This window comes from Dermacentor albipictus, chromosome 5, assembly GCF_038994185.2.
Source record: "Dermacentor albipictus isolate Rhodes 1998 colony chromosome 5, USDA_Dalb.pri_finalv2, whole genome shotgun sequence".
In the NCBI taxonomy this organism is placed as follows: Eukaryota; Metazoa; Arthropoda; class Arachnida; order Ixodida; family Ixodidae; genus Dermacentor; species Dermacentor albipictus.
The window spans coordinates 74,946,421-75,090,599 of NC_091825.1; the positions used below are offsets into that span (position 1 = coordinate 74,946,421).

At 46.4% G+C, this 144,179-nt stretch overlaps 4 protein-coding genes and 2 long non-coding RNA genes across 8 annotated transcripts; 5 read left to right on the forward strand and 1 right to left on the reverse strand.

Annotated features, from left to right (window-relative positions):
* The first annotated feature begins 5,725 nt into the window (after positions 1–5,725).
* Positions 5,726–40,544, forward strand: LOC135899740 (sodium-coupled monocarboxylate transporter 1-like). Its single transcript, XM_070539410.1, has 6 exons — positions 5,726–5,795; positions 25,610–25,964; positions 28,020–28,085; positions 30,553–30,604; positions 39,443–39,510; positions 40,533–40,544. The coding sequence occupies exons 2-6, from the start codon at positions 25,623–25,625 to the stop codon at positions 40,542–40,544; spliced, it is 540 nt and encodes a 179-aa protein (XP_070395511.1). The 5' UTR covers positions 5,726–5,795; positions 25,610–25,622.
* Positions 40,545–41,478: 934 nt separating this feature from the next.
* LOC135899761 (uncharacterized) lies at positions 41,479–56,526 on the forward strand. 2 transcript variants are annotated; one of them, XR_010563711.2, is made up of 5 exons: positions 41,479–41,614; positions 45,330–45,459; positions 48,631–48,719; positions 52,570–52,679; positions 56,456–56,526. It is a non-coding gene; the product is annotated as an uncharacterized lncRNA (long non-coding RNA). The 2 variants fall into 2 exon arrangements; XR_010563712.2 differs by having other exon boundaries at positions 56,490–56,526.
* A 1,899-nt stretch (positions 56,527–58,425) lies between these two features.
* On the forward strand, positions 58,426–66,228 carry LOC135899760 (uncharacterized). Its single transcript, XR_010563710.1, has 4 exons — positions 58,426–58,583; positions 63,302–63,405; positions 64,140–64,282; positions 66,095–66,228. It is a non-coding gene; the product is annotated as an uncharacterized lncRNA (long non-coding RNA).
* Positions 66,229–68,963: 2,735 nt separating this feature from the next.
* LOC135899759 (uncharacterized) lies at positions 68,964–73,804 on the reverse strand. Its single transcript, XM_065429091.2, has 3 exons — positions 72,682–73,804; positions 70,662–70,894; positions 68,964–69,401 (listed from the first exon to the last, which is right to left on the reverse strand). The coding sequence occupies exons 1-3, from the start codon at positions 73,657–73,659 to the stop codon at positions 68,993–68,995; spliced, it is 1,620 nt and encodes a 539-aa protein (XP_065285163.1). The 5' UTR covers positions 73,660–73,804; the 3' UTR covers positions 68,964–68,992.
* A 5,706-nt stretch (positions 73,805–79,510) lies between these two features.
* On the forward strand, positions 79,511–114,102 carry LOC135899758 (uncharacterized). 2 transcript variants are annotated; one of them, XM_065429089.2, is made up of 5 exons: positions 79,511–79,913; positions 82,523–82,930; positions 98,276–98,514; positions 105,136–105,366; positions 113,767–114,102. In XM_065429089.2, the coding sequence occupies exons 1-5, from the start codon at positions 79,587–79,589 to the stop codon at positions 113,924–113,926; spliced, it is 1,365 nt and encodes a 454-aa protein (XP_065285161.1). In that variant the 5' UTR covers positions 79,511–79,586; the 3' UTR covers positions 113,927–114,102. The 2 variants fall into 2 exon arrangements, with proteins under 2 accessions (XP_065285161.1, XP_065285162.1); XM_065429090.2 differs by having other exon boundaries at positions 98,279–98,514.
* Positions 114,103–117,947: 3,845 nt separating this feature from the next.
* LOC135899756 (NADH-cytochrome b5 reductase 2-like) lies at positions 117,948–133,646 on the forward strand. The gene is made up of 4 exons (XM_065429088.2): positions 117,948–118,239; positions 122,706–122,921; positions 132,125–132,390; positions 133,344–133,646. Exons 1-4 carry the CDS (start codon positions 118,009–118,011, stop codon positions 133,555–133,557), a joined length of 927 nt encoding a protein of 308 aa, XP_065285160.1. The 5' UTR covers positions 117,948–118,008; the 3' UTR covers positions 133,558–133,646.
* The last annotated feature ends 10,533 nt before the right edge of the window (positions 133,647–144,179 follow it).

Below are 144,179 nucleotides of genomic sequence, written 5' to 3' on the forward strand. Positions count from 1 at the left end.
GGAGCTGAATTCGCAAGGCTTTGCACCACGAACAAAGAAGTCGTCCTAGAAGTATTTGGATGATATATCACGTCTACAGACAACTCTGTCAAGAATGAGAAGAGCCTCGATCGTCATTCCACAAGCATGGATAGTGGCCGAGTCACCCAGGTACCTCAACAACAAAAATGCTGTGTCTTTGTGTACCTGCGACCTCTGAATAAGCACAGATGAAGCTGGCCAAAACAGTTCCGTCAGCTTGCCCTTCCTTAATTAGCTTCCTCGCCTTGTCAAATACAATTTGTGCCAAGTATAAATTATTTTCAACGAATGCAAGCTTTTCCATTCTACATTCTTGTTAGACATCATTCCTCTTCTTCATACAAACATTAAAGGTCAACCGATTCTTTGCTCATGCCTAATACCAGTCACTGTCTAGTAGCATAACATATCTGTAGCAGTATTTTCTTGTGTACGTTTCCATGTGCAATTTTTCCCCTGAAATAGCTGATGCGGCATTGGTGTTTGTTTTGCATTAACATTTGCACCGTGTGCTATGTAGCATTAAAATTTTCTTAATGTTTTGGCTTTCAGTGCTTGCAAGGTAGAGTGGCTACTTTCTTGAATGCAAGCTTTCTCATTTCCATATTTAATTCTTAGTCTTGTTCAAGATTGCTGTTCGTGCTCGACAGCCTGTGTTTTTGCGCAAGCTACATTGAAGTGATTCATTGCGTAAACTTGTATCGCTGCTGCCTACTTGGTACTCGTTACCGTGTTACGTCTCTCGTATGTGAGAGCATGGTCAGTTTCATCGGGAAACAGTCTCTCGAGGCAAGCACTTCTTCCTGCAGTACGCACAGCGACATAGACTCCCTGTTTACATGCACCGTGATTGATGCTCCCCATTCCGTCCTTTCCTGCTGCAACCGTGTGCAAATTTTGCTTGTGGCCTTCCTCGGCCATGATTTGGCGTCTATGGAGACCAGCATGCATGATTACATTATCCGAAGTGAATGAAGCTGATATCCACATGGGTGGAAATCCCTGCAAAAGTCCCTGCAAAATAGTGATTCCCACAAAACAGACCATGTCCATATCGAGAGCAGGTGGTTCACCAAGTGTGAGTTACACATTAGAGGCCACGGAAAGAATAAAAAGAAACGTGCAGGTTGCAAAGGAGGTAACGCTAATATGCCATGTATTTCATGTCACTGTGTTGGCTATGGCAGTAGATGCGCGCATCACCCAATTGATTCCCCTTGCAACTTACAGCGACAGTCGATGCAAACAGGTGGGCCACTGTCGAAGCTGCTTGCGCCGCTGGTTTTCACTCGTTACAAGAACGCCATGTGCGACGAAGGCAAGCACTGTGCCTGAAGTCAGAGAGCTGAATATTCTGTAAGCGACCCATAGTGCGTGAATGCTCACTGTTGTCATGTGGATCTTAGCCAATGTGCAGTGTATTGTCTGAACCTTATGCGGTGATTGTATGCCGAGTCTCATTTGATGATAGTCACCGTGTTGTTTCTCGGATGTGGTGACTTCGTCAGCTGCATTGGGCAACAGTCTCACCAAGTAACCATCTGCTCCTGCAGTCCATACAGCGACAATGGCTCCCAATTTACACACACCGTGATTGGTGCTCCCCATTCGATCTTTCCTGCTGCAGCAGAGGGCAAATTATGCTTGTGGGCCTTCATCGGCCGTGATGTGGCGTGAACGGAGAACAGCATACGTGATTACATGATCCGAAGTGTATGAAGTTGATATCCACATAGGTGGAAAGGCATGCAAAAGTGGCTGCAAGATGGCGATGCCCGCAAAACTGACCATGCCCATATTGAGAATGTGGGGCACAAGTGCGAGTTACACATTAGCGGCACGCGAAAGAACAAAAAGAAACGTGCAGGTTGAAAAGGAGGTAACGCTAAAAGGCCGGGTAGTCCATGTCGCTTTGTTGGCTGCGGCAGCAGATGCCTGCGTAACCTGATTGCTTCGCAATGCAAGTTACGGCGACTGTCGATGCAAACAGTTGGCGCACTCTCCAATTTGCTTGCGCTGCTGATTGTCGCTCGTTACCAGACCAACATGTGCGACGACATAAACGAGCTTCTCAGCGCATCTTGAAATGCAAATTTTATTTCTGCTCTTGTACTAGAAGGTACACTGCTTTTCTGCCAATAGAGTCGCACGTCCTGTTCACTCACTTCTGGCTTGTTCGTATGGGCGTCAGTAGAAGCTCTTTGGTCTCCTGGCAATTAGAACGCACCAGCTACGCGGCAGCCTAGGCAATTAGGCATGCCGCATAGGCAGCAGGGCGAAAACGGCGCCTACCAGCGAAAGCCACTCGGCGAAAAACGGCCATATAGGATATAGCTCTAAAAATATACTTCCGCTTCCTGGTTGAGCAACGCCATCTGGCGTCCACCGCACTAATTTACAAGTGCTGCCACTGCTTATTTTCGTACCACTCCGGAAGTTACAGTTTCCCTTCTCTAAAGTTGGTTCTTTATTCTATGGGCGAGCGTCATCTGGAGGTATTGCAAAGAGCTGAGCGTGCCGCTCCGTGGCCTCCAAGGTACTCGCGCACGGGCGGGCGCAAATGGCGGACGCCGTGGCTGGTCTATGAATGCTAGAAACGCTGGAAAAGGGCTTTCTCTGAGTTTTCACGCAACGGAATTATGTTTTCGTGTATAGTCTAATTGCAATCCGACGCTATCAAGTCTGTAGATTGTGCGTAAGCCACGCTTCACACTTTTTCTACATATTTTAGCTTGAGAAATTCAATTAGTTAAGTAACTTCCTTGCGCCATATAGAGGGCCTGGGTAATTAGTTCAAATATCTTTTTACCGAAGGACGTGTGACGCGGGACGCCGACACGGGGCCCTTAAAGCTGTCGCGTTAAAACAAGCGCTGTTTAACTAAACGTGGACCCTAGGTACGCATTTCCTACCATGAAGGTTATTTTCACTGCTGCACTAGTAACTCGGCTTCAATATATGAAAACCATAAACAACATTTCTCTATGTTCTATATCAAGACCGCTTTAGAATGAAGGTTCTTCCGCGAACTTCCGGGATGCACCCGCACCTTTTAAAGTGTACGTCTAGGTTCCCTCCTTTCTTCTTCATCGAAAACGTGTACTCTTTTACCCTATAATTAAAACATATTCCAGTCGGTCCTATATATACTTTTGAGTTCATATGGTCAAATAAGTACGCACATGCCGGAAACTAAGTTGTTTTGTTAATTTTAGACGTCCAGCCGGGAATACGGTAATAATTATCAACAACGCTTTCAAACAGTACTGCGTACTGGTCGTGTCTGTATATTCTGGCAACTGTTTCGTCCTTCTTTCTTAACAACCAACTCACCTAACAAAATTCTTTGCTGCTACTACAGCGCAACGATATTTCACACGTTTTCTTTTACATCAGGGCATATAGCAACTTCGAACTATGCCAGAATCACATCTCTCAGAAAAGCAAGTACTCTTTTCTTAAACAATCTATACTGCTCCGTTATGCGCTTTGAATTACCCATCGGGCCACCAAGAATTGGAGCAGTATTATGTTAACATGTGTAATATGCAGTCTTGATATGTGAAACGCCACAGGAGATTGGAATTAGGAGATTGGAATCCAAGCGTCAGGAGATTGGAATCCAAACAGATTGGAATTGTTTTGCAGTACAGGGCCCCTGCTTTCATATGAAAGCAGCAGCGTAAACGGAGGGAATGAAGGTGATGTGTGTAAAGCGAACAGGTAAGCGGAAAAACAAAACATGTTTTTCCGGTCCTTTCACTATGCTCCGGTGTCAGAGGAAAAATTCGACAATTGCATTTCAAAATTTTTATGCTGTTATCTTGCGAGTTCGTTTTTTTGTTTCATAATAACAACAGGTGTCATAAAGCAGAGTTTGTGATGCTCATTTATTTTGTAGTGAATATGCAAGCGGTGTAACCCATGTGCCCCTGCCACCACCCCGTGACTACAATAAACGCTGTATGAACGGTCGTTCATGTGTTTGTCATTCAGTAAGTGGCTGCTCATTCCCCAATTTCTCAAATTCTGAATTTTTCACGGTAATGAATTCCATTGGCTTCAATTTTTCTCATCTAAACGGTGAATATTATGATCGTGGTTTTCTAAATTATTTGGTTAAATATCTTCAGTTTCTAATGGGGAGCGTTGCCCTTTGAAGCTGCAATATGCAGCTTTTACCCCATAAATACACTGTAAAAATTTGTATACCTTTAAGGTTTTTTTTTTTCTCTCACTGGTAACAGCGTTAATGTTAGGGCCTCACAAATGTTTATAGAGGGCGACAACGGAGCTTTAACTAGACGTGCGATAACAAAAGATGTAGTTGAAAGCTATTTTATCATTCTGGCATCCTTGGGCCACAGAAATATCCGACACGAGTGTTTTATATCTCTACCTGTGAAATTCTTATAGAACAGTTATATATGTCACTTTAGAATAGCCAAGATCTTATTCAATTTCCGCAGAGATCGGACAAAAAGGACCGACAGTTTATATTGCTATAGTCCACTAACGACCTCCATCCAGCTGAACAAACTATAATTTGTGAGGAAATATCTAACATCTGGAAGTAGCAGTAAAATTGATCTCACAAATGCGAGTGTCCCCAATGCTAAATACACAAATTGTTGACGTTGTGCAACAGATAAGTGCGGTGCTCCCTGTACTTCACAAAGGTATATTTGTGAAGCACATAGCTAAAGAGGCATATTTTACGAGCCTGCTGCCTATTGCTTATCACCGCATTCGGGGGAGGGGTGGAGGGAGGGGGGGGGACACAAAAGTGATCTGCAAATAATGCGTGATAATATGTTACACCATTGTGGTATTAAATTTAAGATTCTGAGGAACCACATGCCTCTACCAAACTTTACTTGTCTGCAATTGTTGCTGCACTTTCAGTCAAAATTGGCCTGCTATACAACTGCTTGGAACATCATTAACACAACGCTTACCGTAGAACCAAACTACAGCCGAGTACCGTCAGAAAAATATATTGGAAAGGTGAAAAACATTCTCCAGATTTTACGCCATGTTGCAGCTGTCAGGAGAGGTGTAAGCCAAGAACTCCCTTTCAACGCGTTTAAGATTTCGTTTCCTAAAATACCAAATGTAGTGGCATAACGTACATCAAAAGTGTATATCTGAATAAATCGGTTCACAAAACGAATTATTAGGAGAGCACTTAAAGGAAAATAAATAAGACGCAAGAAACAATCATTACGAAGAGCATCCGACTAGCTATTGCATACCATCAGTATTGCACAGCAAAATTAGAAGAAAGCCTAAAAGCTTAATACAATATTTTAGGATTTCTTGTAATTTTTTTTTATTTTATAAGGACAATCACTTGAAAAACGTTTTGCTTTCCTTTTTCTAGCAATGCTGGAATAACTTCGTAATAATTAGGAACGTAAAACACATGGCCGTACCTAGGCAACCAGTTTAAACTGCTTGCTTCAACCTTTATAAAGAAAGCTCCCTGACACCGGAAACAAAAGTGAGTCAAGTGCGTTTGCGCACACCGACCAATCTCCCTTTCCCCCGCTTTCCTGCGCGTCGGCACATGCGTGTGATCATTTGAGACGCGTCGTAGCAGCCATTTGCCTGCATTTGCCTGCAGATGAATCCCAGGAGCGGCTGGTGTCGACACTGTTGTCATAGTCTCGACACTAATTTCAAAGCATGTTAATATCTATTTTGCCCGCAGCACATTCTCAAGGCACTTCCCAACCTGCGGCTCCTTTTGCTGTGAACCTGCACATCTCACGGTACGGTCTCCCGTTTCTCCTTCTAACGACCTATCATTTTGTAGCTAGAAAACATCAAACATTTCACTGACAAATACCATCACGTCACCGTGCACTATCTCGAGCGGGACATGGTGCTGCATGTTCGCATTGATGCCGGCGTGGTTGATATGGTATCATCCTCACCTACCTGGATAGATTAACCACATCTGCCTGTACTAGTGTGGCACTAGCATACAGTTTGGCCAATGCAACGTATTGCCCCGACGCACTCCGTGGTTACCGATACAATCAACCTCGCAAAACAGCAGATCTGAGCTTGAGCGGATTCATCGCTAATTAAGGCAGCATGGCAAGACGAGGACAAAAAAAGGAGTGAACTGAAGGAAAATGGCCTCTCAGTGTTTTGTGCAGATTCTCTTAATGTGTAATCCCTTTCTACGTAAAATTAACTACAGCAAAGGTGCCTCGGTGGCTAACCAACTCCGTACGTTATTTTTTCGAACTCCTTTATTAAAAGGACTTCAAAGTACCGGCAGAACTCACCGAACGACAAATGCCAACGTTATAACGTGGTTAGCATTGATGCAATGTAGCGACACAATGTGTTGCCAAATTATTCACTTCTGTGTAGCTCAATCCGAACTCTGGTCCTTTTGTGTTCACTCTACCTTTTCCTCCCCACTCGGCTGCTTTTGATGCCGACTTTATCTGCTCTCTGCAGCTGACTCCTTCGATTTCTTGCTGCCGACTTCTTCGCTTGTCTATTATGGAACTTGCATATCCGAGCACCCACCCAGTGGCAGGTGCCCATTCCAGAAGATTGGCCAAAATGTCGACACATCTAGTGCCACGTGCCTAGTTGCGCAAACACAATGGTCCAAGTTGCCAATTCAGTCACATGCCCAGCAACCCACATTTGCAGAAAACAGGTTAGAAAACCTATGGACGTGCCGAACTGTGCGTGATGCTCTCAATGGAGGAATCAACTTCTTGAACTAGGTTAGCGAAATAGTAGGACATTACTTCCACAATGTAACACAAGGCATAATACACTAATAAACAAACTAGACAACATGTATTTTCAACTATTACATTAGGACGCATTCGAACTTATGAACTGCAGCTAATAAGTTCTCTATGCTAGTCCATTTCAATCGAATTTTGCAACTAGCGCCAGTTTTTTTTCCCCAAAACGCTGTAAAACTTACGAAAAAGCATGTGCTGTAATTTTAGTTACTCTTAAAGCACGACCTTTTGTGAACTGAAACAACAAATAACTGAAGAGCCAGTGTATTTTATCACTCATTTAAGAAACACAAGTATCGAAACTAGTATCATCCTCAGGATTTGGTCAAAGTGGGTATCGTTTGCAAGCACACTGGCTAAAAATCCTAAATTCTAATATGTGCCATAATATCTTTAGTACAAAATATATTTAGCTTAACTTTTGTAATCAGTGGGCCACGCATTTCAATTTTCCGTGCAAATAATGCCCACAAGATAACTAAGTGGGTGAGTTGACTTCGTACTTATTGTAAGACGTGATTTTAGTAGTGCGAAAATTCAAAAAAGAAAAAAAACAGTGATAGAGCGGGCAGGAAGACTGACGCTAGAGTCACAACTGTTTACTCTGATGCAAGCCGTGTCACATATATACAGTGCTAACGCACTGTATATATGTATATGTATATATGTATATATGTATGTATATGCATATATGTATATACAAGGGGCGACGAAGTGCAGAAGACGCCGTCAACGGCAAGACCTTAGCGATTGAACTTTCTCTAATGCGGGGAGCGCCCAGAGCGTAAGCTGCAAGTGATTTTTGAGCAGGCAGGAACATCCTCCACTTCACCTCAACTCCCTCTGAAGAAAGGCCATAACAAACGTCACTCCCCCCCCCCCCCTTGTATTACGCTAGCATTACAATGCACGGCCGCCTATGGCGGTCTTTCTCGTTACAAATGATCGTCTTCGCCCTGCTGAGAACCGCCTGCACCATCGCCTGCCCATATACCGTACCTCACGACGCGGAACCGATAGGCACTGAACAACTTCCCATGCAACTCTGCTGGCGTTTCCTTCTTGGCGCGCTAAAGCCTGAATATGCCACGATCTTCGCATTTTCTGTTTCTCCCAGAGCATCCAGATCCCGTATTGCGTCACGCCAGGAAATCGGCTCCTGCGGCTCATTCATATATTAATGCAAGCGCACTCTGCTTTAGGTAGCTTTCGTATACGCGCGCGCGCAAGCGTGCATCTTAGGCGTGCGTATCTTGCTTGTACAACTAGCACAACCTTTCGGGTCTCTCTAAAACGGGCAGAAATTTTATCAGACCAACATTTTGTCAGTGTTGTTGCGGTTCAGGGAAGGTGACTACCTGATCTCAGTCACTGGCTGAAGAAGAAAAAGAAGAAGTATTTTAATGACTGGAAAATGTAGAGAGGTCGGCCGCATAATTGAGCATCTGGCCTGCTACTCTTCGTAAGGGAAGGGGAAGAGGGTAAGAAAAAGGCTCACAGTGGGGGATGATAATGGGAGGAACGAGGTGAAGGACACATTACACAACTGGTATCACAGGCGTGAGTCCGGGCCCGTGTCACCTAGGAAACGTGAAAGAGCACGCATTGTCTCTGCCGTCTGCCAACTCTGTGGCCATGCGCCTAGCAAGAGGTCCTCCGACAGTGGTGCATTGTGTAAATGTCTCAAGGTTTCTGCCATTGTCAGTCTTTCGCGCGCATACTCAGGGCACACCACGAGCATATGTTCCATAGTCTCTACAGCGCCACACACTGAACAGTCCGGGAAGTCTGTCCGTCCAATAATGTGCAAATATTTGCGCGTGAAGACCACGCCTGATCGCAGTCTGTGTATCAGGCATGTATGAGGGCGAGGTATTCCACGCAGAATAGGAAATTTTATATCAGGATCCAGCCTTTTAAGGCGGACGTGACGAGCGTCTGGCTGGGCCCAGTATCTTCTCGTTGCACTAATCATTAATTCCGACAGGAGGTATGTGATGTCCGGTCTGGAGAAGCGCGCTACAGCTCGCAGGCCATTGCTGAGGGCGCGCCTTGCTGCAGCATCGGCCATCTCATTACCGTTGAGCCCACAGTGTCCCGGGATCTATTGGAACACTATGCGGTGGTGTTTTATGCGAAGCATATTACTAGAGCTCAACCCAGCTCCTCAGGCGCGGCGGTGTCGCCTTCAATGACCTTTGACCCCATGCCATACCACGTGACACCGTGACAGAGGAGAAACGGGGCTCCAACTCGCGCCGTCGCCTTCAAGGCTGACCACGTGACATCGTGACGTCACGACAGAGGAGAAACGGGTCTCCAACTCGCGCCGTCGCTCGCGGCGTCGCTGTGGTATATGAGCAGCTGCGCTTGTTTCTAGGTGGCTTTGGCTCAACTCTTGCAAGATGGACTGGGTGGGAATCGAACCAGGGTCTCCGGAGTGTGACACGGAGACGCTACCACTGAGCCACGAGTACGATGCTTCAAAGCGGTACAAAAGCGCCTCTAGTGAATGCGGTGTTGCCTTAGAAACGAGCTGTTTCTAAAGGCTCAGGCATGCGTCGCTTGCTCAGGTGCACATTTCGTTGCCGCGCCGAGCGCTGCGTTGCTCGACGCTCACCGCGTCCAATGCGGGGCACGTAGTCGCTGCGCCGTAGCCCATTGTCTTACACCCCTTGGCGGGTCGACGGGAACGCTGTCGCGTTCCACTCTTGAAGGTGAAGCAGAGTAACGCATGAGTTGTTTCTTCGTCTAGCCAAACCAAATATAGCCAAGCAACAGCAGTTCACCAGGCTAAACAGTGGTTAAACAACTAAAATAAAGGCTAGTATACTTCGCATCCTAGGCTTAACCAAAGCTAAGCAACAGCCATTTTTTTCTTGAGCGCATGAAAGTAGCTCGGTGATCTGCAGTGCCAGAACCTTATATGCCTTGTGGCGCAGGAAGCATCGCAAAATTTGCAGCGCGGGTTTTGAGTCCGTGAAAATGCACCACTCTTGAGATCTTTCCCCGCAGATGTGGCGAATCGCTTCCCGAATAGCCACAAGCTCTGCAGCGGTTGATGTAGAATTAGGGTCTACTATGAAACCTCGAGTCATCTGTTGGGCTGGTATCACCACAGCTGCTGTTGATGCCTTTGGTGACGCGGTGCCGTCTGTGTACACATGAAGATATGTCTGGTATTCTGACCAGATGTACGCGAGAGCAAGTTGTTGTAGTCCACTGACGGGAACCAATGATTTGTTTAGTATGCCGGGGACATGTACGCATACGGAAGGTTGAACCATCACCCACGGTGGTTTGACGGGTTGATATGGAAGGGCCTAGCCTGATGTTATGTGGGGCAGATGGCAGCGGAGTGCACTTGTGGAACTGCTGCCCGGCCGCTCATGTAGAACCGACGTCAATGGATGGCAATGGTGTCGTGTCAGTAAGCGTAAATGCACACGAAGTGGTTCGTGGGACAGGTATATCGACAACGGGCACACGCGGGCTTCCTCAATTTTACCATTGTGGGAGGTACGCCGTGGCAACCCGAGGCATATGTTGTGTGCCTGCGCTTGAACGCTTTCTAATGTCCGTAAGCAGGAAATGCTCAAGTTTAAGAGTATCGGAAGGCTGTATCGAATCTAGCCTACGAAAAGAGACTGATAAAGTCTTAGCAATGAGCCTTCCGTGGGGCCCCATTTCATGCCTGCTGCGAAGCGAAGAACACGGCAAAACAGATTAATGTTTTGCTTCAACATATTAACATGCCTCCACCATGACAAACCGTGGTCGGTGATAATGCCCGAGAATCTGTGGTGCGAGACGTGAGGTATCATGACACCGTTAATGAAGATCGGGTAGCGGCAGACGGATTTGCTCGTGAATGCAACCACAGCCCATTTTTCGGCAGCTAAGAGCAAACCCTGACGCCGTATGTGTCGTGAAGTAGATTACACAGCCCGTTGTAATTTCGCGCGTAGTTGTGGGTGTGTTGTACCGGAAGCCCAGATGCAGATGTCATCTGCATATGTACTGATGTGGATGTGAGGTGGAAGTTCGTTCACCAGGCCAATCAGTGCCACATTAAATAATGTTGGGCTGAGAACTCCTCCCTGAGGAACTCCACGGCATACCTGATGACGGTTAGTCTCTCCGTCAGGCGTGGACATGTAAACGAAACAGCCGCTGAGGTAGCTCACAATCCACAGGTAAAGCCGGCCGCCAACACCCATGTCATCTAGGGCATCGAGAATGGCTTCATGAAGGATGTTGTCGTAGGCCCCTTTGATATCTAAGAAAACAGCGGCGACGAGTCGGCGTTGACGTTTATCATGTTCCACTGTCGTAACGAGGTCAATGACGTTGTCAATTGAAGAACGACCCCGCCGAAAGCCGGTCATCATGTTCCGATAAAGATCATTTCTCTCGAGAAACCATTCCAGCCTCGCCAGGAACCCATTCGTTCCATAACTTTTCCAACACAGCTGGCTAATGCAACTGGCCGGTATGCAGTAAGCTCATAAGGAGTCTTTCCAGGCTTCAAGAGAGCAACCAGGCGGCTGATCTTCCACTGCTGTGGAGCAATACCGGAGACCCATGTGTCGTTGTAATAATTGAGCAGCGCAGTGCGACCAGCCCTGCCAAGCTGAGAGAGACGAGTACGAGATCCCGTCAGGGCCAGGAGCAGATGAATGCCGACACGACGCAAGAGCAGCCTCTAATTCGGGCATCGTAAAGAGCAAGTCGAAGTGGTCACTTGAGGAAGGTGGCACAAAAAGTTCGAATTGGATTGAGGCTGGTTGAGTTGTGCCCACAATCATATTGCAGAAGTCGTCCGCTACCTCTACATCATTGCGACGTTGGTAAAGGGCCAGAGCACTGAAAGGGTACCTTTCTTGTGGGGGAAACGTAGGCTCCTGACTACATGCCAAATACGTGACAGCGGCTTGCGAGGATCCAGTGATGAGCAGAACTTTCTCCAGTGCTTCCTTCCTAATTTCTCGATATGGCGCTTTATTTGTCGTTGAGCTCGGCGACAAAGGGCGAGATCGTACGTGGATTTCGTCCTTCTAGATTTCCTTTCAGCGCGCCGTCGGACAGCGCGCAACCTCTCGAATTCCACGTCGATAGGAGACCCCGGTGAAGGTGCACATATGGTCCGCGTGGCCTCACCGAGGGCGGACGTGATCAAGTCTTTTATTTGTGTTGGTGACTCGAGATTCGCAGAGGAATTCTCCACGAATGTCTTAAAAGTGGGCGAGTCTGTGCACCGCACATGAGACGAAGTGGTAGGTGCGAACAATTTTACGCAGATATACGTTGGTATGCGATCACTGCCATGTGTTTCCACATCACTGAACCAGCTAGTAGAAGACTTTAGTCGTTAGGAAACAAACGTCAGGTTCAAGCAGCTACTATAGGACGTGCCACGCAGAAACGTAGGAGAGTCATCGTTAATATTGACGAAATCTTGTGAGTGCATAAAGTCGGACAAGGCTTTGCCTCGGTTATTCATTACTGTACTTCCCCATTGGGGGTGATGAGCATTGAAGTCGCCCACAATAATACGAGCAGCTGTGCAACTCTGGATTGCTGAGGATAGGTACGAGAAATCAATGTGATCTCTGGGTGGAATGTAGCCGCCGAGTATCGAGAAGACCCGTCCTTTAAGCGTTAACGTCAAGCAAATGTAGTGGTTCGCGTTATGGGGCTGGAGGACATGGTGGTAGTGTGGCATATCTCGGCGTATGCGCAATAATACCTTGCTGGTTTCATCAGCTTCTCGAGATTACAACAATACATATCCAGAAAGGCGGAAAGCAGAAGGCATGTTGGGCTCACATATCACAATCACGGGGAAGCGGTATTTCTGGACGTGCTGTCGGAAGTCACTTAGGCGACCACGCAGGCCTCGGGCATTCCACTGCATCACTACACTGCGACGTATGTGCATCGACACAGAGGAGGGGTTGTGTGGTAGCGCCATTATTAATTAATGCAGTGCCGCCAAGAGCGGCTCAATTGCGTCAAAAAACTGAACAACAACCCTTGCTGTTGGCGTATTGAGGGCTGAAAGCAGCGTGCGCATGCAATGTAAAAGTTGTTTCAGAAGAACGTTCACCTGCTGGCCTTCCGGCTTGTCCTTATTGTCCGCTGGAACGGCACGGAATGATGGACGCGTTGGTTCGACGACTCTGGATGACAGAGCAGGCCTTTCTACATCAGAGGAGGTGGATAATATACCCGCATCTTTCTGAACCACCGTGGTAACATGGGGTGCTGCAGCAGGCGGCGCCTTATCATTCTGCGGCTCAAGACGTTGAGGCAATGGAGCTGAGAGTTGCCGTGACGGCGGCTGAGACAGACTAGTGACGTGTGACTCTGGGCGTCGGCGTCGGGAACGACGTTCACGGCGATGAATAAACGCGGCCGCTTCTTGGTGACTTGAGTTGTCTTTTACCATCTTCTACAGGATGAGCCTCTCGTTCTTCATCCTGGGAATCTTTAGCCGTCGCCTCATGAGCGCCGAAGCAGTTCGTGCACTTGACTGTCTCCGTCTTGGAAGTGTCATGCTGGTGTGAGCCACCGCATCGACGGCAGGATATTTCATTTCTGCAAGCAGCACTTACATGGCCGATCTTGTTGCATTTGTGGCATTGAACAGGCTTGGGAACATGCAGACGGACAGGATACCGTGCATAGCCCACCTTGACGTGGGATAGGATAGAGTCGGCTTCAAAAACTACTTTAACACACTGTGATCGGCCAAAACGATGAATGTCGACAATCCTGGCCTTAGAATTGATGAGTGTCCGCAGGTCGCTGCACGTTATTTCAGGCTATACATCTGTAATAACTCCAGCGGAAGTCCGTTTTCCGTGAAAGAGATAGGGGCGGACAGGCATACCGCCTAACACTCCAATTTCTTTCAGTTTGTCCACGAATGCCCGAGATTTCACATCTACCGTAAGGACATTCTTCCAAGCGTTAATTCTGACCTCTTGGACTTGTCCCGGAATCAGCTGGTCGAAAAACTGGGACAGCCGCTGTCTGTTGATAGTATTCAAATTAGCCGTCTCCGTTGCGGCTACGAAAGCCACAGAGAACCCGTCAGGTGCGTCAACAATCTCTGTAGGCAACTCCCTCGCTGCTGATGTCCGGCATACCGCGCCAAGTTTGTCAGCAGTCTTTGTAGTCGACTCACCAGCTGTTGATTTCCGGCGCAACTTCCTTTTCAGGCGGCGCGATTCAACAGGCGTGAAGCTGCTACTGTAGGAATCCATCTCAGTCACCGCGGAGTCATCTGCCGAATCTGGAAGCTCCACGTCGGTGGCGGCCGTAGCACATAAGGCATCAACCGGCCGAGCAGCAGTTGCGTCAACTGCGTCGACGGGACGCTGCACGGGACGTGTGCCCGCCATCCCGAAGGATGACGCGATCACTGTGTACACACAATATTAAAAAGCTACAGAAAAGTGGAACAGCCGAAAACACCGACGTTCTCTATCCTCACTTCTTCTTCTGGCTGAAGATTACGACAAAGGCATACATATGTCAGAGGCGCACTAGAAAAATTGCCGGAAAAGGGTAAATTAGATGTAAAATAGCTGCCTGTGCTGCCTTTTTCATTTGTAGATGATTATATTGACACGTGTAGTTGTATATATTTTTCAGCTGACCGCTTTTCACCGTCTACAAAATGTTATCACTCAGCGTGGGACGCACCCGCATGTATCGGAAATTTGACGAATGTTATCGATTGTTCTTTCTGCTGTCTGTTGTCACCCAAGCTTGTGTAACCTGATTGCATGCGCGACGCAAATTGTGTAGAACTTTCTGGAAGACACCCGGGCACCAGCGATTGCTCTGAAACCTTCGATGGCTCAGGTATAAAAGCTGACGCGCTTGACCCGCTGATCATATTTTTGACGATCGCCGACAGTGTTCGCTGCTGTCGCCGTTATTTGGGTGTAGCCTGTTTTGGGGGGGGCACAAGTTCGCCCAATAAAACACTAGTTTCGTCATTCTAACTTTTGCTGCTTTCTGCGCCGTCACTACAACGTGACAAGGTAAACATTGTCTTTTCTGACGTCCTTGTCTCGTTCCTTACTAATCGTAACAGACATTGAGGACATCCCTCGCAGTATCCGTTGTCACTGTTTTTCGGTACTTATGCAATCGTTCAGCGGGGAACACTATTACGGCACAGATCTCTATGCAAACGGCTATGAGGGCATTGTAGCATGCAAACCTTTGCTCACTGCTGTGAATCACCCGCAGAAATTAAAACAAGAAGATAATTCACCAGAACACCTGTTATGCGCCCTAGCGCAAAGTGCACCTCTATCTGCCCTGCACCTGCTTTCTGAACACGAACAAAATCAAAGTCATCCATGCACGGGGAGTTCCTGCACGTTTCTTAATTCAACTTATTTTGGAAGCATCGGTAGCCTAACTTCCGAATGAAGAGACGTGCTCTAATTTACCATTTGTTCTTCTTGACTCATTTTGTGCTCGGTGTTAGTAAGCACAAACTTCCAACCCACTACCTCATCGCATAACGGCGGGCTTCAAAATTATTTTGCCCTGTTACATAAACGGTGTTTTTACAGCACACTGGCTCGGCCATGACGTCAGTCAGTAAAACTTTGGAAGCAAACCTGTGCCAAGCGACGCTCTTAGAGGGAGCTCAACCTCAGAGGCCGGTAATTTAGACCTCAAGTGAAAATGTTGCTGCCTAAAGTCCGTAGAATTTCACTTCCTGTTTCAAAGGCAACAAGTTTCTCTCAAGTTGGTCCAGTGGCTGGAATGTGTCAACATTTTTACGTTTCACATGTACAATCGGCTCCCGTTATTTCTATGTCTGTTAATTCGTACTTTCGTTCAATTCGAGCATACTGAAAACTCCGAGCGAAAAACCATCGATAGATTGCTAAAAAGCAAAGCCAGTTTATTCACAACTCGCAAGTATGCCCCTTGGCTTAAGTCGATCCCCTCCGACCCACACCGACAAGCCCTCAGGTGCGCAGTAGTTAGAACAACCTTGAAAACATGAGAAATTGAGCAGACAATGCTACTGATTACGCAGGCGAGATGCTGTCCTACATATTTCTTTTTTTATATCTTCTATTACGACAACAACTAAATGGAGACTTTGGGCGCATTTCTGCCGTCGGCGTCACCATGAGGTTCTGCTTAGAGTCCAAGGGCGATAAAATTGTCGCCACGCACCGTATGCTGTATGTACGTGTGAAAGCGTGAGAATCATGAGTGAAAGCGTGCGTGAAGCCGGCGACTACACCTCACTTCGGCGTCTCTTACAACCCGCGCACCGCTCCGGTGCACTAAAGCACATGAACCAGTGGTGTTACGGCTATTGTATGTGGACAGCCATCCATCAAAAGAAAATGGCGCTCTCCAAATTTACATTTTTCGCTATATCAATGTTGTCACGTAGGCGTTTACACAGGGAGAGAGAGATGGCAATTCAGGTAAGCGAGCACAAATATTTTGTTTTTCCGGGTATGTCACTGTGAGCAATGCTAAGCTTCTAGCTAGCTACATACAAATAGTAAGTAACTACATACTTCCAAATTGAGCTTTTCCATAGCCGCAGTTGCATTCTTGGAATTTCGCCATCAATAGGCTGTTTCACGTTGCGCGATTTTTAGTCAGCGACAAAGCGAATTCCGTCGCTCGTCGACCGCCGCGACGTCGTGGGCTCTCCGCGGCAGGATTCCAACGTGTTGGTCGCGCCGTCGCTCAATCGCGGTGATTGGCGCGATGTGAGAGGGGCAATGTTAGTGACGAAACGAAGCGCAGTCAAATAGGCGCTTTCCTGTTTTACCGCGCGTTCGTAGCAATGTCACGGGCCAGTTCTAGCTATGTTTAGGGGGTACCCACCAGCGTTTACGGCTTAGGAGCTTCATAAACAGCTTATAGCTCGTGTCGCAAAAGAGCCGGTGTCGTCGGTTTGGACGCCATTAGCCATGAGTGAAAAATCCCGGAAGGCAATTCATATAATACAACTTGCAAGATGGGCTGGGTGGGAATCGAACAAGGGTCTCCGGAGTGCGAGACGGAGACGCTACCAGTCAGCCATGAGTTCCATGATCGCGTCCGCCTTCATGGCGCGTCGCGGCCCGGCTGTCCGTGCCGATCACGACGTTTGGCTCGCGTAGATCGTTTCTCCCTCCGAGACACGGAGTCCTTTGGTTCGCTCCGCTTGCTCAGGCGCACGTTTCCTCATTGTGTGACTCAAGAGCATGCCGAGCGAGTGAGTGGGCGGTGTGAAAGGGGTGCGATAACGCTATCACGTTCCACTCTTGAAGGCGAAGCTTAAGCGTCCTCTAGTTTTTTCTTCCGCTTACAAAATTTGTTTGAAAGGAGAAGCTACACGCTATCCAGGTCGGGAGAAGGACGCCGATTCAACATAAGGCACGTACCCACTCGAACACCATCGTCGTGAACCTCTTCATCGCTACAAATTGCGCCAGCTGCTTATACATGCACACTGAATAGTAGTTTGTTCTTCAAAGGCAAATACTCATCCAGGAAAGAAAGTTGTGTCTTCCATAGTAACAACGAAACCAGAGTGTACTAAACGGAGCCACTCCACCGACGCCGCACAAGCCACACGCTCATACTTGCGGTATTGTGCGGCCCCTCACTCACCGTATCTGCAAGCTGTCGTAAAGTCTCAATGCTTTTAAACGTTAAAAATGGTTATTCGAATATCGAATAAAATAGGAAAATTCGAGTATTTCACTAGTTTACATGTTGTTTTTATTTAATGATGTAGGCATGGATGCTTCATGAGCAGGAGGCAACCTTGCGCATCGCTGCGATGGGTATCGCTTCTGCAAACGCGTGTGAAAGCTGTCTGCGAAGATCGCTCCGCGACGTGCGCGGCAGAACGATTTTTTTTCGCCCCAGTCGCACGCCATGCATGTGAAATAGCCTAATGTTGTAAATTATTGTTGTCTGCTTCACACGCGCACAGCTAAACTGGATATGCTTAAATGACAATGGGTTCGGTGGAGGAGTGACGTAACATAAGGCTGGGCCTGGCATCCAGGACGTTTTAAACACCCGTTTATATTTACATTTCGTGCACGAACGAGGACAAATACTGAAGGGAAGATGATCATGTTCAAGTTCCAGTTTCCGATTCAAGAGGGGAGAACTTTGGGCGAGTTGGTACGACATATTTAAAGAGGAAATGAACCGCAATTTCCGACGGGAAGTAAAACGAAGGAGTGGCCTGGACGAATGGTCCTATCCACTCCCTCGTCTTACGTCCTGTATGAATTTGCGGTGCATTTCCTCTTTAAACTGCTTCTGATCTTTCACCAAGCGTGCGCCTCCTCTGTCAAACCCTTCATTGTCCTGGTCCCATCACCTTCCCCAGTCCGGTGACACAAGATGGATGGCATCCTCGCCTGCCAATACGGAGGTTGGTAACTGCTTTTCTCCGAGGATGGCTCGGCCCAAATCACGCCCACATTACTGCGCATGAACAGAGAAAGAGGGAGACGCGAACGTGGCCATTTGGGCTGATGTCAGTTGACGTGAAGCAATTACCCTTCGCAAACTGCCCAGACCTTCCTGTAGGAGCAGAATGGTTTGCCATGAATCACCTCAGTTGAAGATAGCTCTGACAAGGTTGTCGGCTCGTTCGCCGTTGTTGCGTCCTCCGTGAGTAACTGGTTTCGCGAGGCGAATGGCCGATCACAAAAGTGCGCACAGATGCCTTTAGCGGAAGTAGTGCCACTGCTGTCGGTAGCACTCACTCCCGTAAGCAGTGCGATGACCCGTGCAAACAGTATAACGTCGGACCACAGAGGAGGAACGACTGGCTGGAACTCCACCATACCAAGATATCGCGTAAGTTCTCACTATTTAATGCTGGTGGCATTATTATGTTAGCATTTGTCGTTCAGTAGACAGGAATCAAAGGGTGTACCATTAATTTGCTAAATTATCAGGCTAAAATTTAGTACACTGCCGGCACTGCTTGCAGCATCTATGTTGGTATGAGCGCATACAAGAAAAATTTTGTGTGTCCCTGAATTAAAGGCGCGGTCAACCTGAATCATAAAGTTCTGTAAAAATAACATAGTTTTTGTTCTCGTCCTCATCATCGTCGTTCTTGTTGTCCTCGTAGTAGTTGCTTTAGATGCAGAAGCACAAGAAGGTAAGCTACATCAGAGCCGGCTATCTAAAGATCCCAAATTTATTGCCGACGTAACAATAAAATAGGGGAAAGAAAAACAAAATTTCAAGAACGAGATGCATACACGCATACATGCGCACAAGGAATGCCTATGAGAGCACCTGCGCCGAGAGCACAGTTCCGTATGAAATGGTTACCCAGTACGAAGGAGTGAAAGGGTCAACACACGTGCAAGCATAAGGGCAGCGCACGACCGGTAAATAGGCTCGTTCAAGAAGCAGCACAATGTACAAGAGACAAAACGGCAATTTTCCCCTAAATACCGGGTGTCGAGCCGATCCCGAATCGAAAACCACACAGGAACCTTAACTCTAGCCGGAACTGATCCCGAAACAGAAGCTATATTCTGAACCAGAAGCGAAAACAATAATGGCTACCGGTTCAGCACGGAACGATTCAAGCATATAATATCCAAAAGGGTGCGAAATGCAACAGCTTTAAAGGCCCCTCGTCGCACAAAATCTTATGTCAGCGTTCGGCGTCGACCATCGTTTCGGAAATATTCATTCCGCACCACGCAATCACGCAGACCCTCCGTGTAGCACAAAGAAGTTACTGAATAACTGATTTTGTGAAAGTAAAATGCGTCAGAAAAACCTTAAAGTACAAATTACACACAACCTGCATACATTATAGCGTCGGATTGTAATTTGAATATACAATAAAACATAATTCTGTTGCGCGAAAACTCAACTACAAGCCACATTGGAGTTGGAGTGTCACACGTGGTATCAAGTTTATAAACAGAGAAATAAATGCCTGAGAAAGGCTGGTCAACGTTTGTATAGTAGGACCTGTCTTCGTAATAGATGGCCTCTTTATATACGGCAAGCTAGTTCTGTTGGGAGCTCGCTTTAGCGGAGGCAAGGAATACACGTTTCGACAGCTTGAGCATGGAGAGTCGGCTGGCTTTACTCAAAAGTAAAAGCAGGCTTGTCGAGTGGCAGTGGCGGCGCCCCGATCGGGCAGTCGCTTCGGTTCAAGCAGGAGGCAATGGCTCCGACGGCGAGGCAAACGGGATTTCCGGAGCGAGGGCAATGAACCCAATGGCGGGGACAACGAGGTGGCCAGCGGTCGCTAGGTTTTAACGGGTTAGTGGAGTGACGTCCCGTGCGGTCGTTGTCGGTAGCGACTGGCTGTAATGGCAAAAACTAAAAAGAAAATGAGCGCTGTCGTTTGACGCTTCTAGTCGTAGTTTTTAGAACGAGGGGACAAGAGCAGGAGTGTGCGAAGGCTGCAGAAAAAAAGAAAGGAAAGAAATAAAACGAAAAAGGAGTAGGACACAGGATGGTAGGATGTTGGAGGAGTGAGAGGCTAGGAAGCCTTCAGAGGTGTCGAGGGTGGCGTGCGTTTGTAGTTTTAAAGGAGGTATGCCCTGAGGTATTTACCCTCGCATTAAAAGAAAGCGAGTCACCTGGTCAATAAGCGAGTAACAAAAAGACACCAGCTGAAAGAATCACTGGAGTAGCCTAGCAGCAATGCGTTGGGTAATTTTGAACGTGTTAAGGTGGCGACACGGAGTAGGAGGCAATGGATAGGGTATTTGGAAGGCAACAGCTTTGTCCTTCAAGGGACGTTGACCTCAGTCCTTTTGCGTAGGCGTAGTCATGGCGGCATACAGAAGTGGCGCGGCCCTGTGTGACTGAGATGCCGAAGAAGGTATCCTGGCGTATGCGACTTTGGAATGTGTCCCCGGTGAGGGTTCTTGAAAGAAGAAGTATAAAATTATCAGAAGGAAGGAAAAAAATCGGGAGACCAAATAGCAGAGCTACAGCAGAGCTAGGCAGCTGTACCTAAGGAAATGACTCGTACAGCTGATATATGCATAAAAGCGTGGAAGAGAATTGTAAATTGTGCCTTGAGGGAGTGGCAGGGTAGAACTGGAAATGGAGGAATAGGTGAGATTGATAATCGCGCTTAGCTTGTGCGACAACGTGTTTTGTGCATTTTATCATAATATGATATTTTCAGGTTCTAGTCACAACTTTTAGCGATTCTCAGTTGCCACGTGCCAAGCTTGTCCCCATCGGGTGTAGGTATTTAAACTCGTGTATGAAGTTGCATATTTCCTCTCACGAGGTGAACAGAATTCTTTTTGTGGTAATAGAGCCTTGCTTTATCGAATATATGACCATATTCACTGAAGTGACATGCTGCTGTTTTAATTGTGTTTCGAATCTCCGCGATGGCCGTTGAATATTGAATGAATTTGTTGTCCAGTCTCATCTATCTGTTGTTTGTTACCAAGGGCACATTCTAGACAGTAGACTACCTTGCTTGACGCACAGGTGAAACTCGAAGTTCTCTTGTGAAGGTAAACCGGTGCTGTACTTTTTGCTGTAGTAGTAGATTGAATATATTTGCATGTGGAGGACCTGGGGCGGCCACAAAGACCAGGTGATGGCTTCGTCTTTGTCCTTATTTTACATGTACAAGATTGTCCTTGAAATTATTGTTGCGCCTGTAGCTAGTCTGAGCGGATCGGGAAAAAGCTTACTAAATTTCTGGTTGCTGGGGAGAATTGGATATTATTCCCTGAGGATGTTATTTACGTACGGAAGTGCGTTTGAGAATTTAGTAGTAAGAGCAGGCATTGTTGTTCTTGCGATCTTACGCGTGGTTTGAAGACCTCGGCTTGATCAAGTCATCGGTGTAGGCTTTTTGAAGGGTAGTGTTCTGGCGGTTCCTGTTTTATATGGTTGCGTTAAAGTGATCAAGTCTATGTATTCATGTTTAATAGTGAGACGCACACGTCTTGACACACACGGAGCAATAGGGATGGTGACCTAGAGAACGTAATATGGCAAAGGCCACTTTGCTATATTACTCATTACCACGTATCATCGACTCTGGCTCTTAAAACAACACTGTGGCCGCTAATGGATGAAGTCACCTTCTCGGCGCATGGTGACAATGGCTTTAAATGGCAAATTTGTTCCTGTGTGTGCGTGCGTGTGCGTGTGTGTGTGTGTGTGTGTGTGTGTGTGTGTGTGTGTGTGTGTGTGTGTGTGTGTGTGTGTGTGTGTGTGTGTGTGTGTGTGTGTGTGTGTGTGTGTGTGTGTGTGTGTGTGTGTGTGTCCAAGCAGAGTACAGCGGCTCTTTGATTCTTAAAATCAATCCCGTGACGCGATGTGAGCGATCTGGAGATTTCTTCGCGCGTTTAGTCAGCGCAAATCTTTGCGCCACGTGCAATTACGCAAAGGCCTCCGCGGTGCTTAGCACCTGCTACTAACGTTCATCATTTCAAAGCGTCAATGTCCTCACCTGCTTTCAATTGCCAATGACTATAAACTGAACAAAATGTCACTAACTGGTTTTCATCTTTGTTATACGTATGGAGTTGCATTTTCTGTGCAGCAATGTGAATCCGCCCTGAGTCACTTCTCACAGTTCACTCGTCGCCGGTCCAGTAGCAATTACTTTAAACAAAAGAAAACTTCACCTAATATGCTGCTGTCAAAGAGCGGAAGCTAAGTCCGCCCAATGAAGACAAAAGCATTCTTACGAAGCAAGCCTCTCTTTTATATGTATGTACATGAACATTTCTCAATATATGTGCACTCTATTCGTAAACTGCACGTTGTAGTTGTAGAGAAAAACGTTGTTACGCATTCTTATCAAGGTGCCTCGGCTGTTGTCTGATAGCTCATTATCAAAAATGCCATTGCAAAAATTGTAGTAATTGCGGGAGTGCGAAAAGTTGATTCAAGCGGCGCGCGTCGCGCTTCGAACGAGTGTACTAAGAAGAAAATAAAAAGGTCCCAACACGAATTCCTGCGGCCATTGTCCGCGTTGTGCCCATCTAGGCACCCGAATCTACGCTGCGTCATGGTATCCTTGATTCAAATATATTTCTATTCCAACACCCCTATAGATATCTACAGTTTCCTCGTACACAATATAGATGACAATGAAAAGAAACGCGGAAAAGAGCGACGAAGTGTCCAGGAACCGCAGCGCGTACCACACTAGCTTGCGAGGACAATGCCTAAGATGACCGTCCTTATGTGTATGGTTCCTGTAGCTGTACAACATTAGGGTTTATTGATGATCCGTAATAAACATCGATTTCTCTCTAGCATGTGTAGGGAGCTCATTCCTTCCACCTGCTGACAAAGTCCGCGCGCGCACCATGCATGCAATTGGACAGCAGCGAGTCCACCGTAAGCAGAATGAAGTTCACTGTGCCGAACCACTTCGCGAAATGGTTCAGCGTTGTGAACTAGTTCCCGAACAGTTACTAACTTTTATTTCTTCATGCCGTAAATAAACTAGAACACAATCGAAGTGCACTAGCTGAACCCAAACCGAGCCTCTATATTTCTTCGGTTCGACACTCAGCCAGTAGCGATTATATAAGATTATCCTCCCCAGAAAATCGCGAAGGATACTCACGACGCACATCTGCTTATGGGAGCATGACTATGGTTTCAGCATTTTGCATACTATGTGAGGATGCCTGGCGAGGATGTTCAGATGGTCATGCAGGCGATCCCGCTGTGGTCTTATTGAAGACATTCGATGACAATACGCTCGATCCACTGAAGCTTTCGAGTTATCAAACTAGCTATAACCTGGGAACTAATTGAAAACAGTGCTACCTGAAGACAAGTATAGCCACTTAAAGCAGACCCAATTGCCAGTTTCGACAAAAAACGCCAGACTCTCCATCGTGCCTTGAATAGACTGGACGATAGGCCATCTATACAAGCAAATGTCTTGGAAGCCTGGCCTCACAGCTCTTCCGCAATACGTGAAAGTGACAGGCTTGAGTGCCCGGCTACAGACATGCTGCACCTCGCTAAGTGCATGTGAAAGGGCGATCAAGACTCGTGTGTTTGCCCCCTCTTTCTTTCACCGCCCCTTCCCCCTTCCTTTGTGTAGGGCAGCAAACTGGACAGTCTGGATATCCTCCCGGCTTTCCTTTCTCCCTTCTCTCTCTCTCGTTACCAGTAAGGAAAGCGAGGACCGACGTTCTCATATTTTTTTATATCACGGAATCATCTGCATGAAAAAAAGATTTCTTTATTCTTGGACTCTTTGGAGTTTAAATATGCCATTTGGTGCCAACTGCGGTTCCTTTCCACAAAAAATCTTGCGGCTTGTGCCGTTGTTGTTGTTATAAATGTGTGTGTAGAAAAGGCTGGTACCATGACTGATGCCCTCTAGTCGTTTGTTTTTAGGCAAAGAACACATAACAAAGATATGCCGGCTCAAACAAACGTGCAAAAAAAGGCAAATACTGTGTAGCAAACATGTGGCGGCTCGAACAACCACGCAAACAGTATATATTAATATAGTAAAATGCAAATAAATGTCCCCATATGCTAAAGTATAGCTCACACAAAGTTCAAAGCATCCCATTTTGCGTCACAAAACGCAGGATTTTTGCAGCAAGCGATGCCAACAAAGATTACAAAGCACTCACTTGCAGTTCACTTGTATGTCAAAGAACGGTTACAAGATCAAGGAATATATTTCAGAAACGTTAACCTGCAGCACAATCATGTCTTCGCCCAACATGAACCAAGCAAAACGCGTTATGTCACTATAGTTATTATCCGCAACACTGGATGCTTCCAAAAAAATTTTTAGGCACTATATAAGTACAAGCTTTTGCAGTTCATCTGCCGGATATGGACACATACTTTTTTCCGACTGAAAGTGGCCTTTCGTCCTAAGCACACAATTTTTCTTTTAGTTTTTCTACGTGTGGAGCATAAATACTCTCGTAAAACAAGGGAAGCTCAATATCTTCTGATGTCGAGCATGAGTGCGCCGCGATTTCGGCTCTACCTATCTTATGCTAAAAAAAAAGAAAAAAACGCACATTTTTCTCTACGCAGTGCCTAGTTGTAAGCTGTTTATTGCTGTTTCCACAGAACATCTAACCATTGCTGGAAGATTTCAGTGCATTGGTGGATCAATTCGCTCAATACCACCGTTTTCGCGCAAACTATATCTTGGCTTTCGGATTGACATTTACCCATCATAGTGGCTTAGCGACTACGGTGTTGCGCTGCTAAGCACGATGTGGCATGGTCGAATCCCAGCCATGGCGGCCGCATTTCGATAAAGGCAAAATGCAAAAAAAAAGCCAGCGTCCCTTGCGTTAGTGGCATGTTAAGGAACCCCAGGGGGTCAAAATTGATTCATACTCCTTCACCATGGCTTGCCTCATAATGAGATCGTCATTTTGGCACGTGAAACTGTAATTTAATTAATTTATTTAATTCACATTTGATGCAAACTGTGTCGTGTAGCACTTTGTGAGAGTGACATTAGATAGGACTCATTTTAAGTGTGTGCCGTTCATGCTACCCTCAGTGACTGTGTTGTTGTTGTTGCTCTTTTTGTTGAAGATTGTGAGTCATCATGAATATGTTTACAGCTCAAGGCGAAACGTGGATAGAGACACGAGAGAAGGCGAAAATCACTTCCAGGTCAGTGATGTCATGCTGTTTGCATCTCTGTAAGTGTTCAAGATTGCGCTGTAAGCACACTCATGAACGTGTGGGAGTCAATTGTCGCCAGTGAGAGCGCACCAGAGAGCCGCCCCCCCCCCCCCCTCTTCGCATTGCAGCATCACGCCCAAAATGGCACAGGTACTCGAGTGGGCATTGTTCGGCACGCTCGTCGCGGCCAACCTCGCACTCGGCTTGTACTTCTCCCTGCGGAATGCTCCTTCTCGAGCCAACACCGGTGCGACGAAGGTGGAAGTGTTCCTCGGAAGCCGTGCACTGCGGTACCTACCGCTGGCTGCTTCGTCGGTCGCCTCTCTCTTCTCGTCGACGGGACTCATCGCCTTTCCGGCCCACTTCTACGCGTACGGCTGGCACGTGCTGTGGCTGAGCTTCACGCCCCTCCTGCTGTTTCCGGTAGCAACGCGCCTTTTCGTGCCCCTGCTCTACAAGCTTGGTGTCACGTCCATATTTGAGGTGAGTGGGCTCAATTAACCTAACTCGCCTCGTATAAGTAGCACGGTAGTCACCGACGACTCTGGAGGCTTTCGTTTGATAAACGTTGGGTCCGCCCTACCTGAGATCTATTTGTAGTTCAGATACTCGTGGTGACATAAATGTTAAAGTCCTAACCGCGTCATCCCTTCAAATGCGCAAAACCTTAGTACAACGCTTACGTCAAGCACCTATCTAACAGAAAGAAAGACCTTTGCGCCATGGCTGGATCATTTGCGAGTAGAACTCTCTAAGAACTATCTTTCGCCTGTTGAACAAAAAAAATGAAAACAGCAGAAACAACATAGAGAACGTTTAATTCTCTCAAGATTCCTAGATAACCAAAAATTCGTTCACCATATTTCATTTTTTTTACTATTGACGATCTTGAACGTCTCTAATACAGCGCTCTTTGCGTAAAATATACAAAAATGTTCAAATGGCAAAATTTCTGCGTGGAATAAAAAGAAAACTTTTAAGGAATACTGTCTTCCAGTATAGCCCCTTCTGCACGATATATTGTCATTTCTAGGACCCCAGAACTTGGAGTCCAGTCACTTGAATAGGAAACAGCAGAAACGTGGTCATATTCCCTGTATCATCACAATGGCAGCAATAAAACGCAGGAACGGCATTCACCATACCTATTTTACAGTGATCTATATGCTCGTTTAAACAGCAGAGCATAATACCACGCCGGTTTCACTGGATGGAAATATGGTGAGACTGAGTAAATATAGATCATTTCCCCACAGCCCTGGACACACTGCACCAGAATCATTCGGAACAATTGTTGCTTACATAAGTCTTGCTCCCTGTATACACCAATTATTGATGTTATCCTACATACTCTGACAGAGATGACCACTTTAAATAGTGAATTATCAACTCGAGTACAAATCACGCAGGAAATATTATTCTATTCAAATTCAAAGCTTCTAATACTCGCCCACCCCGAGTTAAATACTGAGGAACGTAAAGCGTCATAGGCAGGTTCCCCAGAAGTGTGAAGCATTGACGTCTTGAATTGAAAATTGAAGAACCACCGGGCATGGCTCTTCTGCTTTCTGTTCCTCTCTCTATATATATCTGCCCCTTCGTCCAGCTTAATCTGCCATTCCCACACTGTCACTAGCAGACAAGGAGCTTGCGCGCAGAACTGGTGCTTGATCCCCATTTGCTTCTAAGGTTCTCACGGGAGAGGTCGTCTTTTCTTTGACCTTTGTTGTAAAGAACTATTTCATGCAGACGACCTGGTGTGTCTCAATGTGTCTACTTCTTCACAAAAATTATAATTGGGTGTAGGAACACGTGAAGTTCACAAAGTGCTGCTGCAAGGTTTTTTTTAATTTCATTTTTGAAGGCCTTTCATGAAATCACTTAGTATATTCGTTCCGAGTGTGTCGCATTGGTGGCGAGATCTTGGGACTAAAACAGTGGTGATACTATGCTCGCAGAAAGTGGTCTACAATCCGGACGGACGCCATTGTGGCAGCATTAATATTTTCATTAAAGAAGGTTAAACAATGATTTCCCCTTGTGACCAGCGAATATCGAGTCCACAAAAGCGCTGCGAAGCGTCTTTCATATCGACTCAAGCTGACTTCTCCAAATAACGCTTGCCGGTTCCTACGCCCTGCCAGTTTTATTATGGCACACGCACGTGCGACACAAATCAATAGTCAAACGGGGAACACACGTGCTTGCTTTGCAAGTGCCTTTGCAGCACTCTAGTCTAGAGCGTGATCAGTGCGGGACATGCTGACAAGAAGGAAAGGCGTGGAACTCGAAGAAAACAGTGTACAGTGTACTTTGGAGGTGCAAGCAACACTCTCACTTAGCTGTTTTTATGTCGGTGACAAGTTCACCCAACATAAACTAATTAAGTACCGTACGTTCCTTGAGCTGTGCGCTACAACATATAAGTATCGAGGTGAAACAACAGCAGTCGTCTTTTCGTTGCAACCTAATTTAATGTCACTTACGTTTAAGGGATGCTTCAATAGCTGAAATATTCTTTTTCTTCTTTTTTCGCAGTACCTGCGCCTTCGTTTCAACGCCGGCATTTCTTTGACAGCATGTGCGATCTACATTATTCTCACGGTAAGTCATTGAAAGGCAGGAACGCTGATTTTATTTTCTGGGAAGGAGTCCGAGTGTAGCGACGCTAACTGCACGAGTATAGGTACACAGATCGAGTATGCACAGGGGCAGAGGCATAGAAAGTTGGGGGAGGGGGCTTATGGGGTGTCAGCCCTCCTCATCCTCCCCCCCCCCCTAAATTATTTCGTGCCGTCCATGCGCTTCGACACAAACAACCCCCGGCGCCTGAAATCATTCTGGATTTTGTGTGTAAATCCTTTTCACGCTCGAAAAGACATTTCAGCACCGCCATTGGGAAATCGGGCTGGATTTCGCGGCAACGCCCATGCACTGGGAGTCACATAACGTAAGGAGCCCCATCCGAGAACGAAGTTTCAAATGTGTTTTGACGACGAGCGGGCTCGTCGCGGCATCTCACGGAGCCCGCGGCATCTACGTTGGGCATGGATTTCAATTCTGAAACTTTATGGGCATAAACTTCTTATAAACATTTGATGCCAAAGGTGTATTGACTTTTTTAAAGTCGTACATACAACGAGACAAGCCAAATCAACACACTATTATACAATATGATATGATCAACACACTATGATAAAATTGCATAAACAGGCCGGGAGTGCGGCCTGATCCCGGTGACCAGAGCCGGTGACGCACTCCCTCACCAGAGCAGGATTGGCCACCCTGGTGCAGTACTTGGCCACAACCTCCCATACGAATACAAGAATCAAACCTCAGCGCTCAGTCCCCAGCAGCCGTGAAGCAACTGACCACGGTGGCAGTCAGACCTGTGACGCAGCAGAGGGCGCTAAGAATCACTGCATCCGGACAGGCCGCCATTGGAATCAGAACCTAGCAACGTTTAACGCTAGAACGTTATCCAGTGAGGCGAGTCTAGCAGTGCTATCGTAGGAATTCTAAGGCACTAAATGGGATATAATAGGGCTCGGAAGTTAAGAAAGCCTTGGAAGCTATGCAAAGTCAGAAGGCAGCTGGGGAGGATAAGGTAACAGCAGATTTGTTGAAGGATAGTGGGAACATTGTTCTAGAAAGAGGGCCCACCCTACATACACAATGCCTCATGACATCGAGCGTGCCGATGTCATGTTCCATATAATCTTGGAAGAACGCTAACATAATCCTAATCCATAAGAAAGGGGACGCCAAAGATTTGAAAAATTATAGACCGATCAGCTTACCTACAAAATATTTACTAAAGTAATCGCAAATAGAATCAGAAACACCTTAGACTTCTGTCAACCAAAAGACCAGGCTGGATTCCGTAAAGGCTACTCAACAATAGACCATATTCACACTATCAATCAGGTGATACAGAATTGTGCGGACTATAACCAACCCTTATATATAGCTTTCATTGATTACGAGAACGCGTTTGATTCTGTCGAAACCTCAGCAGTCATGAAGGCATTACGGGATCAGGGTGTAGACGAGCCGTTTGTAAAAATACTGAAAGATATCTAAAGCGGCTCCACAGCCACTATAGTCCCCCATAAAGAAAGCAACAAAATCCCAATAAAGAAAGGCGTCAGGCAGGGAGATAATACTCTCCGATGCTATTCACAGCATGTTTACGGAAGGTATTCAGAGACCTGGATTGGGAAGAATTGGGGATAAGAGTTAATGGAGAACACCTTAGTAACTTGCGATTCGCTGATGATATTGCCTTGCTTAGTAACTCAGGGGACCAATTGTAATGCATGCTCACTGACCTGGACAGGCAAAGCAGAAGCGTGGGTGTAAAAATTTTTCTCCAGGAAACTAAAGTAATCTTTAACAGTCTCGGAAGAGAACAGCAGTTTGCGATAGGTAGCGAGGCACAGTAAGTGGTAAGGGAATACATCTACTTAGGGCAGGTAGTGACTGCGGATCCGGATCATGAGACTGAAATAATCAGAAGAATAAGAATGGGCTGGGGCGCGTTTGGCAGGCATTCTCATATCATGAACAGCAGGTTGCCATTATCCCTCAAGAGAAAAGTGTATAACAGCTGTGTCTTACCAGTACTCACGTATGGGGCAGAAACCTGGAGGCTTACGAATAGAATTCTACTTAAGAGGACGACGACGCAACGAGCTATGGAAAGAAGAATGATAGGTGTAACGTTAAGGGATAAGAAAAGAGCAGATTGGGTGAGGGAACGAGCTCGAGTTAATGACATCTTAGTTGAAATCAAGAAAAAGAAATGGGCATGGGCAGGACATGTAATGCGGAGGGAAGATAACCGACGGTCATTAAGGGTTACGGACTGGATTCGAAGGGACAGTAAGCGTAGCAGGGGGCGACAGAAGGTTAGGTGGGTGGATGAGATTAAGAAGTTTGCAGGGACGACATGGCCACAATTAGTACTAGACCGGTGTAGTTGGAGAAGTATAGGAGATGCCTTTGCCCTGCAATATGCGTAACCAGGCTGCTGCTTATGCTGATGATGCCTATTCCTTGTCTTTTCCAGCAAAGCATAGGGGCCATCTCTATTTTTGCTGCATCACTGACTCTTGTGACAGGTACAGTTGGATATTTTGCAGTTGCTTCTTCTAACCTAATTCTTTTTATTGCGAACTATTGCGAAGTCACACGCATGGCGCTGCATACTTCAGCTTTATTTTATTTATTTTTACCATCTTTATAGCACTCATGGTTTTCATATTACAGAGACAAAAGGTATGTAAATACATGGTAGCAAATACAACGTCTCCAGTAACTTGCGTTATCGCAATGCAATAAATAGGTGTACAGACAATACAGACGAAACACAGCACGGTGATCCGTATTAATGTTTTGCCTGTTGTTTGTTTGTTGAAATAGAAGCAGTTGAGAGTCAAACCTCTGTATGTTCACTTCGTTCTTGTCATTTATCGTTTTGTGGCGCTGTAATTGATAACGGACGAATATTAGGGTAGCGAGGAATGGAATGTATCCTACCTATCTTTAGGCGTTTAAATATGATGACCTTTCGCTGTAGCTGCGGAAACGGGACCGACGAATCTCTGGGGTTTTTTTTCTTTTTTTTTTTTGCTGCTGTCAGCAACTAGCGGATGCTCTGTATTGAGGTCACCGCTAATAGCGCTTGACAAATACTACGTCGAGGTTACTGGAAAATGTTTTCGATTGTTTAGATTCCTAACAATTGTGCATGGATGTCAACTCATACTCTAGCGTTTAAAGTTGCTTGTCATTGCCCGGCGAGGAAGTAGCTTACACTCCAAACAGTTTGAGCCAAGCTCTTTAACAAAGTCAAACTCTCGAATGTCCACGTATACGAAACAGGTCACTTCCGATAGCTTATTCGCCCGACAGCCTCACTCTTCTTAGGAAACGCTACTTGTTTTGCTCATGTATTATCACGCGCCCTGTTTACCAATGCACGGGGTGCCATACTCGACCTTGTCAAACCTAAAAGATTACCTTTTAAGTGTACCCACTAAGTATCATTGACGATACTGCGGGTTTCCGCAGAACTGCTACGCCAAACAATCTAAGTATCATTGATGCATGCTCAAATAAAATAATTGATTGATTCGTTAATAGTAGTGATGGATCAACATTGGAGAAATTTCCGCGCAGTGTCGGCAGCGTTCCAGCAACAATGTGTAAAAAGCAGAACCTTGCCCGCACAAAGAACAATTATAGACATCACTGCATCAAACGTTAGGAAATCTGCCTAAAACCAAAGCGTATGTTTCCACCAATGTCCTATGAAGTCACTATAAAACCTTGCAAACATGAGCCAAACAAATATGAACGACAGACCTGCTAGCGAAAAGCACCATGAAAGTAACTTTATTCCGACAGGATACTCTGCACCTGCGAAGACCATACTGCGCGCCTGCGAGCAGCTGTGCTCTACCTCTCTATATGTTTTTTTTTCTTCCACGAGTTCCTGCCACGGTAGCTGAATGCCTATCGCTTTCTTCTGCTAAGCACAGGGTTGCCGGTTATTCTTTTTTTTCCGCTGTGAAGCCCGTAATTCGATGGAAGCGAAATGCAAAAAAAAAAGTTCGTTTGTACAATTTAGGTGCACGTTAAAAAACCACAGGAGGTCTGAACTGATCTGGGGCCCTTCGCTATGGGGTCTCTCTTGTGTCTTATAGGCGCACGATTGCTTTGGGTATTTCATTTTCGCGAATCACTAATCATTTCTTTCCCGCGAGTGAAGAACGTTTGAAACAGGCTTCGCAGTGAAGATACGTGCACGCGTATATTGATTTCAAAGTTTCAGTTTCTACCACAACCAACAGATGTTAACCTTATTCGAATGGTGTGGACGCGATACTTGAAGTAAGGCCCCACAGGCTAACACTGCACAAAGCCTCCACGATCAAATCGAGCGTTATGCTTGCCCTAAATGAGAGGTTGAGTGGAGACGCAGTGGACATACAGTGGCGTCTAGCCCTGTATTATATGTTCACAATGATCACCTTAAATTTCTCGAGTTGCTTGGCATGCGCTACATTTCCCCGATTTCTTCAAACCTTATTAACTTAAAAGCGGATGCTTATTACCGGAGCTCGACTGTTGTGACTTGAAACTGCTGTGACGTCAAGGCAATTTCTGGGGGCTGACATCGCAGAGAGTGAAAATCTTTTTCAAATCACGTGCTTTTCGGCCAAACGGGCTATGCTCATCAATGGAAACTGAGGAAAAGTATGTACTGTTCAAAATTATGTCAGAAGTCAAATGCTGTTCGTCCAAATAAGTACTGGGAGTACCAATTAAGCGGCAAACGTCGTGTCATGCCTCGCCTCTGACTGAGTGGGTCCGCGTGTACGAACCAGAAGCTCAGTAACTAAGCCTGACGCCGAGTTCGCAAGAATTTTCATGCGTAAGAGCAGTTCGCAATTTTTCAGCAGTTTTCACTAATAGCTTTCGCAACATGATTTCCCACCACTTCTCGTTGAAATCTGCGTTTATGTGTGAACTGTCATGTTATTGGTAGCCCTTTAGATGACATTGATAAAGCAGAGCATTGTCTAGAAAGGTAATCGCTGAATTTTCGCCTTGGCGAACTCATTAGTAGGGATGGATGCTGCCAAGTAGCAAACTGGTATTGAGGTGAAGTGCAACCTGACCTTATTACCTAAAGAAGGCCTTGTGAGTTCGCCTCCTGAATCAGTGTTCGGAAGTATTTGGTTAACTGAAAAATTCGAACTTAACATTCAGTGCGCACGCTTGCCACTGTGCCACAGCGCACAGCATGCACAGCCCATGCTTTCACACTAGCGCTCGTCCCCAGCCACAGATTGGACCCCTCATTGCTAACCAATTACGTAGTGCTAATTACCTCGAACCAAAGTTTTCCTTGCGCCAATGTGCCCGTGAATGCGAGCGGCATCGACCTGTACCAGCTGACCCCAGAGGTGCGTTTTTCTTTGCTTAATTTTGTGACTTCATCTAACGCCGTCATGCGAAGGATTGCTCGGCCTAGGTGTGTTCCGCGGACGCTAGGCCCAACACCGTCGCACCGGCTGCCGCCTGCCGTACTCCTCAGCGGTGGCCGCTCGTCAGCTCCGAGATGGAGGCGTACGCTCGGACAACAATGATCGTGGACAACAAAATGTGCGTTCAAGTTCAAGGAAAAGGGATGTCACCCGAGGAATACCACAACGGTGCCGGATGGACGCTCGCGGGGGAACGCATCTCGAGGCTGCGCCAGCGGACCCACGCCAGCGGCAAGCCTGGCGGACCCAGCGGGAGTCAAACAAGCCCGAAATCGCAATTCAACAAGAACGTCAGAGCCTCGATCATCAAGGCAGCACGCATTTCTTCCAGCCATGCCACTGGAAGAAAGCAAGATAGTCGTCAGGCCTAGAGGGAGGCTCGACATCGTCAATACCGGCACCACCACCATCGCTGCGGTCATAATCGCCGCGGCCAAAATCACGAGCGAGGACACCGCCATGGACACCATCTGCCCTAACACGCAACAGAGCATCATGGTCGTCAGTGCACCGAATGAAAACAATGCAGCAAGGTGTGCTAAAATCCAGGAAATTTCTATGCAAGGCGTCAGCGCCTATGAGGTCAGCGCATATCGCACGGCACCTCACGACACCGTAAAGGGCGCCATCAGAGGCATCCAAATGGATGCGAGCGCCGACGAGCTAGATAGGAACACCGTCAACGAGAGGAACCCGCTAGCAGTGTGCGCAAAGAGGATTGGCAGCACGGCCACCGCGATCGTGGTGTTCCAGGAACCCAAGGTATCCAACTTTGTCGAGTCACCCTGATGCCATGCCGCCTCTATAGGAAACAGATCAAAGTTTGCCAGCAGTGCGGCCGAGTGGGACACCGCAAAGACAGATCAACGTTTGCCAGAAGTGCGGCCGAGTGGGACACCGCAAAGACGTGTGCCCGACCCCCACAATCAATACGTGCCTAGGCTGCGGGCTCGCTAACCCTGAAGACCATCGCTGTACCCCAAAATGTAAGTTGCGCGGGGACGAGCACCCGGCAGAAGACCGAACGTTCAAGGCGAAATACAAGATCTCCTGAGTAGTGCGCAGGTGACAATTGGAGCGCCGACAGGCCGAACGCCAACTGCTGCCAGAGTGCGATTCCCGCCACTCGACAAACCACCAGCTGCGCGAAATTCAAGGACCCCATCGGAGAACCACGCGCCTAATTCTAGAGGCCGCAGCTGCTGCAAGAGAAGCCTCAGCAGGAAAAGGTCACCATCACGTGAGCGAGTGAGCTGGGTCGACGCAGCGAAAGGGAACAGTATAAGGAACGCGCAGAAAATCACCGAAGCCACGAAGAAAGACGATATTAACAAGGTACGAGAAGCAAATGAGACGCTAAGACGAGAGAACGTGGCGTTGCGAACGACCATGAACAACCTCGCGAGAGAGATCACCGAGATCCGTCAGTTGCTGCTATGCAACAACGAGCCTCTACAGAGGCCCAGGACAAGCACAAGCAAGGCTGAGGAAACAACCACGAGCATCCAGGAAACAGCCGTCGAGGAACCGGCACCGAAGAAGCGAGCCGTCGAGGCCACGTGCAAGCAAACTGAAAACGATCGCAACGACAACTTTGAAGCCAAATTCAAAGCGATATTCACCAAACCCAAACAACTAATCACGGCGAACATCGCAGCAGTGACAGCAATGAAACAAACAATGAAGACCTACCAAGCCGCGAATGCGAACAGATTCGTCTACATCGAAAGGACCCTACAGCCGATGGTGTGCTACGCGACGTTTGCGCCCCTCTTCTCGCGACATCCACCGAACCAGGAAACCCCGTACAGGCCAACGCAATCACGGCCGCCACCGCAACACCAGCAGCAGCAGGTGTAACAGCGTGGCAGTGGAACTGTCGCGGCCTCGGAAGAAGAAAGGCAGTCATCCAACAGCACTTCGCACATGCCGCACGCAAGCCGGATGTTATACTATTACATGAAAACACTAACCGACGCACCGTCCCTCCCCGGGTACAGAGTGCTCAAGGGCCCGACCGAAGGGAGAGGTCTGTGCACCCTGGTCAGAAAGGGACTCACGTTCGTCGAACACGAGCTGCAAAGCAACATCAAGATCGAGCACAGACTCACCGAAATCATCCCGGGAAAGAAAAGAAAAGGAAGCGTATTTCTGCTCAATGTGTACAGCAACCCATCGCAAAGAAAACAAAGATTCAAGACATTGCTGCACACAGCCAGCACCGCAGCAGGCCGCAGCACGCTGATGGACTGCGGCGACTTCAACGCGATGAACCCTGCCAGGGGCTACAACAAGTGCACACAAAAGGACCACGACCTGTACCAAGACACCACAAAACTCGACTTCACCCTGATCACGGACCCGACTCATCCGATGAGAATCGATAACTCCGTGTCCTGACACACCACTCCGGACCTCACGTTTGTCAAGACCGACGTCCGGGGCGCTATCATCTGGAGAAACACGTGGAGCGATCTCTGCAGCGACCACACCATCACAGAAATCAGCATACCGGAACACAACGACACCAGCATCAAAACACGCAGATGGACAGTCTGGGATGCCTTCCGAGACGCCAGAAGACAGAAAAGAGACGCTGACGACGAGATCGAAGACAGCGATTCCTGGACGGCCGAAATCACCTAGAGCGTACGCGACGTGACCAAAGAAGTTGAAATGGACATGGAGATAGACAAAGTAGACAGCCGGGTAGCGCACCTCATCGAAGCCAAATACTCGATGCTCAATCGCTAGTAGAAACAATGCCTCAACCGCAGACTTAGAAAGAAGGTGGCAGAGCTACACCGAGCGATTGAGGAGCACTGCCGCGCGTTCTGCACGCTACAGTGGAACGAGATCTGCAACGCAGCAGACGGGCAGATAGATGCACAGCGGGAAGACGTGGAACCTGCTGCGGCACCTGCTCGACGAAACCACGACCAAGTCGCACCAAATGAACAAACTCGCCAAACTCATACATCGGGTGGTCTCGGTACACGGCGCTGACGGAGTCACCAGGCGCATTAACGACAAATACCTGCTGATTACACCCACCGAACAACACGCGCCGTATGGCGGCCTACCTAACGCAAAGCTCGATCGTCACATCGACGTCGAGGAAGTATGCGCGGCCCTGCACGACCTCAACAGCCGGTCGGCAGCCGGCCCGGACCTCGTCACGAACAAGGCGCTCAAGAACCTCGATGACGGCTCGACTTAGAACCTCGCAGAATACCTTAACAAGTGCTGGAGAGCGGGCACGCTGCCAAAGCTCTGGAAAACAGCCAAGACCATCCTGATCCCCAAGCCGGGGAAGCCGCCGGACACGGATAACCTCCGGCCCATCTCGCTCACGTCCTGCGTGGGCAAGGTGCTGGTGCACGTCCTGCTCAACACGTGGCAGGACTACCTGGAACGAGAAGGGCTATATCCGGCCACGGTGATCGGCTTCAGACAGCACCTAAGCACGCAGGACGCGATGCTGCTGCTCAAATACCAAATTATCGACGATGGCGGCCGCGCCCACAACAAATCAATCCTATGGCTCGACCTGCAGAGCGCCTTCGATAAGGTGAAACACTCGGCGATTCTGTCTCAAGTCTCCAAGGTCAACATGGGCGAAAGATCCTACAGCTACATCAAAGACTTCCTCATGGACAGGACCACCAAGCTACGAGCAGGCGACCTACAGACGCAAGAGAAGAAGCTCGGGAGCAACGGCACACCGCAGGGATTGGTCATTTCGCCGATGCTGTTGAACCGGCTAATCAACGGAGTGCCCGAGAAGCTCGCGCACATCTAAGACATCACGCACACTATCTACGCGGTCTATATCACGCTATGGGTGACCGGCGGCAGTGAGGCCCACATCGAGGACGTGCTGCAAGCCACCGTCGACGCTATAGAAGACCAGCTGGAAGGCACCGGACTGAGATGCTCGCCGAGCAAATAGGAACTTCTCATACTCCAACCTACCAAAAAAAGCAGTTGCACGACCAGAGAACGCGAATACGAATAAATCATAATCGTAAGCAATTCCTGCAACGTGATCCCCGAGGTCGGCAAAATCAGGATCCTAGGCATGGTCATCGAAAAGTATGGAAGAAGCGGCGATACCATCGCCCGTCTCACAGCGAAAGCGCCAAAGGCGTTTCGACTCCTCAAACGAGTCACTTCCTGGAAGGCTGGCCCAATTAGGCTCGTCCAATTCTTCATCATCAGCCACGTCGCGTATGTTGCAGCCTACCACAGATGGCCGCAACACAAAGGCAACAAAATCAACGTAGTCATCAGAAGAGCGTACAAGACGGCGCTGGGCCTGTTCGAGTGCGCGAGCACGACCCGCATTCTTACAACTCGGGATGCACAACACGCTCTAAGAAATAGTCGAAGCGCAATAAACCTCTCAACTGGAGCGGCTGTCCACGACCAAAGCCAGGAGAAAGATTCTGGACGACCTGGGAATAGGACGCTCGAACGAGGTGGAGATGAAGCTCCCCGTCCTCGAAGAGGTCCGACGCCAGACCAGAATCGACCCCACACCCAAGAACATGAATCCCGAGTTCAACAAGGGAAGAAGAGCGGCGAGGATCAAGGCTCTCATCTACCTGCACGCCAACAACGAGCACGCGTGGTACGTGGACGCGGCCGAATACCAACGGAACGCCTTCGCAGCGGCCGTCATAGAGGCGTCAACCGGCACCACTAGGACGGCAGCGAGCGTGAGAACCGCCGAAGGGGAACAAGCGGAAGAAGTAGCCATCGCCCTGGCCATCACCGACGCAGACTGCCGCACGGTGCTGAGCGACTCCAGACAGGCGGTGCAAAACTTCGCCAAAGGCCAAATCTGCAGGAAGGCCTAGTGCGTACTGCGAGCGGCCAAACTACAACACCGAAAAGTGAGACTCAAGTGGTTCCCGGCGCACGCGGGCGACGCGTCGGAACGCAATGAGAACCACAATGAGGCGGCACACGCATCGGCGCGAGCGCTAACCAACCGCGCCCAGGCGACAGACCGTCCGACTTGGTTCGGAGTCAAGGACATGACGGACTACAACAACATCACGAAGGCCTACCGCCTGGCTCGCAGGACTCTCCCACCCCCCATCCGAGGCTGAGTCGAGCGGAGGTGGTAATGCTGAGACAACTCCTGAGCGGATTGCTACCGAGCCCGGGACTGATGCATTGCATGTACCCCGAGACATACCCGACCGATAAGTGCAGGGTCTGCCGGGGGAAACGGCAGATTACACGCACATCTTGTGGGACTGCATCAAAAATCCAGACGAAGCAAGATCAAGAACGATCCCACAGTGGCTTGAGGCAGCCGCGAAGAGCTACGACCAAGACCAACCGCTCTGGGCCGTCTAGCAGTACCTCGGGGCGCTCGAAAGGCAGGGACCCAGCGAGCCGGAAATGGCGTGCGGAGACCCGCGCCGAGTAACGGCAACCTTGTAGGTGACGTAGGCCCTTGTCGGGGCGCGTGGGCGCCCAACTGCAGGCGCAAATAAAGTTTCTTCTAATCCAATGAAATCAGTGGCCGCTCCCCTGTAACGAGAAGTCTCTCACTTGAGAAGAGATTGATTTTGCATGTGGCCAATGATAAACCAGGAAGGCCACACACTTCGCTTGAATGACTTATCATCAACCGCGAAGTGATTTGGGCGTATTTTTGGCATTTTGTTACAGTGGGTGGGAAGTTAAAGCACTGCCAATGAAAAATTGGAGTTCTCTGCGAAATGTATTAGTTCCTATCAATGGGAAATGCGAATTATGTATTAATGTAGTAACATTGATCGGGTAATTTGTTCCTTGGGAATTTTCTTTGTGCGCAGTATATAACGGTGCGCATTTTAAGTGCATGTTATTACTTGTTTTATATAATGCGATTTTGACACCTTGCAGCCTTGCACGTACCCCTTCTTTGGTGCACAATTGGCATCGGATTTTCTGCAACCTTCTACACGGCAATGGTAAGGAAACGTCCCTGAATAAGTGCCCGCCTTTAATATCTGGGCATATCTTGCGGAAACTCCAAATACGTCGCTCCATTTGGCCACCAATTACGCGTGCACCAATGACAAACAGAATCATAGTGCTCCTGAAGGCGGAAACGTGCAAAAAAATTGTACAACCGGAATTCAACATTTTCATGGTGGCTGATAAAAATTAAGACGAGTATTTTGCTGTCCCCTCATGACAGGCAGCTTCAAAACCATCTGTTGACCGGACAGTTATCACATAAACACAAGTCAGGCCATGGCGTCTGCAGACTAATTTCATTGTGGGTGATATTTTGCAGAAATGAGCGCTAACTCATTGAGTGCAGTTAATTCTAAAAAAATCAAGAGCACGGTAGAAAGAAACAATCTATCGCAGTTTCGCATAATTTATTGAGCTCATAATGGACAACTATAGCGTTGGCAGTAGAACGCTTCACAACTTTCCAAATGTGCTTAAATATAAACACTCTGACTTTCCGCAGAGTGTCGCATTCTCGCCTTCTTCTCAGAGAAGCGCCAAATTCGTTGTTGAAGAACGCTCACCCTTTCTACTGAGTTACACTAGAAGCTTCGAGGATGAAGGCACCAAACTTTGTCAACTGCACTGTTTCTTTTTCTGCCCAGGGAGGACTCCGAGGTGTGGTCTGGACTGACTGCATGCAGTTCTTGTTCATAATTGTGGCGCAGGCTACGATTATCGCAAATATCGTAGTTGGTTCATTATCACAAGGTTCCATGGTCCAGCCACTACGTGACATGAATTTATGGACCTACATTGGCGAGTGAGTTCGTGTGTAGTTTCCTTCCCATTCGTGTATTGAATGCACATGAGTGGACACGCTACCACCCAGATTGTGAAATGTGATCGCATGGACTGCTTCTGAGTGTCAATTTACTGTTACGCTTTCAGTTTATGATGTTTATTTGCAAGCTTACACATCGCGTATATATTTGATAAGACTGATGTGTGACCTCGTTCCAATGTGTTGCAGCGATCGTACTAAACAACTTGACCATGCTTTCGGTGTTTGTACTCTTCGTGATAGTGCTGCATGCTTATTCTTGCTTTCGCTAGCATGTAATGTTCGTGTTCACTATAATGTTGGCTTTTTTCTCTTTGCAGAGCATTTCATTTGGAATAATGGCGTAGTTCAATTTAAGGAGGCCTATATATCTCTTGCGTATTTATTTTCACAAATTCGACATTATAATTTTTAATTAACAATATAACAATAATACTAAATTTGGTATCATATTATTATTATTATTATTATTATTATTATTATTATTATTATTATTATTATTATTATTATTATTATAAACAATCATCGTAATATCTTATAAAATAGTAAACGCATGATTTTATTTTGCATGCACCATTGCTCAAACACAATGGAGCAATGTATCATGCAAAAAATATTATGTTACGTGCGTGTAAAATTGTTTGCGCTAATGCATTATGACGACGTCTAAAGTAGTTTCTCGGCTGATTGTGCACCAGTAAAACCGGCATAGTGGCAAACAATGACCACTCCTCTGTAACGATTCATTCTGCTTGAGTATTTCATCTTACTGAAGATGTGTAAACAAAGCGTAATGCATCTCCACAATGGCCCGTCTACCTGAATGACAGTACTTGTCGTGGATGACACCAGGAAGCACGTGTAGTGGGCATCTGAAGCACTGGTGTCATTGATGAGAACGAACATGAAGGAAGAAAACGTCGCGTTGCTGAAATTACTGAGAAGTGCAATAGGAATTGTATTCTTCGACGCCTTGTTTCCTGCAGCTAATTTATTTAACAACTTTGGTAATGCCGGTATATGAAAAAAAGTAAGGGCAAAATCCTGCCGCATTCAATGTTAATCTTCTGAGCATGCTACACCCTCCTGACCATTGTTTTTTTTGTTTTTTTACAACTTTGTCTTGACAGCTTCAGTTTTGATTTAACCAATGACGAAAACGTGTGGTCTTATTTTGTGGGCGCCTCAGCAGTAACAATCTACAGATTATGCCTCGATCAGGTTGTGACTCAACGGCTGCTAGCATCGCGAACACTGAATGAAGCAAAAAGGTAAGGGCTAATATTTTGCTTATTTGACCTTCTGAAAGAAATCCGGCTCTTGTCCAGAGAATAATCCCCACGCACAAATAACACCTTTTACGTTTTTTCGTGATTCTTTTTTCTAATTTCAGCATTTCACTAAAGCAACATCAGCAAGACCTAGAGCTTTTGGTCCGCCTATTCAGAAATTATTAATTATTGGTGCGGGTACACACTGGTCAACAACAATAATAATGGCTTCATCTTCTCACGCTATCTCAAACAAAAGTGTACGCAACTTCCTGTGCAAACAAGAGCGTGAAAGCTCTACAGAAAAAAATTATGCGGATCCCACGCACTGTGAGAATAGTTGTAAGCGAAGCTTTCTGTGCTGTTTGCTTTGAGTAACGATAATTAGCAGTGATGTTGACCGTACATGTTTAATTTCTTCAACGTTTAGTAAAACCGGAGAGTAGTGAGTTGGTGTTAAATGTTACCTTGCGTGTACAACTGCTGTTTGTCTGAGTAGTACAGAGAACACACAGGGAAATGTGGTTGCTTGAGGTGTTTTTATGCGCCATACTTCATAACCTCTGAAAGGGTTGAGCATATTCATTGCCTCACATGGCACATCGCATCGTGACAGAAGTCTTAAACCTTAACTCCCACCGACGCGGTGTGCGAGACAGCAGCAGCAGCAGTGGGAAAGTCGGTTGGAAAGGCAAAAAAGGCTTCGCTCGAAAAAGCATTCAGTTGCTCAGTGGCTACGGCGTTAGACTGCTGAGCACGAGGTCGCGGGATTGAATCCCGGCCACGGCGGCCGCATTTCGATGGAGGCGAAAACACCCGTATACTTAGATTTAGGTGCACGTCAAAGAACCCCAGGTGGTCGAAATTTCCGGAGTCCTCCACTACGGTGTGCCTCATTATCAGAAAGTGGTTTTGGCACGTAAAACCCCATAATTAAAAAAAACATTCAACATGACGGTAAAAGACGGTCGCTGAAATTTAGACTTCTGAAGATAGGCTGGTGTACCATGCAGGACCATGAGGTATTCGGTGGAGCTCGCCGTAGAGCGTCGACGTTGTCGCTAATTGATTCTTCCGATACCCGGTAAACCTCTGGAGTGACGCCGCTAGGCTAACTTTTAAGGCTTTTTATAATACACGCTGTGTATTACCTCAGTTAGCCTTTCGTTCCTCGGTGGTACAGCAGAATTTTTAGGGAGTCTGATTTTGCGTGAGCCTCTTTTATGTTTATGTTTTCTGTTTATGTTGTCTGATTCTTTCCGTACCACTTTAGGGCTCCCCTTTGCACGAAATGTCGCCCCAACTAGCTCCCTTATTTACAATGCTGAAGTGTACCGAACTCCTGTTTCACTGCGTGCGTGTGTTTTCAATAACTGCAGTTGCCACTATTTCACAAGTCGCCAGTGTGGCAGCTCCGTGCTTAGGTGCTGAGGACATTAGCGTGAATTCGTATTTCCTGCCGCATAGGCCACGACTGTTACGACTGCCTCTAACTTTTCAATACAAACATACACACTTACTACATTCAACAAAAAGTTCATTATTGAATTTTAGTTGATTGGGCTGCTGACAGGGATAATTATCATCTCACTTTGTGTCCCCTGGCCACGTAACTTATTTGCACAGGTGCTCTTCGCGTGCTTCCCAGGGCCTAATTTTTAAAAAACCATACAGCTTAGTTTTGAACACCCGGTATAGAGTGACTTTTGCTTAGATACGAAGATTTACTGGAGACTTATACGTACATTTAATAACCTGTTGCAAGGCTTCATGTATACATGCAGTGAACTTTTTTCCAGTGACACCATTTTGTCCTTTATCAAGCTGTATCTTCGCGTTTGTATATTCCATTGTTTATTCGAATTTCTAAAGTATATTTTGCATAACTTCTGCTTTATATATGTGCTCGCTGTTGCGACTATAATTTCGGTGCAATTACAATACACGACCAGTGACAGCTGCTCCTGCGCAATACATTGGAATTAAGGACAGCGTCATTGAGATTTTTCTCTGGCCTTTGCATATGTACCAAATATAAACAAGGTTCTTGAATGACAAAACCTCATTGAAATATTCGGCCTCAACTCGTTCCCTTCACGGCCTTTACGTTTTTCATATCAGCAGCATGCACTGCTTTGCTGGTTTGAACCGATATAGTTCTAAAGCTCATGTGGTATTTTCTTCACTTTTTAAATAGACGAAAAACATGGAAGCATTGATATCACTTATTTCTGGCACAATGTTTGGGGCATACGAATATATTTCTTTGTGAAAAATACTTATTTTACTTGTATTGACAGTGCGTAGCGTTCAAGAGTTCGTTTGCAGCACATTTGGCAATGGCAGTACAGTTATTATTCATGTATTTGATCCCTCAACAAATTCTACGAGGATGATGCCCAGCTGCAGCGTAACCCCCCCATCCCCCGCCCGAACTAAATTTCCGGCTACGTCACTGGTACTACGTGCTGTGTTTAGCGCATGAAAATTGATCGAAAACGAGTATTGTGTGATTATCTGCCAAGAAAATAATGAAGTCATGAAATTTTAAACTTTTTCATTACATTACCTTTAACAAAAATGTGAATTCCGTACAAAGTTCTTCAACTCTGAAAATATGTGTATAACTGCTGTATAGCGATTTAACAGCTATGTTCAAAAAGTTATTTTTGCCCTTTCCTTCTTTTGCAAAGCCAATTGCTAGCTGACAAGCTTTGCAAGCATATTACCCACAACATTATTCATATTTTCTCTAAACGTATTATTTTTTACACTCAGCTCACTTAAAACACCGCGTAAACATTCAACGAATTTCTTAAAACGCGTTTATACTGCTTTCGAGCGCTTGTATAAGTTATGTTCTGCAGCGGCTCTGATAAACTACACAGGTTAATTTAACCGCGCACCTTCCATGCTATTGCTCCATCTGTGTGAAAATTGAACCTCAGTGTCACGGTTAGTTCTCCGAGCACCGTATGGAAAAATAGAGTACACGCTCTGTACAAGACCACTAAAATGAAATGCAAGGGCTCTTTAATGAATGTTTCCCAAGCTGGTAAATTCGCTTACACACTTTAAGCTTTCAGTGCCTGTCACGCCTAACAAGGCCCCTGTCGTCAAAAATATTGTCGCAGCCAGATTTGGTTCTCCCAAAAAATGCTAACGTTTTATGCGTTCCAGGCATGCCTCTAATAAGGCAGAAAACAAGTTTTAGCAAGTGTTATATAGCTGTCACTTAACTCAAACATCCAACCTTTGCCCGCACATCAACCTTTATGTGCTTCCCTTGACCCTCAAATTGAAACTCGACGCAATATTGAAGAGCTTTTGAAATACTGGACCTTCGAGGATTTGCACACGCAGGAGCGCTAACGTCATTGTGAATACTTTGTACACTTATGTAATCTCTTCGCGTTCTTTTGAACGCGGGGCGGATTGCGTGCCCTATCTTCGGCTCTTTCATTCGTAATAATCAGTTTATTTCTCTAGGACACCAGGAGAACAAGCATGCGTACAAAGTAGTCGAACGCCTCTAGTATCTCAAACAGCTTCATTGTAAAATACAAAGAAATGTGCTTGCTAAATAACTAAACTTCAATGCGATTTCACTCGCTCACTACAGACTAATTTCCGAATCGGCCGCATCTCGAAAGTAAATCTTTTCTTTCAATCGGCACATACGTTTTCGGTCAAACTATCTTGACTTTCTGCGCAGAACTGCGGTCACAGGTATGCTTCTCTTGGTGCTCACGTACTTCCTGTGCTTGACAATGGGCGTTTCGCTGACCGTATGGTTTCGTGGCTGCGACCCTGGGCTGCTCGGCGTCATCAAAAGCATTGACCAAGTGGGTACAGAGTTTCTAATCGCACTTTTCGACCGACTTGTACTTCGGGTTATCAGGTTTCTCATTGTTATGAAAGTCGAGAACATGTACCACCCGTTGAGATGATATTATTACACGGTGTTGGGGGCAATGATATCGTATATTTCTACAGGGGTGACGGAGACTTGGTTTCATTCTTCGTTCGCCAACGCTTCGCGTGATTGTGTGTGCAATTTTATCGTTTATCGTTTTTATAGCTGATGTTTTAATTATCTGACTGTTCTTGTGATCATTTTAAAATAAGCACCGTTTTCCTAAACATTCAATTTCGCTCCAGCTAAAGTCTGTCTCTTTTCTGTTTTGCAGCTTGTTTCTTGTGCAATCTCTGTCACCTGACATTGCAGGCAGAAACAGACAGACAGTACACAGCGCAAATAATTAAGCGTTCTTTGCTACAAGCAGCGTTCCTATTTTTATCAATTTCGTCGCTAGATTTAGCAACTTTCTTGTCCGTTTAGCAAACAACCTTTCTGTGCAGTGACCGGTAGCTTTCTTTAGTGACGTTGCGCAGCAATCGGCAACCTTCTGGCGTCATCAAATTTATGGAATTTTATTCGAGAACAGCCTCGTAGAACGTACTTTATTATTTAAAGACGACACGTGAACGGCCAAAACTGGATGTATGGCGTGTAGTCTTTGTAAACATGATGAAAGAATGGTTGCCGTCAAAGCATTCAGTGTGCTCACAAAGTGCGCTTTTTTTTTCACGAAACCAAGTTGAAAGGGCCTTAGGGCTCGGGATTATGCATTGTCACTAAATACATTCGATTTGGTGGACATTTATGAATTTTAGTGTGAGATTTTGCACGAAGTGCGTGGGTGGTACATCAACCTTATAAAGGCGTGTATGTAGGAGTGGCTGGGCTGATACATGAGAGCCTGAACAAACTACTTCCTCATCGCATGGATTTTGGACAAATCAGTAGTTCAGAGAGTGGCATGGAAGCGTAGTAGTCGACTTGTATAAAGGTCACGTAAATGCCATCACCCTGTCAATAAGTGGCCTTGTGAATGTTGCAGAACATTGCTATATTTAGGAGAGCCGAACATTTTCACCAGAACATTTTCAAGAATAATGTGGAGCCCCAATTGCCTCTTTATGCTAGTAAAATCAGATAGCTTGTGTCCTATGGAATCGTGCTGCACTTGGAACCTCCCAATCTGAGGGCAAACAACAAATTTGTGCGCTCAACATCCGTTGTTGTGTTAATTGAATATGAAAGTAAAGGTCCCTATAAACTGTTCGCGAATTCACTGTTTGTCCCGCACTCACAGGGATCCTAGGCAAACGCCATAGGTAGGAGTAAATGATGTTCGCCATACTAGCTTACATATGATGTTCCAAAATGCCTACGTAAGACGAAATTTACTCAAGTTCTAGCGACCATTTTACCTATTTTGCAGCAAAATTTAGCAGACATTTAGCGACTTTTTCATCTCATTTTATCTACACCCTTAAAGAAATTATGGCGACGCTGACTATACGCCACACTTCTTCATCAAGTGATCTGCCGTACTCACCGTGAAGGACCGTTTATTGAACAAAAAAATATTGCAGACAGACACTATCAACATTCCTAGCTCACCAGCACCGTGTTCACACAAGGCTTGGCTCTAAAGGTTGTCATTATGCATGACGAATGTTTCGCAGCCTCTCTCGTATTTTTTAAAGTGGATGCGAGTGTCTGTGAGACTGTGAGACTGTGATACTTCCGGCAAAATTCAACTCTAGAGCCATTTTTGACTGATTGCTAGGTTCGCTCTTGTAAACCTTTATGCAGGCAATAATTAGCTATTTTGCGGCTACATGTCCTTTATATATATTTGCTGAAACTATCGAGGAAGATTCTTACGCGACCACTGGTCCTCTTTTTACCTTTCGCCTAACTGACACTACTGAAAGAGAACTAGTGTTCTCAACAACGCTCAACATCTCAACTCAACATCTCAGTTACATAACATCTGCTTCCTCGCAGACATCCCTTTTCGTATACAAGAATTCGTTGATGCGGCCATTTATTGAAGCCCTTTTAGGGGTGCCTATACTAGTGAGGACTTCCTTGTCATTTTAATCGAGCAAGTAGAGCACCAAGCCTCCCATGCTGCCCGTCAGAAAGGCTTCACTGATTTTTGGTATCTTCGAAAACTTTCGCTGAACCAGGTGCGCTGGATGTAAGAGTAACATGTTAAAACACGTCAATATTCCAACAAAAGATACTGACTTCCCGGATTTTCCACGTAAGTCCGCGTTTACAATGACGATACTTATTTACGCACTTTAATTATGAGACCATCGTTTCCCAAGCCTTCGTGTGAGTTATTCGGGATATGTTGAATACTTTCTTAAAATTTCACTAGAGTTGCCATATGGCCTTTCGCCAATGTTCCTAGTCGATCGGCGTATCGCGAACTTGTGTCTAAAACATCTAATACTATCACGTTTTGCTCCAGTTCATGCTCATCTAGGTGAAGGCGTAAGCGCTTTGCTGTTCGAGGCAATAACGAAAGCCAAAATGGATTTCGTTATGCTTTCTTAGGCCGAAGACGTAGTTTCCAATAAGTCATTGTTTTAACGTTACTGCTAAGAGTTGCTCGAATTGTTCCCTCAGATACTGCAACTTATGAACCTCGTTAAGTTACAGGAACATAGATCGCGAAGAAAACATAGTCCGCACAAAACGTTAAGTGATGTCCACCGGTAATCAAAGTTTTCTTTAGCAAAAATCACCCCTAACTTACTACATGCTTGCTCGGATTGAACTAATATCTGTTTTTGTTTATTAAAATTTACTAGAAGGAATGTCGATGCAGTTGTCGCCTTCTTTTCATATTCCTATAGTCTAATTTTCACTTCAATCTCCCCTTTTTGCTTATATGAAGTTGTTAAGCTCAGGCTTGCAGCGGTAAGAGCTATGACGGTATATAAGATATGGTGAACCCGGTGACGATTTCTGAATACAATGGTTAGAATTGAACGAACAATATGTTTAATGTACTGCATGTGCTTTGGAGATTGTTGTGTAGTCCACGCAAGGTATTTTCCCACCATAGAGCATCTTTAAGGCATTCTCATCAAACATTTGACTTAACTCGAGAGCCGCATAAATTTTAAGAATATTTCCTCTGTTGCAGATTCTGCCCTACTATATTAACACATACTTGGTGCACATACCCGGCTTTCTAGGCCTATTTCTGGCTGGGGTCGTCTGTGCTGCCACAAGGTATGACGGGTGTATTTCCTAATTTTCGTTATTCCCAATTTTATTCCCCATTATTCCCAATTTTTTCATGAATGATTATCAAATGCTCCAAAGCTGTGTGGCTTCGGCGCTGCATTTTGCGGTCATACAGCATAAAAGCTTGGAGGACGCTTAAGCTTCGCCTTTAACAGTGGAACGCGATGGCACTCGAAAATCTCTGACTGCTTCTTCCGCTTCCCGGCAACTGCGGCTTACGTAACCGTGATGTTTACTGTTAAACACTGGCGGTGAACGCTATGCTTAAAGACGAGCTTTCTGGTAGAAAAGTTGCCTCTTGCGCGGGCTGATCCCCGAGTTTGTGCAAAGCTTAATTTAGTGCAAAAGGTAGTGCAAAGTAAATCATTTTCAGGTGTCTGTTATTGTTTTCCACTTTAAATATTTAAGTATAAAAAGATTTGACATAAAGGGCAAGCGCTGTCGTTGTCTCAGTTCATGACATCTTTTGGTGGGCTGTGATTGTAAAAATTCCGAGGAATAACTTTGCTAAGTATGTAAGAAAAGGCATGAGCAACTTTAGTTATAGAATGGTGTGGCAATATAAACCGCATATACCGCATGCTATAGTAAGGCGTGGCATATACATATGCCTAAATATATACTGAAATTTTAGTTCACGGGCGACCGGATTTTTTGCGACACGGGGCCCGTGACACTAGCGTTAACATTATTTCGCTATAAAATGTGCTTTTACAGGGAAGCTGTCAGCCTCCTGTTGGTCGTCATTTTTCGCGTCCGAGTGCGGGGGCATACGTGTGGGCCTATCCCGGAAGTAGCGAAACATCAGACCAACCCACGGCGGAGTTGAATCAGGCTTCAAGTGCTAGGCAAAGTGATGCGAAAAGTGCATAAATTCTTGGCAATCACACACACACAACATACATAACAGCATCTGTTTCAATAAAGAACAAGCACGAAACAAGCATCCTAACAACCTAACTTATGATAAGGAACTCCTGATAAGAATGTGAAGCACTTAGCCCTCCCGGCATACGTTTGCCGGTAAACGCGCAAGCTGTCGCGGTGACAGCAGCTTGCGACGTGAAGAGTGACGTCACCAGCCGTTCGTATATGAAAGATCCAGCCTAGCAACTAATTTTATTGTTGCAGCACCACTATGGGTAAGCAACGCATACTTAGGACTCCCGAGCAACAACGTGAATACGAGGAGCGGCAAAGTGAAAAAGAAACGACAATACGATCAGCGGCGGCATGCTGTCATCATTATGACTGGCATTACTACTGTTACTCTAAATCACCATTGCTACCATTATACTCTACAGCAATAAAGAATTCCATACCGCCATCAGCAGTTGTAGGGCTGGTTTTCAACAGCTTCGCTGGACATTCACTTTCGTAGGGACGGGATGGCCAGTCAATTTTTATCGCGACAGCGTTAAGGGACCCGTGTTGCAAAAAATCACACTTCGGCGTCCCGCGTCCGGCGTCGGACATCGTTTTGGCAAAATGATTTTCGAACCAGCTATACGCAGGCCCTCCTTGTGGCGCAAGGAAGCTACTGAAGTGATTGAATTTCTCACACTAAAATACGCAGAAAAATACCTAAGTACGACTTACAGACAAGCTATAGCGTTGGAGTGTAATTTGACTATACGATAAAACATACTTCTGTTACGCGAAAGCTCAAAGAAACCCCTTTTCCATCTTTTCACCAGATATAGAACGGCTACGGCGTCCGCCATTTGCGCGCGCCGGCACGTCAGTATCTCGGTGGCCATGGAGCGCCGCCGCGCCCGGTTCCTTGGAATACCTCCAGATGGCGCTCGCCTCCAGCGCATCGCGGCCCGCGCAAGAGGCCGCGTTTCTACGACAAAGCCCGTCTTCGCGCATAGCATTCGCGGCCACCGTTTCCCGGTAAACGTTACGGTTCCATACGCTCCAGTTGCCGGGAAGCGTGAGAAGTAGTCAGGGATCTTTGAATGCTATCGTGTTACACTCTTCAAGGCGAAGCTTAAGCTTCCTCCATCTTTTTAAATGATTCGATATGATTCGATGCTAAGCGCTGATGCAGAGATAAAGAAAATCGCTTGACACAGGAATGCAAATGAAGAAGGCAAGTTTCGGCTTTGTTGCATGATGACGAAGTTTTCAAATGACATATAAAGGGCATTCAAAATTAAGCTTTATGGCTTTCTTCAAATTAGGCACTGTGAGGCACGCGAAGACCGCTTGTGAAAATATGTTATGTGGCCAGGGGGACACAAAGTGAGATGATAATTATTGCTGTCAGCAGCCCATTTAACCAAACTCGAATAATTAACTTTTTGTTGACTGCAGTAAGGGGGTATGTTTGTACTAAAAATTTAGAGGCAGTCGTGTTTCTACACAGTATCGGTTAGAAGAATTCGTCTAGCGTGTCTGTGCTTCGAGATATTCGACTTCAAATTTTAATTGTCATTCGCATGATTACTCATGCCAGAGAGTTAGGATTGGCGCATATCTCCTCCATGATGTGATACGGCTGTTGCGTGCGGCGTTTAGTCTGTCAACGGGGCGGAGGCATCGGCATAGATAACTGACCCCCTTCCGCTATCGGCTGGCGAAATAAAAAATCGAAGAACCCGGAACCGCTGTCGTAACACGCGACCGCGCAGCCTGTAACGAGGCGGCAGCTGCCAAGCAGATAATGGCACGAGTGGAGAAACCGGAGGGCAGTCTGCATGCGTAATGGTGACTAGACGAAGGGGCATGGTCCTTGCCTGGGCTACACAAATAAAGTGACTGCTGATTTCCAGTAAGTTATGTTGGAATGAAAAGCAACAACTGCACGGTACACTGCGCTGTCACATCTTGATTTCGTCAGCCGAGAGGGGAAGGGGAACAGTTATCATCTTTGCCTATGCCTCTGTCCTGTTGACAAACTGAACGTAGCGCGCAACATCCACGTCACATCAAGGAGGACCTTTACGCCGATCCTCACTCTCTTGCATGCGTAATCATGCAAACGACAATTAAAATTTCGAGTCGGATATCTCAGAGCACAGACACGCTAGCATTCTTCCAACTGATATTGTGTAGCAACACGACTGACTTTAACTTTACACTGCAGACATACCCACTGACTGCAGTTATCAAAACGTTAATTATTCAGTTTTAGTCAATTCGGCTGCTGACAGCGATATTTATCATCTCACGTTGCATCCCCCTGGCCACATAACTTATTCGCACTGGTGGTCTTCGCGGGCCTCCCAGTGCCTAACTTTAAGAAAACCATAAACCTCAATTTCCAACACCGGGTATACTTGGACAAATGGCGTTGTATTAGCAGAATAGCCAGCTTTTACGGCTATTGCGCGTTGACCAGCGAGTGGACGGAGTCATAACTCTGGTCAAGATATTGCGGTTGTACTACGACTATGGAAAAGGAGTTATGCAGGTCCTGCTATTTTTATTATCAAGTATTCGCATGTGCTACATGCTCTAATTTACAGTTCATTCGTTCTTGTATTTCAAGTTTATTATTCTAACGCACAAGTTACTCGACATATCATACTCTGTGCACATCGCTCGCGCTTGTTTCCTCGATGCCATTTGCGTCATAGATTGCGCTAGAACTCTTGCTCACATTGAGATAACTGTGTATGCTAGTAACAATTGTTAAGGTTATGATCTTGTAGAAAGTGTTATTTTATGGGCATTTCAGAATTTTACCTAAGCATAAAGCTTGTAACAGAAGGCGATTTTTTTCGCTACCCGGCATTATTTTAGTGAGCGCAACACACTCAAACGCATTTATCTTTACAAAGCTGCGCTTGTGCTAATTTCAGTATTTTTCTTTATCTTCAACACCTAGCACAATATCTTCAACAATCAATTCTCAGGCGACTATAATATATGTCGATGTCATATCTCCTCACTGCAAGAACGCTGACCAACACGTGTTATGGATTACGCGATGCACAGGTGAGAACAAAACGTGTGTATTCGCACCCACAAATATTAACACAGTGGGAAGAAATCTTTTGACAAACTATTTGTTGCCGAATTCTTTCGATGGAGGGCTACATTTTCTTTTGACTTGCTTTCATCTATGCCACCTGTGCCTTGTACCTGTGAGGCTTGGAGAATTATGAACTGGAAACATTGCAAATGAGATCGAAGGCGACGACCTTTACGCGCAGGAATGGCCCTGCCAAACTCTTGCGTTTTGTTACATCACAACTGCCTTCGACTTCAAAAGGATCATATATTTACCAAGAGTGCTGCTTTTGACCTTGTCAAATTTCACAATACTGTTGAATTTTTCTAATGGCGGCGATTTGAGCCCATAAAAAAGGCTATAGCAGCCCTGTGGGCGAATGAGAGGGTACAAGATGACAAAGTCGACATTAGCGCTGAATTTGACAATGTCCAGAATGGCACCCCATGACTGCAATTCCATCAGTAAAGCTGGCTCACGCGAATGCGTCACCTTGTTTAAACCAAAGACAGGCCCACAGATTACGTCCAGTGGTGAGAAAGTGAAATTTTTACCTTCTAAGTGTGGCGAAGTCTAACCACTGCTCCGATAGAGAAGCCGCTGGTGAAAACTGTGTATTCATTCTCACCAGCTGGTGCACATCGAAGTAACTGACATGACAGTGTGAAATGAACAGGAATTACGTTCCATTTAGGTAGTTTTAGGGTCGTCTCGCTTTGCCCTCATCATGTTTAAGTACCACAAAAGGTCGCCAGAACAGACTTCTTTTTTCTCTATGAGCGACTCAATGTTGCTCTTTACGGGTAAAGGGCAACCATGGAGTCTAAAATGCTTGTCACCAAGGAACAGCTGACACCCGTAGCATTGCAACTACCGGTAACACTTGAGAATAAGCTTCAAGTACGCTCGTGGCGGTGCCACTTGACTTGCTGAGGCTTCCAGGCTCTTTGTTGGCTCGCAAAGCTACAATGACACATAAGGTGGTCAGGTTATTACCAAGAAAGAACAAGTTCTGCCGTGTAACCACCATAAGCTATCAAGGAACGGTCGACACAGAGCGTAAATTTCAAACCCTAATATACGACTGGAGAGATCTCTTCAGCTGCACATATAACCCAGGCACCATGCGCCACTTCAGGGAATGTACCAGCTAAGAAGCTAAGGGCCACACCAATTGCATGCATGGCTTGCTCTCCTGCTCTTGCCCAACCACTCACGCCTAGGGCTTACCTTGCTCCAAAAATATCTATTCAGTATGTGATCGGCCGTTGTGGCTGCACTGAAGAATATGGATGGTTGGTGCTGCATAAAGTTTCTAACATCAGGTCCATCTTACCTTCCTAAAATGCGTACTGAATTCGTGCTACCACATTAACACGATCACTGCTGGATAACAATTACCACTGCTACTTTACTTCTTTCCGGATGCGATGTATACAAGCCCATCGTGTGTGTCATAGACTGAAACGCCTCTCTCGAAGATATATTGCACAACTTCAACGCCCCCCCCCCCCCCCCCACGTATGCTGTGTTAGGTATTCGACGTAGGGCCAAACCAAGTCAACAAACTTATCGAGGGTTATGTCTGCTTTTATAGATAGTATTCCTCAATCGATAAAAAAAAACATATATGGCATCAAGAAAATTAGGAAACCATGTGGTAAGGGTGAACAGAGAAGAATTCCGGGAGAAATGATAATCCATATTATTGTCTGGCACACAATCACCAATAGTACTGCACATATTCAAAAAGTTGATAACCAAGTTAAATGTGCCACTTCAACAAGCCGAGACTGCACGATGAGCTCTTTACAATAGTCAATACTAAATGGCCTGAGGCTGCCGGAAAGCCTATTAATGCCGTTCTAGACCGGCGCATGCACATTATGTCTGCAACAACGATAAAAACTGCTTTTAGTGAAGTGAACTGCAGTGTTATCACGTTGTCAATATTTTTGAAATTGAACCCTAGAGACGTATAGACAAACGAACATTTTGGTCTATACTTCTGTCATCTAGGCTCGGACGTTCATGGCAATTTATATATTAAAGTTTCTTGCAGCTACATGGTGACATGGCACGTTACATAGTTATTTTTCTCGTGAAGGTAGATACATCGCGCGTTAGTCTTGTCTTAGTTAAATTACTCCACAATTATCACCGCATACGGCAATACAGATTAACCCAAGAAAGCTTTCGGTGCTTCAAGTTCGTCTGTAATATAGGAGACATTTAGTTAACTTCTGCAATAAGGGAAGCGCATTTTATTGCGAAACGTCCTTTGCCTCTGGCCAGGCACTCTACGGTAGGTTTTTCGTTTTCCTGGTATTGAAACGGGCAAACAAAGACGCGCACGGAACACCGAGACAATACAAGCCCTTGTCGTGCCTTTATTCACGCTTCAATGTCACAGATATGCGCCCACTATCCCACCTCTGCACCTTTCTGAAGTTCTCGTCTCACTTCTTTGGGGGATTTTCAAGCGAAAATTATCTGCGGGGTGGTAGGATTTACACCAGCGTTTCACAGTGCAACAGTCCGATGCTCTCCGAATCGGGCCGTTAACACTGCACCTTGCGATAGTCCTTCCCATGCAGAACCCTATAGCGTTTAGAGGCGGTGGCCCTTTGTGTCACGAAGCATGCTACTTGCGCGCTTGATCTGGAAGGCCATGCATTGCCTAGCGCATAGAAACGTTCGTTCTGTTCGTAAGAAAGCACGCCAGTGTCTCTCGTTACTGCCTCGTGGCAGGCGGCGCTTTGAAACTCTATGTGACATTGCACCGCCATCGGGATGGGTCCAGTTTTCACAGTGATTGGAGACCTTCCTCAATGGCCCAGGTAATGACGGAACAGGTTTGTAATGTTTCATCGCTAGTGTAGAATTAATGCGTCGTTGCACGTCCTCGCCTCGCCGTTGTCGACACACTCACGCTGGCGTGACATGCTCAGTTGCTCGTCTCACGTGGGCATTCTATGCCATCGTATAACACTTTGCAAAACTGCAAACAATGCTGGATAGCCGGTTACGAGCAAAATTATTTGCGTAACATTGATGTCCAAACAATGTCGGATGGGGATAAGCTCTCTCCCTTAATATTTATTTACGTATGGGTAACATTTACGAGCACAGATAACTCTAATGCGATTATTCTTTTGCGGCACATGCTAGAAGTTACCGTATTGGCCACCTTAGGACACCATACCAGCAATTAATGCGGACGAACTCCACAAATGTGGAACGTGCACGTGCAAGTGCTGAACAATCACACTTAATAGGAAATACAGTCCCAAGTGCACATTCTAATATACACAGGATATATTAAGGACAATTCACAGAGCTACTTCTGACTTTGCAACTATAGTGTTATTGCAGTATTTGTTTATTGCAATGCGATAAAATTTTGCACGGTAATGATTATTGGTGCAGTTGGTTAAGGAATCTTCAACTGATATAACTGTCTCCATAGTATGGGTGTCGATGTTTAAAATCAATGAACGAGTGAAATTCGCTTTGTTATTACTGGAAAGTGCTGTGGCGAAATACGTTTCTTTTTTAAGATGTGTTGACGTATGTTTCTAGGTAAGGGTGGCTTGGTAAATTGCCTTAGGTTTTACCAGCTGTAACATATGTATAGTAGTGTCATGTAATGGCATTCGGTAAGCTTAGGCCAAGCTGACAAGAGATTTTTGCATAGAAGACCGTAAGCCTATGAACTGTTAACTGAACTGATTTCTATACAACTTAACTCGTTTCACAGTCCTAATTTTAGGCGTCATCATGACCGTTTACAGTACCCTCTGCGTATACATGGGATCTTTGACAAGGGTGAGTACAGCAATCTCAAATTCATTTCATGTCGTCTTGTCTTACATCGTCAAAGCAACTAGTTCCGTTTTTTTCTGATTTTGGGCTTTACATGCAAGATTGTTCCACTCATTAGATTTACTGAGAAGGAAAACAGATGCGCGAAAGAATTAAGCAAGGACGAGATGAGTACACAGGACTGGTACCAGCCGTGTGCATTTGTCTCGTCCTTATTCCTTCCGCTATTCTGTTTTACTTCGCAGTTATGTACCGATTCGCCCAAGAAAATGTTTATCATATAAGCGGGTGTCGCTTTTTGCCTACCTTCATTTTTATTGATATACACACTGTGAAATGTAGACACCCTATTTCGACAACACGCAAAAAAATTTGTAATATCGAAAGACGTGCTACCAAAACACCGATACCAAAGACGATACCACTATGAAAGCCTGTAGTTGGAACTGTACGTATGATGAAATAAAAGAAAACGAAAGTACAGAAAAGAGCCGTCATACGTAGTCGACCTCTATGAATTATACGTGAGCCTAAATACATTCAACGTCTGTTTTTATAGGCGCTGTACGAAAGTCTCCAATACGCACCCAATACATACAATAAACGCTTCATCTACAACATCGTACAGTTCGGGCCATTATGCAATAAGCCGCAGCCGTCGAGGGAATGTGTAGGATGACGCGGTTCTCTTCAACGGTAGTTTACGTGGAGACCTCAACACACCTGCAACTTTGCAAACCATAGCGTGACACTATGCATTGCATAGTGTCACGCTATGGATTGGATGTCATGCTATGGATGTCACGCTTCTATGCATTGCATAGTGTCATGTATATTATATTGTGTCGTAATTATATAACTACACGTTACTTTAAGCTTCAAGGTTGTAGGAAGTTTCTCCTACTGCGTTCCTCGGAAGTCGGTATTAGTGCGAAATAATTAAATTTTGGAAAAGTGGCTCACTCTAACATCTTCTGCGAAGCATCATACAATGTCTGTTTCGCGCTGTATCTACAAACTCCTAAGCAAGATTGGAGAGGATAAGAAACCCACCATGCGTACGTGCTGTGTACATGGTAAACTATCCTCAAAGAAACCGTGAATAAAGCTGAAGGAATAGTACGAAATGGACGTGTATCGGCAGTTTCACGAAGATGACGATACCAGCGTGTTGGTGCTCTCAATGGCAAGCAGCACGAGCTTGCGCGATGTTCCGAGAAAAAAGAACAATCTATGCCATAATATTTTGTATCTTCTTGCACGGCATTCTGACGCGTCCCCAAATGTGTGTGTAACCATCTCTTATACAACCATTTTTCTCTCCTCTAGCTTTTTTTAATGGTCTACGCTTCAATCACAGCGCCTTTTGTGGGGCTATGCTTGTTGGCTGCCCTGTTTCCTTTCGTTCATTCTAAGGTACGTAGTCTTTCTTCATCTTCAGAGCTTCTATTTCACCTAATCACAGTGTAACTAACAGCAGCTTTCACTGAATGTGCAGGCTAACTAAATGCCGAATGCTGTTAGTTCGCTTTTAAGCACTGCTTGAGAATTGTACTGTAGCGATGCTATGCTATCAAAAAGGCAAGCTAAATCATTGAGTTATCAACTTATTTAATGAATATAGTAATAGCAGGAGCTGATCGCAAAATAAGAATGGCAAAGATACCTTCTTCTCTCTCCATAACTTATTTTAGTGCATCCGCCCTAACAATAAAATGAAATGCGCAACATAAAGGTTACTGTACAAGCGAGCGGAGAGTTACATTAATCGAAATAACAAATTTTACTCCGTGACGAGCAGCAGTGTCGCCTCGTTTTTGTTCGAAAGTCCGAAAACTACTACCTCGATGTCACTGAAAGTGAATCTAGCTTGCGTGCAAACCTTCGCAGGGGGCCGGAGTTGCGACGTCTGTCACAGCAGCATTCCAGCTTTGGCACATGACACAGGTAATACGAATCGGAAAAACGCCTCCGAGAATGCCCGTGTCACTGGATTACTGTCCCGGAAATCATACTTCAGACACCACATCGTCGATCACGAGCAACGTTTTGGAAAGCAACGAGTAGGTACAATATCGCCACGGTGTCGTGACGGTGTAAAACCCAGTAGCGAAAACTGTGAATCACGACATTAACTCCTCAATGGGCGAACCTGTGCCCACAAAAAACGAACAACGGACAAGCACAACAATAGCGGCTAGTACAGTCGGTGGTCATCGAAACTCTCTGGTAAACGGGTGAAGCGCGTGGGCTTTTATGCATGACTCGTCGAAGGTTCCAGCGTAATCGCTGGTGCCTTCATGAATACTACACAACACTCGTACCGCATACAATGAGATTCCACAAGGTTCGATGACAACCGACAACGGATAGAGCAATCGATAACACAAGAAACTCCCGATGCATGCAGGTGCGGCTGTGCCAAGCGATGGCGGTTAACATTTGTTATCCGGTAAAAAGAGGTCCCCGAAGAAAGGTAAATAAGTGCACGTGTCAATATACGAATGGGTTTTCATCAAACGGGTTATGCAATTCTCGTGTCCGCCTATAATTCAGCTCTTCCTGTCCATTGGCCCACTTCAACAGATGGATGCTGGCCCTATCAGTAAATGCAAAGTTCACCAACCTGGGTATTCTTGAACGACTGAGTGGAGTACATTCTTCTTCTAATCGACATGAAAACGAAGCAAAGAGTGCCCATCACGGCTTCCGAAACCGAGTCTAAAATTGCCGCAGCGCATTTCCTATGTGACGCCGCACTAATCACGTTCAAAAGGGCGAGTAACAGGTACGCCGATAGAAACAGCTTCTTAGGGAAAAGGCGTCAGGCTGGTACAGCAGAATTTTGCGAAGACCATTCCTCAACATTGTCCTGGGCCTCTCGGTGGCTTAGTTACAGACACTGCCATAACCGTGGAACGAACAGCAGGTAGTCTGGGAACCAGAATTGACTAATCTTTTACTAAAATTAAATAAAATGAGAATGTGAATTAAAATTAAAATGAATTAAAATATTGATACTGCTATCGCAAAAAAATCTTGTAGCGGGGTGTGCCCATATAGTCTGCATATTAAACCACCTTGTCGCATTCTTAATGACGACTGCTTGCGAATTAGCCCGCAGAGTTCGTTCTTGCTGCTGCTGCAGTTATTAAGAAGTCCACAGCGAAGACATCTTCAAGCCGTCGCGGTCTTCATGTGGTTGGCACGCTGTAAGCGTTGTGTACAGAGATATCGTTTAATCACTACCTGCGGGTTATGTGTGACTAAGTCACTGTCCCTGCAGCTTATGAAAAACACGCTGGGCCTGCAGCCAACGCGATTCTAACCGAAGCCTCTCGGGGTCCATCAAACACTTGCTTCAGTAGCCGCGGCGCCAAGTAAAACAAACGTTGATCGCGATGCGAATTGCCGGCGAATTAGCTTAGCAAAGCCTTCGCAGTTTTTAGGTCGAGGAGGATTCGTGGTCTTCAGAAAGTCACGTACGTGCTATAAAAACTAGGAGTAACAATTATGAAAAGCCCATGGGCCAAGCCTGAATAATTATTTATTCAATAACAACCAAGCGCACTCACCAAACATCACTAAGGTGACGCGAATGGCACAAAAATATGCGCAGTAAACATCTTCGTGTAAATACATAGTGTGTGTGTGAAGTGACATTTAAAGAGAATGGAAGAGATAAGTGCAGTGCCGTAACTGTCTCTCTCATGAGGACACCTCAACAGCACTGCACAGCGAAAGGGGTGTCGGGAGAAAAATATGGAGAGAGGAAAGGAGAAAGCGGCAAAAAAAAACATAAGCGAATGTGGGGCTCAGAGCCGCGCTCTTAGTTGCGTCACACTGCAAAAGTCAAGTAGTGCCGCAAGCGCACTCTTGACGATAGACGAGTGGGCTACAGGAAGAAGCAGCGCGTTGGTCATGTCGCAAGGCAGTCCCAAACGCCGATATGAGGAACACAAGTCCCTGCGCTTCACACTGAAAGCAGGACAGTGAAGTAGGAGGTGCCCGAGCGTTTCCACACCGGCGCAGCTGGTGCACACGGGACCGCTTCTTCCCTGCAGCCTGTATAGTCTGGCTGCCGTCACGTAGCATCCGACACGAAGGCGAACGATGAACGAGCGGTCCTCGCGAGAGTGCCCGGCACGGGGAAGGAGGCGAGGGGGCGTACCTGCCGCAACGCGCGGGTCCGGGTGCTGCGCGCGGAGGGTGGGCAGAATCGTCGTCTTGGCCACGTCGAAAGGGGTGACCGAGGTGGCGATAGGGAAGCAATCGGAGTGAGCCTCCTTAGAGGGGCGTCAGCCGCCTCGTTGCCCGGTAAGCCGATGTCCGCCGGGACCCACTGCAAGGCCAAATCGCAGCCTCGCCTGATGAGATGGCTGAGTTTAGAACCGACCCTCTGCACAAGCGGCAGACCGACAGAGTCCTTCGCAAGCATGCACAGTGCCGCGCGCGAGTCAGATAAGATTGCATAGCGCCAGACACGCAAATAGTGCAAACCTAATTGACATCAATAAAGTTTTTCAATCCATCCACCCATCCAACAAACCACTTGCAACACCATATGCTTCCTCGCTGTTTCGCACAAGGTTGTCTTTTCAGTAGGTCCTTAACAATATCTTTATTGGGTTTTAACGCAGAACAGTAACACAGAATAGACCGAATAAGCAGGCGGTTTGTGGGAAAGTGGCCTGGCAGATTACACCCATCAAACGCCGTTCATAATGACTAGGACGAACCAGAACAAAGATTTCGAAAGTGTAAGAGGATAAGGAAGGAAAACGGGGTTCTGGTTCTGAACCGGCAGTCTCACTAAGGAAGACGGCGTATTGCCGGCTTTCGGGTTAATTTTGACCACGTGTGGTTATGTGATGCAATCCGCCACCATCGAAACGCGGCCGCCGCAGCCGGAAACCATGCCTTTCTCGCCTCGGTGCTCATCAGCATTACGCCATAGTCAGTGAGGCTCAGCTATTGCTACTAAGGCAACGGGCGTTATATAGTATTGATAATAGCGCTTTGTGTGTTTCCTCGCATACCACACTACACAGATACGTTCTGCCGCACTTGGCGTGTTTCAAACGAGGGCAGATCTCATCGCCTGCCCTCACTGGAGAGCTCTGGTGGACAGATAAAATAATGTTGCTTCCTTAAGAGGAAGCTTTAGCTCGGGTGCTCCTATCTAAATACATGTAAAAGGAGAATTCGTTTTTCTCGGCAACCACTGCACCAAATTTGACTGGGTTTGCTGCATTTAAAAGAAAAACTTAGAATCTAGTGACTGTTGGTTTCGAATTTTTGAGTTAGGTCGCCAATTTTTTATAAAAGATGGACAAAAATTGCAAATTTTCAGAAAACGAAACTATCAAGTTTACAACTCTGTAACTCAATAAGAAAAAATGATATCGCAATTCTGTGAATTGTATCTGATAGCATATCTAAAGCGGACAAATCTGATATGTTACACATGAACCTCAAAAATGTATTAATATATAATTACAACTTTTGCCGAACCCTCGTAAACAATGTAACAAATTCTCGTAAGATGTAAAATGACATATAATATTTGTCCGCTTTGAATTATCTAATGGATGCCGTTTACAGAACCGCGATATCTGTTCTTGATGCAGAGCTATTAGTTTGTAGACTTCATGCTTCTATTTTTTTCCAAACTTCTGTATTTTTGAAAATCTTTCTAACAAAATTCAACCCCTAAATCAAAATTCTGCTTCCAACAGTCACTAGAATTTATCTTACTCTCTCAAATGTAAAAAATTTCATCAAAATCGGTCCAGGGGTTATCGCAGAAAAACGTTTTTGCGTTTTTACATGTATTTGAATAGGCCGCGTTGGAGTTGGGCCCGAGCTAAAGCTTCCTCTTAAGCTTCATTCTTAGTGGCCGCAGTATCAGTCTCACAAGCTGAGTTCCGCAAACGTTTATAGGTTCGCACAATGATGTTGCGATAGCAGTATCTTGTACCCTAAGGTGAAGGATCCATTCTTTCGTGTATGGGAAGTACATATACTGATGCCCTTTTTGCGAGATGCATGATGATGCTGATGCAAGGCACGCAATGAGTATCTAGGATATGAACTAAGATAAATGTGCATTCGATAGTGCCCAGCACTGCTCTTAAGTGAAAGGCCTCACTTGCAGAAAAACATGCGCCGCAGAGCACGCATGGTAAGCCTGTGCAACCACTCTTGTCACTCTTTATGCTTGTAAGTGGCTGAATAGGTTGAGTTTCTCACGAAATTTACAAGACGCAAATCTAGCGTTTGCGGTGGGACCCACAAGTATGCAAATGTAGCCAGCATGAGAACGGTGGCAGTACACGAATTCGTCCAGACCTCGTCCTTCTGCCTTCAAATGACCTTATGACTTTGCGAATTGGTCATATCCTACGAAGTATTGAGTTTAAGTGCAACAATAAGTAATGATAATGTTAATGCATCATAGTAAGCTATGATTGCTTGTAAATACAGAAATATTACAGTGTAATAATCGAATAACGCAATGAGAACGACTCAACCCGCAAGCATGAAGAATAGACAGATCGATGTACTAACCATGCTTCCCATGGTAGCTGGACGGTCTCAGTGCCACATTTTTCCCTACTATGCTTTGTAAGAACCTTCTCTGGCTTGAACGTGCTGTTTCCGTGCGTTAAATACACGACAACTATAGAGCTCACACCCTTAGTAAACGAATGAAATGTCAATGAGCTGCCAGCAATGTCGTCCTTGAGCTGTGGGAATAATTTATTTCTCTACATTACAGATCCGTGGAACCGTTCTTCCTGCTTCGTCTGTCACCCTTGTGGAGCAGTCTTTTTGCGCTTCTAGCTACTATATTCATTGGCATGCTGGTGAGCGCTATCACGGGTAAGATCATTGCCAATTTCGAAGCGTGTTGTAAAGATGTCTTATCGTGGGTGTTATACAGTGAAACAAACATTTACTTTCCCGGCAAAATGCGGCGACGATTTTGCTGACATGCCAGCTCACTTATAGAACGGAAGCATTTAAACATTCGTTCACGGTTCGAAGCATATATAGACGGTTGGAACAACTTGCCACAAGAGATAGTAGATTGTCCTGATCTACAAGCTTTTGAAAAGGGCGTTACCAATTATTTGAAAACAATTGAAAACACATTTTATTGTTAGCGGTTTTTCGGCTGCAGCTACTTGGCGCATCATTTTTCCCCTTATTTATTTTTTGTTTTTTCGGTTGTCCTATGTAGCAATATAACTTGCTAATTGCAACTCATGCGCTTTATTGTTTTTGTATTTGTTTATATGTAGTGCCTTCCTATCCTAATTGCTTTCGATAGAATCGTATAAAAATGTAGTATGTTTAGTATGTACGCAACAGCTATGTAACCGCAACTCCTGTCTTGGCATGTACTGACAGTACAAACAAATAAATAAATATATACGTGGGTATATTATTATCATTATATTTATACACTTCTCTTTTTTTTCCTTTCCACTGCTCCATTTCTTCTGCGCAAAGTAGCAGAGTTCTCACAAAAAAAAAAAAACATTTTCTCTCTCGCTCTTGTGAAGTTAAGGGTGGTCGTCGGGCCTAATAGCGTTTTTCTTTCTTTTTCGCAGGCGAAATTAAGAAAAACCAAGCACAGTCTTCGTTATGTAGCGACGCTCTCGTTCGATTTTGGCGAAAGCTGTCCAAGCCAACCGAAGAAAGCAAAAGTGTGGTGCGCCGAAGCAGCAGCAGTTGCTTTTCACGGCAATGCCAGGTGACACTGTTAAACTACTCTTGTGATGTTCCGCGTCAAATATTTACCTTCATAACTATGGTATTTCCATGACCAACCTCTGTTTTGTTTGGGTGTGTGTATGTGTCTGCGTAAAAAACCCGAGACAATCGATCCCATGTTTTTTTTTTTTTCATGCCACCGTTTCTCATCCATCCGCTGAATATTCCTTGCACTTCGAGCTAGTAATATAGGTTTAAATTTGTTGACATCAAGGGCCCTATAACGTAAAATTATTCCAATATGTTTCTATTCCAATCTCCTGACGTCAAATTTGCGTAACCACGAACGCAAGCACCGGGCGGTCACCCGCAGGGTTGTCTGAACAGACCAATCAAACGCTCTCCTCGTTCATAGGAGGTCACTTTTGTTTGCTTGAAAAACGAATAAAATTGCCTACACTGAGCGACTTGTCGTATCTAATTGGCTGGAAAAGGCGAGGAGAACGCTCAAGTGGAGAGGGATTTGATGGGGCCGAGTCACTGCACTGAAAGTCAATAACCGGATGAAGAGGGTGGTGCCGGCGTCTACGATTGCTCGGCTTTCCCTTACTTAGCTTGCGGTGGCTGTTTGAAAATCGCGGCGGCATGCAACGGAAGCTCACGAATGACGCTAAAACTGACCCTCAGCAAAGAAGAGTTGGCAGAATGAGGGGATAAACGTGCCGAAAGTGCTCGAAAACGTTACACGGCCACGCAAGAATGTTTATTATACGCAAATACACCCATGCTCTCCGGCAGGTGCGAGTAGCCAGCGTCTGAGCGATCGGCGGCAGCTATCTTTTATTCCTTTCGGAACGGGGCAGCCTGCGGCTATTCCGAAGAAAATTCAGTTTTGTTCGGCATATTAATGCATCTTTATCACGTACACGTCACTTTGACGCGGTGGGTTCTTGCGGTTTTGTGACACCGCGTGACAGGCAGGTGAAGTGGGTGCAGCCCGAAAACTCTTTACCAATAGCCGAAGGCTAATGGCGAAAAGGGGTCGAATCAGAAATAACTGTTTTTTTCTTTTTTTCAGCCAAATCATGCATAATCAGTGTGTTCACATCATATCAGATGGGGAGGTATCGCGGTTTTCGTGACGTCGCGTGACGGAGAGGTGAAGTGGGGGTGGTCGAAAAACGTTTTTGACCAATCGTGGAGGGCTGATAGCAGAATTGGAATAGAAAAGTTTGGAATAGTTTTACGTTATAGCGCCCCAAATTTGTTGGCATTTTGTGTACGTCAGTTAGATATCAATCATTGGTCTATTAATCGCTCTGCATAAGTTTGTTGAAGAATCCTGAAGAAACAGATTTAACGTACCGCAAAACACGTGACGCAAGACGAAGGCAACAGACAGACAGTAGCGGTCCGTCGGCGTGGTAACTTCGCCGTTAGATGACGCTTTTCGCGCTATGCTACCGCAGATTCACTCGATTTCAATTATCTTAATTTTATGTTGTGCTAAGCATCTGAAACGTTGCGCTACTAGTGCTGGCGGTCAAGGTGATTTCTTTTTTATTTTATCAAACAAGGTCAAGCACGAAATACAGAAAAGGTTAAATGAGAGGCAGGGAGGTTGAAGAGTACGGCCAATCAATGTGCTGTTGTTCATCTGTTGCCCAATATTTTTTTTCATGTTCCTTTAATTTAGCCTAATAGCCAATTCCCTCCCCCAGCCCTCCATCATCCGTGAGTCTGACGCATGTTTTAAGGCCGTACCAACAACACTAGCTGGCAAGTGAATACCATGCAGAATGGATGCTAAGATGCGTTGAAAAATCAAGTAAAAAATTTCCATTCTTTCCAGGGTACATTGACAAGTTCCGAAGGAGCAGCACAGTGCATGCCTGAGGCTGAGAACCTTCTCGTACTAAAGGAGGACTCTCAAGTTTAGCCAAGCGCTCAGTGAACTCCGCTGCCTAACACAGAAGCCACGAATACCTGTAAATTTCTACATTTTTTCTTGCCTTCCGATGACCACTGGCAATATGAAATAAAAGCATCATTGTCAGACACTGAGAACTATCGAAAGTCTTCGCCGAATGTCCAGACTCGAAAGATGTCACGTCCGCTTTTCTCCAGTTGCAAGAACGGCAATGCGTTAAAGAAGGTCGAGCCTAAAGAAGTAGCGAACATTTTAAACAGTAAACCCAAATACGCACACAATTTCAACAATAGAATCGTGAGCGTCCGGTTTGTAAAATAATAGGAATAAAACCAAACATATTAGCACGAAGCCGGAGTACGTGGTATAAGAACAACGCCACGCTGTGTGGCTGCTTCATAGCTTTGTTATCAACTTAATTATAGAAAAATAGATGCACATAAACAAACAAGAGCTGTACACAATGGACGCTTGAAGCTATTAACAAGGGTCGACTAATGTATGTCTCAGAACTATTACACACAGCGCGCATTAAAAAACACGGACGAAGAATAGACAAACACCAGCGCTGACTCAGAAGCCAACGTTTTAACAACGGGACTTGTCGGCATCCTGAAGACAAGTCCTGTTCTCCTGAAAGACCCTCTTAATTAAGGGGAGAATTGGACATCAACCCAATCGTAGCAATTGCTACAAAGGAAACCCATACGGGTTCGTCGAAAGAATAGCCTCGCAGTTGAAAAATTTGTCCGGGCTCGAACATGGGACCACCACCTTTCCGGGCAGCCGCTCTACCATCTGAGCTAACCAGGAGGATAGCAGATGACAGGGCGAAGACAAATTTGTCAACAACTCAAAGTAAAGGCAAGATTTTGACGTAATAGTTCTGCGGAAACCCGAAAAGTGTGGAGAAGTAATTAATGTAAAATGAGACATCCGCCCAATCGTAGCAACTGCTACTAAGGAAACCCATATGGGATCCTTGAAAAGAAAGCATTGCAGTTGAAGAAAAAACTAGGTGCCCTTCCACACTGTGAAAAAGAATGACCAGTGAAGCTACGTATGTGGGCACCTTAATGGCGAACTGCCCCTCTGCCGCGGGTCGGCCCGCCATTGCACTATCGTCGGGATCGGCCTACGTATGGGGAGTGCTTAACGCCTGCTTCACCTCCGCAGTGGGTCGGCCCGGCATTGCACTACCTAGGGAATCAGTCCACGTATGGAGAACGCTTAACGCTTACTTCCCCTCCACCGTGGGTCGGCCCGGCGTGGCCCTATCTTCAGTACTGGCCCACGTATGAGGAGTGCTTAACGCCTGCTACACCGCAGCGGCTCGGCCCGGCATTGCACGATCTCCGGGGTCGGCCCACGCATGCTAATTTTTTTTTTTTTTGCTTACCACGTCAACGACACGAAAATTTCCTTGGACGATAGAGGTATACAGCTTCGCTGTAAAATTCCTCCTGGTCCGGGACTCAAGCCTGGGATCACCGCAATTCCGGAGCAGCCGCTCTACCATCTGAGTTTGCCAAGCAGTTTGCAGATGGCAGGGCGAAGTCGAATTTGTCAATGACTCGAAACAAAGGCAAGATTTTGACGTAACAATTATGTGGAAACCCGCAAAATAGAGAGAATAATGGACAAATGAGACATTCACCCAATCGTAGCAATTGCTACAAAAGATTGGGTGGATGTCTCATTTTCACCTTAATTCTCTCCACCTTGCGGGTTTCCGTAGAACTGTTACGACTGAAACAGCCTCTGTTCTACCACTATTTATGGCTTCATGCCGCAGCTGGATAACAAGTTCGCGATTTGGTTTCACAGCTCAAACGCTTACGAGAGCTGTCAGAATCCCTGCAACATCGTATACCCCCACCTGGCTACATTTAGCATGAGCAAAAATCTCAACATAAATCACTTCATTCCGTTAATCTCGGAATGCGAGCGCCACTGCTCTGAATCCAGACGACAACTTCTCGGTCATGGCTGGAATCGCGAAGACACTTAACAGGAACGCGCTATTGCCAACTGCTCCGGTACCAGTCACCGTAGATTTTCCCTATCGGAATATTAGCTACGCGCGCGCCCATTTTCAATAACTACGAGAAAATCTGCGAGAACGCATTATACAATAAGTACAACACTTGAGCGTGGCTGAATGCCGAGGCGGCAAGCAACTCCACACGTTTGTTAAAGTCGCACGCACAGAACTGAGCTTCAACTGTCTCACTACCCGGCGCAAGTGGCACTCTTGCAGGCAGATCTAGCAGCAAATTATCTGTACCTGGTAGGCAAATAAAGCTTCACTTAAAAAGGCCAACTGGCGAATGTTTAACCTACGACCTCGTCCTTTTGCAGGTCTCTATTGGTCAAGCAACTCAACTATGTGGCGCCTGCAGACCCTAAGAGTTTTGCGGATAATTTATGTGAGCGGCTAGCTAAGCAACCTAGCAATAGGAGAGCTCAACCTAATTTATAATTGGCTAATATATATAAAATGTACCGCTATAGAGTAGGTTTTACGTGGTACCCAAGTGCCAGAAACAATAAAGTTGCATTATTTCACGCTTCCTTCTGACAAGGAACAACAAAGGAAGGGTGCACGTACTGTAATTCAGTTTGACGACGGATCCCTTCAATAGCTTGTAATGAAGTGAAGGGCGCTCGTGAGGATGACGTATATTTAACGAAATACTTCCCCAGACGTCACTTCATCCACGAGATAAGAAGCGAGTAACCGTTACAAAGATAGACTAAAGCACGCGCGTAGAAAGAAATAAGACAGATGTAAATGTAGAAACGACTTCATTACGCTGACTATACGTTCTTCCCGCGCCTGAGCGTGACGCCGTCCACGCAGGCTCGCTTGCAGGCTACGTCCGAGGAGAACCGGTTGGAGCCGACAAGGCACCGGTGCGTGAGCAAGGTCGCTGCCGAAGCCCTGATGCAGCGCACGCGACCATCACCGCCGGTCGACATGTCGGCAAAGTACGGGAACCGCAGGACGTGGGAGTCGCACGTGACTCCTTCTCCAGGTCCCCTACACGTCACCCGGCGCCTGGCGCCGTCAACGCCTACATCCACCGACGATGAGCAGCGGCGCTCGCATTCGCCGAGGCTGCCGAAGACGTCGCTGTCGTAGGGGCTTGGGCATAGGCCCTTCGGGAAATGCCACGGCCGGCATCGCTTGCCGTCGAAAACCCACCAGCTGGCGCTAACGTCTCGTCTAATGGAAGTAAAAAAAATATTATACGGTGGCTTGAGAACAGTGAAACAAGAGCAGTTACGAATGCAAGCAACATAATACACAGGATGCCAAGCCTAAGAATAGCGCAAAAGAAGACATGGACGAGACAGACAAGACAAGCGCCATCTTGTCCTCCCAGTCCATGTCTTACTTTGCGTTGTTATTATTCTTGATTCATGAACGAGTTATCCCAGCAACACATGACAGTCATAAAAGAACCGTGGTTTCTGTAACTCAGAGGAGGCCAACCGTAAGAATAGCGCAAAATGAGACGTGGACTACAAGGACAAGAGAAACGTTGTCTTATTCTCGTCCGTGTCTTACTTAGCGCTATTTAACATTGAATCATGAACTAATTATCCCATCAGCACACGTTACTCATAATAGAAGCGTAGTTTCTGTACTTTCTTCCTTTGTTGCTTTTACGCAAGCGTGTGAGCGGATATTATTGCCGCATTCCAAGCCAATGCTAGCTTACGCGTGTACCATCCCCCAGTAGTATTTATCATATTGTCGCAACTATGATTACTAAAGCTTGAAGCAAAGATGGCACCGCAACCGCTGTCAATCCTGGGAACTTCCCGCTTGAGAATGGACTCTCTGAACTACTGTTATTTTTGCCCCGTCTGGTGTTATCAATGAACTTTCAATCTTGAGATTACGCAGGGTACTGAAATCGCAATCGTTTCGACGAAGCGCGAGTTCTTAAGAGGGCAACGGCCCTTTGGAGCTCCCAGTTTGCATTGCGCGAAAGTAAATGAGAGTCATCAACTAGGGCAACGAGGCGACACAATGGCAGCAAAAGAGAACTAGATGTATTGCCAACCACAGCCTTGATTAGCACGGAATTATTTGCGCCCAGGTTCGTCGACCTTAGAAGCACCGCATTGTGATCTTAGTCCAAGAATGATGGTATCGGCAGAGCACGTGTTATTTTCGATGCACGAATGTACCTACCGCCTGCGACGTTGCAGCTGCTTGCTGTTTGTATTGCGCATAGCTGCTGAACTTTGTGATCTCCGCGAAACTTTTTTTGTACCAGGACCCATTTCTTCCATAATATTGGCAATGACAGCCCTTCTCACGGTTCAAAGCTGTATCAAGCTGTAGCATGCTGTAGCAGTCTATGACGACTGCAGCGTATTCTGTTATGGCTAGTGGCAGGCTATGCGCATTTCGGTGTCAACTTTATCATGCGGCGCACCAAACGCCTTGAGCGAGTATTACGCAAGTGTATACCTGTTGCACCAGGAGAACAGCGTCTTCTCGAAGCAGGCCTCCGAGGGCATCGGGTTGCGGACGCATTTTCTCTGGCACTCGCTGCGCGAGGTGAATCTGTTTGGGGAGTGGTTGCACACGTGCACGTCGTCCGTGACAGTACGGACGCACGAACGTGTTGTGTGGCGGTAGTAGGCCTCGTGCCGGAACGTCGAACAGTACGTGTAGAAGGCCAGGCCGCACTTGTGCTTAGTCTGTACAAAGAGCAAAAAAGAAGAAAGAACGAAAACAAAGGTTCTTTTTTGAATTTTTTTTAGGTTCCATCTAGTAGGACACCTGTTAGTTTAAACGACATCCACGAGATATATTTATTGGAGGTTATAATAGCACGGTATGGTTCCATAAATATACCTAATGCGATTCTGCAAGAATATCTTTGGTAACAGCACAACAAATACACGGACCGGGACGAAAGAAGTGACGGGACACGCTCTGAAAGAAAGACGTGACAGAAGGGACAGGTGAGCGCTTGTCCCGTTCGTTTCCTTCGTGCCTGTTTGTCTTTGTGGCGCTGTCATCACAGATGAGGCTAAGTCAACACGCCCAAAGATCAGTTTTGTTGAACTTTATCGATAAAGACAGCCGCATGATCCAAGCTCACATATGCAAAAATGTCATGCATTCATTCATGTCTAATCGCCATCGTCATCATTTTAATTTTACGCCTCCTACAGGGTGAAGGCTCCTCCGAGCGATCTTAAGTGAGCCCTATCTTAACTGTGCCAGCTGTCCAGACATGCCTGCATATGATTTTCTGCCGCTCATTTATCGAGGGCGTAGTCTTTCATAACGCGTCTGGGTGAGCTTATTAACGTCGTTTTTCTCATATCAACGAACGAGGACATAAATGCTGTTAAAGTAGAAGCTTGGGCAGGTTAGTACTACACACTTGACATTCTAAAATAGCGCAACAACTTGGGACACGAGAAGAAAAAAGACACAGACGGGGCGCTGACTTACAGCTAAATTTTCTTGGTCCCCACAGGCAATGTACACTCGTACTGCATACGAAAGGACACTTAAAGAAACAAATGAACATGGCAGACAGAAATTAAAGGTAAAAGAGCTAAAAACAATTACAATATCACTGTATAAGAGGATGCACACAGCCAAAGTAACGTCAATAGGCAAAAAAAATCGATCTCCATGTTTCACAGAGCGAGCCTAAGATTGCTCTGTACAGCTACATTGCAAAGCTGTTAGCCCTTTTATGTTTCCTTTTCATTTAGTACAGAGAGCGAGTTCCCACGTAACTAGAGCCAAACCTTAGGTATATGCAAATGCCACGTAGCTGTACCAAACCAAGGTAGTGTTGTTTGCCGTCGCTTGGAGATACTAAGATTATTCTTGCGTTCCACCTAATTGGATAATTGAACTTACTATTTAATCAAGTTTCTCGTTATTATAATTAGATGAAAAGTGTCAATGAGAAAATTGTAGGGCAGCTTGAAAAACGCCCGGCACAGCTTTCTGCTGCTTAATACGCGCTGCATTAAAGTTTTTCCGAGCGTGAAAGAAGCCCGCGCATACACGCAAAGTGCTTCGTGCAGCCAGAGTGCGCGGCAATTTTACGTGTATTCGCGGGCTTCCTTCCCGCTCGGAGAAATGCTTTTGTGTAACACGTATTGAGTAGCAGAAAGCTGTGCCGGGCGTTTTTCAAGCTGCTCTACAATTTTCTCATTGACACCTTTTACGTGATTATAATAATTACGAAGCTGATTAATTAGACTAATTATTCAATTAGGCGGAACACAAGAAATGATCTGAGTATCTCCGAGCGATGCCAAACAACATTACCTTGGGTCGGTCCAGCTACGTGGCATTTGCATATACTTAATGTTTGGCTCAAGTTACGTGGGACACCCTGTATATTGCTCTGCGGTGACCTGTTAAGTTTAGTTGTAAGTCAGAGCTGCTTCTTTTACTTTCTTAATATAGAGCTCCAACTGTTGAAGCGGATACGGCGCTGCAGTCAACTTACAGGCCTGCGTATCGGTGCCGACTGGACGTTCCGTCGAGAACCTAACTTCCCTTCCCGCCTCGTTGCCGTAGGACGTCGCGTGCGAGGGCGTTTCGTACTCGAGGGCCGCCGCGGCAGAGACGACGTGGCCCGCCTCAGCGCTACGGTGCGCTTCCTTCCTCTCGTTGCAACTTTCTCGCTTCTTGGCGGCTTGGTGACCTTCATGACTATGGCGGCGTCCTCCCGCTCGTCATGCGCAGCCGTTAAGTCACCCGCCGTAACTTCGAACTCTTGACTGGCCTTCGACGACAACTCGCTTGTGGCCATGGGAGTCCGCGAAAGATACGGGGTCCTCTCCACCGACGTGTTGCCTTCGGCAGGCGCCAGCGCAACCGGAGGAAGGTCTTCGTCTACCAAGAGCCGTCGCCAGTGGTCGCGGGCCAGGGCGGTCCATCTCATGTCCACCACGACCGCCGTGAGGCAGGCCACCAGCACCGCAACCAGAAACGTGACCAGCGTGTACCGCGGGCAGGCACCCGCGTGACCGCGTAGACCGCGCTCCTCGGCCGCGGAGCTCACGTGATGCGACAGCGACGCCAGGTCGAAGTCATAGCCGTACGTGGATTGCGAGAAGAGGCGGCTCATGCTTCGCGGGCTCCAGCGGTCCTCGTCGCGCGAGTATACCGGCGACAGCCTGCGCACGTCGCTGAAGCCACCTAGGCTGGGGCTGCTCAGGATAGGTGACGGGCGCGATACGGTCGCGACTTCCGCGGGCACCGCTGTCTCCTGCGGTGGAACGCCTTGCGATGAAGGCAGGGACGCCGCCAGCAGAGCCACCGTGCTCTTGCCAGACGACGCAAGTCGCTGCTTGAAAGGATCCTCCGACAAGCGGTAGAGAGATTTGCACAAAGCCGGGTTCGCAAGTACATCTTGTTGCCGAGTGGCGTCTGCGGAATGCTCGCTGGCACTCTTCAGGCTTCGGTGCGACCCTGAAGCCATTCTTGAGAATTGTTCTCGGCCCTGTATCGATGATCGCTGTCACGAGAATCGGCCCATGCATTCGCGTTAGCACGCGCGATGCTAACTTCAGCGTCCTCCTCGACTCCGGCCAACCACGTGCTGCTTCGGTGAAATCCTAGCGCGGGAAAATGGTAATGATGATGACCATGGAGGAACCTAAATTCAAATGATAGGGTATATGGTTCCAAAGGAACACAAGTATTCTAACGAGGCTGGTTTGGAAAAAAGCGGCTCTGGATTCATTTCGAACACCTGAGGTTATTTAACGACACCTGAATCAATTTACACGACAGTCCTAAGATTAAGGTGCCCGCAAAATTTAAGGTTGTTTCAATATTCGTTGCGAGGCTATTCCAAACGACGTTTCTTGCACACAGTTTTCTTGAACTTCTGTGTGTACCAGGCTGTTTCCTTTCTATTCTCTATGATGGCTTCGCGCATGTGTTTCACCTGTAACAAGATATAGAGGAAAAAACAAAAATAATTATTAGGTAAGCACTCACCACCTCCTTTTCCGATGCAAAAGTCCGTCTGCCATTGCAGATATACAATGTGCTGAACATGAATTTAAACAAGAGTATATAAAAAGTGCATTATTCACATGAACAAATAATCGGTGTCGCGATCAATTTGGCGTTCTTCCCCTGCCAACTATGAAATGCAAGTCTCGCCTGCGTTGTCTACTGCATTGCTGCAACCTCATAAGGACTGCAACACTTAGTGAGCAAGTAACCTTTCAGAGAGAACCACATCGCGTACGTTTCACGACCCGCTCGCACGCAGTGTCGCTAGCGGTGTCGACGCACGCAGTGCGATAACGGTTGAACCGCAATGCTGCGCAGACACTTTCGCAGCATAAATATATATATTGAAGCTGTAACGTACTAGACGACATCAAATAATGCATGCATGCTGATGAAACATTTTGGACTTAACGTCAATAGAAAGGATAAACGAAGATTTTATTTTAATATGAGCCCAGTGGCCTCTTCACAGCTTATGTTTTGCTTGCTCTTAAATTTCTGTTAAGTCAAATAATTTTTTGTTTTATTTTTCTGACAAAATCCATGTAATGTTCTACCTCGCCTAGAAGCTTCTTCGATTGCACACTCTCAGTTTCATAAAATTACTTCTTCGTAACTAGATGAACAACTCAGGTTCCTTTCTATTCTTCTTTCTTTCTTTCTTTCTTCTTTTTTTTGTGTGTGAAGGACTTGTGTATCAGTGACAACCAACACATAAGGCCAGCAACAAAACAAGTATCTCAAGTATCTCTCAAATCCACCAAAACTTACACAAAGCTCTGCTCTTTCCCTTGTTCTACACCTCCTAATTAAAAGAAGCTTAGGGTTCGAAGTAATGTTATTATTATGTCCTCGTATAATGTAGGGACGACAAGGAGAAATATGTGGTGTCGCTGTGAAAACGGTGACCTTCTTTTTTTTTCTTCCGACTGAAAAAACAAGGGACTGTTGCTACTACTACTACTAATACTACTACTACTACTACTACTACTACTACTTACTTCAACGTGCAAGAATTGTAGGCTTCTAAAATTTGCATGTGAGATTTGTAATGCCACCAAACCAACGTTTTTCTGCTCGAATTCCCTCGAGTGTCTATAGCATTTATATACGCACTCGAAGCCGTCGCCGTTCTGTGCCGAGTGTGGTAGCGCATACGTGCTCCGTGTCACCCTGCTCGTTGAACCGGCTATGCCCACGCAGCCCTTCCAAGGACGTTAAAGTGCTGTAGCGTAAGTCGCCTGTACCGGCCTATGGGCTCGGGTGAAGCCGGCGGCGGCCATCTTTCGGGCGACAACAAGTCGCCTGCCAGGAGCTTCGCACAGCTGCTCACCGACTTTTCAAGAGATTTTTATTTGCTTAACGGATTTTCAAGTTTTTATGCAACATTGTGGGCTATGATGCGAGCCATATTGTAGCTCTACGGATCGCAGATATCTGAGTACTGGCAATTATTTTTTTTTTCTTTTATCGGCATCAATATGCAGCTGACGTTATCACGCCAGTTGTCGTCATGGCGTCATCGTCATGCAGCTATCATTCACTATCATTGTGATCTTTCCATTGTCATCAATAGAGCGTTGCCTTCCCATTGCCGTCGTGTTTGCTTACCTCGGCCGTATGCTCTGGCTACTGCCGTTTTCCCGAGTTTGTTTAGGTGCTTTTTTTAATTGCCTCGACGATTACAAACAGTCACAGTTTTAACAATGCGTAATTTAAAGAAAATGTGTGCATTAAATGTGCCTTTTTTCGACCTGAAACCGAGGCCGTACCTGCATCGAAACATTTCCGTCATTATGTTACACCTGCCTGACTGGGTTAAGCTTGGTTAAACATTACATTGCAATAGGATGTATAGGTAGGCTTGTTGGTATTTGATTGTTAGAAAACTTAGAGTGCAAAAGGACACTCGACGAAGAAAAAGAACACACATCACACGTGCTCACTCACAACGTATCTTTACTGCACGTATGGAAACATATATATATATATATATATATATATAAAATATAGACACATCGCGCATGTCTAGACGAGGTAAATCAAACATACATTTGAGGCGCATGTTCAACATCAATTATTGAAATTGAATTCTCTGTCATGCAGTAATAACGATGGTTGGCTTACTCACAGAGCGTAATTCTTAATCATATGATATCCTGACGAGATTTCTCGTGCGCCTTGGTCAGGGTGACAGTACAAAATTATTCTGTTTTCGAAGAGGAGTTTACACTTGACAATGTCAATGTAAATTGACGATGTGGGGCAAGATGAGAGGACGGCGCCCCATTTAATTAATTTCTGTGTTCTCTGAAGCGTGTGTTAACACATAGATGATGATAGCTAGGGGGGTTTGTTGGTACGGCAAATCTTGTAGCGCAAGCTGAACAAGAACAAGAGAAAGGCACATCTGACACACACATCTAACGCTGTGTGTGTAAGATGTGCCTTTCTCTTGTCCTTGTTCAGCTTGCGCTACAACAAAATAACACATCAGCCTATTTGACCAGTATACATATGACCACAGGAAAGGGGAATTTTGTACATTACTCTTGAAACAGAATTGCCAAAAACGATTCACATCGTTATGGCTGCATTTTTTATTACAGAATTATTTTATAGCCCGCTGACAGAGAATGCAGTTTCACTCATCGATGTTGAACACGCACCTTGGATATATGTTTATTTACCTAATCTTGACATGCACGCTACATATATATATATATATATATATATATATATATATATATATATATATATATATATATATATATATATATATATATATATTCAATCGACTACCGTCAACTGAACCAGGTCACGAAGAAGAATGTGTACTCTCTCCCGCGGATTATTGACGCTCTCGACTGCCTTCACGAAAAGAAACACTTCTCTTCAGTCGACCTACGATCCGGCTATTGGCTGATCTTGTTTAGTGATCTCGACCGTGAGAAAACAGCTTTTGTTATACCAGATGGCCTGTACCAAGAGAAGCTGGCCTTCAACTTAACTCTTCTAAGTGCCATTTTGGCCACGCCGAAGTCAAATTTCTTGGCCACCTTGTCAGTGCTGCCGGTATACATCTTGGTTATGATAAGATTCACGCAGTCAAGAACTTTCCTATAGACTGCCCAGCAAAAGATGTGCAGCTGCGTGGGCTTATGCTCCTATTTTCGTCGTTTTTTTTTATTTTGCGGATATCACCCGGCCATTGACTGACCTTCTCAAGAAGGACACGTCATTCTATTGGGGACGCAAACAATTTGACGCCTTCGGCACCCTCATCCCCTTGTTAGCAACGCCTCCGATAATAGGCCACTTTGATCCATCAGCACCAACTCAAGTTCGCACAGACGCCAGTGGCCATGGCATAAGTGCTGTCCTTGCCCAACAGCAAAATGGAGTCGAGTGCGTCATTGTCTACGCCAGTCGCCTCTTGTCCCTTTCAGAGCGTAAGTTTCCTGTCACCGAGCGTGAGTACCTAGCTCTGGTGTGAGCAGTGGCTAAATTTCACCCTTACTTGTTTGGCCGCCCATTTCCTGTCATCACTGACCACCATTCCCTGTGCTGGCTATCGTCATTGAAAGACCTGACTGGCCGCCTTGTTTGCTGGGCACTCATATACTTCAAGAGCACTCTTTCGTTGTAACGTGCAAGTCCGACCGTTTACATCTGGATGTCGACTGCTTGTCTCGTCATCTCTTCGATCTTCCTGACAGCGACGAACAGGATGCCGACAGTTGTCTTCTGGTCATTTCTGAGTTTCGCGACATCGTTACTCAGCAGTGAAAGGGCGACTCTCTCCGGTCCATCATTGATCGCTTGACTTCAGGACAATCAGATCGCTCAACCAGCATGTTTGTGCTCCATCAAAACATTCTTTATAGACGCAAATTCAACTCTGATGGACCAGATTTAATGCTAGTTGTCCCTCTTCATCACCATTCTACTGTTCTCGCTGAGCACGACGCACCCACTGCGGACACCTTGGCACGTCCCGCACTTACGACAGAGTTCGACGTCGCTTCTTCTGGCCAGGCCTTTACAGCTCTGTGCGACGTTACATTGCAGCTTGCGAGCCCTGCCAGCGTCGAACGAGGCCATGCGCGCTACCTGCTGACCCCCTCCATCCAATCGATGTTACAACGGACCCTTTCTTTCATGTCGGCATGGACTTTCTTGACGTCCTTCCCACATCCATAAAAGCAAATAAATGCGTGCATGCGGCGCGCTATGCCATTACACGTGCCCTGCCCACCGGCTGTGCTACAGATGTAGCACACTGTTTATTTAAAAAGGTGATTCTTCACCATGGCGTGTCAAGGCAGCTGCTGACAGATCGTGTCCGCTACTTCCTGTCCCAAGTTGTCGAAGACATACTTCGTTCCTGCTCCACCGAACAATAGCTCGCAACCGCATATGACCTATAAAGGAACAGACTGACCGAACGGCTGAATCGCACTTTTACAGAGATGTTGGCTATGTACATTTAAGAAGACGCGATTGGGACAGCACGGTGCCCTGCGTGACATTTGCGTACAATTCGTCATGTCTTGATAACACGGGTTTCTCGCCTTTCTACCTCTTGTTTGGTCGCCATCCCACTCTGCCATTGGACACCTTGTAACCTTCGGCGTCGCGACATACCACAGAATGCGCCCATGACGCTATTGGACGGGCTCTTATGGCTCACCAGATTGCCTGTGATCTACTTACAGCGGCTCAGGCGTCAAAAAGGCCTCGCTACGACAGTCGCCACCGGACCCTTCAGTTCTCATCCGGAAATCTCGTTATGATGTATACTGGAAGTCGCCATGTCGGCCTGTGCAAAAAACTGCTATATATATATATATATATATATATATATATATGAAAGATAAGTTGTGAGTGAAAACTTGTGGTGGTGTGTTTCTTTTCGTAATCCAGTGTCTTCTTGCGCTCTAAGTTTTCGAATATTGTATTGCACTTGCGTCCTTAAATTTAATCTGCGTAAGAGCTCACTTCACGTGCGTCTTTTTGTGCAAACATATCGGTCGTTACCATTACATCTGCATAACACTTGTTTAGCATTTGTGCCAACATCAAGCAAAGCCTCGTTACACACCTATTCTCACATAAGCGTGGGATACGCCAATCTTGTTTTCCCCGGCTTTGAGGATAAACCTTCAATGGTGTGTTTAAAAAAACGTGAAGCAAAGAATAAATTTATGAAATTTACTATAGCCTTGGCCGAGAGAAGGTGCCACTATCTTTAAACCTATCATCATCACCACCCCCACCACCCGCTGTGGGTACGTACCTAAAGGTTTGAGCGAAAAAAAAAGAATAATACAACCGTCTTTCTGGCGGCTTCTCTTCGTGCACAGCTCCCACTTGTATGACATGGCCACGACAGGAAGCCTACAGCCGCTCAATATGAGTTTTATCAAGGGAGCAGCCAGGAGACCCCGAGCAGAAGACGCCTACTCGAGTAGCTCAGAGTCCCGTTTGGCGTCCTTATGGCGCCAGGGGTTCAGCCGACGGCACAGCAACGTGCGAATCCCCGGCCAATTCGTACAGAAAATAGGCGTCGTACGAGTAGGCACTGGAGTTCCCGGAGGACACCAGGAGGCAGTCCTTCAGGGCATTGGCACCAGCTCGCTACCACGAGTTTACAACGAAGACTTTGAGGGTGGCACCGTGGAAACCGCGGCTTCGTGGCCTCCAACGGTACGCAAGAAATTGTGACATACCATCTTTTGAACTGGCATACTTAATTAATCAGGGACATATTTAGAGCTGATACCTTCGCATCGCGCTCGGCACGAAGCCAACGGGCAAAAGTTAACTGGCTCAAAAGCTTTATGTACGTGTTCACCCTACGTAACAAATATGCGTAGGCTCTTCTATTACGTGACAAGGTGCAGGGTAAGGCGTGTGGATGCAAACCGTTGGTGGCAGTGCAGTGCATGAGAAAGAGTAGCCACACTATACACCGGATATTACATTGACGCTATCGTACAAAAACTTTCACGTATTATACATATTATAAGCCCACGCTAAGTGTATCTTTACGCAACCGACGTGCCTTCGAGTAATTCGCAAGATAGCCGAGGGAACTACTCAGCTTTAATAGTCGCGGTGTAGTGAAGTGCAGCGCAATGGAAACAGTAAGTTGGTAACAGACTTTCTTTTGAAACACATCTAGCAAGAAGCTTTGTTAATTTTTTACATAATAACACACTCGTCTTTGCGCTGAAGGCATTGGTCGGACGCGCACAACGTACCTTGCTTCGTTAGAGTATGCATACTGGAAAAAGAAACAATCACTGCAAACATATGGAACAGGGAACGAAAGCATAGCGTTATTCATTCAGAAGTACTGAATGCCTAGTCAATTGGTATTGCATATTGACGAGGGATAAGGCGTGTTTCTTTCTCGTCCATTGTTTATCGCGCTGTTCTTCGACTAATTATTTTGTTTTGGGGGATAGGGAGGAGGGGGGCGTCCTTCCATCTTGTCTGTAGTGAAGTTTTCCTCAAAGTACAAGACAATGACTCATCAAATATTGTTGCCATGCATAGTGAGCACTTAAAATTTCTCCTACCGAAAAGGTGCCAATTTCTTTTTAAAGCGAATACCTTGCTTTGGCTATTTCGGCCGTTTTGGTGGTAGGTCGGGGGTTTGGGGGAGGGAAGGCGAGGAAACGCGCCGAAGGAAAGAGCGCATGCTCTTGGGCAACTGAGTTACAAAATGTGGGGAGGATGAGTTAAGGAGGGCGTCGTAGGTGAGCTGCCGCATAATCGAGTGGAGGGGAGGAAATTGAGGCTCGCGCTCAGTCGCCTGCGCACGTCTCCCTGGCCGCTCGGTAGTGGCCAGCCCATCGTGGACGATGCGGAGGACGGGAACACGAGAATCCATAGTGGATACTGTATGGATTCTCGCCCACGAAAAATACACCGCAGGCGCAGGTGAACATTTCATAGAACGCTAAAGGCGTTGCAACAGACGCATCACGGAGAGCAAGAAGTAAACACGTTCGCCCTCCACGACAGCACTCCGTGAAAGTGAGGGAAGGCAACGAGAAAAAAGGCGTGTGCTCTCGGGCAACCGCGTGGCGAAGATGGGCGAGGGGGAAAGAGGGGGAGGGAGCTGTCCCTCGCTCATGCTCGCTCTTCGTCCACTTTGTCGGTTCTTTCGGGCTATTCGCTTACATTTACAATCATTTTCAATGTTGTCTGTCTAATATTAACGCGATAGCGGGCCGTTGTCGTGTCAAAAAAGATCTAGCGTCGAGCGTTGCCGTTGCCGTCAGAGATTACAGCACCTAAAAAAAAGATTCTCGAACCACATGTACCCAGGCCTTCCATATGATGCAAGGAGTTGAGTGAATTAATTTAACTTCTCGAGGTAAAATACACAGAAAAACCGTACACTACGAATTGCGCACGAGCTACAGACATGATAGCTCTCGTACTGTAATTTTGACTTTACGAGAAAACATGATTCTGTTTCACTAAAACTCAAAGAAATCCCTTCACACACACACACACACACACACACACACACACACACACACACACACACACACACACACACACACACACACACACACACACACACACACACACACACACAAACCGGCCGCGGCGTCCGCCATTTCACGCGCACCGGCACGATGGGTGTCTTGGGGGCCAAGGCGCGGCGCGCCCGGTTCTTTGCATTAACTACAGCTGGCGCTAACCTCTTAAACTTCGTAAAGTAGCGCCACGCTTTGAACAATGCCGCCTCCTATTTGCGCGCTCTGGCCGAGGCCGACGCCGCATCTCTATTGGCCTAATAGCATCACGTGGGCCCTCGCGCCGTGCTTCAGCGCCATTTTCGCTCGAGAAGCGTCTACGGAGTGGAGAGGAGCTCATGTTGGCGCCGTTGCTACGCTCGAGCGGTGTAGGCGGCGCCACGGTCGAGGAGGGAGCGTGAAAGAGAGGAGAAACGAGGAGGAGTGAAGGCGGAGGAAGAGAGTGTCGCTACTTTACGAAGTTTAAGGGGTCTTACTGCATCGTGGACCACGCAAAGAAATTGTGGTTCCGCCACAAAGCCCGCCTTCGTGCATACCGTTCGCCGCCACCGTTTCCAGGTAAACAATGCCGTTACATACGCTCCAGTTGCCCGGAAGCGTGAGAACCAGTCAGGGTACTTTGAATGTTATCGCGTTCCACTCTAAAAGACGAAGCTTAAGCGTCCTCCAAATTTTCCCTTTTTTGGCTTGCACTTTTCTCTTTTTTTTTTTCACGACGCTATATGTACAAGACAGGTGACGCGGTACTCCTCAACACAGGTTGCCCTTGCGATCACGGCGCTCGCTGCGATGTTTCTCATCGGTGTCATCGGACTGTTCATGATGAACGAGGACATTGTAGCGAATATTTGGCCCCGCAAAGATCACGGCTTTGTGGAATACGACGATTTAGAGCCAATATCGTGGAGTCCTCCATCAGATATTGAGCTACACACGAAGGTTCTCACTCGCGGTGAAAAGGTTTCGACGCATCGCGGTACGGTCGGCGCATCGAGATCCTCACGTGACTCGTCGACGCTGAGGTCAGATGTCCACCACCACGGACCAAGATATGCTGATGAGGGCGCAGTGTCTGAAACCACCGGCAAGGAGGCAGAAGTACCGGCCACTGCGATTCATGGCGCTCCTGAAACGACGGAACAGACAACATGGGACCCGGACAGTGAGGTACATGGTCTTACTTGTTCTGGGGCTGACTTCGCAAAGCTTTTCGTTTCTATAAGTGCTCTTGGATATTGGCCGGCCGCCATCTTAAACGATATGTCCAGCAACAACACTGGCTAGAATGTTCCCTTAGAAACAATTCTAGCGTAAGGGTTGTTTGTGTTTGTGCGTGACTGGAAGGGGTTTTCTTCCTTACACTTAATATGTACCTTGATGCTTAATACGGGGTGCCGTAGGTCATAAGGAGGCACATCGACAAATTTTTACTGTAGGGATGTTGTTAGTCTCTAGTTGGTCGGGATTTTTCGTGGCGTACTACACGGATGCTGGAAAAGCGGTTTGAGCTAACGCGTAACAAAATTATATTTTCTCGTATATTCAAATCACAGTTCGATGCTACCATATTTGTAGTTTGCATGCAAATCGTACATTATGAATTTTCTTACGCATTTTACTTTGATAAATTTAATTATTTCGATAACACACTTGCGTTAGGTGGACCGCCTACAAGGATGCGGATGCATGCTGTACTAACGCTACCACCACCTAGCAGCCGTGGCCACTCAGCCAGACCTCAAATGGCAGCTGGAAAACGAATTTGTCCTTCAGTTTCTGCGTATAATCGAATAACAATCCGAAACTATCATGCCTGCAGCTTGTGTGTAAGTCGTACTTTACGCGTTTTCTGACGCAGTTTGCTTTTAAACTATAATATACTTCAATAAGGCTCTTGCGCTCGGCGGACAGCCTAGAAGAATGAGCATGTATGCTGCACCTCTACGCACGCTTGCGTTTGCGCGTGATGTACGTTGCTTGTGGTGGTAACGTCGTGTAACGTCAGTTGGGATGGTGGTACTTGTCTAACATCCGCACCAGCTTCGCTGCACATTCATCTTCAAAGGGTGGAATGGAGGCGGATATGTTTTTTTTTTTTCTTACTAAGTGCTCTTGACCATTGGCCGGTCGCCTTCTATAATGATAGGTCCAGCGTCAGCATTGGCTGAATTTTTCTGTTACAAAAAATTCTAGCGCAAAAGTTTTTTTGTGAACACGGGCCTAGGTGACATTATAAGTTAAGCCTACAACTATTTCGTCGAATCCGGCGCATTAAAATAATAAATCACATAAACTTTATTCTTTTAATATACTTTGATGTTCTAACAGACTTCCCTTTCTTTATTTTTCTTTTTTGCACGAAGCAAACAATATGTAGGATATGTTGTCGTGACGGTTGAAGGCACCCCATCCCGTACCACACATGTACAACGAGAAAAACAAATGGTACAGGCGATATGACTGCGCAATATAGTTTTCTTCGTCCTCCATAAATTTCTCATCAGAAGTCAATTACTCCTAACATCGACAGGTACCCGCCAGTACGTACAGATCTACGTGCATAAAGCACAAGATTTTGAATTTTTTTAATTTTCAGTAGTGGGTCGTTCAGATCTCCACAGGCGTATCACGCCTCCTTCACTATCCGGAAGAACGGGTTGTCAAACGTGTACTACACGTCCTTTGAAGGCTTTGCTGTGACTCACCAAGGTATAGCGGGATGTCTAGGGAAATGCGCTGCTGAGCTTAATGTCGGGGGCTTGTTCCCTGTCATGGCAGCCGCGTTTCGGCGGAGGCGAAATGCAAAAACGCTGTTGTAGATATAGGGGCACATAGTTGAAGGTAAAAAAGACGCAGACCAAGAACATAAAAACAAAGGAAAAGCGTTTCTGCTTCCATACGGGGGCCTTGTTCACAGTCTGATCGGTGGTACGACGGTAAAGAACCCCAGTTGGTCAAAATTACCGCGCAAGCTGCACTACTGCGTGCTTTATATTCATGTGCGTGGTTCTCGTCTGTTAGACCCTATAATTATTTTTTTTATGTTGTGTTTCATGTGTCGCCAAAGCTTTCGGTGATTAGGGACATATATTAAATACTACAGACCCACAAAGTACCATGTAAGGACGCGGCGCCTAAATTTTTTATCTTGCAATTATTGCCACTGTTACCAGTTTGTTAGATTACCTTTGACAAAATTTAGGCTTTCGGCCACGTACCTTCTTCTTATATAGGAATAAAGCTGGGAAAAGTGCTTGTAATCGCATCTCAAACAATCGGAACATGCCTACAATCGGGGACTAATTTTGCATTCAAGAGTTCCGACTACGTTTAAGTGCCTTCAAAGCATACTTCGAAAATTTAGGATAAATGTGTGTTGGAAGCACGATTATTATGCCTGAAAAACTGCACTGTACATGTGCTGAATGCAGTTGACATCATTGCGGCATCAAAGTTTCAGCCGACGAGACAGCAACGCCCGAATCCCCAGCCGATTCATACAGAAAACGCGCCGAAGTTACCGGGAGCTACCAGGGGGCCGCCCTTAAGAGCACAGGCACCAGCTTGAGTTATTTTGTGAATACACGAACTATGTCCTAAGAAAGGATTACATATCAAGCAAAAGAAAGAAAAAAAAACACCGACGATTATACGGTACTTCCTAGTGCGAATTTCGAGCTCAGCCGTTTAGGTGTTTTGAATTCGCGATATATTATGGCAAAGAATTTTATTCTGAATGGCAAAGTGCTCTCGGCGGTATAGCCGAGCCTCTGCTTGCACAGTTCATTTAGCAGCAGCGGCAGACGACACATTTCCACTGGTTGCGTCGATCCTTGTTCAGAAAGAAAGCGTGAACACGTTGGAACGCATTGCTCGCGCAGAGCGCATACTCTAGCGGTGGCGGCGCCACAGGTAGAGTAGCGCATGCGCAGTAGGTCCAAAGCGCTCGCCAGCTCTTTGTTTCCGCGCTGGCCGCATGCCTGTTTCTGTCGGCAGTCCGCTTTCCTCCTCGCTCTTTTCGCCATTCCCTTCTGCGCTTTCCGCCTTCTGGTTGCGCTGCACTCTCCTCAACGCTTTCTTCTTCGTGCCTTTCATCCAGTCGCTGCGCTCCGCGTGCGCTTTCATCTTTAGCTGTGCTTGTTCGTTCGGTTACGCCAACGACGACGCTCACCGCAGGAAGAAGCGCTTAAAGGTACGCCCGCATTAAGCCGCGTTCAGACTACAGTCGCATCCGATATAAGTGGCGTATTTATTGCAATTTGCGCAACTGCTGGAACGACTGTTCACGCAGCTAGCAACCGCCTATGTTCACATTGAGCCTTTCGATAAGATACGTTTTTTTACGACTGGCCAATCGCCGTTCTGGGACAGCTGCGTTTCGCATTTTTCAACACGGCACCGATCAGCAAGCGGCTGTTAGCGCAGGTCGAGGCTCTTCAAGCCCAAAGTTTTCAGGCGCTGGTCATAGAGTATCGGCCTCTTTCGCACTTCTTTAATTAGTAATTCATCACTGCACAGCGAAGAAGCTTCCGCACTTAGCATCATCACTAGGCGCGGGCAGTGTACACAACACAATGACACCGGAATACCGCACTGCACTCAGTGACACGGCGCGCGTTTGGTGCGAACCCGGGAAAACGCGGATGGCGTCGGCAGCAGCAGCAAGGAACAGCGTTGCAACGCCGGATGGCTGGGATGGCGGTCACGCAGAGGCTTCCGCAGCTAGTATCATCGCCAGCCACGAGCACACACAGCACAATAAGAGCGTCAAACCGCATAGACGCTCACAAAACAACGGTGCTACATCGGATTGCTGGGATGGCGGGTACCAGATGAAAACGCGGAATCTGGGGAGGCCGGAAGCTCTGTGGCCGGAAGATGCAAACCGAAACTAGTTCATGCATTGGCGGCATCGTAACAGTCGTATCTGTGCCTGTCGTAAAAGTAGCGGGTGCTCCAACATTTACGCTCAGGCTGGTTGCGATTGTTGCGTACTTTCCGCTCAATGTAACAGTAGTGTGAACAAACTAGTTGCGCTTCTTGCGTTTACGCTTACAATCCGTGCGAACGATCCATACGTAGCGCACGTAGTCTGAACGTGGCATCCCTTACAAAAATTTTTATAGAAAGTCCATAGACAGTCCATAGACATTTGTCTATGAAGTCTATAGACTGTCTATAGACATTTCTTTAGACTGGTCTATAGACAGTCTATAGATTTATGGCCGCACACTTTTTATAGACTGGTCTATAAAAAGTCTGAGTTTATAGACTGTCTATAGACATTTCTTTAGACTAGTCTATAGACAGTCTATAGACTTATGGCCGCACACTTCTTATAGACTAGTCTATAAAAAGTCTGAGTCTATAGACTGTCTATACACTGTCTATAGACTGTCTGTAGACTTATGGCCATACACTTTTTATAGACTAGTCTATAAAAAGTCTGAGTCTATAGATTGTCTATAGACTTTCGATAGACTTATGGCCATACACTTTTTATAGACTAGTCTATAAGAAGTCTAAGTCTATAGACTGTCTATAGACCGTCTATAGACTTATGGCCATACACTTTTTATGGACTAGTCTATAAAAAAGTCTGAGTCTAGAGTGTCTATGGATTAATTAAAATTCATGTTTGTAGACAGTTGTCTGCATAATGTCTATGGGCAAGTGTATAGGCTTACAGTTCTACTTTTGTAGACTGAAGTCTATGGAATGTCTACAGACAAATGTATATATACTATAGACATTCTATAGACTTCAGTCTACAAAAACAGAACTTTATAATCCAATACACTTTTTTCTATGACATTCTGCATACACTTGCCAACAAACGTGCATTTTCATTAATTTATAGACACTCTATAGACACAGACATTTTATAGACAAGTCTACAAAGAGTGTATTAGGCCATAACTCCATAGCGGCTATATACAAGTTAGTTTACATTTTTCATTACATGCGGTAGCAAAACGTTTTGAATGTATTTCATTTCATTTTATAGATATGAAATGCATGGAATGCAGATATTATGCATGTGCACCTGTTCCTTTTCATCTGCACTTATGCGTTACCGTTAGTAGATTAATAAAGCTCCTGAACCAGCTGTACTTTCATATATGTTGCATAAACAGAAAGAATTTATATAGTGCTGAATCATGCAGTGCAAAAAATAAAACAAATGCACCGGCAATGCATTAACAGTTTTTATTGCTCGATATAATACATGAATTCCTTAAATTCTTGTCTTATGCTATTATGGAAACAGATTAAATATTTACACTACTCCTTGGCAAGCATGGTCGCCAGGCTGGCCTTGACCTTTGTGTCATTAGTCCCAAAGGTGCTGCAGGTGTATGCTGCAAATAAGTACATGCCGCAATATGAGGCAAAAATAACAGATGTGTATTCTTTGTATGTTCATCAAGCAGCTGAATATATTTACTCAAACCATCTAAGTCAATACTTAATGCGGTTTAACTATGACTAATGGCTGCTTGTCAATACAAATCAGTACCTTTATGCAATGTTCTATTGCATGGTATGGTGATCAATTAAACAGTCACAACTGCTGCTCGTGTCAGCAACAGTATGTTCCCTTTTATGACAAGTTCATATATGATGCATTAATGTACTTATCCCAAATGGTCCCTATATTTATTGCGGAAACGTTACCCAGTTGGGCTGTCTGTACAGTTTTTTTGGCTGGTAGTTAAGTATGCCCGTGCAGAGGGATGTTTTCAGAAGACGTGACTGGAATATTCCCAGTATCATGCCTAAGATTGTAATTTATTTTGCTTAGTACACACTGAAATGTATTTCTCATACTTTTAAATGAATGGGTCATTGGCCATAACTTCAACAGATGGCAGATGGGTTGATTGTATTGATATGGTACCTTAATTTCTTGCAGGTAATGAGGCCTCTTGGGCATGCTAACAGGTTTCCAAGTTAGGTATACCACATGAGCACCCGAAATACCACACGAGCACTTTGTGTCATGGCACGACAGATATGCACCTCCTAGGAAACAGAACTGATAGTATAGTTCGAATGAATTCTATCACAGTAAATTATTTAAGGTGCTTTGAAAGATGAAAATTTTTTCTAGGCTATCGAGGTTCAGGACGTTTAGTTAACGCAAAAAAAACATATTGAGTAAGAAATGCCTTGTCAGCCTGCTTGACTTTCTTTTTTTTTTTCAATAAATAGAACCAATTTCCTTCAATTTTTATGAAGTGAAACGTTTTAAAAATATATTTAACACAGAGACTTTCTGGAAACTTTGACATGTAACAAGACAGCATACCTATGTGGCCAATTTAAAGTTTCCCGATCTTTTTCCAAGCCTTTCCTGGCTGTTTTCATGAAAATTTTCTGGCAATCTATGACGCCTGCAGCTTAAGTGCAATAAAAGATACTATGGTTTAATGCTTGCCAAGTAGTGCCAGTCCATAATATTTAGATAAAACTAATAACACGTCAGTCACTTAACATGTAGTATTAGATGCAACTGACTTGAATCCCTTGTTTAATAAAGCTGACAAGGGCTTCGGCAAGTTCGTAATTGATGGCCACACGAGTACAGCACGGAAGACACAGAGGCACGCGTAAAACAAATGCAACAATGTGAGGGAAAACTATACAATGAGTTATTTTTACGGTTCAATAGTAGTTTTCTGTATAATTTGCTCTCACCACTTATGCCTCTAGTTAACTTTGTTTACCTATGACTAAAGACTACATGGCAATATTAATCAGTACCATTATGATGTTTCGTTATATTATAGTATGATAAGCAGTTAGACAACCATAATGGTCGCCGGTGTTAGCAACGGTACGTTTCGTTTCAAGACAGGTTCATGTGACACACAGTGTACTCATAAAAATGAAAGAAATGTGAGAATCCCAAACGATTCCTATAATAATAATTGTTGAAACAAAGATACCCTGCTGGACTGTGCACATTTTTCAGGTGTTAATGCAATGTGCCCGTGCCGATCGAACACGCTCAGCATACTGACTGCAGTTTTGAACAATCACGTTAACATTTGCAATTTATTTCCGCTTAGAACAGTCTGCATTGTCTCTTTTCTCATACTTCGAGATGAATACATTTGCCACACTTTCAGTAGAATGCGCATGAATGGGGGCGTACTGATCAGGTCACTTATCAACTAAAACATGTTACGATCTCTTAGGTGTGTTAATAAGGGTAGAACAAATGCAATGTCCACTGAATTATTTGAATAATCTGTGCGTTATCTACTAAGAAAAGACCACCAAATTGATAATCTGGCTCTTTTTTCTTTTGTACAGCGCATATAGTATGCAGTCTGTCCAAGGCGACGGCACTACATGCAACAGTAATGAAAACCGGAACACTTATTGCGCACGACAAGGGCTTCATACCGTGCACGACTGGCACAATGCGAATCTGCGCCAGCAGCTGCCTAGAGATTAAGAGCACGTAAACTGCATAACCCCGAAGCATCGAAAGGCGCTTAACGCTTTTCATATAGCTCGAAAGATAACTTCTGCTGCTAAACTGTTTAAAAAAGAGACAAAAAACAAATCTTCCAACTACCGTCAAACGCAATGCCTTCAGTCTGAAACGCGTAAAGGTGCTTCCCGGAGCGACTAATTTATTGTGCTCCAATTTTTTCGGCTAAGTTGCGAAGCTGCGAGTGACTGAGCTTATCGCAGGTTTCATGCTCCAAAAGCGTTTGTGGTTGCATATAAATAGATTGGGTGAATCTAGAGATTTTCGCTTGACATTTCTTCAAGTCTCGTGTTTTGCTTGCGGTAACTTCCCAAAATTATTTAGATTGGTTGCCAGAAACCTTAAAAATACTGCTACCTTAAAAACAATGCGAAAACGGCAGTGCACACACTGCTGATGCATGCCCCGCAAACACGGCCTTTCATCCGAGTACGTTAGGAGTTATTTAACTATACGTGTCTGTCAGAACATTCTTGATGCTAACACAATTTCGAGATATATACGTAAAGCGTGTCACGAGAATTTCATTACACATGCGGCGCAGCATTCATCGCGGCCGGATCAAGCGCCACGAAATGAGATCTACCACACTGGCTGCCCAACATACACAATCCGCTTAGTGGTAGCTCAATATCAAGTTAAAACATGGTGTAGCTTTCTTCTTTACGCACCTAAACTATTATGCGAAAATCAACAAGCCCGAGTGATCGCTCGCCGTAAAACATTCCGTATAGTAGAAGCGAGAACAAGAGCGCGTTATGAAACCATGTAAACGACAAACCGACACTATACCCGAGTCGCCTGCGCTACATGCAGCCGCTTCGCGCTACGAAATGCGCTCACATAATCATGAGCTATTGACGCAAAACATCTTTGCTAAAGCTTACCGTTCAGTGTAGTTGACGTGTGATGCCACAAAGATGACACGCATACACAGACACCAACGTTCAGGCGGACACCGCACACCGGTACAACCGTTTACGTGCTCGGCGCACTCGTTGAGATGGCGCACCACCGCGCATGCGCAAGATCTCCGAACATGCGCAGGAGCTCCGCGCGCGAGGACGCGCGCGCTCGGAGGAGTGTGAGCGCCTTTTCCTCCTTCATTTTTTTTTTCGCTCTCTCTCTGCGCGCCATGCGCGCCGGAACGGGTGGCTTATTCATCTTTATCACCATTATTCATCTTTTTTCGTGGACGAAGGAAATGCGCTGGCAGGTTCTATGACAAACGCTGTGGGCTATCGTATGAGAGAGAGAGAGAGAGAGAAAATAATGTAGAGAAAGGCAGGGAGGTTAACCAGAGGTAGTTCCGGTTGGCTACCCTGCGCAGGGGGAAGGGTTAAGAGGGATAAAAAGAGAAACAGAGTAGAAGGGGTAGATATCGTATGAGACTGGAACGCTAACTTGAATGCGCTGTTTGTAAAAGCCATTACAGGGCCCTTCAAACGTTTCAGACGCATTATTGCCAGCGTCGATTAGTAATACAGCGTACTTGTAGCATATCTTCAAGCGTACCACCAAATGTGATGCCCGCACGTATGTTAGTGCTAATTTTCTATTCCGGTGATAGGTCAAAGCAATCAGTACAGCATTGAGGTACTCATATGCGTGGCTGCCCAGGCATACCGCCGGCGAAATACTGGGTGGGCTCTGATGATTTGGCACCTATTTTAAGTGAATGAGAAACTTTGATGGGTTTATAGTGCATGATATCAGTCAACAAAAAACCGCCCTATGTTAGTGACGCAGCTGAGGTATGAAGAAAATGTGAAAAGTATCCGAGAATCGGACGACACACAACGCGAACACCACATGCGCGACATCGGTTCATCGCACATTCACAAAGTCCGCGTTGTCAGCTACAAACATTACGAGTGTCCTTGCTGTTAGCTCGATGCCTGTTTGGAATCCACTTGTAGCTGAAGCTGGCGTTCATAACAACTATTATAACAATTGGATCGGCGTTTTGCTTTCTTTATTCTACTGCCGCAAAAGTGATGCGACAACTGTGAAGACTATCTTGGGATTGCCGAGACCGACTACGTAGATTATATCATGTGGTCAACAAATGCGGAGGTATACACTATGTGTATACTAATGTCTACAAATAGGCTCTACAGCAATCTCAGCAGTATACAACTTCAGTGGCTTATATCAAACGCAACTACGTATTATCCACCGGTACCTGCGCTTGGTTACAGCGTACACGGGTTGGGCCCAGATTAACGATGTTTGTCTATTGTTAATCTATAGACATGCAATACCACGACAACTCAGAGGCAGACCAGGTGGTGAATTCACCACCTGGTCTGCCGGCTTTCGCGACTTATTCACCACCTTTGCCACATCATCACCATCTGACCTTCACCAGCTGGTCTCGCGAAGTGTACGTCCGGGAAGCAGCCAGGTTTAGGGCCTTCGGGTGCCTGGAAGACCTTTGTGACTCGGACGTTGCCTGTTCCGCCGCGATCCTCGTTCGGTGCAGCTGCACCGAATGACGGCTAGCAGACTGCACGGTTTGCCCGTCGCGCCGGGGTTGCACGAGGTGCCGGTCGCGCATGAACCAGTGCCATATCATCGCCTTCGCAGAGGGCGGGGAGTATACACCAGGAGAGAAAAAGAAATAGAAACCTTAGCCGACTATTATTATTAACTGTCTAATATAGAGAGTCTATAGACAGAGTATGGACCAAAATAAATAGAGACTGTATCGGCTTTCGTCTATAGGTAGTCCATATAGAGGGGAAGCAGACAAAAAAGAAACAAACACTTTACGGAATTTTTTCTATAGACCATCTATAGACTGCGCGTAGACAAAAAGAAATAAAAACCTTATTGACTTTCGTCTATAGAAAGTCTATGGACAAAAGTATATGGACAAGTATATGGAAGTCTATGGAAGAGTATATGGACAAAAATAGACAGAGACATGTACCCACTTTCGTCTATAGGTAGTCCATAGAGGGGAAGTAGACAGAAAAGAAACAAACACCTTATCGACTTTTTTCTATAGACCGTCCATAATCTACGAGTAGACGAAAACAAATAGAAACCTTATCGACTTTCGTCTTTAGAAAGTCTGTAGACAAAGTATAGACAAAAATAGATAGAGACCGTACCCACTTTCGTCTATAGGTAGTCCATAGAGGGGAAGGATACAAAAAAAATCACCTTATCGACTTTTTTCTATAGACTGTCTATAGACTGCGAGTAGACAAAAAGAAATAGAAACCTTATCGACTTTCGTCTATAGAAAGTCTATAGACAAAGTATACCCGCCGTGGTTGCTCAGTGGCTATGGTGTTAGGCTGCTGAGCACGAGATCGCGGGATCGAATCCCGGCCACGGCGGTCGCATTTCGATGGGGGCGAAATGCGAAAACACCGGTGTACTTAGATTTAGGTGCACGTCAAAGAACCCCAGGTGGTCGAAATTTCCGGAATCCTCCACTACGGCGTGCCTCATAATCAGAAAGTGGTTTTGGCACGTAAAACCCCATAATTTAATTTAATTTTATAGACAAAGTATGGACAAAAATAGATAGAGACCGTAATCCACTTTCGTCTATAGGTAGTCCATAGAGGGGAAGGATACAATAAAGAAACAAACTCCTTATCGACTTTTTTCTATAAACTGTCTATAGACTGCGAGTAGACAAAAGAAATAGAAACCTTATCGACTTTCGTCTATAGAAAGTCTATAGACAAAGTATGGACAAAAATAGATAGAAGCTGTATCGACTTTCGTCTATAGGTAGTCCATAGAGGGGAAGTAGGCAAAAAAGAGCAAACACCTTATCGACTTTTTTCTATAGACCGTCTATAGACTGCGTATAGACAAAAAGAAATAGAAACTTTATCGACTTTCGTCTATAGACAGTCTACAGACTTTGTATCAACAAAAGTCCAAATCTATAGAAAGGAAAGGTCGTCTATAAGAAGTCTATAGACTTTCTATAGACAGTCTAAAGTCATTTTTGTAAGGGATTAGCGACAAAAACGCGCAAGACACGCCACGCGCGGCGCACGATGCTGTCGCGAGAGGCAAGATTCGCGAAAAGCGACAGCAACGCACGGCAAATTCTCGAATGGGTGCGAGACCCATTTTTCGCGGCAGCCGCAAAACGAGCACCAATCACATGCGAGCCGCACAGTGACGTACCCGCAACATGGCGTCGTTTGTTTATCGCTGCGGAAACGTCGGGGAGGGTCCCGTTTCCGCACCATGGAAGCTCTTCTTGAGAGAGTGCGCACACATTCCTGCTTATACGATCAATCGAGCGAGGAGTCCAAAGACAAGGAAGCGAGAGTAAATCGATCGCACATCATAGGCCAACAGTTTGTAATGACAGGTGAGTAAATGGTGGAACTTAGGTGCATGTCGTGCATTATGCGGGAACCTGTGTTGACGTGTAAATTTGCTTAAACATGTCATGCAGGTAAACAGCCCGCGGCCAAATTCAAAAACTTTCGCGACCACTGGCTGAAGATTGCTCTTCAAAAATTGAAGTCCCGGGCAGCGCCGGAAAAATCAAAACCGAGTGGTTCTTTTTACGTAATCGCCGATAACATTCCCCGCATAACACCATACTACGCAGGGAGGTAAGGATGAGGCATCAGGAAAAGGGTCATTTGCCGCCGTTTTAACTCGACACTGTGAACGGTTGTGTTGCACATGGTTGGAGCTGTACTCCCTTGTCACATCTCGCTGGTGCGCGGATACGTTGAAGCGCATGTTCTGTCATGCTCAAAAATGCAATAGCATGTTATTCCCACGAAAAACATTCTAAAAATAGCTAAGCACTAGGTCGCGGGTTTTTTTTTTTCTCTCAGCGGGCCGTGATGCAGCATAAGCGTATGCATTTACTGGCATATATACATACATACATATACCTACGAAAGGGCTTTTCCTCACTTTCCTGCCCGCGCCTACTCTTACCCATAGCCCGTGGTTCCAAATTCGTATTTTGCTCCACTCTGAGTGCTGACAACTAGCGTTATCAAGTGGGTCATGAAACAACCATTTACTCAGTTCCACTTTCATATAAGGGAAGTAGAACAAGCAGTGCATGCATTGCTTCTATATGTATACCCCTATTAAGAACGGCGACCTGCATGTGTAGCATCTAGTGCGCAACATAATACCGGGTGCCCCGTTGCTGATTTCCAGAATAACTACAAATATACCTGTGCTGCAAAATAGGTAGGTGGTGAGCAAAACGAGAACAAGGTGAAAGCAGGAGCCAGCGTTGTTCTCGTTTTGCTCATCGTCTTGAACTTCCATCTCCCGCCTTCCCCGTGTTTTCCCAAGATTGTTAGGTGGCAATACTATATTTTCTTAATGCTTTTTAACAGCTTATATGTTAACATAGCAGTTGCTGCCGTTACAGACACTCGCAGCAGGCAGAAGGGGCAGGCACAAGCAGCCGTGTCACTATGGACAGGTACTTTGTTTGCTTCCATACCTACGTCAACATGTGCTACATTGAAAAATTTCCATTTGGCATAAAAAAAATGATATGCAGCTTGCCCAGCCCGTCGCCTGCTAAGGAGCTCATGGATCAAATGTGTGCTTAGTAAATTCACATCATATTTCACATCAAATGTGGCTTTTATAATTCACATATCTACCTCATTTTAACAATGATTCTGTGTTTTCCGCAAAGCAGACACTCGGCAAGAGCACCTCAGTCTCGGTGCCAGTCTGAGGATGAAGACATCTCAAGGTGGGTACGTCTGCGGTTTAGAACACAAACAGTCTTTTATACACATGAATTGTTTTTTCAAACAAATATTTTATGACTTAAAAAAGGAGGAATAATGTCTTGATTGAACTGTCTTGTTGGCAGTAAAAAGAATGTGCAGGACATGCAGAAGTCGCGTATGCAATAGTATTGTAATACCACTCTGTTTTCACTGTATTTCAGCTTGCTCAGCCCAAATTACAGTGAGCCTGCAGCATCGTCCGGGTGAGCATGTGATGTTATATCTACTAAGCTGCAGCTCTCTTAACAGATAATCTTTATCCATATACCACCAAGGTCCACTGCTACGAGCAGACAACAACCACCAGCACAGCCACCAGCGCAGCCCCAGCAAACACCACGGATGGTGGCACCACAGTCTCGGTAGTTCTGGTGTTCAATATTCCTGCGAAACATTTCACTTGTATGAAAGCGTCTATTAGAACAGCATGCATGTCACTGCAGTAAAAAAAAAGAAAGAACAGCCACTTCGAGACAGCGGCTCAAGAGGTCGTGGGAAGCTTCAACAGCGTGTTAACAAAGATGAAGAAATCAAAGGAGCTCGCAGTTCCCAGCATCTCATTTGGTGAAAACCAGGAAGCTGCCAACTGGATGGCAACAAAACTGCACAAAGTTTACAGCAAGAAAACGCGCTGAATGACGTTTCAAGATACACACTTATTTTTGAGGCCAAAATGTAATTTGCCCGAATAAAAAGGATTTAAGGAATTAAGGCATTTGGCAGTCTAATTTTGTTTGTGTCTCTTTATTCTTTTTGCTTTTTTTATTGATTTGTACTGTTCGTTATTGATTAGGGCTGCAAGACCATGCGTTTAAGGTCGTCGTATGCTGTGGCCGAAGACGTACGTGCTAGCAAGTCGTCTGTGGCATTGGCGATGCCGGAGGGTAGCGCTGTGACGACGTGCAGGTGCCTTGCTGCCTGTGAAGTGATGCGGCGGAGTTGAAAACGGGCCTCTACTTGCATAAGCCAAACTAGGAGATTATTGGACCAAAGGCTGGGAAGTTGAAGCTCCGCAGCGATTACAGGAGACGTAATCGTGGCGCTGTCTCTGTCAGTAGGAGTACGAGCAGCTTCACTCATGGCTAGTCTTCGAAAAAAACGTAAATGCCCTGGGTCACCACGCGTTGGCAGCTCGGTTTAGCGTAAGCAAGGTATACACGTTTTTACAGCTTGAGAACAGGGAGTCAACTGGCTTTATTCAAAGGCAAAAGCAGGCTTGCCGAGCGGCTGTGGTGATGCCTCAGTCTGGAAGCCGACTAGATTGCAAGAAAGAGCGCAGGGCAATGAACCCTACGGCGAGGTACGGCGAGTTAAATTGGCTTTCCGCGGACAACGTAAAGACGGACGGCCGCTACACATCCGTTGTTACCACTTCATGCGATTACTGGCAAACGACGTCGTCGACAAAAAGCGCAACTTTCCGTCTCTTTTTTTGGCAGGCGGCCAAAGCATGATATCGAAAGCTTCCCTGAATACACTAGCTTCTGAAGCTTCTTCGTCGCTTGAGTATCCCCCGCTGGTCGATTCGGAACTGGAGCTAGATGAATCATCGCCCTCTGCAAGCAGTGCAAGTTGACGATGCGAAGCACCACTCATTGCTTCCGAGAAACCGCGATTCGCGTTCACGGGCGCGCGCACCATAACGGTACCAGAGGTACGTTGGCTGCGGGTGGCATGACGTCGCGCGACTTCCAGTCGACTCCGTCAATTTTCGCGGAGTAGGGAGCGCTGCTCCGTGGAGTGGATCTAGCGGTGGAGTTGCTCCCAATCCACCACTGAACGATTCGGGAGGCACTCTCAATCTCCCAATGGTATAGACTTGCTGCGCAAAGAGCAGTCCAACTGTTACCGGAAGTGCTCCGAATTAGCCGTTGGAATTCACTTTGAGTGTTACTTGTTTTTTGGGGAGCACAACTTCGCCCAATAAAGTTTTAAATTTGTAACTCGCAGTCATGACACTGTGTCGTTCTTCACCGTCACTACAACATGACAATATTGATGCACTTGAGAAAGGGAAATCAGGAGATGACAGGAGAAATCAGAACTCCTTCGCGGGCATGCTTGTTCGAACTCCATTGAGTCTCCGTTTCTCCGCGTAAAAAGTAAAGCAGCACCGCCGATCAGCCCGCATTCACTTGCAGTATACTGACTTATAAGCAGAATATACTTAAATCGTAATGTTCGCTGTACACTCAACATAAGAAGGGGGAATCGCTGTATCGCGTTTCCTGTTCTTTTCAGCAGCCAACAAAGCATGGCTGTACCTCGGCGTTGCACACGTACTGCGTGAAAGTCCGCGACGAGTACTACTACCAGCCGGCGGTGAACGCGTGTGTCATGACGGCCACCGACAGCACCGTCGTCTGCAACCACAGCCGCAACAAGTTCGCGTCGCACGCCAGCTGCAGAAAGAACTGCGTCGACAGCGCAGTGCCAGCTGAGAAGTGCTTCCACGCGGCCACCTTCTCCAAGTGTACCAGGTATACACACCTCAGGCCTGTGTCTATATATCTATCACGCAACCCTAAAGCCCCAACCACAACGTACAAGTTACCGACGGATGTTTGGCGTCGACGCCAGGGCCGCGCGCTTGCTGGACTCTGGGGTCTGCCGATGACAGATCACAGCGCCGACGCCCGAAGCAACGCATGAAAGCCGGCCGACGTCGACCGCCCTCGCGTGATGCCCAGAATAACGTCGAAAACTTTATCCTTGTGGTTGGGCCTCAACAGCTCGAATTGCTCGGGACTTAACTGCATCAGCGCTCATAGATCAACGAATAACTTTTCATTTCTGTGAACGCTGGAAGCATCACGGCACTATCATCCGACAGCGAAACGGCAGGAGTAACCTACTCACCGTTGATCAGTATTGGTCGAACGAGGGATGCCTCAGGCTAGAGCCAACGTTCGGGCAAGGAGACTTGTGATGTCCCCTTGTCGAAACGCGCATTATACATAGTCGTTAAGAATGCTGGCTTTTCATGCTGCGGTGAATAAAAATTCTTCATATATCTGTTACTTATACGCGTCATATATGTTATTCGTGTTTACTTTATTGTTATCTTTAGTAGGGCTGAATGAACGATTCAGGAACACATATACGTTATACTTGTTAGTTCTGTGTAGTGTGCAAAGGTTCGTGCTTTTTTTTCCCTGCTGATCTCTCAAATTGACGGTTTAAATTTTTCTGTTTTTGGTACAAATGTCTTACGAAGTGCCCGCCACGTGTTTTTTACTTTGAAGCTTCGTTTTATAAAAGCCTTGCACACTTGTTACTTTCGTAGTGGTCGCAATAGATAAATATTAGTTGATTTGGTAGTATATTTTGATGGATAGATGGAAACGTTCCCTCAAGCCTGAAGCTTCCCTCCTTAGCCCTGTTGTTCACTCCAAGTCGTCACCTTCATTTGAGCCCTCCGCCCTTTTATCCTGTGAAGACTCACGTCAGACACGCTAATCGCAAACATAATTGCGCCTCTATATCACAGGCCGAAGCCCTTTCCCATCGATCACTTGACCTCTCGCCCCCGTCAACTGTACAAAATACCTGTAAATTTCAACATTCCACGTCATTCTCTTCTGCCTTCATTCCCTGGCGTCCAATTCGTTGCTTGAATATACGATGGATTATATTTATTAGTGCGGTTGCTTGGCAGATGGATTATCTGTTTTTCGTAGTAAATGACCAACCTGACTTTTCTATCCCTTTTAGCCGCCAAAAGAATATCATGTTATTGGTCATATATTGGCAGATATGGTTAACTGTTTATTTAGGCCCCAACTAGTCAAATGTCAGACCCCTATTAAGCACGATGTGCCATCTGCGCAGGGCAAAACATTCCTAATTTCCTGAACCCACTTTAAACATGGAAAAGTATGAAATCTTGAGAGTAAAATTTGTGACAGTTCCCAAGATTACTTTGTACAAGAGAATCTCAAGCTCGCCGAAATTTCAAAAAGGAGACAAGTGGTAGCATGTATTCAACGACTTTGTGAGCGAATAAGAAACAGTGTCATGAACACAAGCGAGCTTTAAGAATAGTATCTGCTCTGAGTCGCCAAGGTTTGCTTGCTCAGTATTGTTACGCTAACGAAAGGCGTTTGCTTTTTGAAAGGTGGCGTAGCGGTCACAGGGGCGAAGCCGTTGAAATAATTAGTCTTTCTCTCCTTCTTCCACACTTCAGACAATTACAAACGGATTCTTACAGAATCCCCAGACTCATGCACACCATGTATCCAGACATGTACACTACAAAGAGATTCACATCGTGTGGCGAGGTTGCCACGCTCAACCACATGTTATGGGAGTGTCAGGAGTTAACAAACAAGTCAGACAGTGCCGTCCCCTTCGTATGTTCCCCCGCCAGCCTCTGCTCGCGCTGGAAGAACGCACTGCTCAGCTCGAACGTGACAGCACAACTCTGGTCCGTCCAGCGAACCGAGGAAGCCGCTTCGAGACAAGGTCTCGGAACCACATCCATGGCGGGTGTCCAGACCCGCTAAAAAGACGCCGGACTCGAATCTTATTGATTTGAAAATAAAGTTTACGCTCCATCTCTTTCTTCCCAACCTCTTCATCAAGAAACTTACTGCAGCAACACTATTGGGCCAAGTTTTTAGGCTCAATAACTTATCCTTTACTTTGTCGACAAAATGTCAATTCTGGTTTTAGCTAAATGCACTGAACAGAAGCATTTCGGAGGACCCATTACGCAAATGTGTACGCAAATGTTAGTGTTGCATGTGTGTGCGGCGCCCTCCCCCTCTGCGTGTAAACACAAAAAAAACACATCACATTTAGCACATGTAGAGGACGTGTCCGGGTATATGCACTTCACATGCTCGGCAAGCTTTTTGAGTCCCATGGCTCCCACACAGCGTCGTTCAGCTTCGCGTTTTCGAAGCAGCGTGCTTTCACATTGCGCGTCACTTTTCTCATCATAACGAAGACGCGCTTGTTCCGCTAGTCATTTCTTACGCACTTGCATCTCTGCAACGCAGAGAACACGTTTTTGCAGTATTTTGCCAAAGGCTTTTGCTGCTGCGTGCAACTATGGGCGAGTGGAGCTGCCCACGTGCCTCGCGCTAGACAAAAGCGCCTGCTGGCATTTTTGTCTCATAAGAGGTCGAGGCTTTGTCTGACACAAAGTCATTACACCCCCGACAACATAAAAAGCAATACAGGGTCATTACACTCCCGACAACCTAAGAAGTTAATACAAGGTCATTGCACTCCCAAAGACCTAAGAAGTCAATATAAGGTCACTACACTCCCGATAGCCTAAGAAGTCAATACAAGGCCATTACATTCCTGAAAACCTAAGAAGTCAATACAAGGTCATTACATTCCTGAAAACCAAAGACGTCAATACAAGGTCATTGCATTCCTGAAAAGCTAAGTGAATACAAGGTCATTACACTCCGGACAACCTAAGAAGTCAATACAAGGTCACTACATTCCTGGAAACCTGAGAAGCCGATAAAAGGTCATTACACTCCCTACAACCTAAGAAGTCAATGCAAGGTCATTATATTCCTGAAAACCTAGTAATTCAATACAAGGTCATTACATTTCTGAAAACCTAAGGAGTCCATATAGGGTCATTACACCCTAGGCAACCTAAGAACGCTATACAAGGTCATTACATCCTTGAAAGCCTAAGAAGTCAGTACAAGATCATTACACCCTCGACAACCTAAAAAGTCAATACAAGGTCATTACACTCCCTACAACCTAAGAAGTCAATACAAGATCATTACACTCCCGAAAACCTAAGCTGTCAATACAAGGTCATTACACCCCTGACAACCTAAGAAGTTAATACAATGTAATTACACCCCCAACAACATAAGAAGTCAATACAAGGTCACTACATTCCCGACAAGCTAAGAAGTCAATGCATGGTCATTACACTCCCGACAACCTAAGAAGTCAATACAAGGTCATTACATTCCTGCAAACCTTTGACATCAATACAAGGTCATTGAATTCCTGAAAAGCTAAGATGTAAATACGAAGTCATTACACTCCTGACTACCTAAGAAGTGAATACAAGGTCATTACACTCTCGACAGCCTAATAAGTGAATACAAGGTCTTTACACTCCGGACAACCTAAGAAGTCAATACAAGGTCATTACATTCCTGAAAACCTTAGACGTCAATACAAGGTCACTGCATTCCTGAAAAGCTAAGAAGTAAATACGAAGTCATTACACTCCTGACTACCTAAGAAGTGAATACAAGGTTATTACACTCCCGACAGCCTAATAAGTGAATACAAGGTCTTTACACTTCGGACAACCTAAGAAGTTAATACAAAGTCATTACACTCTGGACAATCTAAGAAATCAATACAAGGTCACTGCATTCCTGGAAACCTAAGAAGCCGATACAAGGTCATTACACTCCCTACAACCTAAGAAGTCAATACAAGGTCATTATATTCCTGAAAACCTAGGAATTCAATACAAGGTCATTACATTCCTGAAAACCTAACAAGTCCATACAATGTCGTTACAACCTCGACAACATAAGAAGTCAATACAATGTCATCACATTCCAGAAAACCTAGGAAGTCAATACAAGGTCATTATATTGCTGAAAACCTAAGCATTCAATACAAGATCATTACATTTCTGAAAACCTAAGCAGTCCATATAGGGTCATTACACCCTCGGCAGCCTAAGAACTCGATAAAAGGGTATTATATTCCTGAAAACCTAAGAAGTCATTACAATATCATTACATTCCTGAAAACCTAGGAAATCAATACAAGGTCATTACATTGCTGAAAACCTAAGAATTCAATACAGGATTATTACATTTCTGTAAACCTAAGGAGTTCATACAGGGTCATTACACCTTCGGCAACCTAAGAACTCAATACAAAGTCGTTTAAGGGGACATTGCACTAGCGCATAAAAAAGGACACGGATATTAACATAAAAAAAGACGCACCGAACGCAACATAAAGCAAAACATACAAAGACACTAGAATTCGGTTTGTCTTTTTATTTTGTTTTATGTTCCTGTCTTTGTCCTTTTTTACGCGCTAGTGCTATGTCCCCTTATACGAATAACCACCAATTAGCCCAGCTTTCTCTCCTAAATTTATTACAAAGTATTACACGCCCGACAATCTAAGAAGGTCATTACAATGCTATACAAGGTCATTACATTACTGAAAACCTAAAATGTCCATCATTACATCCCCGACACGCTAAGTTAATAAAGGTCATTACGCTCCGGACAACCTAAGAAGTCAATACAAGGTCACTACACCCCCGACAACCTAAAAAGTCAATACAAGGTCATTACACTCCCTACAACCTAAAAAGTCACTACAAGATCATTACACTCCCGAAAACCTAAGATGTCAATACAAGGTCATACACCCCTGTCAACCTAAGAAGTCAATACAATGTCATTAAAACCCCAACAACTTAAGAAGTCAATGCAAGGTCACTACACTCCCGACTACCTAAGAAGTCAATGCAAGGTCATTACACTCCCGACAACCTAAGAAGTCAATACAAAGTCATTACGTTCCTGAAAACCTAAAACGTCAATACAAGGTCACGGCATTCCTGAAAAGCTAAGAAGCCTCTAGGAAGTCATTACACTCCTGACAACCTAAGAAGTGAATACAAGGTCATTACACTCCGGACAACCTAAGAAGTCAAGAAAGGTCACTACATTCCTGGAAACCTAAGAAGCCGATACAAAGTCATTACGCTCCTGACAACCTAAGAAGTCAATACAAGTTCGTTACATCCCCGACAACCTAAGTCAATATAAGAACCACCCTCAAGAATGCAGAGTGCCTGCCCTTCACCTCTGAAACAAAGCAGATCTAGCTAGAATCCGCTCACAGCTTAATGACTGCTCTGCAAACTCACTAAGCTTTGCAAAATCAAATGCAATAGGATAATCACAAAACAAAAGGTCGTCGTTTCAAGCTAAAATGTTACCTTTGGCTGAGCACAGACATCAGGTTTCGTTTTAAAACCAGCGACACAGACCTGTACGGATGAAGCAGACGTTTCAAACATGCAAGACCGCTTGACGCACCGAAAATATGCGAAGCTGATGGGCAGGCGCATTTGTATTTGAGTTGGGCAGCGTACATGTAGCCTCATTATTCGTAGGTTTTCACCGACTATAGAAAGGTGGTTGTACGCGACAGGGAACTGGAGCACGACTGAAAACGGGGGGAAGAGGTAAAGAATGCTTCGCTTTAAAAGAAAACACATGACGGTGGTCTGCTCCTGACCACCGTCAGTTGCACGTCGTTCCTTCAAGAGGCATGGCGTGTGTCGAATTAACTCGTGAACAACACTTTGCAATGTGGTGAACACGGTTTCAATGATGGATCCGGGACCTCAAAGAGGTGCGACGTAATGCTAACGTATTTCTCTCGCATTTACCGATAAATGCCCATTGAATTTTAAAAGTGAAGCTTTTCTTCGTGAACCTCGCCGGGTTTTATGGCAATGGGCGCTTTGGCCTGGCTGCTATCTTGCCGAATAGACCAATCAATCACAGAGGAGCACGCGCGCCGCGCGCGCCACTTGGTTCCTTGTAGCACAACCAGATGGTGCTTGCCTGCGCGTATCCGTAAGGTCCCTCCGTATCCGTGGCGACGGCGGCGCCGGCATGCGGGGGAAGAAACAGAACCCGAAAGCTCACTGTTGTGCATTCGCGGTTGCACGATTGAGAAAGTAAATGCTTCTTCTGGATAGAATGGATTCAGATTGCGCTGCGCACGCATGCGCATACTGCCTCTGTAACCATGATGGGTTCAGCGCGTCCGCCATATTCGCTAGTAGTCAGCAATTCCGCTTAACAAAACGCTCGGTATAATTTATATGCGCCCGCGCTTGTGTGTGTGTGTGTGTGTGTGCGCGTGTACTTTTGTTTGGACTCTTTGTGCACTTACAGAAAGCTTCACTATATACAGATTCCATTTGCAGATGCATTACCAATTTGCTCACTTTGCATTTATTTCTATAAGCGGCATCTCGTACAAATTCGAACATGCGCGTTCGATCTCCATTATTTTTTTCTTTTGCATGTGCTGTTCCTATCGCTCTGCAGACGCGACGTGCGCCACAAGTGGTGGTACTTCGATGGCGCCCGCTGCCAGTCGTGGGACTTCCCGCTGGGCGCCTGCCCGTCCCTGACAGACGCCGATGGGGGAGACGCGTTCGCCAGCTGGCACGAGTGCGCGCAATACTGTGACGGCGGAGCTCGCGATCAGCATCACCGGCACTCGAAGCGCCGCTGTCTGCCGCCGATCAGAGAACCATGCACCGCCCAGCAACTCCGGTAGGGGGCGCCAGCGCTGGCGCTCGGTCCCGCTATCGACGACGATTGAGGGACATAATCGCGCTTTCCAAGTCTGTTGTAAAGCCAAGCTGTGTATGTCTAGGATCCTGGGGTTTCTTCATCTCCGTAGCCAAAAACTCAACGAATCAACAGCGGAAGGCGCGCGCCGCGTTCGCCAATGGGTTACTTGCAGCACCACCAGATGGCGCTCGCATCCGGGCATACACGGCAGCTGTGCAGGAGACAGCAGAAACAATAACTAGAAAGCTCGCCTTCGCGAAAAGCGTTTCCCAGTAAAGATTACGGTTGCATAAGGTGCACTTGTCGGGAAGCGGCATCAGTACCATACGAAGCAGGGAGTAATGTCACTACACTTTCATGTGTAAAACAATAGCCCGCCTATCGACTGCTTTCATTTGTGCTGTGATAACTCTATGAAAATACCACGCATAGTTGGGACTCCCGAAGATCAGCGTAAACACGATGAGCGACGAAATGAACAGCAACGTCTATATGCACAACGGCATCGTGCTCAGGCTCGGCAGGACCCAGTTCAAGGCTACATCACTTTGGTCCATCGGATCAGGTGATAACGCATATTCGCTGGCCAACGAGCTTCACAGCATGGATTGGAGTCCACTTTTTTTTTGCCCCCTACTCTAAATACCGCGGTGAGATGCTGAAGGCAGTGTCTCCATAAACGTGGAGATAGTAATCGTCTCCCCATGCCTCTTGACGCAACAACCACCTTTATTATTTGCTTAAACATATGTATCAAGGTGTATTATTGTTTGGTAGGTGACATGTGTTTGCTACATTATGGGTTTTCATGACAACGCGTGTTGGTTTTAACGCAGTTTGTGGGTGCGTTTAGCCATCTGTGACGTCCCAACTGTCCATATAAACTTAAGGGAAAGCTTTGGCGCGGGGCCAACTTCGATTTCCTCATTCAAGTACAGGGTAAACGCAAAAATGGTTTGATGAAACAGCCGCTAGACCTATTAGAATTAAATGCGTTGCTTTTGAGAGATAAAGCAGAATTCTACTTACTGCATCAATTATAACTTTAAGGTATTCTAGCTGTTAAAAAATTATCAGACGACATGCTTAAGAATATGCTAGCACAATGTTTCATATACTGCAGCAACACAATTTTATATACATACATATATATATATATATATATATATATATATACTATTGTTTTAGAGCCTTATATGCGGACAAATGTGATGTTTGCGTTTACAGCTTACGCGATATTGTTGCAATGTTCACGAGGAATTTATAAATGTTCTACTCATAGCTCACGGGCATAAGTTAGTGGTGTATAGCATAAATAATCAATTTTAGCCGCTCTAAATATCGCATTACGTGCACTTCACAAAATTATGATATTTTAGTTACTTAGGGTTGTGAGCTTAAGCTGCAGTTTCTACAATTTTGCCATTTTCGAACTGTTTTATCAAAGACATTGATGTTCCTAATAGAAATCTGGTTACTCCAGTTAAAATATCTAAGTTTTTTTTTTCTTGAGTGTAACAAGCATGATTAAGTTAGGTGCGTTTTTTGCAGAGAAAAACTATTTATTTCGTTTATTTATATGGGATAGTGTGCGTTAAAACTTGCTCTGAAGGACAAAAACTTCACCAAGCCTGACGGCAAAAGTATGATTATACCACTCCCATATACTGTTACGCATCCATTGGACTTTCTAACCTAGGCGAATATTTTACGTAATCACTTCCAAGTTCATTTTGAGAACGTTTAGGGGCGGCGCGCATTAAAATATCAATAAATCAATCAATCAACTTTATTTCCTTTGGATAGGAGGAGCACGGGAATAAAAGCTTGAGCAGCTTGACGACGTCGCGACCCCGTTACAGTTGGCAAAACAGCAGGATGGCGGTCAGTCATGCACGAAGAGTTGAAATAAATTGACGAATATTACATAACATCGAGTAACACAATATTTTGTAAGGAAGCGCGAAACAATAGAACCCATTTACATAGGCTTGAAATGGCATGAATATGTAAAGCAGCGATCGACAAGAAGAGGGACGAAAAAATTCGAAAGGATGTACTATTCCTGACAACAAATGGACTGGGCGAAGCGTTTAATGAGACAATTTTGATTACACGATGTATCAGAACCTTCATGGTTTAATAAGTTTAGAAGGGAAGGTAGCTTGTAGTACAAGGATTGTTCATCGTAAGTAGTTCCAGGGGTGGGTACAGTCCACATTTTATTGTGCCTAGTTGGATGAACACTTGTGTTTGCTTTTAGCATAGCATGGTATAATTATGATATCGGTACTATATTTAATAAAAGCTTTATAACACAACGTCAGCCTATAATTATATAAACATAACACTGGAAGAATTTCGTACTTCGTAAAAAGAAATTCTGTAGAAGAAGCATAATGTACAGCAGCAATATGTCCTATGGCTCTTTTCTGCAGCAAATACAGCTTGCGCAAATTTGTTACACCAATAGTACACCACACTATGCTGCAGTACTGCAACAGAGAGGACACTGGTGCATTGTAGATCATAATCTTGACCTTTGTAGGAAGAATACATCGTGTACGTGCAAGGACACCAATTGCAGATGACATCTTTGAATGGAGGTTTTCAACATGCACATCCCATACAAGGTGCTTTGAAAAATGCACTCCAAGGGTTTTAGCAGAATCCACCATCTCTAACTGCTGAGAGCCCAGAAATGAATTCAGCTTCTTTGTCAGCGTTTTTCCTTTAGGCGTGTACAAATTTGTGTTTTTGAAGGGTTCATTTTTAAAGAATTCACCGAGGCACAGGCATCTACGTGAGACAGCGTTTTGTTAGCCATCGCTTCTATCTCTGTTTCCAAATTCCCTGTAACAAAAACTGTCGTGTCATCCGCATACGATACGAATGTTGCGTTTTCTGTGCAGTGTACAATGTCATTTATATAAATGAAAAGTAAGAGTTGCCCTAGTATGCTTCCCTGTGGCACACCAACAACGTCCGGATTCCTTGCAAATGTTTCATTGTTTGTATGTACAAATTGTGTCCTGTCTGAAAGATAGGATTCTAAAAGCGCATACGCTGTTCCATGCACACCATAGTTTTCTAATTTGCTAAGAAGGAAATGGTATGATCAATGAAGTCAAATGCCTTGGACAAATCGACGTATATGCCTAATGCCATTTGATTATGACTAAATGCACCTCAATTTATTTCTTTTTGAATCAAGAGGGCTGTTTCGGTAGAGCGATGCTTCCTAAACCTATGTTGAACATCTTGAAACAAATTGTGGTGACTGAAAATGATAGCAGTGTGGTATGCATTAATTTCTCAATACCTTTCGAAAACATGTAATTTTCGAAATAGGTCGATAGTTGTTTAGTGCCCCCTTATCAACGTGCTTGAAGACTGGAACAGCGCGTGAAGTCTGCATTTGTTTAGGAAATATGCCTGTAGATAATATTAAGTTATAAACATGGGTAAGAACAGGGCAAATATCAAGCGCATAGTTTATGGGGCGAATCTGGATACCATCGGCGCGCAGGGACCGGCTGTTACCTATATTGCTGAAGCAAGAAATGAATTCTAGGGCCTACTTGGAACAATAAATAGAGTGTTACTAAACGCGCTTACAGGCAGGAACTGAGTATAGCTGTTGAGGCCATCAACTTCATTTAACTGAGGTTTTAATGAGAAGATTTCGTTAAACGCGTTTGATATAGCATTTCCGGTAAGTTTCTGCCCGTTATGACACAAAACATCAGGAATAGCTGAAATTGGGCTTTCACAAAGCATTCAATTTTCGCCAAATTGCATCACTTTTTTGATTGGCTGGGTCACTAAACATTCCCACGAAGTAAACATCCTTAATTTCTGAGATTATTTCTATATTTCTTAAGCTCCCTGAGCAGGGCTGGATCTCTAGATATCACAAATCGAGCATGCAGGGCATGTTTGCGTTCGTACAAAGAGCTCAGGTGTTACAAAGGGTAGCTCGATGATATGTCTTTTACTGCGAACTCAGTTAATAGCTCGAAACAGGATTTACTCTGTCTGTCCGCTCGATTACGCTGCGGCGTTGCACCCTGATCGCTGCATAGTTCATTTAAATATTATCGAAATACCACATCCGACGTTTTACTGCTGCGCTTATGCCGACATACCATCGTGCTCTTCGTCGTTGTGTCGTTATCGTTCTCAACATGTGACTTTCGCCGTTGCTAACGTCGTAGTCATTGTCACCCTCGTGTCGTCGTCTTGTCATCGTCAACCAATTCCATTCGTTATGCCACCATTGTTGCCGTTATCGTTGTGGCATGTAATTTGGCTAAACTGCACAAGGTTGCAGGAGTTTCGCACAAAGTTGGAAGTAATGACAATAGTGAGAGCAGTGGCGGCCGGTAACACCAAATGGTTTATTTTAAGAGCCTGAGGAACGCTATACCGACTTATTTGTTTTTTCCTTTGGTAAAATGTGCATTCATGGTATATGTGCAGTCAGTCAAGATAAAGTCTACGGACACATTCATGGGCAATGCCTACAAACGTCTATAGTTACAATGGTTGCCACTTACCCTCTTAATGCTGAATCGCTTTCCGGATGAACAACAAATACTTTTGCGTAGCTTAACTTCTGCAAACGAAGAGTGGGAATTCTTCTTTTTCGAACAGCTTGCCGGGACAGAACTATGGAGCGATAATCCACTCAAACAATATCGAAAACGGACAAAATGTCAGGTTACGTATCGAATGACGATACTCCAAACCTTCTTTTCAATCTATAATTATATAGCTATAATCATTTGGTTGAACTTAGCTTCTTTACCAAAGTCGCCGCTCATCCCACTAACGACTACCAGCCTACTTTGCGGTGGCGGTGGTGTAGTGAAAGCCGTCGTGAACTCGATCCACATTCGTAGCGCTTCTAACACACTAGCGCGAACTAGTGTTTTTGTAGTCCCAAAGCCCCTGTGGCTCCGATTTTGATGACAATATTTCTCAACGAGTTACCCCAATGTTTCCGTATTGTTTACAGTGTTGCCAACGTGGTGATTTCGTCGCAGATGGGGAATAAGACCGTGAAGACGGCCGACCCCATCTGCCACCGCTAATTTCTAACCAATTAGAGCAAATAAAGTTTTCCCTCCTCCTCCTCGCTAAATTTAGGGACTTTTTTGTCTGCTTATTGACAGTTCTTTTTTTTTTCGATTTAGTGACCGGCGAGTTTCTTTAGCAATGGGACAAAACAAGTGGCGAAAATTTACCGACTTCAAACTTGGCAAAATTGCTTCGGAATTAGCCTTCCAAGAATTCATTTTATGCGAAGCATATTACGAGAGCTCAACCCAGCTCCTCAGGCGCGGCGGTGTCGCCTTCAATACCACGTGACACCGGGACGTCACGACAGAGAAGAAACGGGGCTCCAACTCGAGCCGTCGTTCGCGGCGTCGCGGGGGTATATAAGCAGCTGCGCTTGCCTCTGCTAGACACTCACGAGGTGAGATGCCTTCTGGAGACAGAGCTGCTCGTTGGAATGAGAAGCGAAGGTTGCGGCGTGCTACAGAGACTGATTTTCTAGGTGGCTTTGGCTCAACTCTTGCAAGATGGGCTGGGTGGGAATCGAACCAGGGTCTCCGGAGTGTGAGACGGAGACGCTACCACTGAGCCACGAGTACGATGCTTCAAAGCGGTACAAAAGCGCCTCTAGTGAATGCGGTGTTGCCTTAGAAACGAGCTGTTTCTAAGGCTCAGGCGTGCGTCGCTTGCTCAGGCGCACATTTCGTTGCCGCGCCGAACGCTGCATTGCTCGACGCTCACCGCGTCCAATGCGGGGCGCGTAGTCGCTGCGCCGTAGCCCATTGTCTTACACCCCTTGGCGGGTCGACGGGAACGCTGTCGCGTTCCACTCTTGAAGGCGAAGCAGAATAACGCATGAGTTGTTTCTTCGTCTAGCCGAACCAAATATAGCCAAGCAACAGCAGTTCACCAGGCTAAACAGTGGTTCAACAACTAAAATAAAGGCTAGTATGCTTCGCATCCTGGGCTTCACCTTAGCTAAGCCACAGCCATTTTTTTATTATTCAAAAGCTACATGTGAGCGAGTGAAATTGGCTGTATAACTCTGAGGCTCTGTGACCTTGATGAAGCAGTTTGCCTTCACAGGATTCACAGTGTGGATACGAAATTCACAGTTCTTTCTTCGTTTAGTGACCGTGCAGAACCTGGATTTTAACGCTCAGGGGCCTGCTCTTTCACTAAATTCTATTGGCAGACATTTACAAATTTTATTATGAGATTTAGAACGCAGTAGACCAGTAATAAGAAAGATCGACTGTAGAAAGGCGTATACACCAAATCGGCTGGGCTCGTTCACACGAGAGTGAACACAATGCTTCCTTATCGCAAGGGTTTTGGACAAATAAGTAATGCGAAGAGCTTTCAGATCCAGTTTGAACATCTAACAGGGCAGCGCGAAAAACAAGGACGAAGAAAGGTACAGTCACGGACAGAATAAAATTGGAGGACGCTTAAGCTTCGCCTTCAAGAGTGGGACGCGACAGCGTTCCCGTCGACCCGCCAAGGGGTATAAGACAATGCGCTACGGCACAGCGATCACTTACGATGCGCCCCGCATCGGACTTAGCGCCCACCTATCACGCGGTGAGCGTCGAGCAACGCAGCGTTCGGCGCGGCAACGAAACGTGCGCCTGAGCGAACGAAACGAACAAAAGAACTCGGTGTCTCGGAGGGGAAACGATCTACGCCAGCCAAACGTCGTGATCGGCACGGGCAGAGAGATAGATAGTAATCTAAACCGGGCGCACGGCGAAGCGTCGTCAGGGGAGAGGGAGTCCCGCGTCGCGCCTGGCAGCGGTCCCAATGCGCGCGCGGCGCGCCTCCTGTCGGGGCAGCGCCGTACATTGAGAGGAGGGGGTCTTCTGTGTTTGCCGCAAGATGGCTCTGCGTGTGCGGAAAGCGCAGAAGAAATGCAGCGGAAACTCACTTCGCAACTCGTGTAATTGTGACTTCTGTACGTTACATGTTCATAATTACCGATATACACCGCAGTATAACTTTCCACGGCTCGTTTCGAAGGCAACACCGCATTCACTAGAGGCGCGTTTGCACCGCTTGGAAGCATCGAACTCGTGGCTGAGTGGTAGCGTCTCCGTCTCACACTCCGGAGACCCTGGTTCGATTCCCACCGGGCCAATCTTGGAAGTTGCTTTTTATTTATGAAGCGCCTGCCATGATTTATCGCTCACGGTCAACGCCGCAAACGCCGACGCCGACACCCGACGCCGACGACACCGGCTTTTCTGCGACACGAGCTCCTTAACGCTATCGCGTTAATAAAATGGACCACGGGATCTCCGAAAACGTTCAATTCCCGAGCAGCCTGTAGCAGTAACCATGTAAAACTGCCCATGACAACGTTGTTAGCATATTCTAGTCGAGGTCCAAAATGCTAATACCAGATTGTGAGGTTGCGGAGATATTCAGCTTTTTCTTAGATTTCATGGTCCGTAATATTCTGTCCGCTACTGTACGTTCGCAGGACGGGCGCAAGAATAGAGTATTATTTCACGTGCATAAAGGCCACATATTTGTCATCGCCGTTCTAACGTGCGACTTTTTGCGTCTTGCAGAATTTCGCTACCCTTTCAGGAATGCTGAGAACTAGAAATGTAGAGCGAGAATGTGGATCAAATGCCTTTGCGGTGCTACGAAAATCAAGTTGCTTGTGTATTTTGTAGTCGTGCTGCATTGGTAAGGGCACAATTTTAGGGTAAACACTGAATTTCAGTCGTCATCGGCCGTTGTTATGAATGTAAATAGTAAAGTGAAATCCCATTGCGCACTGCAGATAAATTCACTGTTTATTCTTCACTCACACGAATCCTAGACAAACGTGAAACATTTCGGTAAATTATTTGCATTATGCTAGCGTATATTATAGCGTTAGAAGACTCCTACGTTACCTAAAATTTACTCAGAAGATTTAGCGCCAATTTTAGCGACTTTACAGCAAACATTAGCGGAATACTGGCAAATTTTTGGTGCCACTTCTGAGGCACGTGCGCTTCAAAAAATTGTGGCAACACTGATCGTGCATGTATTTCTAGCCTCTCTCATGAGTACATCCAAGAGATAGTGCTGTCTAAAAATGTGGGCTGATACCGAAGATACTGCAGTCGAAACACTTGAGCAGTTTGATGCTCATCGTACTCCCCTCACACGAGGAGGTGTGACGCGATAGTGTACCGTGCGCAGTGACTGCGCCTCATTCTCATGCCCGACTCGCTCGAAAAGACACTGTCGTTGATCGACTCCAGCTAGAGGTTGAATCGCTCTCCAGCTTTTTTCGCACTCTCACTCTGTCTCTATTACCAGGTTTCCTTACTTCGCTGTCGGCGTGCCTAACGCTGGAAGCGGCAACTTCCGTTGCATCAAGGCGTCGGGAGCCGTTCTCGCACACCACCGCTGCCCTACAGGCGGGAACCGCTTCCAGACAAAAGAGGACTGTGCCAAAATGTGCCTGCGTAGGTCGTGATCGCGCGGCTTTCTACTGGTGGGCACGAGCTCGGGTTTCGCCTCTGACATATCACACTTTTGTCTCGCGGATTCCTCATGCCATTCGCAATTAAAACACAACGCAAAAAATGTTGTTTCGCAACTGAATGGTTTCTGGGACGTAACCAGTCATTTTAAATAAATTATGTTGCGACAATCCACAACCTACGGCTCTGTCCTTTCTCGCAAGAAAAGGAAGTTGTAGCGATTTTCTAGTGCGTATGCTGCTTGCGTAATCGCGAGGAAACAAATTTAAAGAATTATGGGGTTTTACGAGCCAAAACCACTTTCTGATTATGACAAATTAAATGGCGTCTGTAAATCACGCTGCAACTGAATGTTGACGCATGCTGTGGCCTCGAAACAATGAATGCTTGGAAAGGAGAAAAATTTCTTTTTTTCGACTGATGATGGTGGTGGCTTCAGACAACGGCGCATACCTACTGAGCAGAATTGACTAGATATCGAGTGAGGCTGGCAAAATCTCGTAATTGAACGGAATTTCAAACGTCAGTAAAGGAAACTTTAGAAGACAAAGTAAGGAATGTGAACCGCCAGACGCAGATGACCTTTAGTAATTCTTGTGCATTAATTAAAAGAACTGAAAATAAATTACAAAGCGACGCCGAGAAACAAACAAATAAGACAACAATACGTTTATCGAATTAATCGGCGGGAGTCACAAATTCAGTTTACTATGACCTTGGATACATTCCCGTGCGCGTGCCCCAGTATGGATACTAAAAATGCTAACAATACAGGATCATTGGCTGGCGACTTCTTGCTTGTTTGTTTTCCTCCAAGGGTGGTTCATACCCACTATGGGTATGAGCGCCTGTCTTTTGTGTTTCTGCTTCGTACTTCGTCGAATTGTGACCACTGCACAAAAATACAGCGTGAACGCTTACCGACTTGCTCAGTTTTCTATCCTAACGACAGCGCCTGTCATATGCGTTTCTGCTTCGTCCTTCGTAGAACTGTGAGCGCTGCACAAAAGAACATCGTGTACGCTTACCAACTTGCTCAGTTTTCTATCCTAATCAATTATGAGGGATTGGCCATGAATCGAGCGAGTTAAGAAAGTGATTACAGGGCTCTCGAAAGAAGCGCTATTGAAAAATATTCAATAGATAAAAAGAATGGTCAGATATAACCTAATAACCTAATTTGAGTTCCAGGAGTAATTAGAGAGGCAATGTCACTCATATATAAAAGAAACAGCAAGGAAATCGTCCTCGTTCAGTTATATACCCCACGAAAGCTGTGCCAACATCCCTATGATATTGTCCCAGACGTTAGGCTCCCAAAACGATGTCTGAAATCGTCACATGTAATCCCGCGCCATCAAATTGTCCTTCTAAATATTGTTTTCTTAATGATGAGAAACAGCGACCTTACAAGAAGTATTCTATTCTCTCATCTTCGCGACAGTATTTATTTATTTATTTATTTATTTATTACATACTGCAGTCCAAGCAGGACGGGCACTGCTATGTACAATATATCTGAATTACAAAAAAAAAGAAGCGATGTCATCTGAGGAAAGAACACAGAAAGATATGATCATCTATTCATACACTGCGTGATAAGGTTCTGTTACGCTATTACAGTCGGATACAGAACGCGGAAAAAAGAAAACAGTTTTATCGGTATTAACAGTCATGCCAAAATTTGTGCATGACTTAGATACATTAGCAAGATTAGGAATAAACTCAAGCTAATCATGTACATTCCTAATTTCATGCAACAAAATAACATCGTCGGCAAATAACCTATTTTGAGTTCCAGGAGTAATTAGAGTGGCAATGTAATTTATATATAAAAGAAACAGCAAGGGTCCCAGAACATTCCTTTGAGGTACACTTGACGCCACAGGAAGACTGCAGGAATTGCAACCATCAATTGAAACGAACTGCATTCGGTTATGCAGGTAACCGGAAACCTGAGGCAAAATTTCACAAAACTTTTTATTTATGAGCTTATTGAGCAATTTTTTATGAATAACTCTGTCACAGGCATTGTTGAAGTGTAAAAATATTGCGTCAATTTGTCAGTTACCATCAACGCATGCTGCAAATCAATGAACTACCGTGACCAATCGTGTCGTTGTAAAAAAACTTATTCTACATCCGTGCTGAAAGCATGATATTGTAGAATTTTCCTCAAAAAATACCACTGTGCGTTTGATTATAATATGCGCTCCAATAATTTAGGAGATTAAGCGACAATTTTCTAACAAACGGTCACCTTTGTTTATAGGCGAGTATAGCATGAGCTGTCTTCAGTTCATCGGGTAGCCTCGCAGTAAGCATAGTGAGTATAGGAACAAAATCACAAGAAAGTTAGCAATTGATTCTGCATAACGACGAATAAAAATATTAGGTAAACCGCCAGGACCACTAGTTGATTTTGTTTTTAGGTTTAGCAGCATCGCTACTACACCGTGATATGAACGAAAATCAACTTCGCATGCTAGAAATGCCCCATGACGCAGATTCGTGCCTGTACTTGCTCTAGAAAACAAACCAATAAAATAATTAAGTACTAAAATACTGAGTGATATCTTTTGATCTGTAACAGGGTCGCCATCAACCGAAATCTGTGTCACGTGCTTCAGGACATCGCTCAACTAATGCCAAAATTTGCTTGGTTCATTTCTTACAGCGTTAGGTACTGTTGTTGTGAAAAATAAGTCATTAGAATCATGCATTGCACGTGTGAGAGCGCTTTTGATATCACTAATGACAATAGGATTGGGAGTACACCCCTCAGCCCATTTTAGTTTCCGTTTTAAATGGCGGGTCTTTCGCGCTATTCAGGGTGTACACTTGTGCACTTTCTTTAGCTTGTTTGTTACAAATGTATTCAAAGAATGATTGCACATATGAGCAAACCTTTCCCATAGCAAAGGTTTCCATAGCATATCATACTTTTCCGCAAAATCACTCTGGCAATTTTCCGTATGCTCAATCCCAAAAGCATCATCAGCTCTTTCGTAATCTTTGAAATAGCATTTGTCACTTGTTTTAAGAGAAACAAACTTCACTAGAGGAATTGGAATATATACAAGACAGAGGTGCGACAAACTTTCTCCAATTGTAACAGTTTGCTCTGTAAAATCTCTGTTTATCAAGGCCAAATATAATGTCGAGTAGATGAACCTTGGATGCGAGTGGGCTCCTTAACAAATTCAACCAGATCATGAGTGAGCATAATATCAAATACAATTTTAATATTTTCGCCGAACTTGCTTAATTGTCCCTTGTAGTCGCTCCAAATCCCCACTGGGAAATTAAAATCCCGGAACATAAAAATCTTTCTCATTTTCATAGAAGTAATACACTCACGCAATTTAGTGATTTAGCCAACGGCACACCACCAACTCCTTGAACCCACTTCACCCCCTCGCCCCCCTACCAAATTTTCTGGTGGTGATAAACTTTATTGAAAGGGGGAAGGGTAAAGAGGGACGTGGCTGAGGGTTAGGGCTCAAGTAAGGCCCTGGGCCTGCTTGGCCTTTTCCGCCCAGTCCACCAGTTCAAGTTGTCGGTCAACGTCCCCGGAACTGAGCCAGGCTGTCCAGTCAGTCTCGCTGCTGACGGGGGGATGAGAGAACGGGAGCGAGGTGCATTCCCACATTATGTGTGTAAGTGTTCCTGTTTCTGAACAGAGCCTACATTTGTCGCTTTCCCTGCCCCCTGTGATTTTGTTAATGTATTTTGGGTGTGGGTATGTTTTTGTCTGAAGTCGCCGAAACGCGACCGCTTGCGTTTTGTCGAGTTGCTTGGCCGGTGGTGGGAGCGCGCGACGCCTCAAGCGATACCGATGGGCTATCTCATAACAAGTCTCGCAGGGTTCCTCGTGTCTCTCCTCCTCATTCACGCCGTCCGCATCCGCGGACGAGGCTCGGCGTGCGAGATCTCGAGCCAAACTGTGAGCCGACGCGTTGCCGGGCACAGCCCAGCAACGCGTCGTTTCTAAGCATTTCTAAGCGGGTCCTGTCACGTCGGGTAGGGAGCAGAAGAAGAAGATGACGAGGCCGCGCGTTCCCGTCGTTCTGCGATGCCGTTCTCCGACTTGAGGCTCCGACGACTGCCGCTGCTGGTCGCGCTGCTGACGTCCGCGGCAGGCCTGTTGGCGGCCGTGCTCCTCTACCGCAAGATACGCAGCTGCGCGAGGGACGACGTGCTCCTTGCCGACCCCAGCGCCCTGTACACAGTGATGCTGAAGCACAGCGAGTCGATCGGCCACAACGTGAGGCTTCTGCGCTTCGCCCTGCGCAGCTATGGACAGGTAAGGCGACTATGAGCCGCAGACACCGTGCTCGCGACTGTTGGCTCTCTATTGCTGGCCAGGATATTCGTTCCACATTTTATTTGTTAATTCGTTTTTTAATAGCTTTTTACGAGTATCGTACACCATAAACGAAACCGAAGAAGCAACAGCCCCTGACTATATACACACATCTCTCACCCCTAATAGAATAGGTTTATACCCCCGCCTCCCTCCGGAGCCTTGCGTGACGGAAGACGGCGCGCTTCCTCCCCGCTTTCCTCCGTCGCGAGATTGAGCCGCGATCGCCGGCTCTCCTCGCACGCTATGGGCGTCTTGCGCTGGAGTTTGAGGTATAGTAGCGGCGCCTGGTGGCGGCGCTACTGGGTCGTACCAGCTTGGGTTGTATTGAGCCCTGGCTGTGGCGAAGGACGTTTCTAGGCCGAGTTTTGCGTCGATTCGCACTTATTTCTGCCCTGTTGCGAGTGCGAAAAGGCTCGTCACTTCTCGCAGACCATGTCAACCACGCTGCGAGCTCGCCGCAGCCTATAGTTTAACGAAAACGGGCTCTCTGTGTGCCGTGGGACGCAATGCTGGGAGCAGACGGAATCGGTAGCGCCGATCCGGAGACCTAGCCCAGCCTCGAGAAGGCGTCACCGTCATTACTTCTGCGTCGTGGGATGCCATGAACAAGAAGGCCTGAATCCCAACATCATATTCTGCCGTTTTCCTTCAAGGCCTCACGAAGTGGAGCGTCGGGCGCGCTGCATAGCTGCAGTTCGTCGCGCTGAGTAAGCGAAACTTCGCGCCATGCTGACTGCTTCGCCTGTCTTGAAGCTTGCTTGATTATCTGCGTTCTAATGTTCGGTATTTTGCACCTACAGTCCCGACAGCAGACCGACATAGCAGCAGGCATGGCTGGTAATTCACGATTCGAGACCCGGCCACAGCGACAATTAACAATTCGACCGATGCGAAGTGGTGAAGTGACCAGGTGTGTGCAAATGAGCACAAATGGTCGGGCTCATTCGATGACAATTCACTACTCCACTACGAGCAGCACAGGTTAAGAGAGTTAAATGCGCTCATCCTTGATCTCAAGCCAGCACGTTTGAGGCAACGCAGCAAGGCAGTATTGATTGCAGCACATCGATGTTCGAGCGCTGTCATTAAAACCTACATCAAGCGAGCGGCGTACGAGCTCGCGCTGCAGCGCGATTCGCACGTACGTACTACGTGCGAGCTCATATGCATTGCATCAGTTATTACCAGTTACTAAAAGGAACAGATGGCCGCTACTACAACGCAGGCATAACTACTTCTTTAGCGGCATGCAGTCAACAAAGAATGCAGGAGGCCCACCGTTTCGCGGCATGTCGAAAGACCACTGCCGTCGCGGCGCGTACGATCGTGCGCTCGAGCAGTTCGTACATCGCGGCACGTACCGTCGTGTGCTCGAGCAGTTCTGTACACATGATGCCTGCTTATCGCTGCTGTGGATTCATTTATAACAAGCATTTCCTCGCGTTTGAGCGCCTGAATCTAGCAGCTGGCGTGCAAACCTTACCTGAAGTTCCACTTCGTACGCGACTCGCTTCACTTGCGATTGACACGGTGCTAAAACTTCGCCGCCTAATTCTTGAACGGCGTACACGTATTCGGCACTGCATAATTTCTTGCCTTTACGCAGCGTGCCACCCCTGAAAAAATCTTCGGCGCCCGATATTCGCTGCAGGCCGTGAAACAACACAACCGAAAGCGGCGGGTCCATATTGTAAACGTGCTTTCCGAAGCAGACGACCGAGCTTGGTACGACCCATTTTTGCACAGAGGGCGCTTTTTAGCACCTTTTTCGCAGCGCCCCCTGGGCAATGCAAGAGCCCCATCGCTCGCACATAGCGCAGACGGCGCGCAACGACGATTTTATCGCCCCGGACTTTATACGGAGCCTCACGGCGACGTCGATGGCAGGAATGCGCCTGGAGCGTCCATATATTTGCTACCGCAATAAAAACCTTTACGTAGCATGTATTAGGCAACAGAAAGCAGCATCGAGAATATTTCAGGACGGTATGCAATTTTTTTATTGACGATTTTGTTCCGAGTATAATATTAGAACAGGTAGGTCACTGTGAGTATGTAATCAGGCGAAATACAAAAAAAAGATAGTCTGACTTGCTCCAAGCGACGGCAAACAGCGTTACCTCGCTTATGTTCAGCCACTTCGCACTTCGATATATATATATATATATATATATATATATATATATATATATATATATATATATATATATATATAATAATTTTGGCCCAAATTATCGAATTAATATTAATAATATATATTATGCGCCCGTGTAATAAATTACTCGGGCACATAGTATATGCCTTAAGCGCATTATTTGCTTAATAAATCGAATTACTTTCTTTAAGCGTTCAGATTTTCGTTTACATCGACAACCATTGTCAATTGTTTCTGCAGATTTTTTTTAAGCCGAAACATTGTTTAGAGTACATGCCAAGATTTTCTTTTAGTCAACCCCTTGGTAGCCTCCGCGCCGCAGGCTGTTTTCCCGGGAGCGGACGTTTCGCCGTGACGGCATACAGAGTACACATTGATAAAAGGTTTACTGTGAAGCGCCTATTGCCTCGTTCCGGGCATTTCGCACTAGCCATAATTGTTCATTTATTACTTCAATCGGGATGTCTATAATAAAATATTACGTGTCCGATGGCGGGATTTGTACCACGGTGCCGAAGCACGACAGCCCGATGCCTTAATCTTTAGGTCACGTATGCTCCTCTCGTGCCGACGACAACTATCTCCTTGAGACGATTGGCACCTGCACCACGTCGCATAGTAGGAGCCAGAGCACGTGCGTGTGGACCAGTTTCCAACCAGCCACATACTTAGCACTGCATTTCCCGCGCACTTTTCCTTTGTTTTTATTGACTTCGGTGAACTTGTTAATGGGCTCCGTTACAGAAACTGTAAATATGTAAAATATTGACGTCAGTGTGATAAACGGCCAGATGTTTCTAGAACATGAGCATAGCCCCAGTGACATAAGGATATCGATGGCAACATCGTTATTATACGCACTACGTTCCATACTCGTCCAGCGGCAAATCACCTGCAATTAAGGGGTACCCTTCTGGACATTGTCGAATTCCACTATATGGTCACATTCGCCATCTTGTCAGCTCTGATTGGCCCAGAGGGCTGCTACGGCCTCTTCGATTTGCTCAAAGTGCCTCCATTACAGAATTCAGCGATATGGCCGAATTCTACGATGTCCGCAATAGTGTTCCTGGTGCACTGAAGAGAGACTGTGGAGTTGGAGCCTTCACCAAACGAAAAGCGCTCGCTCGCTCACCGAATTATGCGCATGCGTTGACAGGGGTAAATTTTCGGCGATCCTGGCGTCGCCAGCGTGACGTATTCGACGTCGCTGCCCGGAACGCTGTAAACGCCGGCCTGTACCCGCGCCCTCTGTGCTGGTTGCATAGCGCACCAAAATAACGCTCCTTCCCAGCACGGAGTGTTCTGTTGTTTCGGATTATAGAAGGTTAGCTTCCCTAAAGAACAAATAGAGCCTTCTTCTGCATATGTATTTTAACTTCTATCCTGTCCTTATATAGGTAATTTGCAGAAAAGGAAGTTGGCGCGTGATGATGAATTTATTCGTCTTGTCCTTTTCAAAAAAATATGCCCTGGTGTTGTTAGGCAAGTAATTACCTATGTACAATGGGTATCAAGTGAAAGATGTCAGCAATATCTTCGAACAGCGTTTTTTCCCCGCTCCAGAAGAGTAGCGGCGACAAAAGTGATTTGCATGCGTGGTACGAGATAGTCATAGCCATGGCTCAAGAGAATAACAACCTTACCACTCACCATCCCTCATGCAAGCTAGCGCCTTGAAACGCTATGTGGCATAGTTTTCCCAGTGCACTGGCTTCGCAGCCATCACATTTACTCTTCGGAGTAAATGGATCGATGGTCGTCTCTTTGTTATCGTCGTGCCATTTCCGTCATCATGCCGCCGTCTTGCTGTGGTCGTCACGCCATTGCTCCCTCTACGCGCACATCTTGCACCGTCTGGTTACACATTACGAAACCCCAAACGATGCTGGCTAGCTACGTGCAAATGCTTCGCATAACGTCGTTTTCACAGCGCATGGGATGGGAACATGTATTTTCTTATTATACACTTACAGTCGTGGTGAAGTTCAGGACAAAGTTGCCTTGCCGGCATGACACCAGTTACGTGGCAAACCCAGTCTCGAGACTTTGGCCATTGTAGTAGAAAAACACCTGCTTTCAAACATAATTTGCGTTCCATTTCTTTTTAACTGTAGCGCCGTGCACATCCCACTTGCGCATTGAACTCAATCCTTACTGACATGGTGCCATGACTTAACAAAAGCTTATTTGCTGCCGACATTCGGGATGCTGGAAGGACAATTCATTTTGTTTTATTTCACGGCAGAGGCTGGGCGTGCGCGTCGGCGAGCACATAATGTTGCGCGCACTGGCCAACAACCGCCTGCTCATGCGGCCCTACACCCCCGTGAGCCTGTGCGACCGGCGCGGAAGCTTCGAAATCATCGTCAAGATCTACAAGGCCGGCGTGTCTACCAAGTTTCCCAGGGGAGGAATGATGTCCCAGTTCCTGGACACTCTCCAGCCGGGAGACGAAGTACAGGTATCATTGTTTCGTCGTGTTCTCTTTGATTTGATGGAGTATATAGACTGTGCAGGCGTCGCACAGGCACTTTTGGAACTTGCGTATTAAAGCAATTTATGTAGATGTCATGGGTGTATCGGTTGCCCCGGCGGCCTATTCCCTACGCCACCTAGATACCAGAAGGTCTGTTCACTCCGATCCACGACGTCATGCTACTTGGCCCGACTGCCATAGAATCTAATGCGGATGCTCCGAGTATGGCGCGGTGATTTTGACGTCACCGCTTTCGTCACGCCAGCCTTGGTAATGGCAATTTCAGACCAAGCAGCATGACGTCATGGGTAGGAGTGAACAGGCCTTGTGCTACCTAGGTGGCGTTGCCTATTCCCGACTGCAGCGATTTTCTTTTATTCAGGAGCTTTCCTTTCTGATGTGGTTGACCTTCCTGCCTGCCTTCTTTCTTCAGTGTCTCTCTGCTGACGGTGGCTGCGGTTTGTATATATTCGAAAGGATAACAAATGTCGTCTGAAAAGATGTAGAGATAAGACGCCAAGAATGCGTGCTCTCTCAATTTCGTTACACATAGGTTTATTTTATCAAGTGACACATCTTTATATGTTCCACTTTCTTAGTGAACGAGAAGAAAGGGGGTTAACCGAGGGGCCCGATTTTTATTAGTCATATCATAAGAAGCCAACAAACACTGACACCAAGGACAACATAGGGGAAATTACTTGTGCTAATAAATGAAATAAAGAAATGATAAATTAAGGGAAATTAAAGTGGATGAAAAAACAACTTGCCGCAGGTGGGAACCGAACCCACAACCTTCGCATTTCGCGTGCGATGCTCTATCAATTCAGCTACCGCGGCGCTGTTTCCCCATCTACTTTCTCGGGTACTTACGTGTCATAATAGAACCCTGGGAGTGTTCGCCAGCGCCACCACTCGCAGACCTTCGCGGCGGACGTGGAACGTCCTTCTTGCCGCAGGCGTCACGAGAGCGTGATCTCTTTGGGTGAAAGCAACTGGTCAATAAACCCACATAGGCTACCTGAAGGCATCAATATAGCCGGATTCGAGACCCTCGTTATGTAATGAACGAGAAGAAAGGGGGTTAACCGAGGGGCCCGATATTTATTAGTCATATCATAAGAAGCCAACAAACACTGACACCAAGGACAACATAGGGGAAATTACTTGTGCTTAATAAATGAAATAAAGAAACGATAAATTAATGGAAATTAAAGTGGATGAAAAAATTTGTCGCAGGTGGGAACCGAAATGCGAAGGTTGTGGGTTCGCGTCTGATGCGCTGCTTTGCCTTCATAGAGGAAGGAAAATAAAGCTAGGAACATAGTTAACTAGGATGTTTTTCTAATTCACTATAGCTAAGAAAGAGCATTATGTCACGCAGCCAGCCTTGACAAGAGAACGCTCCGTGAAGCCAGCCCTTTGCTCAGTGGCGGCGAAACACGTGACCTCTTGCATCGGGATCAGGGAGCAAGAATGGAGATTTGCCGAGGCATTTGCTAGCGCTTTTGAGCTTTGGGTGAGGAGGAGGAATTCTTTGTCATAACCTATGACTTGAAGTGAGAAGCAGGCATACACCCCCCTTCATCATAGGGGCAAGAAAGAGTAGCGCAAGAGGGGATTATCTACTCTTCGATCTAGTTGCAAACGTGGCACAAGCTTTCGACCCGTTCTAAGATGCATTGCCAATATGCTAAATATGATAATGCCCGAACTGAAGCTTCCACTGAGTTAATCTTGACATGGCCTGTGGAAAGATGCTAGCAGACGAAACTAGCGCTTGGAGATAACTTTGTGCACATGTGCTACTCTTGCTGCCGGCCAGTCGACGTTCGCTCGGCATTCTTGAAAAATCTGTCGGCTGTACATTATCTACGGGTCTCACTGGGTGAATCCCTTCGCATGTCCATTCGGATGTCCCGAGTGGTCTCCAGATTTTCGCTGCAGCATACACATGCCTCATGTTTCAAATATTTGATTTGGTACGTTTTCGTCCTTAGGCAACCTGCTTGACCCTCAAATAGCAAGACACTGCCCTTTGCGTTATTGCACAGATCTCCCCTTCTGATGTCTTTCTCCCCATTCTTGTAAATCTCCATAGTCTCTTTGGTTTCCATTTCTTGCATTCAATTCATTGCCTCTGTTTCTCTCACTTTCTTTCTTACGATTCCTGGTTGCCTATTTACATTTTCAATTGCCCTGTATTTCGCTGCCAACCTTCTAGAACTCTTCCCCCATTCTCCAGAGTTATACGGAAGCCCGTCGAGCGAGGAGTGAACATAGAGGAATAAAACGAACACTCGCCAAGAGGTGAAGTGTATTAAAAGAAAATCTGACGCTTGGCCGCCCATATGGGTCCCGTGATTACAGTGAAAACAAATGCGGTGGGTCTTCTTTCAACAGTCAAACTGCTTCAACACTTGTTTTAACAGTCAGGCAAGAGCCACTGCATTTGCTTTCATTGAGATCGAGGGACCCGTATGGGCCCTCAAACGTCAAGTTTTCTTTTAATAACTACCTCTTGGCGAGTGTCCGTTTCAATCTACTATTTAATCTACTATTTCATCCACTCTGTGTCCACGCTTTTCTAGTACAGATACTTGTGCACTTTAGCCGTCCATTTATTGTGATCCATTTTCCCGAGTCTTACTTCAACACTAATCTTACTCTGCGCTTCTCCGATTTCAAAAAGAGCCAACCTGCACCGCATCGCTTCCGGTTTCACTATGGGCTCCCAAAGCTAACCAGCCTACCGATCTTTGGTTAACTTCGAATCCCCACAACATATCTGATTTTAAGAACCGAATTGCATTTGCAAACGTCAGCGTTAGCACCATTACTCCTTTCCAGATTCCCGCAACAAATGTTGATTGTGGTTCTGATTCCCCCTTTTTTTTTCATGCTATCTTGGTGGGTGTTTGAGTAAGTCTTCCCTTTGTTTACATATACGCCGAGGTATTTATATTGCTTGTCTATGGGTACAACTTGCTGTTGAATTGACACTACGTAATTACTGGTCTCGTTATTAACAATAATTCCCGATTTCTCTGTGCAAGACTTAAGGCCTACGTTCGTCGCTGCATTGCCACAGGTATTCGCAAGTGTCTCTAAATCGCTTGCATCGTCCGCTAGTAGCACTATGTCGCCTGCATACATCAGTCCGAGGACCTTCTGTTGCACCATTTGTCCGTTGCTCATGTATCATCATCATCAGCCTGGCTATGCCAACTGCAGGGCAAAGGAATCTACCATACTTCTCCAACTACCCCAGTCGTGTTCTAAATGTGGCCATGTTGTCCCTGCAAACTTCTTAATCTCATCCGTCCACCTAACTTTCTGCCGCCCCCTGCTAAGTTTCCCTTCTCTTGGAATCCAGTCTGTAACCCTTAATGACCACCAATTATCTTCCCTCCTGATTACATGCCCTGACCATGCCCATTTCTTTTTCTTGTTTTCAACTAGGATGTCATTAACTCGCGTTTGTTCCCTCACCCAATCTGCTCTCTTCTGATCCCTTAATGTTACACCCACAATTCTTTCCATAGATCATTGCATCGTCCTCAAATTAAGTAGAAGGTAGAAGCATTTTCGTAAGCCTCCAGGTTTCTGCCCCGTAGGTGAGCACTGGTAAGACACAGCAGTTATACACTTTTCTCTTGAGGGATAATGGCAACCTGCTGTTCATGATCTGAGATGCCTGCCGAACGCACACCAGCCCATGCTTATTCTTCTGATTATTTCAGTCTCACGATCCAGATCGGCGGTCACTACCTGCCCTAAGTAGATGTATTCCCTTACCACTTCCAGTGCCTCGCTACCTATCGTAAACTGCTGTTCTCTTGCGAGACAGTTAAAGACTACTTTAGCCTTCTGCAGATTAATTTTTAGACCCACCCTTCTGCTTTTCCTCTCCAGGTCAGTGAGCATGCATTGCAATTGGTCCCCTGAACTTACTAAGCAAGGCAATATCATCAGCAAATCATCAGTTTACTAAGGTGTTCTCCGTTAACTCTTATCCCCAATTCTTCCCAAGCCAGGTCACTGAATACCTCGTGTAAACACGTTGTGAATAGCATTGGAGAGATTGTATCTCCCTGCCTGATGCCCTTCTTTATTGGGGTTTTGTTCATGTATATCAAGCCCTAATTGGCTGTTTTCCAGTCGCCTTTCTATGCCTTTAACATGGAGCCTGTAGAGGCGCCAATGAAAGCCACCAAGCTGGCGCTTTCAAAAGTATGCTCGGAATGCAGTAGGAGATGACAACCCTTTGCAGCAAGGATGGTTGAAGCTTGCGGTTGTAATTTTTCCTTTGTTCGGGTGCCAGACCATTACTACAGCGGTGACAGTCGCAGGAAAGGTGCAGGTGTCTATGAGAATGGGCATGCACACGATATCACCAGGGTTTTGGGGAAACCAGTTCGCATATGTGCCCGGTGCGTCCTGAAGACAAGCGCAACAAAGCCCAGTTATATGAAGTGGAGCTCGTGTTAAGTATCCACTTCATTATGTTGGCGAATGCAATGCCTCAACCGCTTTTCTTCATTGATACCCTTCCATAATGCTGTTTGTGTATCTGAAAAGTAGGCACACATTGTTGGTGCAGATTTATACCTCCAACTGCTCCACATGGCGCAATGCTGGCACACATTATAATCTTACTACCAAGGAATACACGACATCGCCAAATAAGTACCATCAAAGTCACCTCAAGAAGAGTAATTATCAATTTGTTATGGGAAATGTGTATGCTAGTAAACGAAGTCACCAAACGCACGGGTGAATAAAAGCGCGAGTTAGCACTCCACCACATGACGCAATTCCGCTGTGTACGTCGACGAACTGCCCTTCCTGCTGCAGTTTTCGCAATCTGAAGTTTGTTTAGTGGCCCGCTTCGAAACGTGCAAAGCTCGTCTTACCAGCTTTTGATGTTTGTTTCTTCTATTGTTATGAAAGAAATAGGCCACACCATATATTTAAAGACGAAGCAGCGCTGACCAAGGTGGATGGTTGCCATGTGGCAAGACCACGTTTAGTGCTTGGCGGCGTAGGCATTGCACTCCTAAACCACAAAAGATAATAAAGAATTCAGTTTAGTACAAGGTGCACACACACACAAAACAAAGGAACTCGGCATGGTAAATCTGCTCTGAGAGCGTCAAGGTGTAACGACTTCACAAACATGGCGCGAATTTTTGAGCGAAAATCAAACAGCAATACCAATTGCAGCAGCTCACACAAATCGTTGCCCTGAACTACTGAATGAATAAACTGAACGAATGAAGCTGTTAGAAGAGTGCTCGGCTGTAATCATTCGGGTAAAATAGAGTGTGGCCTAAGCACCTTACAAACGAGGCGAAGACATACTTATAAAAAATTAACAATAGTTCTGCACGGAGAAACTAGCAACCGCTCAACATGCACGAATCCTCGCAAAAATGCATCTGAACACACGAACTGCATGACAGCGACGATTTAACGGGTGGCATAGAACCAGGAAGATCAGTTCTTACAAGCCTCAGGAGCTTTAAGATGGAATACGATGTACTCGTACGGTGCTCGTGCACCCTACTAAGAGCCACACAGTAAAGAAGGGGCGAACTGTATAGAGGAGGCAAGCGGCATTCAACATGCAAAGCGAAATACTCTTAACTTGCATGTAGCACTGCGGAAAAACTGAATAAAAGCATTGGCAGCCCGTCATCAACTTTATTGCTTACCCGTGTAAACATGATCGGGTGCAAAAAATACTGCGATCGCTGAATAAAGTGTTATAAATTTCTGACTGAAAGGCGGCGATCTATTGCTTCCGCTGCTCCTGAGGCCTCTAGAGAATGATCAGAATCCTGCTGCCGTCAAGTTCTTGCAGGTATTTGCAAGAACTTGACGTGTAGCGCACGTCGGCGTGCGCTACACGTGTAGCGATGACCGGTGGCACCAGGCACACTGTAGAGGCGCAGCACACGTGATCACAGCTGCATGTTGACCACAACGTAACAAATGTTCTTCAAGGTGCCTTGAAGCTTTGCCTACTGCACACATGCAACGAGTGTTGCTTATTTCGCTCTGAAAGCGTGAATCAAGCAGTAAAGCATGAGCAATGATGCAAAAAAATTGCTGGCTCTTCCCTCATCGGGAATAGATGTGAGCATGAAATGGCAACCGGCAAAGCGGATTGGTTGGAGATGACACTAGCCACAACCGTAAAATGGGCGCAGTGCATGTTAGAAATGGCACACCCCACCACACCATTGCTTACTGTGCCCTGGTACATATGGACGCTGCCAAGCTAGAAGAAAAAAAATCTCCAGGTGCCACACAGCGTGGCGCCACCTCTTGTACCGATGCAAAACCCACGCCGCGGAACTCACGAACCGCTGGCCTTCAACAGAGCACACGCAACCCTGTTTCAGCACCAAAAGATGACAATGAAACGCATGGTGTCTTGTATCTGGCTTTTGAACATCGCAATTGGAAACGACAAATAAAACTTCAGTGTACTAGAAGTTACAGCTTGAGTGATATTGTGAACAAACATTAGGAAGAATTCGGAAGCAATATTTTTTATAACTTGTTTGGGCAGTAACTAGCATATGTAGTGCGGTCCTCTACAAAGGTTTAGGGGCCAAAGGCAGTATTTTCTGAAGTTTTCACTGGTTACCCTGATGATCTTGTTTTGTTTTCCCAACTTGTCCAATAACGGCCGAGTATTTTGGCTCAATGTCACTTGAAGGTTGCCAGCAACGGGAGCTAAAAGCATTTTATATTTACTACTATGGCGGACGGCTCCCCCCTTTCCAGAGTGCCTTTTGCAAGGCAGCCAGCAGTGGCGCGCACGTCGGCGTGCGCTACACGTGTAGCGATGACCGGTGGCACCAGGCACACTGTAGAGGCGCAGCACACGTGATCACAGCTGCATGTTGACCACAACTACACAGCATTAAGCATACGAAGGGACCAGCATGAACCACGAACTAAAATGTATAAAGATGAAGTAAGAGCTGCGGAACAAACACTGCGCTAAAGAAACGGTTGTCTTTTTTACATGCGCAGCCTTTTAAAAGGAAACACGCGAGCGTGTAGCCTGCAATCTGCCGCAGCCACTTATCGCGCCACCATGAAGTGACTTCGATAAGCTTTGCAGATGCTAGCAGCAACTAGAGGTGGTATTTTGAGCTTTATTTATATACTCGACCATAGCCGTGGATTGGCATTCATAGTTTTTTCCAATTCTTTCAAAAGTTACTAAAGGGACCTCTGGTACGATATGGTGTCTATAAGCCTCATGTGCTGGATTTTTGCATATACCGCACTGCGGCCTGGCGGCGAGCAACAAAGTTGTCTGGGTAATACGAGTCGCAACTCTCCGCATTGAGTTACACTGTCAGCGGGCTGTATCGCCAGTCTCGTTTGCTGTGTGCGCTCAGGCTTCGCGCCTTAATTCAGTTGATCGTTCAGCTACTGGGAAATGCATTTGCATTTGCCGAAAGTAGCCAGAGTCTCATCTCGTCACGAGCACGCCCCGTTCTTCATTTAACCGTGAAAAAAAAGAAAGCCTGCAGCAAAAATTTAGTTGTCTCCGAAATTGCGGGGTGGTAGTATTTCTTTAATTGTTATTTACCAGTCTGCCATTGCATATGACATCATGGTCATATGGTCAATATTACTTGAGCGATACATACTCAAGAGCGGCCAGTGCAGCGCAAGAGCATCTGCGACTTCTCGTGCGTTGTGTATGCATTCGGCAAAGTACTTTGCTTCCTTCGCAATGGAAGGCAGGTTACGAAGATTTCTATGTGGAAAATTTTCCAAAATTCCCACCACAGCTTGCAAGCAGATATACCGTGGCACCTTGCATTCATCCAGGGGGCCTCGCGTTTTGTACTCAACCCAAAATCGATCAACGCAGCACGGAGGGCGCTGTTAACCGGCATTTCCGCAGCGCCTCCTGGGCAGCACGATGTGCCTTTGGGAGCTGCAGGCATGGCAGTTCAGCCAGCATGACAATGATGGTCGGCAAATGGACTTGCCTGAATGTCGCGCTTCTGGCTTCGAACGGCTTTGTGAATTTGCAAATTGGTCGGCTTCAAGATGTTTTCTTAGAAACGAAACAATTCGCAGAGATTATATATGCGTGTACACAGAGTCATCCTGCCTTCTGCGTTCAGAAAACTCCCTGCTTCATAACTTAGGCCAATGCAGTCAGATACAGTGTAGTAAACAAAGACGCAGGAGGGTCTCAAGCCACAGGCACGAAGTTCAGGAAACTCCCTGTAAATAGCCACCATTACCACAGTAGCTGAACCATTGAAGCGCCATGCAAAGCTCCATCGGCAAATTTAATAGAGAACTCCCTGGTTCTCCCAGCCGCTAAGTGCGGGCTTAAGCAGCTGTCGTCTTTCCTAAAGCTGCCTGTTGGCATCACTGTGATCAGTATGTGGAGAGCACGCCACGCGTTCATGTGTTCCCTTTCATAAATGTTGTGTGTGTACACATGCCGACTATTTGCTTAAAAAACAAGCAGAGCATCCTCAGACATGTATTAGTTGGCATTGCATTCATGGTAAGAATCTGACCGACACATGCACAAAAGTGCATGTGCACACACACAACACATACAGACACACACACGCATGCACACGCAAAAGGAGTTGCGCGTGTGTCGAGCACCGCCTTTTTTCCCTATTCAGCAAGCGCCAAGTATCATATGCGAGACCATACTCTCCTTTTTTGCCGCGCATACAGCATGCGTTGCAGGGCACATGATACACTGGCTGAAGCTTTTCAACACTAAGCTGAATATTAGAAACATTCCGTGTCTCTTAAATAGGTACAACTTTCTGCATAAATAGATGCATCACGTTTTCAAGTCCGAATAAATACCCCGATATTTATTACGTCCAGTATTCTCTTGTATTTGTTTCAACCCCTAATATACCTTGTTCGTCCTTGTGCCTAATGTAATTACACCCCATCCTTGTCCCATCTGCAGAATATACGTTTCGTTTTCATTTTGGCATACATTAAAGTAAGATTGTTCTCAATGCACACCTCAGACTGCTGCTTCCTTCATTTATGCCTACATGTTTCGAACTCCGTATCCTCCAAAAAAAAGAATGCTGAAATATGGTTTAAATCAAATGCCTCTGAGCATTCAGGTAACCGTGAACGTGACCACTGGCACATTGCAGATACGGGGTCCCAAAGGGAAATTCGTGTACGAAGGCCATGGCAGCTTTGTCACCGCAGAAGGCGATCGGTTACCGCCTGTCAAACGGCTGGGCCTGATCGCGGCTGGCAGCGGAGTGACACCGATGCTGCAGCTGCTGCGAAATATGTTCGCAGACAGCGCAGACTGCACGCTTGTACGCATGATCGACGTCAACCACAGCGAGAGCGAAATCATCGCATACCGGGAACTCAACGAGTACACCAGGAGACACTCCTCAACCTTCAGGTAGGCAGGCATACACATCCCGCTCTGGACCATGACGTCATTGCGGTCTGCACTGCCCAAATCCAGAGGAGTGCAAAATTGATAAATATCTCTTACTGTTCAAATTCAGTATCCGTTATGCCACAGTGCGAGTAATAAAATGGAAGCAGAGTAATACAGGTGTCGCATGGGCATAAAGTATATATGGCTCCCCCTTCGTTGTATGCAGGTTTTACTTATTTTCTAAAATATTTATGTGTACTTCACCTAAGCCTTTACTCCACAATGCCACCATGGCTTCTGGCATCTCAGTTGTCTTAATCGGATGTCTTTTTGTAGTCTACGCAAGGTATATATTATTGTGCAAACTTCCCAATAAACTCATCAACGCCAACGACGTCACTGTAGAACATCCCCTTATAAAGCCAGCCTATTAGACGAGGTTGATCGAATATTGATAACCCTTGTGCTGAACTCCATGGCAAACATGATATTGCAGATAAGCTAGAAAACGCTCATGCCTGTGAACGGAGTAGGCCCTCCATGCCATATTCAACATATGCCATTGCCATATTCAACAATGCTGCAGGCGTCACGCCTGCGGCAGAAAGCACATTTCACGTCCGCCACCAAGGTCTGACTGGTGGCGCTGGCTAACACTCCCAGGGTTCTACTAGGACACAAATACCCAATAAAGTGGATGGGCAAACGGCGCCGCGGTAGCTCAATTGGTAGAGCACCAAACGTGAAATGCGAAGGTTGTTGGTTGGTTCCCACCTGCGGCAAGTTGTTTCTTCATCCACTTTAATTTCTATTTATTTATCGTTCCTTTATTTCATTTATTAAGCACAGGTAATTTCTCCTATGTTGTCCTTGGTGTCAGTGTTTGTTGGCTTGTTATGATCTGTATTGCATATGTAATTTCTAAGATATCTGAGCCAATTCCTAAATGTTCCCTTTCTGTGCTGCTTCAGGATCTGCCACGTGTTGTCCGAGCTGCCCTTACTGGAGCCGATGCCAGGTGTTATTCAAGGACCACTGAACCGCTACATCATGGCTGCGCACCTTCCTGCTCCAGGCTCCAACTCACTCATTCTGTGCTGTGGTCCACCAGCACTCATGGACGATGTATGCCGGCCAGCACTTGCGGACATAGGCTACAAAAACGAACAAGTTCTCTTTTACTGAGCCAGTCACAATGAAACGCCACATCCCATAAACAATACTTTCTGAACGTTTTGTTGAATAAACACGTAGCAAGTTATTGAGGTGGCCAATTGTGACAAAATTAAGTTAAGTGCACTGTACCTTGTGGGGATCGCACGCGCATCCCGATATCTCCGGAGCGGCCACGCGGTTATCACGCGATAATCACGTGCTCGCTCGCGGAGGGTAGCGGGGAGAGGGCACCTTCGCCGCTCCCGCTGCTCTTCGCGCCTGGCCGCGACGCTGCAGCCAAGGCACCCCGTTCCCTCCTTTCCCTTTCTTGGAACCGGGGAGACTCACTCTCCGCCGCTCGGGAGAAGCGCTATTCCCCCGACGCACGCCGGTCTCACGGGAGAAGAGCTTGCGAGAGGCCGCATCTCAAATCAGCCGCTGAGACCGCCGCACGCCGTCCCCCCTGTTGCGCCCGGCCTTTGTGTGCGACTCACCGCCCCAGGGCCCGAGCGCGGATCCACTTTTGGGTGAGCTGAACTCTTATCAGCCTCTTTTGTGGTTCCCACATTGTGCGGTTTGTTTCACCCCAGACGTGCGGAATGCTCCGCCGCTGTGGTTGTGTTTTGTGTTGTATTTGTGTGTGTGTGTGTGTGTGTTGTGGCTGTTGTTGTCTGTTGGAACATTTGTACTCTAAGGTGAATAAACACCTTAGGTCGAGACTCACCCTGTCCCCACTGGCCTGAACCCGCCGTGGTCGCAACTCACTGCGAACCGCGGGTTAGGGGTCACAGCTCTGACTGCTAGGGCTGCTGCGAAAGTGCTAAGGAGCGACTGCCGCTCCGCCGGCGCTGTGCGATCCAGAGAAGGGTCAGGTGCGCACGCGCGAGCCTGAGTAATACCCCTATATTTGGCGCCCAACGTGGGGCCAGAGGTGTGACAGGTTGAGTCTGTTTGTGTGAGTGACTGCCACTGCACGAACGAACCATGGCAGCATACGGGGCTGATTTACAGCCGTTGTATACGCTGTCGCAGGTTGCTACCAACAGGCAACAATTCGAAGCGGCGGTAACTGCTACCGCTCAGTCATGCCCTGCGGCGAACATTAGCCCTGGGAATTTGATAAGCTTCGAAGAGGGTAGCGCTACACACAAGGCGCTCTCTCCGGCAGGATGTACCCTTGAAGGCGTGAGGCACATTACGCCGAACCCTTCGCCAGTGTTTGCGGAGAGCATGGAGCCACTGCGGCATACTTGCTCGACGCGTTCTGCTCCTGTGCCAGGCATTACTGGCCAGAGCGAGCCTCAACAGGTGCTGTTGCAGGATGCGATGCGCTTGATTGAGAGGTTGACAGGTGCCGTGCAGAACACTCTGCTGACATCTGCCGCCGCTGCTAGACCGAGAGTGAGGGTGGACTTACCCACCTACAGCGGGTATCATGATTCAGTTAGCGTCAACGAATACCTCGATCGCGTGCTGACTTACCAGCGCGCAACGGGGCTGTCCGATGACGAGATGCTGGAACGCGTCGTACCAGTGTCGTTGACTGATCACGCTGCCCGCTGGTTCCGGCTTACTGGCTACCGGTCTAGCACGCTGGCTGAGTTCCGAGCGGCATTACGCGAGGAATTCCTGCCCGCAGATTACGAGCGTCGTCTGCGGCGCGAGTTGGAGCTACGTACTCAGCATCCGGACGAATCCTTGCTCGAGTACGTCAGGGCGATGGACGAACTTTATCGTACCGCTGACCCTACCGCTCCGAACTGCGATAAGGTGGAGAGAGTCACACGACAAGCTCATCCCACCTTCGCAGCGTACCTAAGAGGCAGCAAGTTCAGGGATTTGGATGAGCTGGCCTCGGAGGCAAAGCGCATACAGGCGGACATACTCGCCTTGCGCTCATACCGACCTCCACCCCCAGCGTCGAGGGCACTTGAGCCGCGATGCGCGTGGAACGGGGACACTTTTCGCACTCGTTCCGGTGGAGATGGTGTGGTTGCTTTCAGTGACGGACAAATGAGAAACGGTTGGGGCTTATCTGACCGGGCTCTCGACCCGTACACTTATGCCATGCGTGCAGCATGCGCTGCCGATGGCCGAGGTATGCAGAATCGTGGTCGATATGCCGGCTCGATGATGCGAGAGCAGAGCGTGCCTGCAAGGGAGCAGTCGATAGAGAGGAACAATGGTCAAACGGCGCGAGGCACTGGACGCCAAGCCCGTCAAAGGCCGGCTCTCCTCTGTTATCGGTGCAACCAGCCGGGGCACTTCGCCCGGGATTGCAGACAGCCTGCGAACCGAGAGCACGCGCTTTCGGGAAACGAGCGGGGCCGCCGGTGAGCAATGCTGCATGGCCGGCGGCGGTTACACCGGTGCGAAGTGAGACACATGAACTCCTTGCCCCGCTGGCTTGTCGTTTTGGATTACCCAGCGACACGCCAGTCCCGCTCATAGAGGTTACAGTCGCCCGGCGCAGGTTTTTTGCGCTGTTAGACACAGGAGCAAGCGCTTCACTATTTGGCGACGAGGTGTGTGAACATCTCCGTCGGAACGCTATCCGACTGAGAGAGAGTCATGTGACCTTCCGACTGGCCAGCGGCACGGCACACGCGAGCTGTGCTGCTAGGCTTGTGGTGCGGTGGGAGAAACGGGTGAGGCGACAGCGCCTAGCTCACCTTCCCGGCCTGTCGGTTCCTATAATTCTTGGTAGAGACTTCCTCGCCAAGACGGGCATTGTTATTGACGTCTGCAACGGAGGATATAGGGAGCGAGCATGTGGCACCCTGAAACCTTTCGTTTCATTTCAAAAAGCGTCAGAAACAACTTCGTTCGATGATGCTTCGCGCGCAGACCGACCAAATGATTGCCCGAAAAGGTCCCTCAGAACGGTTGCGGCCGGGTCGAAATGCCGTCCGGCCAACCGCGCTGAGAAAAGAGGCGCGGAGGGGAACTGCTCCCCTCCCGCAAAGCCCATAACCCCCGCTGCGGTGGCAGACTGTGCCGCAGTGAGGGGCGAACGATACCACCCGCTGCTGGACGACTCAAGCAGTTTGTCGGGGGAAGAAAAGGCTCGCCTCTCAGCGCTTCTGACTGAATATGATGCCGTATTCACAGAGCGGCCTGGTTGCACTACGCTATACAGGCACAAAATTGAGACAGGCGACGCCTCTCCGTGGAAGTGTAATCCTCGGCCGGTGAGTTTGGCTAAGAGGAAAGCACTAGACAGCGCTCTGGACGAACTGCTCGATACAGGCGTTGTTGAAAGATCGGACAGCCCATGGGGTTTTCCTGTGGTGTTGGTTCCTAAAAAGGATGGGACGCCCCGCCTTTGTGTTGACTATCGCCGCCTGAACGAGGTGACACGCAAGGACGCATATCCGCTTCCTAGCATTCCCTCGATCGTATCCAACGTTGGCGGAGCGAAGTACTTCACTACGCTCGATGCAAGCAGAGGATACTTTCAGGTGGAGGTAGATCCCTGTGACCGAGAGAAGACTGCCTTCACGTGTCACAGGGGACTTTTCCAGTTTACCCGTATGCCATTCGGACTTGTCGGTGCGCCTGCGACTTACCAGCGCCTGATGGACCGTGTCTTGGGTGATGCAAGGTGGCACCACGCTCTTGCTTACCTGGACGATGTTGTGGTATATTCGCGTACCTTTGATGGGCACTTACGCCATCTCAGGGACGTGTTGGAGCGTCTGAGGTCTGCGGGGATAACGCTAAACCCGACCAAGACCCAGATTGCGGCAACCCGAGTAACGCTACTGGGGTTTAAACTTGATAACGGACGCCTTCTACCGTGTGATGACAAGGTTCAGGCATTATTGAACTACCCGTCACCGGAAGACATAGGCGGACTGAGACGCTTTTTGGGGCTGGCGAATTTCTATCGACAGTTCATCCCAAACTGCGCTGCACTGCAAGCCCCCTTGACAATGCTGTTGAGGAAAGGTGAGCAGTGGAGGTGGGGTCCCGAGCAAGAGGAGGCACTACGCAACCTCCTAAACGCGCTCGTGGAAACCACCGAGTTAAGGCTACCTGATTTGAACAAAGAATTTGTCATTCATACGGACGCCAGCGACCTTGGCCTAGGAGCGGTTTTGCTCCAACAGCACGAAGGTAGTTTGCGCCCGGTAGCTTTTGCCAGCCGCTCTTTGACTCCCGCAGAGAAAAATTACTCCGTGACAGAAAAGGAATGTCTGGCGATCATTTTCGCTCTCAAAAAGTTTGACTACTATATTGATGGAGTCCCATTCATAATTGAGACCGATCATATGGCACTAACTTGGCTTAGGCGCTTAGGAGAGCCGAGCGGCCGGCTCGCGCGATGGGCACTTCTCCTGCAGCGATACGATTTTACCGTGCGCTACAGGAGAGGAAAGAACAACGTTGTGGCGGACGCACTTTCGCGCGCGCCCGTTGACTGTGAGAAGAGTGATATTACTACTCAACTCACCTCGCCCAAAACTGAGCTTGAGAGCGGACTAACCGCTGCGACGATTGAGGTCGTCAGGAGGGGTAACATTAATACCCCTCGTGACCCCTCAGTGACTCAGCCGAAGAGCAGAGTAACTGCTACAATGCTCGACGGCGCTGGTCCCGAAGGAAGGGCGGATGAACCCCCTTCTCAGGACGAAAGCGTGAACCACTTGGACTGCGTCAGTTCAGTGGGGAGCGTGTTCGGCAGAAAGGAGCTGTTAGAGGCTCAGCGGGAGGATCCATTTTGTAAAAAAGTGTTTGAGGGGCTCCGGGAGCCCGGCGGCGCGGCCGCGGCGCACATGGACGCAGCTGGTATTGCTGTGGGTGCGCGGCACTCCGAAACAGCTGGTAATGCTGTGAGCGCGTTGGATTCCTACCTGCTAGACTCTGACGGCGTCCTGCTGAGATACATTCCCGCTGAGAAGGATACACACGAGTCCTTCAAAGCGGTGATTCCACGCACGCTGAGAGGAGCACTTTTACGCTACTTTCACGATACGTGCCTGGCCGGGCATGCAAGTGGCCCTAAGACTTATCTGAAGTTGTGCCGCTTTGCTACCTGGCCTGGAATGAAGCGGGATGTGATGCGCTACGCCCGCTCTTGCAACGTGTGCCAACGCGTGAAGCCGCGTGGTGGACGCCCACCCGGGCTCATGCAGCCGATCAATAGCCGAACACCGTGGCAAATTGCGGCATGTGACGTCATGGGACCTTACCCTAGGACACCGAGCGGGAACCGATTCCTTCTCGTAGTCACAGACCATTTCAGCAAGTGGGTGGAACTGTTCCCCCTACGGAAACTGACGGCACGCGTAATCATGGGAAAGCTGATCGAGGTGTTTACACGATTCGGCTATCCTGAGCAGCTGATAACGGACAATGCGTCCTACTTCACTGCCAAACTCTTCGTGGACTCTTGTGCAGCTCTCGGCATTAAGCACAGGAGAACAACCACGTACCATGCCCAGGCGAATCCCACTGAGCGTGTGAACCGCAACATCAAGCACATGCTAGTTGCATTTGCGGGGACGCACAATGAGTGGGACGCTTGTCTTCCTGAAATTGGATTTGCTATCAGGTCGACAGTGAATCGATCGACTGGGTATACACCCGCCACCCTCAACCTTGGGAGGGAGCTGTTGAATCCGGTAGAACTTACTCTACAGGAACGAAGCAGCACGGAACTGGTTGTTTCGTCGGCACGCGCCGATTATGCGACTGGGCTGCGCGCGAAGGTAACGGAGGCTTTACGAAAAGCGCGACGGAACCTGAGCACTGCACGTGCCGAGCAGAAAGCGCAGTACGACCGCTCTCATCGGGAAGTTCACTACAAAGTGGGCGACCTGGTGTTGAGACGGAATCACGTCCTGAGCGACGCCAGTAAGAAATTCTCAGCTTCTCTGGCGCCGAAATGGACAGGACCGTACCGGGTGCGAGAGACTGTCTCTTCGCTCGTGTGCAGGCTGGCGGACTTGAAGCTAAGACCGATCAGCCGACCGGTGCATGTCTGCGATCTCAAACCCTACTATGACAGAGGGAACGAGTGGCCCGAGGAGAATGCTCTCCCGCGCCCGCAGGCAGCGGCATCGGGTGGCACGGCTCGACGTTCGAGCCCGGTGCGGCATTATAACTTGCGATCTCGGCAGAACTAACTCTGTACGGTTCGCGGAGGCTATTTTATTGTGCGCGATATCGGACGGAATGCTCCTCCGATGTCTAGCAAGCAGGCTTCCAGAGCGAGCACGCGCTTTCTCTTTGGAAGAAGCGAGAGGGGCTAACAGAATTGTCGCAGCAGCAGACCGCCCGTCGGGAGCCGTGAAACAACCACCAAGCAAGAAGGAAAGACCATCTCCACTGCCGGTGGGGACGAGCAGGCCGTAAGCAGTCAGCAGCGCAGTGCAGGCAACAGGCGGCGAGAAAAGATCCTCCAGCGGCTAACAGCGAGGTGAGAGGTGCAGCGGGCGACTTCCGGTCCGGAATGGTCGCAGCGGAGCAGAATTCGCCGAACCGCGCCGCAGAACCCCGCCACCGAGTTGCAAGCCCCGCAACCAGGCATCCAGCCTCAAGGCCGAGCGTAGACTTCGCCCGCAAGGACAGAGTGGACCCCTGCTGCGCAGCGAGGTGCAAGCCATCGTCAGGGGTGGGTCGGCGCGCCTTTGCCGACCTTGCGTGCCGAAACCAGCGAGGGAGGACAACGAACCCCGGGAACACCAAAAGACAGCTGTCCTGCGCCATCTCGAGGCTGGTTCAGGGATCGCGTCAGCGTAATCGAGGCAGCCAAGAAAAATCCTGGGACCCTTTCGCCACCACGGACCCGGCACGTCCGACTGGGCAGGTGACGCCGCCGAGACGCAAGGTGACCTGGACCCAGCGTCCTTCTTGCCTCCCACTGTATCCCGCTGCTGTCAAGCTGCTCCGTACCATCCTTCAACGTTCCGGCCTGGCTTACGGCTACCTACACGGCGACAACGACGGTCTGCAGCTAGAGCTGCTCCCTCACCAACATGGACTCAAACCGTGTTGCTGTCGGAGTAGCATGTCCCTCTCGCAGGAAAGCCTCAGGTGACCGCGGCCTCTTAGCGGCTAAAGGGTTATTTTAAGGAGGGGGGGATGTGGGGATCGCACGCGCATCCGGATATCTCCGGAGCGGCCACGCGGTTATCACGCGACAATCACGTGCTCGCTCGCGGAGGGTAGCGGGGAGAGGGCACCTTCGCCGCTCCCGCTGCTCTTCGCGCCTGGCCGCGACGCTGCAGCCAAGGCACCCCGTTCCCTCCTTTCCCTTTCTTGGAACCGGGGAGACTCACTCTCCGCCGCTCGGGAGAAGCGCTATTCCTCCGACGCACGTTTGTCTCACGGCAGAAGAGCTTGCGAGAGGCCGCATCTCAAATCAGCCGCTGAGACCGCCGCACGCCGTCCTCCCCCTGTTGCGCCCGGCCTTTGTGTGCGACTCACCGCCCCAGGGCCCGAGCGCGGATCCACTTGGGTGAGCTGAACTCTTATCAGCCTCTTTTGTGGTTCCCACATTGTGCGGTTTGTTTCACCCCAGACGTGCGGAATGCTCCGCCGCTGTGGTTGTGTTTTGTGTTGTATTTGTGTGTGTGTTGTGGCTGTTGTTGTCTGTTGGAACATTTGTACTCTAAGGTGAATAAAAACACCTTAGGTCGAGACTCACCCTGTCCCCACTGGCCTGAACCCGCCGTGGTCGCAACTCACTGCGAACCGCGGGTTAGGGGTCACAGCTCTGACTGCTAGGGCTGCTGCGAAAGTGCTAGGGAGCGACTGCCGCTCCGCCGGCGCTGTGCGATCCAGAGAAGGGTCAGGTGCGCACGCGCGAGCCTGAGTAATACCCCTATAACCTTAAAGTGCGATTTGGCGGGTCTAGTTGGCAATTTCGGTTGTACTTTGTCTACAGCACTTGTGCTGGTTGATTGATACTTTGCCACTCATGTGTTTCACACTAACCCTTACACTGTTTAATGTACTACCAGCAGGCTTGTCACAAATTGAGACAACTTTAGTGCAATAATATATTGCACTGTCATAAAGACATAGGCAGGATATGCTGTGATGAAAATGCAGGCTTGCACATTGGAAATCAAAAATGAAGCTGTCATATGGACTAATAAGAGAAGGCTCATATTCCTTGAGTTCTTATTAAACAGTCTACTAAACTTTTCTTTCACTTCTCATTTCACCCTGAAGCCAGTAAAATGCCAGAGAACAGCCAAGACGGTTCTTTGACAGGCTGTTGTAGGCACAGTCATTCCTCTGTCTTTTATTGTCGGGTTGCAGAAGCAAAATTGGCGCATTACAGAGTGGCTACAAAAATAAGCAAGTCCTCCTTAACTGAGAATGTGACAATGAAACACCGGGGCCTGTAAACAACGCTTTCTCGATGTTTTACTTATTCCTACAGGTACCTAATGGGTTCCCCGTGGGAACATTGTGTGAGGGGCAAGTATGTATTTCTGTTTCGACTAGGAGCATCAAGATAAAATAGAAGAATGACAAACTTTTCGTTGTAAGAAAATACCTGTCAAACTCTGCGTTGTAAGAAATACATGATGTACTAGGAAGTCAAACGCGATGCAATTTAAGGACGACACAAAGTTATGGATCTGATAACTGCAAATTCTTGGTTGTAAGAAATACAGAATGTACACAGATATCAAACATTATACAATGTTAAAGATGACACATAAGGCTATGGATCTGTGAACAGCAGCACATAGGCAAGCGTAATTTCTAGTGCTAAATAAACAGCACCACCAGCAGTTGCCTAATAATTTCGGTAGCTTGAACGTTGGCGACGTTATCTGGAAGATTGTTCCATAATACAATGGCACAAGGCAATGCTGACGCGTTAAATGCATTAAAGCGACTGCATAGATGCTGGAATACTATTGTGCACATGGCAGGAACAGCGATCTAAGAAGTGGCAATGAAGAGTGATGTTGGCTTTGCGCAGCAGCCAATAGAGCGGTTAGGTATAGCGCGCAACATGTTTGGGGCAATGGCGGTGTTGGGCAGGCTACTTCGACGGCGACGTGCAACCCATGTGGTCCAAACCAACGTTACTAGATTCAGTTTTCAAACTCCCGTGACTGCGTGGACCCACCACCGATCCTCGCATTTCGTGGCGCTGCTGTTGCACTTTGCTCGGTCAGCACGGTGCGGACGGGGGACGAAGCACTGTCCGTTGTTTATCCGTTTCGGTGCGCTGTATACATGCGTGTTTTGCTGCCGTCTCGGTGCATTTCTGTAACACTATCGTGTGTTTTAAATGCCGTGTGCGTTTTGAAGTGTTTAGGGGGCCGTATCATCCAATTTTATTTGGTGACGCGAATGCATATTTATGCTCCATTCCAGCAGCGATAACCTACTTTGAATGTGCAAGTCTGCTTGCAAGGGAGCAAAGCTCACGTAGGTTTCAACATTGCACTTGTGAATGCGGTGCTCTGATGAAAGAAATAGTGCGAGCGTCATTTTTTTTTCATCCCGAAATGAAGTGCTGAGAGTGTCCCAGCTAACTTCAGCCAGAGTTAAAATATGCGAAGCTGGTCACAACCAAGGTAACGTTTGCCATAGCTTGGAGATATTCAAATTTTCTTAAATCTGCCTAGCTGGGTAATGTGGTTATTTCATATATACACATTATATATATATATACACACACACACATTATATATATATATATATATATATAAAAATTAACTACGCATTACCTAGCTAAGCGGATATATATATATCATTATTAATTAATTAATGTTCAATTGTTATTGAATTACTTAATTTAATCATTCATTATTTAACCTAATTTGGTAATTCATTGGCACCACCAAAAGTCGAGGCTTCAACTCTCACCAACGACCGTGGGTTCGAGTGCCTTAATTAACTACGGATTAATTAACTTCATCTTAATTACCACGAAAGTAAGTGGGTTCGACTCCTACCAAAGCTCGTGGGTTCGAGTGTCGTAATGAACTAAAAGGTAATTAGACCTGTGCCTTAATTACATCTACCTTGATTATTTCGCCTTAATGAACACCAAAGGTCGTGTGTTGGACTCCCACTAAAGGTCGTGGGCTCGAGCGCCTTAACTATATCTTACAAACTGGGCCTTAATTAACATTGCGCTAATTGACACCAACGATCGTGGGTTCGAAAGATTCCCCCAATGGTCGTGGGTTCAAGTGCCTTAACTCTATTTTAATTAACTGTGCCTTAATTAACTTCGCCTAATTCACTCTGCCTTAACTGGCGTCGTGAACTGCCTCGATTCATTCGCTTGGGCTCCCGCGACTTTTTTTGGACCACCGTGTGGTTGCGCTAACATTGCCTCATGAGTCATACCATGCGTTCACATTAATAATTAATTAGTACTAAGCAGCAACAGCTGATTACAACTACTAATCAGCTACTTACAGCTACTTATCAGCAACAGCTGATTAATAGAGCGCAGTGGATGGCCGGGGCTGCTGCGGCCCTGGACTACGGAATTCACAGTGCACTCTGGGGCTGCGAAGCAGCATTTTCACAGCTACGTAAACTTTTTTAAATGCTTTCCTAAACGCGAGTCTATACAAACATTTAAAGACGCATCGGTGAAAACACTTGCCGAGTACGCAAGCTGCGAAGTCGAAGGACCCGAGCCCCTTAGCAAACGCAGA

What these genes read in the sequence shown, in the direction of transcription:
- LOC135899759 (XM_065429091.2), bottom strand. Translation starts at nt 73,659, where the DNA reads ATGGCTTCAGGGTCGCACCGAAGCCTGAAGAGTGCCAGCGAGCATTCC. An exon ending in CGGCACCGATACGCAGGCCT is followed by an intron (nt 70,895 to 72,681) that starts GTAAGTTGACTG and finishes CTCTTTGTACAG; the next exon opens with ACTAAGCACAAGTGCGGCCT. An exon ending in CTGTTCTCCTGGTGCAACAG is followed by an intron (nt 69,402 to 70,661) that starts GTATACACTTGC and finishes TACTTCCATTAG; the next exon opens with ACGAGACGTTAGCGCCAGCT.
- LOC135899740 (XM_070539410.1), top strand. Translation starts at nt 25,623, where the DNA reads ATGGCACAGGTACTCGAGTGGGCATTGTTCGGCACGCTCGTCGCGGCC. An exon ending in GTGTCACGTCCATATTTGAG is followed by an intron (nt 25,965 to 28,019) that starts GTGAGTGGGCTC and finishes CTTTTTTCGCAG; the next exon opens with TACCTGCGCCTTCGTTTCAA. An exon ending in CGATCTACATTATTCTCACG is followed by an intron (nt 28,086 to 30,552) that starts GTAAGTCATTGA and finishes TGTCTTTTCCAG; the next exon opens with CAAAGCATAGGGGCCATCTC.
- LOC135899756 (XM_065429088.2), top strand. Translation starts at nt 118,009, where the DNA reads ATGCCGTTCTCCGACTTGAGGCTCCGACGACTGCCGCTGCTGGTCGCG. An exon ending in CCCTGCGCAGCTATGGACAG is followed by an intron (nt 118,240 to 122,705) that starts GTAAGGCGACTA and finishes ATTTCACGGCAG; the next exon opens with AGGCTGGGCGTGCGCGTCGG. An exon ending in AGACACTCCTCAACCTTCAG is followed by an intron (nt 132,391 to 133,343) that starts GTAGGCAGGCAT and finishes GTGCTGCTTCAG; the next exon opens with GATCTGCCACGTGTTGTCCG.
- LOC135899758 (XM_065429089.2), top strand. Translation starts at nt 79,587, where the DNA reads ATGGCCACGACAGGAAGCCTACAGCCGCTCAATATGAGTTTTATCAAG. An exon ending in CGGCTTCGTGGCCTCCAACG is followed by an intron (nt 79,914 to 82,522) that starts GTACGCAAGAAA and finishes TCCTCAACACAG; the next exon opens with GTTGCCCTTGCGATCACGGC. An exon ending in TGCACCGCCCAGCAACTCCG is followed by an intron (nt 105,367 to 113,766) that starts GTAGGGGGCGCC and finishes CTCTATTACCAG; the next exon opens with GTTTCCTTACTTCGCTGTCG.